The sequence below is a fragment of the Diadema antillarum genome, unplaced genomic scaffold (genome assembly GCF_040938485.1).
Source record: "Diadema antillarum isolate AM-2024a unplaced genomic scaffold, OU_Dant_1.0 seq00000041_RagTag, whole genome shotgun sequence".
NCBI classification, from domain to species: domain Eukaryota; kingdom Metazoa; phylum Echinodermata; class Echinoidea; order Diadematoida; family Diadematidae; genus Diadema; species Diadema antillarum.
Genome location: NW_027271153.1, coordinates 2615674 through 2738349, shown reverse-complemented (window position 1 = coordinate 2738349; position 122676 = coordinate 2615674). Strand labels below are relative to the sequence as shown.

At 40.0% G+C, this 122676-nt stretch overlaps 3 protein-coding genes across 3 annotated transcripts; 2 read left to right on the top strand and 1 right to left on the bottom strand.

Annotated features, from left to right (window-relative positions):
- The first annotated feature begins 1570 nt into the window (after positions 1-1570).
- On the top strand, positions 1571-21428 carry LOC139725458 (chymotrypsinogen A-like). The gene is made up of 5 exons (XM_071636533.1): positions 1571-1588; positions 6969-7413; positions 17229-17418; positions 20082-20350; positions 21070-21428. Exons 1-5 carry the CDS (start codon positions 1571-1573, stop codon positions 21426-21428), a joined length of 1281 nt encoding a protein of 426 aa, XP_071492634.1.
- Positions 21429-32785: 11357 nt separating this feature from the next.
- LOC139725428 (small ribosomal subunit protein uS11A) lies at positions 32786-44841 on the bottom strand. The gene is made up of 5 exons (XM_071636503.1): positions 44818-44841; positions 41266-41417; positions 39752-39913; positions 34939-35015; positions 32786-32944 (listed from the first exon to the last, which is right to left on the bottom strand). Exons 2-5 carry the CDS (start codon positions 41412-41414, stop codon positions 32877-32879), a joined length of 456 nt encoding a protein of 151 aa, XP_071492604.1. The 5' UTR covers positions 41415-41417; positions 44818-44841; the 3' UTR covers positions 32786-32876.
- Positions 44842-45183: 342 nt separating this feature from the next.
- Positions 45184-111992, top strand: LOC139725436 (zinc finger SWIM domain-containing protein 8-like). The gene is made up of 18 exons (XM_071636512.1): positions 45184-46322; positions 76502-76646; positions 84739-84833; positions 86056-86348; positions 87491-87693; positions 91496-91697; positions 92477-93688; positions 94581-94721; positions 96970-97143; positions 101228-101414; positions 103543-103778; positions 104230-104884; positions 105352-105562; positions 106607-106717; positions 107231-107523; positions 108376-108587; positions 109555-110467; positions 111229-111992. Exons 1-18 carry the CDS (start codon positions 46088-46090, stop codon positions 111681-111683), a joined length of 5973 nt encoding a protein of 1990 aa, XP_071492613.1. The 5' UTR covers positions 45184-46087; the 3' UTR covers positions 111684-111992.
- Positions 111993-122676: the final 10684 nt, after the last annotated feature.

Below are 122676 nucleotides of genomic sequence, written 5' to 3'. Positions count from 1 at the left end.
CCATAAGACGTTTTGTTCGCCGTTTTGACAACGATGATATTCAAAGTGAAATGATTTTTTTTTCATTTTGCCGTTTTCATTTTGTCTGACCTTATAGAAGCTTTTTTCTGGGTTAGGGTATCCATCTTTTCAGATTAAATATTTCGATATAGAATTTCTAGGAAGGCAATTTATTGTGTAATAACGTGTCTGCATAACAGTCTGAAGAAAAAAAAAGATAAAAATGGTTAATGAGGGCGATGATTTGCTTCTTTGACGATATTTGATAATCACAAACGCTTTTCCTTAAAGATCATAAAGTATAACAGTTCATTGACCACGGAGATTAGACACCTTGATGAGGCAAGAAAGGCACAGGGGGATCAAGTGATTATAGTTTCTTGGTCACCTGTTCATTTATTAAAACAACGACAATCTTCAGAATGCTTTTTTTTTTTTTTTTTTTTTTAGCATAGAGTGTACGAAATCGATGATGCCTAAACTTTTCTTGATGCCGAAAGCCAGTTTCGAGGTTTTCGGTTTATGTAAGGAAGTAAAAAAGATAGTACATAAGAATATATAAAAAATATCTGTATAGGCCTATATGTGTGCGTGTGTGTATGTGTGCGTGTGTGTGTGTGAGTACTTTAATGCCATTTTATGTTTTCGTCACACACACACACACACACACACACACGATATCTTCTTATCAACTATTACGTTTAATATAGATATAGGCCTATAGATAGATAGATGGATGGATATAGATATTATAGAAAGAGAGAGAGAGAGAGATAATAGATAGATAGATAGACAGACAGACAGGCACACTTTGGCTGCTCGCACGATCGATGACTTTCTTTTTTATTTTCCCATGTTGCAGTCATTCCCTGTTTGGTGGCGTGTAGCCAGTCCCTTGATACATCCGCCATGTTTCAAAATTGATAATGGCAAAATGTTTAGGAACTGTCGAAAGCAAAATACAACAAAGATGAAAATAATTTATCGGTGCAAGTAACTTCTGTTCCATAATGGTCATCCTAACCCAAATAATTATCACTTGTCTCCTAGTCTCGGTCGGATTATGATTACACTTGATTATTATATCATCAAAATAATGTAGAAAACAAAACAGATTGGGAGGAAGAGTGAAATGGAAAGTATGAGAGCGAGCTGGTCAAAAAAAAAGAACAAAAAAGTAACGGAGGGAATTATGGTGCTATCTTCACAACAGGAAAGAAAGCAAAAACAACAAGAACTAAGAATGAGAGTGGAAATCTTGGAAAAATTAAGAGTGTGGTACATCCTGCTCGACAGTAAGACCAGCAATCTAATTTCCTCTAGAATCTCGGCTATCTAGCCCCGTGGATCGCGCGAGCCAGCGACAGCCAAACATCGCGTCAGTCTAGCCCACCAATTTCATTACACCCTCTCCTCATATACCTACAATATGTATGGATTGTGATGAATGCGTTCACCTAATTGATGACAGCATCTCCGCCATCTCTTATCGAAAAATGATTCCGACAAATCTGACCGCATTTTTTGTTCCTGAAAACGATCCAAAAAAGAGCGTAACATCATCGAAACGATGGAGGAGGACTCCCTGGTATGAGATGGGAAGTCGAGAGCTCAGTCGGGGGGTAGGAGGATGACATCACTCTGCGCAGTGAGGCGTTCCTGTGAGATCGTTGGAAACTCGTGCCAATGCCCTAGAGACTATCGACCTTTTCTCAGACACTGCTCCAAAATTCGATGAAGCAATTTCGGGTAGGGGTGTTTTTGTTTTTGTTTTTCTTTGTCATGTCGAATTTTGTCTTTTTTTAAAAGATACTTTGAATTATTCTTATTTTCATGACTACGAGTCTTAATTTTGCCGAATCTCAATTTCACTGCCAGAAATGAGAAACTTAAATCATCAGTCTTTATGAAGCAACTACGTATTATGTATATTACATGTAATGATGATGATAATGATGGTAATGATAATAGATTTAGACGTAATATGTTCCTCTAAGTTCGGGTTAACATAATTATATCAATACTGTGTTTGCTGTGACATCGGCAGCTAATTTCATTTCCGCTGAAGCCCCCCCCCCCCCCCCCTTTTTTTTTAAACCAAGAAACTTCGGCAGTGACGGGAAGTTGAAATCTCTATGACTGCAAAGAAGGGGATGTCCCATTTAACGGGTCATTGTTTTAATTTCAAGAGTGAATCCTCTCGTGAAAATTAGATTTTTGTCGATTTCGCGACCTCCAGGATCAGACCGCGTCACTCTGACGTCAACCAAGTGGCCAGGGCATAAAAAGAAAAAGAAAGAGGAGCGCGCAACGTAGCTATAGGCCCTGTGGTTTGGTTACTTGCCGGACGTGAGCAGACCACTCTGGAAGCGGTTCAGCTCTCGTTGTGAATCGTTCGCCTGTCCTGGAGCAGTGCAGCTTGCATCATACCTTGTTTTGGCGGGATTTTGCAATAACGGATACTCTACATATACATCCCAAATCACAAATTCTCTCATCTTTCAAGGTTCTTCCGCCGGAGATTGGGGGGGGGGGGGGTGTGAGGGGAGGGTGGAGCAATACGTTCTCTTGTACCTGTCTGAAAATTTAAAGGGATGGTATAGTATTGGTGGAGATGAGAATTGGGCTTTTAACTTTTTGTGAGATACCAAGAAAACACTTATGATATAGTACAGAGCATACCATTTTAAGAGGAATTCAAAGTTTATTTGATGAAAATCGGGTTTGGAATGACTGAAACATCCAAAAACAAAGTAAAACAAAGCGATCGTAATAAAGTGTGGATCCCACACTTTATTAGAATCGCCCTTTTTTGGATATCTCAGCCATTGCAAGACCAATTTTCAGCAAATAAACGTTGAATTCCTCATAGAATTACATTCTCTTTCATATTTCATGAGAGGTTTCTCATTATCTCACCAAAAATGTTAGAAACCTGAAATTAGATCTCAACCAAAACTATACAATCCCTTTAAGTACGTCCCTAGCATCCATGACAACAGAAACAAGAACAACCACCAATGAGGGCTGATCGCGCTGCATTGATTAAGTCATTATAGTCGTCACCGTTTATCGGAATTGGGTGTCAAGTTTATAAGTAAATACAATGGCTGCTGCCAATTTCTTGATTGAATCTCGCCCAATCATGTTGGTATCTTTTTCTCTTTAACAAAGTGCTTCGATAATGAACGTTTGGCACGACCTTTATGGCTGGAGAAGAAAAAAAAACACCTGAATAATCACCATTAAAGGAAACACAATCGACATGAAATATAACAGCCGCCAACAACAACAGCTTACACTTCAAATCTCACCTGTGATTGATTACTGATATTTTACCGAATTAGGCTTGAGATGGCAAGCAATGCACGCACAAATTTCTTTACCTTGGGCATCACACACACACGCACACACACACATTTTTTTTTTGTTTTTCAACTATGTTTATTCTGTTCCATTCAAAGTAATAGAAAAAAAATAACAATTTTCATTTGCTACAATTGAAATGACGAAAATATACATTTGTGATCATAATAGCAAATTTGCTATTGCTGTACATAATGACATAACAAAAATTACATTTTCATGAACAATTATCAATTTACATACAGTCACTTCCCCTATGCTCTCAAAAAGAAATTGCTTAAATTTAACAGTGATAATTCAATTCTTCTAGCATTAATCTTAATAATCATCCAAATGAATAATGCAGCAAAATTATACAGTAATAAATAATGGAACCATATGCATACACGTGCAATGCATACATACACACACACACGCACACACACCTAAAAATGCACTCACCATTGCCACAAGATCACATGATCTCATACGTCACTTTTTCTACATGCACTTATACGCGAAATAACGCCGCCTACATGTATACTTACCAATTGGTGCCATCAACGGAGTTGAATAAGTGTGTATGAGGTATCTTTTTAATTTCTGTGACGATGCTGGTTGAACAGATAGTATCAATAGATTAAGATTATGATGATAACGTTGAAAATAATCATAAAGCTGAGGATATCATGAAAATATCAGTATGAGAACGAGAGAAAGAGAGAGAGAGAGAGATAAAGAGATGTTATCTGCCGAAATACGTTTTACATGATAAACCCTTGTGTCTTCACTGCGTTTAACGCGACAGATTATTCTGGTCGAACTCTCAACCCCCCCCCCCCCCCCCCCATCCGCATCACTCTGCAGCAATTGTATGATAATTACTATCCATCTATCTCGAAGCGATGGTCCCAAAAACGAAGCGCACTCCATATTTCCAGACAGAATTGATATGTACATGGAAAGGTTTTCTCATTTAGCGTTATATTTATACGGCAAGAGTCACCCCGTTGTATTGAGGTTTTATTTAATTTCACTGCTTCGACACCCATCCTTCAAACGGGATTTCAGAAGGATTGGTCATGAACGCTGTGGTTTGAATGTCGTGTCTGATTAATGAACTCAAGTATACTGGATAAATGAAACACTCTCAATCCACGACTACCGCGATGTCGACATCGAAAGGATGGAGCGATGTAAAGAGTGAAAATAACACACAGTTTTTGTGTGTGTGTGTGTGTGTGTGTGTGTGTGTGTGTGTGTGTGTGCGTGCGTGTGCGTGAGACATAGAGAGGGGGAGAGAGAGAAAGGGAGAGAGAACGTACTCGAGCATTTCAACATACACGCCATGAGATTTTGATTCGATGAGTCAACTGGCTATACGGTGATGAAATGCTCATCGGGTCAATGACCGTTGCGCGATCTTTTAACACTGTTTATGATTTTTTTTCACATTTGCTTTGTTTCTGATTTATCCCTTGAGTTCGACTAAAATCCATTTACTCTGACATAGTCGTAGAAATGCAGAAACATACGGAAAATGATAAAAGAGATAATATATATGTTTTGTGTTTACATTATTTCATGTCGGAATGCCGCTGTATATTCAAAATGAAGTTATTTATTAAGCAAAAATGTGTGACTCTGTAAACGCACGTAACGTTTTATTTTTCAATCTCATGCATCGAAGATGTACATCTTGGCTCGCAGTAGAAAACCAGAATGAAAGAGTTAATATTATAGTTATCACGCTCATACTATGCAGATACACACGCATTGCTGTCATGAAGAATTACACAAGTTTTTGTAACATGCTTGTTGGCTGTTTTTTTTTTTGTGTGTGTGTGTGTGTGAGTGTTTGTGTTCTTTTTTGCGTTTTTGCGACAAGGTTAACAGTCAGTCCGCAGCGCGAGCGAAAACGCACGTATTTATTCAAGTCGTATGCACGGCTGAGCGGTGCTTGCATACGTAATGAGCAGATACATGGTCATGAATAAATCCGTGTAGAACGAGTATTTCTTGTCAGTTTTTGACACTTTTAGTATCGACTGAAAGAGAAAACATTAGCAAATATGCTCATGATCAAAATAAAACGGAAAAGAAGAATATAGAATATCAAAATCTCTCTCGAAGCTCGGTGTTGTATTCAAGAATATTCCTTCACGTTTGACGCCAAAAAACTAACCTGAAATCTTTCATGCCCCTCTAAAATATGGTGAAGACTATGTCCGCTAAAGTATATAGTATCACGATAAGGGCACGTTTTCTCATCTTCAATTCAATACGGGTCAGGAACTAGCAAAATTCAGAGACATGTCTTGCGTCGAGTTTAAAAAAGATTATCCTCGCGTTCGCACCGGAATTCCGGGTCTGTGATTGGTCGAAATCTGTCGCAAGACGCGGCGTGTCGCATTGCGTAGTATCCATTGGCTGCTGACTCAATGCTGTGAGTTCAAAAACTATGTATCAGATAAAAGTGTAATTGATATGAGTAATAACTGAATAGAGTACAATTGAGTTGGAGGTAATTTGAAAATGAAAGCCTACTAGTATATTAGTTTCATGAAATCCATGATTTTTTTTTTAAATGTTAGGTTCCAGATTGTGATCGAATTTTCACTCTCTATACAAAACTTGAACTTTACACAGGAACCAATGATGTGTGAAGATGTGAGTGTGCACTTACAATGACCCTGAACAATGGACCTGGCTACCACCTGTCCCGAGCTCTGCTGCAAGGCACATGAATGCTTTATCAATTATTCATGTGGATTACCCTGAGCACTGCTATAGTCTGAATTCTTGACACAGGGTGAAATGCATGCACATGAAAGAAGTAAGCACATGTTTCCATGTGCTTGCACACACCACATTTCAGAATGAACAAAGACTAGCTGCGATAGTGGAATTCCTCATGAAGCATTCCAATCCTGGTCATTGTCCACGACCATTGTCTTGGTATCAACAACACACTCCACGCGCGTTCATTCACTACCCCACTTCCGGTATAAGAAAACATAATTTGCCTTGTTTTCAACAGGAAAATTCAAAACCTTCAAAATGGTGCCCCTCTTCGGTTTTTAATTGATCATACTCGCTCAAGTTTCACGATTGTGAAATCGAAGAAATTACGGAGATCTATTTTCAATACCAGTCAGGAACTAGCAAAACATCAAACTATGATCTAAAAGCTTCTTGAACACTGGCAAAATAATCGTTTCCTTTGATGCTAAAATGGACTACTATATTGAGATAAAAAATAGGGAAATTAGGTATCAAATTAATGAGCATAATCAGCTCTATAACTTACTCAACCATCCTGGGTCAAACATTGCACTGCGAAAGCTATGAAAGCTGTTGTTGCGACCTCTGCAAAAACTCTCGCAAAGTATCGCGAAATCTCGTCAGTCTCAAGGGCACAAACTGCGCAAACGTGATTCTGAATAAAATTGTCGTTCGAGCCTCATTATCGCACGAGCTGCGGACTGACTGTTAATAAACGGTTTGACTGAGAAAAGCGGAATTACAGTCAAGTCACTATGAACTTTGTTTTTAGCATTTCGACATTGATGAAACGTGATGATTCACTATGGTGTGCGTTTTGTCTTTACATTTATCTGCAGGATGTCGACTTCAGTTTTCCACCTCTCGTTGCCACTATGGACTTCGAAGACGGAATATACTCTACATCAGATGACATGCCTTCGACGTCGGCCTCGAGATTCATATCGCTGCTGGAAGACCTCGTCAACAAGAGAGCCGTAGACGTCGAGTCGTCTCAGCTTCCGTCGTCGTCGCTCTCCTCCAGCTATTCGTGGTCGTCACTGGGAAGCTCCGGCGATGCTGTCCCCTCCGTTCGGCGAGCGTTGTCCGGGAGGTCGGGCACCGCTGTCGTCGGAACTGCCGCCGTCTCATCGGACGACGCGCTTGTGCTCAACCGTGCGCGCGCGGCGCGGACGCGCACACATGTCCGCCGTCCGTGGCGGCAGAACGAAATGGACTGCGACGGCGTTGGGATCGATATGCCAGCACCCTTTACGTCCAAATACGTGGCGTACACGAACGCAAGTGAGTTTGAGTGCATGACAAAACAAAACTACACTATCGTGCAGCATTGTCTAATCATTATCATTCCCTCAGACAGCCTTGTCTACTTACAGCCATATTCCAGCCGTCCCTTATGATTTCCATTTTTTTTTCACCCCTTTATTTCGTTCTATCCTCTACATCAAATCTGCCATCTTGCCTGGTGATTTAGTTGACGACTCGCTTTGCTGCCAACAAAGTAAGCAAAAAAAGATTTCACTGTTGACCCTACAGGAAGTCACAGACGTAATCAAATGAGGGTTGCAACGTAATGCTGATCGGGTCTCATTTCAGATGGACCACAAAGAATTATGGATGCACAGAACACAGAATACATAAACCTACCACATTCTCCGCTTTTGTCATGTGTAATTGACCAACCAAGTTGGCCCTGTTCCACTACCTGTTCGGCCCATTTATCCGCAGGCGTGTATTGTCAGTATTTTGTTTAATGTCACGTGGATCATGCAGCACGCAGTCAAAAGGCTGGTGTATACAATGGTTCAAAAGTAATATGCGGTTTGATATTATATCAATCAAATGCGGTTTGTATGTCAACGAAGAACATTTTCAAACGCAACACTCTTCATTAAAGTATTCCGAGAAATTTGCCATAAAAGTTTGTTGACATCCATTGCATCAGAACTTAGCCTCCTGTTTTATACCCTGCTATTATCCCTTCTTTCTTTTCAGTTGTTTTTATCGTATTATTTGTCTAATTATCATTTTCTTACATAAGCGACATATTTTTCCATTGTCAAACTCTCCTTTACTACATCGGTTACCTCTCTGATTGGTTGTTGCACAGTTTGCTTACTTTTTAGTGTGTTGCGTTGTCTACTAGTATTTTGTTAGTTCCGTTTATTTGCCCCTTCTCTTCCAGTTCTTCTTTCAATGTCGGAACATCGACGTTATATGCCTTTATATCTTTCTCAATGAGAGAGATTTCTACAAAAGAAAAATATTCTTCACATACTTGCTAAAGAAATTTACCACTTCCGCAATTTAGCCACTCATCGCATCGTCGTGTATAGAACAGCCATTGTAGCCTCATGGTGTAACGAACAAATTGATTCCAAGACTTCGATTGTGCGGATATGTTTTTTCATAAGTTGTTACTGTGTTAGCAAGTTAATATTCGAAGCTCTTTTCACGTGCATCTCAATATTGTCCCTCTTCACCCCCCCCCCCCCCCCCTTCATCACGAAACTATGAATCCCCCACATTATATATACAATATACACACGTAATTATCCGGTGTACTTAGTATATGCATGGTTTGTTTTTAACACCGGCCACAGTTCCTCTTTTTCGCAGAAAGTACAAAGTTCGCACAAGTCATGTCGTAGGACCTATACGTTTCACTGATTTTATTAAGGGCAAAAAAGGGATATAAATCTTCCCATCTGTAGTATACTGTTCACGGTGAAGGATACGTAGTTCAGTAGATGAATAAGGAAATAAAGGGTTTTAGGAGATATTTCTGCAGTAAGCAGAAGTTTTGTATGTGCACTTAGAAAACAAACCGATAAAAAGTTACCCAGTGTATTAAAAATGAAGTGAAGGAAAAATCCATACCATTCAGTTCATGAGAAGCAAGTGACGTCGAATTGCAGTTTATAAGACTGAACTCAGGGGCCCGTTTCATAAAACTTGTCATCAGTGACAAGTTTTGTCATAGGTGTGACGAGCTAATGAAATCCTTGCATCTGATTGGCTGAGAGAAAATTTGTCATAGAAATGTGGCAGTTGTCACTGATGACAAGTTTTATGAAATGGGCCCCAGGTCTATTTGATATAAAATAGCCTTTGGCAACCCTACAACTCCCTTTCGAAAATGCCCATCCCCCCTCCCACCCCTCCCCTCTTCTCCCCTCATCCTAAAACCACTTTGTAGGTTTACGTTTATTATTCTCAGAGGGAACCAATCGTTCTGTTCAGCGTGAAGAAGAATTACTTGTAGTCTATACGTGATGAACTTTTCGTATGATGAGATTAATTCAACAAGTTCGCTATAATCAGATACAACAAATCTCAGATATTCTGCTGATACGCTCTTATTTCGCACACGCATACTTCTCGCTTCAACGTAATTCGAGCCAAGCGAAGCGTGCATGGTAATTTTTCAGTTCGTAAAAAGTTCAGAAGTCTTTCTTTCCCAGCCAGCTCTGAAAATAGAATGAATGAAAAGAGTACAAACATGTTTACAATCAAGTTCGACTCTTTGCAGCCGCTGCAAGAGAAAAGAAAATACGGTACAAGCAGCCTCCTTATCCGAGCTTTCAGAAATTGCGTGGGAGGTGGCGATTCTAACAATATCATTGCGTTCCCATTGAAGATGTCCTTGATATTGTGTTCCCTGTCGCCTCCCAAAATTAGACGTTCATATTATCTTCTCTTCACTCCCCCCCCCCCAAAAAAAAAGAGAAAAGGAAAGGAAATCAAACACACATACACACAATACACAGCATGTCGTCTGTTTCGATAAGGGGTGAATACATTTTTTCAATGTTTCCACAGCTGTACATGATTTAGTGTCTTTTAGAACAATTTATCGACATGAGCGGGATTCATGTAAAAACCAGACTGTTGTGGACTCTAATACAAGTCATTTCATGGATTCAGCTTCGAGCTTTGAAGTTACGATTTGCAGCAACAAAAATCATGCGAAGCCAGAACGCTCTTTGAAAACATCAGTCTGCCATCAACCCAGCCATATGACAGTTTTTGAACTAGCGCTTTTAAGGTTCTTATCAATTGTCCTTTGGTATCATGAGTATATTATGAATGTATGAAATGAAAGCTCTAAAGGAAGAAGGGAGATCTATACTGTTGGAATCAAGTATCATGTTCGGACTTTAAGACTTGTGGTTTTGTTCAAATTGTACACATGCTTTAGAATCAAAGCATGTTAAACTGACGGCTCAAAGTTCAAGAGAGGTAAACTCCTTCATTCAGCCTGTTCAGCAAAGCACTTCCCATTATCAACAAATTCATATAAACTATGTCTGAAGTTCAAAAACATGTAATCTGCGGACAGCTTTTCTCATACTATCGAAGCACTATTCTTTCACTTTGTATTTTCTTTGTGTGTGTGTGTGTGTGTGTGTGTGTATAGATGTCAGTCCAATCAGACCAATTTGAAATAAGATTGCTTTCATGCAGAAAGTCTTTCATCAGAGCTATATCCCAGGGTAGCCCATTGTACCTTGTTTACGATGAATCACCCCTTGTTATAATTGGTGGCGGCTTCCACAACTCTAGGATTATGAAGGCGTCTCTCCAGTCACCCCTCATAACAACTGAGGGGCCTCGCGATCATAAACTTTGGACGCCTGTAAGTGACCCTTGTAAAATAACACCCAAAGATGTCATGTGATTTGCTCGCTTCTGGGGATTCCCCCTTCATTGTTCGGGTTCTTGTTTATCATTGTTAACATTTAGTCAGTATATAGATTACAATACTTTGCATAAACCGCTATACATGCAGCGATTGCGAAACATTGTCCCCAATCCTGTTTATCCACCCCACAATCCCTCTCTCCTCAGATGACCCATTTATTACGTGCATTAACTACACTAAGTTCTGTGGAACAAGTATTAACATTGTTAGTCTTTGCAAGGACTGAGCATGTTGTCCAACCATGTGGAAACAGCATATCTTTGGAATCTTATTGCCTCTGGAATAAAATCCTCTTCATATTATAAACGGTGTACTATACTGCTAATAATAGTGCTAACAACAATACATTCCTGTATAGCGCATATCAGAACTGAAAGAACTGTCAATGCGATCCGGGAAAACACTTCATTTTACACTTAGAATACAAAACAATATTAAGCAGTAAGGCACATTGTCTGAAAATCTACAAATAGTTTAATGGGATGCATCATTGAAAAAAAAAAATGCTTGAAATCGTTTCTTAAAGAGGGCGATGTTATGCTAACAAGCGAAGAGAACAGGGTATCGATAGTTTCACAGGGTTTCATGCATTAACGAGCACAACTCGCTTGAAATGATTATAGCTCATTATTTCAGAAGCCTTCCGTTTCAAGTCAGTCATGCTCTGTTGATATCATCTGACCTATTTTCTGCTCATGCGCAAAATGATATCTCCTCACTGGGCCAATGGCATGCATAATTTAGATCAGCAAGATTTCCAAACACACACACTGTTGTGACTGAAATAGCGCTAGTAAGTAATGGCTCTAAAAGAACTCTGTTTGTGTCAACAAACAGCATTCCGACGCAATTATTTTGCCCGAAGTACGTACGATTGGGTTTACGCTCGAAGCACCGTGAAGCGTAAACATAATAGGGAGAAACATATCTCCTTAAATTGATGATTATTCCTTGAGTGAAAGGTTGTAAGTATTGGTGTATTATGGCATAACAAAAGTAGCCCGTTGGATTGTTGGGAACACCTGTGTATACGGCTGTGGTTTTTCGCCTTGAGTTTCACATTTTCTTTTCCCAATGTCTTTTGTTTTGTTTGTTTTGTTTTTTCGTTAGTTTTGTTTTTTCTTGCTTTTTTTTTCCAAATCTCAGCTTCAGACTGGCTGTTTTGTTTTGGGATTTAACAACCAAAAACCAGGGGCTATTTTTACTGCATCAACAACCAGCCGCTCACAGAATTAATGTAACGTGATATTAAAAGGTAAAGATGCATGTTATCAATGTGAGGTTATTAAAGGAGCGAGTTGGGTCTAGGAACGTTGATGATAACGTTCATTCTGTTCACCGGGAAATTTGACATGATATTGGCAAGTGTAAACATGATTATGAATTACGATATTAACGAAATATTTGCAACAAAGCATGTATGGATGGTAACAGCCACTTTTTCCCAGCGCACAGCAAATACTCGACATTTCCAAACTGTGAACAACAATAACGAATCAACAGTGCTCAGCGTTATCATGTGAACCGCTGTCATACATACCTGCACTACAACGCAACATTTTCTCACCTGCTCTGTTTTCCCCAACTTCAGAGGAATTGATTGACATGTGTGCCTATTTTGAAGCATTATCCCTTGGCTCAGAGAACAGACGTCACACACGTCTAAAAACATAATAGGTGTCATGTGATTGCGGTTAACGCCCCTTGTTCGCTTTCAACGGGGGGGGGGGGGGGGGGACCTTCGTGGCATTATCCGTTATATTTACTGGATGATACGTTATGGAATGTGTTTGGTAGAGGCGTATATAGAGACAACGCCCATCATTCACCTATATCCACTCCCTCAAGTTTTACAGCGCTGTTATTGTTCGATTTGTCGTCCATATCACATTTTCAAACGAGAACTAAAAAACACCCTCATAATCCAGTATACTTCTGACACATAAATATTCATACCACCTGGTCAACAAACACCCTAAACAATGAGTTCACGGCCATAACTGAAGTAACATTCACCTCATCACACTGATACACAAAATAACACTCAACGTACAAACCAAGATTCATCCCAACACAATGCACACCGCACTGCACCGCACTTCCTTCGCACAATTACTTCCCACTCAGTGAGTGGCAAGATTTTCTTTATGTATCTCTTCGTTGTGCCCTTTGCACAATTACCCCCCACTCAGTGAGTGGCAAGATTTTCTTTATGTATCTCTTTACCTGGGGCCATCTTCCTCGTCAAGCTTAGCTTATGATGATGGTCCCCTGCATTTCATTTTTATCATTTCCTATTGCTTCCTTTCATATATGATATTCGTTCTTGAAAAAAAAAGAAAATGTATGTAAGATCCAAACGTTACGAATATTAGCTGTGTAAATGACTATGTAAGTATTTTGTTGATTTGTTGATTTGTATTGATTTTGAAATGCAGAAATAAAAACTGAACTGAACTGAACTGAACTGAACCTTTCCAATTGTGTCCTAAATAGGGGTAATTTCGGGTTTTTTATATATCTCCATTTCGAATTCCGAAATTCTGAATGAGCTTTGTGGTGGCAGTCTTATAAAAAATGATACAAAAAATGACGAAGTCAATTTCTGCCCCTTTAAAGATGGAGAGGACTGCAAGGAGTTGTATAACGGTACTAATGACATGACCTCTATGCATCAATGTCTACAAAATCAACCAGGCATATACGGCCGTTGATAATTATAGTGATCGAAGAATGTCTGCGTTCGTTGAATGCAGAGCATGGCACCATATCGTCGGAGCTTCCCTTATTCATCCGTAAAATTATAACATCCGATTGCAAAATGGTCTCGAAAAACAACACAGTGTAGTCATCGTGGTTGCATGCTATGGGCCTAAGTCTGCTTTTTCCAGCCGCGAATTGCTGTGACGCACAAGAGAACATTCATTTTGTTTGATCGTTTGCCCAATGTATCAGTTACCAGCCAAGGAACTTAAAAGGAAAATGAATCAAACTGTCTCTTGTTTTGCTTCATGTTGATCTGCAATTGCATATTTAACATTGGTTACAGCGCCAATAAAGTTTCAAACAAGTTTAAGAAGAAATTAAAGGATATTATCATACAGACGATGAAAGTGAATAAAATGGATGGAATGATAGATTGATAGACAAAAAAGGTGGATGAGGACAGAAAAGAGAAGAGGGGACACGTGCGTATGTCGGCGTGTTCCTGTCAATCACACAGACCACCTACTTAAATTAATTTGTCTGACAAACACACCACGGAGTTATTCTGTTAAGTGGAAAATGACGTTAACATGGAATGACATGGCTGCTCTCACTCGTAACCGCTGCTATGTCAACTGACGTTACGATCCGGCTGGCAAACCCGGTGAGAAATCTTAAAAACAAACTTCGAGCCTGTTTAAGAGCTATTTTAAACACCGAAACAAAACTCGTTAATTGTTCAGTTTCCCTCCCTTCTTCTGCAGTTCTCTCTGTTTATCTGTTTTTATTCCGCAGTGGTTTCATACGTTCGTCCTAAAACGGATTTGAAGAGATTATATGGACCCTTTTGACTACATCTCTAACGCATCTTTGCCTTATCTATACACGGTCACTTATAATCGTTTGGAAATCAAAGATAATGTCATGTAACGGTGAAAATGTGCGTGTATGATACGTATTCGAACTTGTGGTATTTTGGATGACCTCATATTAATAAGATCACTTCATGACCTTTGTTGGAAAAAAAGATACTTATCCTTTTGTTCTATCACTATAAGCTATGATGATTTTAGATATTACGTTCTCGCTCTATACTTTCTGCACGGTAAGAAGATTTCACAATTTAGTCACACTCCGTTGAAGCGATTTCGATGGGGGTCTATCTATCGTATAAGAACTTGATTGAATCATGCACCGCATAGTAACTATATCTGTTATTTGTGTTTGCGTTTTCTCGTTTTCTTTCATAAAATCCTGCCAACGGAGATAGTCAGATAACCTTATCAGTGTCGCGTGTCATTCATAGAATACGGATTGCCAGTCACCATGCAAGTGCATCCAAAGACTACAGTATTAATTATAAAAGTGTTATCTTGATGTTCCCAAGATAAGTGACCCGGATGTTCATCTTCGTAAAGCGTCAATGATTATACGTTATTGCCAGCTATCAGGTGCAAACATAATGGGCAAACTTTTTTTAAAATTGCCCCATCACTTTTTTAAATGTTTCTAATGAAGGTATATTTGTGCTTGATACGAGAAAATTGGAAAATATTGGAATTATTGGAAAATTGAAGATGTCATCGTTACGGGGATAAAATTCGTAAAAGGTCATCTGAAAGGCCGCATGAACTGTACACAGGAGACGTTGTGTCACAGTCCCATGCACAAGTGAATTTGTGCGTGTCTGTTTGTGCGTACGTGTATAAAATGTGCACACCACGTAGGAGCTGAATGCATACTTGTTTTTTTTTTCAATGATGATGGAATTTGGGTTGATTAATATTGCTCTAAAAGTCCAGAGATTAAGGTTTGTTTAAGCTCATCTGTGATAGTCAAAAGAAAAGAGAGAAGTAGATCGAACGCAACGCGGATGATCGATAACATTTAATACAAAATATAAAAAAGGAGGGCGTCGCACTTTGAGTGTAATTCAAGTTGTCAATATCTGGTAGTCTAATTACGAACACGTCAAAACCAAGACTCGATCCAGTTTACTGTCGGGAGATTAGTAATGGCAGGTTCACATGGGTCGGAGATATCACTATTAATTTAATATATTACAAAATCCTTTTTCTTCCTGATCTTTGACGGGTGAGGGGAGGGGGAGGGACGGATGAGGAACGGATAGGCTGAGATGTGTAACTATAGGGTCTGCAGTGTAACTGTGCACGGTATGACCTCTCTCTTTCGTCGAAACCAGCGTGTGGTATAGACTCGACCATGGAGCTATGACAAGGGTATGGTAGTTTGCAGGCACAAACCCTTGTTGGTCGTAAAGGAGTCTGCGCCAAGACTACTACATGCACCACTTTGGCACTGTCCCATAGGCCCTGTGTTGAAGCTTCTAAGGAGAGGCTGCTGTGTAGTGGTGCGTGTATTAGTCTTGGCGCATGCAGACTTCTATACGACCAACAAGGGTTTGTGCCTGCAAACTAAGGGTATGGTGGGGACGGACCAAGGGCCAGGGAAGAAACCGCGCGTCACCTGTCAATCTCACGGACAATAATGACAACATCGATGCTTTAACAGTTCTCTCCTCTTTCTCCTCCTCCTCCTCCTTCTTACATACAAACAAAGACACACACAGACACACAAACATACAGACACACACTCACAAACTGACTGTGTCATCATTCTATTCATGCGCTGTTCTTTCTTTCCATATAAATTATGGTCAGCCCAATATTACTATTCATTGATTTTATTGTCGCATCTATTTTCAAAATCATTGCTATATAACCTGAGTCAATAATTTCGATTATGATCATCGTGATATAGGTATTCGTTTTATTCCTCCCCCCTCCCCCCACCATCAGTTCAATCCATGTCAGACATGACGAATCAACTTTACCAGCTCGGTCTGTCGATGTCCATCAATTAATACGTTCCTCTCTTCCATTGTCTGATGTCTGATCATAACAAATCACAAACGTCTGGTCAAATTTACTTTTTTTTTTCTCGTGATAGGAGTGCGAGAACAGCTTCACAATGCTGCATCAACTTGACTTAATAATGGTGGCATGGAAGATTAATGATGACACATGCACCGTGATGACGATGCTACATTACTAAAACGTGTATCACCATTCTACAAAATAGATGATTATAATTGTTATCACGTTTATAGCTCATGTATATAGCGGCGTATGTAGCAAGTTAACAGTGATGTTGATTGACCATGTCTATACGATATCATTTCGGGATTCCCATTGTTGTCGATTCGGGACAGTACAATGTTTATCCTCGATGACTGACCAGCAGTAAGATAAAATCTTAGCGATTATGGTTTGAAATTTGTATCTTGAACGGCGAAATGCACATTATCAATATCCCTATCTGAAGCAATATTTTTTTTTCTTTCTTTTAACGATGCCATGACTCCCAAAAGAACAGTCTTGATCCTTGCATATGTAAATCTGTTAAAAAAACAAAACGAAACAAAACAGAATGTCTGATTCTGGCGTTGTTGTTGTTGTTTTCGCTATGACCAGGCATGCACCACTGACTCAATTGACTCCAATGATGTCGACACTTTTCTCTGAGTATAGACTTTACACGTGTGACATGTATTTTCTACTTTATTCTTTTCTCCCAAATGTGAGAGATGATACTCGGTATTCAAATTCTGTTTTTAATTCATCTCCCCCCCCCCCTTCCCCGCTTCTGTTTCCTCCTTATTTCACAGGCTATGGCATTTGTGGCGTTCGACCCACTCCGCCAGGCCGCAACGTCCAGCGGATTGTGGTCGGCAGTGGGGCAGCGAACCGCTGGCCCTGGCAGGTTATGCTCGTCAATGCTACGACGGGCGAGCCGTTCTGCGGAGCAACGCTGATCACCAACGAACACGTTCTGACGGCAGCCCATTGCTTTGACGGGTAAGTGTTCGACAAAAACATGGCAACTACAACAACAACATCATAATCAGCAACAGTAACAATAACAATAACAACAACATCAACAACAACAACAGCGACATAAGAAGATAGATAACACCAGTTATGCAACAACAAAGCAATGATAGTTTTGCAGGAAAAGGTGAGGGGATTGTTGCACCATCTGTTCATTTTTTGTGGAAAAAAATAAAAGATGAAGTAAATTTGGCCAATTTGAGATGATGGCTCCATAAACTTCATGTACATGGCGTTCTGTGACCCAATTACAGCTATCCTTTATAGAACCTTTCGTTTTTGTCTCGCTAGAGATATGGATGGTTAATTCTTATCAGTCAGCTATATTTAGTAGCAGAACTGCGATGTGTGATGTCAGAGAGAAACCGGGTAGGTCGACCATGTCGAGACCAGTAGAATATCTTGAAATATTTTGAGGAGATGATTCTAAATGAAGAAACTCATGATGCAGGTATACTTTTTACTAGATTGGAAAGTAATTTTAAGACGTGCTATGGAATATCGTAAAAAAACACAAACATATAGAAAAAACTTCTGACACGATTAATTCGCCCTCTAGCAAACGTAACTAAACAAAACAAATTAAAAACACTTCGAGTTTTCATTTCCCCTCGTCTTCCATCAAATTGCATATATTAGCGAAACAAATATTCATGCAGGGTTGGTTTTGGAGTTTTTTGTTCTTCATGAACACAAGAGTATGGTGAAGTCAGTTAGAATTATAAAAAAAAAAGAGATAGTTGATAATAAAATACACTCACTGTAGTGTACGGCAGATTTTATTATACAAGGTGTTTGCCTTTTATGCACTTAGTCGCAGCTGCTAAAGAGTCGGTGTTAAGTCGCCTGATAGGCGTTGATAATGATACTTCGTGGGCCTGCGTGCTACTATAGTATAGGAGAAATTGTGCCCTTGGCCAGAGTTCCAGAGTCGTTTACACTGTAGTGATTTAATCAGGCTCTATTACATTAAGAAAAAGTGCACAAGGTTACTGCACTCTGCTTCATAAGCCCGTCGATAACACGCACCTGGGGCACGCTCTATAATGTTACTTGTGCGAATTGTCATTCATAATAGTGTATACAAGGTATACGTTGATTATACTTAAAATTCTCTTTTCGGCCCTACTCTGGAACCATGACAATGGCATAAAGCCTGTTACGAGCAACTCTTGCGAACTAGTTGTAAATTAAAGACTGTCGCATTAATACGCGAAAAAAAAAATAATGTCGCGACAGGTCGCGTATCTGATTATTATTGTGGGAGGGGACTTCGAACCTATAAGGAGAGAACCTAGATTGAAACGTATACGGTAGTGAGTCAATAGGAAGTAATTTGCGCGATGCGGCTATCGATAGTGCTGAGAGTGTCAACACTAACCTGTTTCGATGAATGTCGAATAGAGTTGCATGATACACGTCAAAGAGAGACAACAAAAACAGAAAAAGGCAAAATATATAAATAACATCTCGAATCGATGCAGCTGGAATTGAGGAAATTTACGAAATCATCTCAACTTACGGCTGCGACACATTACACCTACAAAAACACAAGTATATTGAAAGAAAATAAAAGCCTTTTTATGAAATCTGGCCTTGTTATGAAATCTTTAAAAAAATAATCATTTTTTTTTTCCCAGTTGGAAAGTCTGCCAGTGTCCTTTCATGATGTTGCAGAGATTTTCCAATTGTGCCGATTTGCATGCATTGTCTGACAACATACTATTTCAAACGGCATAATTTACCTTTAACGTCCTTCCTGTCATCACGGAGAATGAAGACATCCTGCCCACGAAACCACTGACTTTTACCGACTTGGCAACTTAACGAGATACGTAATTAATTTGCCTTATACACTTGACCTACAGGGAAGAAAAACACATTGATGTCGCAGTGTACAGGATAACACGGTGGCTGAGTGTCCTTTGCGTGAAAAACATACCACCCAATCAATTTCAACCATTGCTAAACGTCACAATGCCGTAGATTTTTACCTGTCATGTTGGCAATTACCATACAGCACCTGGGCCGAGTTGTTGCCTATAGTGCAGTTCTTATACGGCAGTTCACAGAAATGCAATTGTAGCCATTATAGTCATTGTCACTTTAGCAGGTGCAAGAGCTTAGATGCCCAGCTGTCTTTCCATATCGATTAACTCGGAAGTCATTATATTAGTTATCATAACATGCAGACGTTACATTTCAACTCGAACAATGTCACAGTCCGCAAGGTATTGATTCAGGCAAGACAATACAGAAAGTCCCGAACAGAAAATGCTCTGATGAAAAAAAAAAATAAAACAAACAAACAAAAAAAAAACCCCAGAAGAAGAATATTCACGTATTTGAAAAGTCAAATCGTGAGTGTTAATTGACAACATTGACTCTTGATAGGTTTTAACACAAAGAAGCCTTAAAAAAACGTAGGAAACCTAGTTGCGACAACATAAATGCACACAATGGATGTAAAGTGATTTCGATTGCAAACTCTCTGATGTAGAAATCCTCCAAAATTGAGAAATGATTATAATGATCACATTAAAGACGAATTGACTGCCTATACAGCGCACAAATTTGCAAACATTATCTTTTCCACAATATTAAACATGGTTTTGTTCCCCAAACTACAGGAAGGACACCAGTGACATTACGGTGCGCATTGGGGAGCACGATCGTTCGTTTCCCGAGGGTAGCGAAATGGACTTCGACATCGAATGCCTGCACGTCCACCGCTGCTTCGAGCCCGACACCTACCGCTACGATATCGCGCTCATCAAGCTGGCGACGAGCGACGACCACCGCGTCGTGTTCAGCGACCACGTGCGGACGGCCTGTCTGCCGGAAGAAGGGGAATTCGAGGCCAGCGATACCTGTTACGTCACGGGATGGGGATACACAGGTATTTACTTGAAGAGCCTTGCCTCTAGTTCAGCATCAATGTGAAAGCATTTTTTTCTATATTTTGCGCACTCCTGCGTAGAACAAAATAAAAGTCATGACACATTATATACAGTATATCGTGCTTCAATCTGGGACCTGCTGTGCTCCATACAGATTTAGAATTTCAACTGCCATGGGTATTTTCGTGTAGGAGCCTATCGTGTAATTAGCGTCATTCGTACAGGATATGAATAACTCTTTAACTGCGTGTAGTTAGAAAAAAAGTAGAAAAAAGGTCAAGGATTGATGGATAACTAACTGTGAAAACGACGATTTGTATCATAGATAAATTGCAGAAATTGAATACTTGAAATTGAAAAGAAAAACTAAATGATGCTTATCATTTTATGAAAAATTCCTTGAAGTATGACTTATGTGGCTTGTCAAAAGTAAATATTGTCGTGGAATCTTATATGTTGTTTAGTACAGTCCGTCATCTTGTCAATAACCTACAAAATGACTTGGTCAGTACGTATCGATGACAACAGATCAGCTCCGCTAACTTCCTACACAATGCACTGTAACCTAAGCCCGTACGGATGAAGAAGCAGGCGGAAACCATCAGTCAGTATCAGACAAAATAATGCATTCTGTTTGTGTGTGTATATAGGTGGTTTACAAACTATTGAGATATTCGGAATTCATACTTTCATCTGTATTGTTCTTTAAACTCTGCAGGTTTCGTAGATTTCTTCTTGGGACGCCGTCCAAACGTTCTGCAGGAGGCGACGGTCCCACTCCTTAGCAACCGCGACTGCAGGGGTGCATACGGCACGCGCGTCAAGCACAAGATGGTGTGCGCTGGTACGACCGAACCTGGAGAACGAGCGGACACCTGCAAAGGAGACAGCGGGGGCCCGATGGTCTGCCAGTCGCGGAATGAGGGCCCGTTCAAGCTCTGGGGTATTACGTCGTGGGGGGACAACTTCTTCTGCAACCCAGACCCCTCCACCCAGGTGCCCGGCGTGTACACGCGGGTGGACAAGTACCTGAAGTGGATCCAGAGAAAGCTGAGGACAAAGAAATGCCCATCGTAGAAGGAACAGGCTGTTGTTGGCGGGAGCGCTGTATGTTGCCGTCTGAACGAGTTGGCCGTTTCATTATTTGCTGTACCAGGCATCGTGGATGCTGTTGCTACGGGTTACTGATTTATGAGGTCACGTGCTTCGTTATCAGCTATGATGATAGATCAGCGCGAGACTTGCGAGAGAGGAGTGAAGTAATTTATTTGTTAATATTGTTGGTTTCGTGAGGCACTGTTAACGGTTGTCACGTAGTCGTGTGAGTACCTATACCCCTATATCCCACAGTGGCAGAGGCTGGGCCTCTCATGAGCCTGTTAGGCTACGTTGGCTTGCTTTCAGGCTTGCCCGGGAACAGACTAGGTACAGTCCGGTTTGTGGACATTCAGTGACCTACTAGTGACGATGACAAGATCAGGTCGTATTTAGACCGTGCTTATTTATTGTTCTGAGCTTGATGTATGGGTATGTCCCCCATGATCAATGTTCCAATGCATCCGGAAGTTATTTCCTGTGTGTGTTTTTATACACGGCAATCACTTTCCATGATTAAGTAGGCCATAGTGGCCAATCTTTTTAAAACCTGCAGGACCACAGAACACTCCGATATGTCCAGGGGCAGATCTAGTATAATAGTGTCATCATCTGGCTAACCCTACATGGTCCCATCTCTGAATGAACCCTATTCCAGTCCAGTTTCTTTCATAAGTCTGTGGACCGTGATGCATCCATTGTTATGATGCAGGTCATTGGTACTTCAATGACAGACCGAATATAGTCCTCATATTATGATAGTGTTATCATCTGGCCAGCTCTGGCCCCATACCTTGATGGAGCTTTATTGATACATGCATTGTTAAAGTCTGCAGACTTCCTCGAAAATCGGACGGAAATTCTAATGGTGTTACTGCATGACAGATGGTAAACGACCTGGTACACCCGTCAAATGCTGATTCAAAAGGAACAATTTATGTACTGTACTGGTTTCTGGATGATGTCAAGTAGGTAACAATACCATGACAGTAATGCTAGCCGACGAAGCGAAAATATATACAATTGATTGAACTCTGTGATTGTATAGACTTTAACATCACGATGGTCCATGTTCGTAGGTTGGTATTATCGACCTGTACAGTATAGTGTCAACCAAAAGATGACAGTTTGATTGATTGCTCTTTATTGATGATTACTAAATTATGCCATTATATAAAATTGTCATGTAAATACGTGTAGGCCTATTAATTATCATCGTGTATTCCTTGATGTACAGTGTGTGAAATGTTATTTTATATTCAACAAGGTGTATTATTTAAGATATATAACTTATTTAACTTATTGCTATTTATTCATGTAATGCGAATGTAAAATAAAACCCTGGTTCATTTTCCAGGTGCGAAGTTGGAGCACTTTATTGATCAATATGTGACTACAGAAATCACGTGATCAATGATTATTCATGATTGTATCTTTGCCTGTGGAGTAACGTGATTTTTTTGGCGCGTGTGATGAAGTATAAATTGTGATTTGTGGAAAATTTGACATGATCGATGGTTAGCATGCTTACGGTACGTATATAGCTCATCTATGATCGGCGTCCCACACAGTCGGAATATATTGATGGATCACGAAATTTTAAAAAACAACAAAAAACACGTTCTTTTCTCCTTTTACCCATGATCTCTCTTAAGTAGTGCAGCCGCATATAGTATTGTTATTGTGATGTATTTCATGTCATAGAATTTATTTATTGAACAAACAGTTGTATTTATATTTATCATATACATACGCGTTGATAATCGTGATTATTGTCATGTTTTTGTCGAGTTTAATGATTGAAAAAGATTGACGTCATCATTAACCTCACTGTCAGGTACGATCATCGGATTCATCTTCCGTTGATCAACACGTTCAAAGCGCTTCATGTCTTCAGTGTCCATTAGCCCCATGTCATCTTACACGTTTTAGCTTTATGGTGGTGTTATAAAGAGTCAGTGATTTTTCGTCTATGTGATGCTCGTTATGACGTATTCATACAATTATCGTAAGTGAAAGCCGAGATCTGTTGAATTTCGGCTCAAAATGAAGACGGACGGAGTAGAGGAGGGCAAGAATTGCTTGTTATCAAATTTTACTCTCAAGTATTTTGAGGTCTGTATGGGCAACCTTATAACCCACGTGTTACTTGAAAGAGATAGAAAAGAATGAAAATAACATGAATATTCAAGTTAGGACGAATCATTAAATCACTATGCTTAAAATTTGAAGTTTATTTTGTTGCTGATGGTTGTGATACTTAAGTGCATTGTGTGTTTCTTGACATCAAGGTAATATTATGTACTGTGATTGGTCATGCCATGGAAAATATTGACTTTGTCGAATACGCAAATGCCGAAAGGTAATTACAAAGTTGTTTCAAATCATGTTACTTTTAGGAGATGACATAGGCATATAGAAAATCATAATACGAATCATGTTCCAAGAGAAGGCACAAATGTCAGGCGAGAGGATGGGGGAGGGAATGAGAAAGTATGATCGTAGGAAAAATATCAGTAACTATTATTATTATCTAAATATATTTCATTCATGGCGGACACTTTGAAAAACAAAACAAATACTAGTAAACGTTGCTATGATATTCATGATCAGCGGGATTATACAGGCTGATCGAATGTAAACGAATGAACAAACATTCACAAGCCCCGCCCTTGTTCCTCAACCATGTCAATAGTAAACCAAAGTTTGTTTCCACCATGAACTATAATCAATCGTTTCATCGACACACAGCATACGTCAAAATGAACCTCAAAATTGTTTCCGGTCTAGTAATTAGATATGAAAGTGCACAAAATAAAAAAAGAAATCTATATCCATTCGGTGTTTGTCGGATATAGCTTCCAGCTGCGCTAGGCTGAAAGAATATATATGGCTGAACGTTTTAAGGTTGCACTGCTACAATCAATGACTTCATAACCATGTGATACGGAATTCCACATCAAAAGTTGCTGTCTTAAACTATACGGTGACCTAATTATCTACTGTAATATACATGTGTAAATACACAGTAAGGCTGTTGACTTCAGCGGAAGTTCGAAGTTCAGATAAAGGAAGTAAAATGTTTGATGAACAAACATGTTGAATAAAAGTGAAACTTGATAAAACTGTGAACATTTTCTCGAGTGGGCAGATTTCGTGTGAAAAATGATTATTAGAGATATCAACAGACTTCCGGCGTGGGAAACCAGAGGCATTCACATGACTGACAACCTACAAGCTGAAAAGGAACAATTACAAGCATATAGTGACCCAAGAAAGAGAGAGAGAGAGAGAGAGAGAGAGAGAGAGAGAGAGAGAGACAGAGAGAGAGAGAGAGACAGACAGACAGAGAGAGACAGAGAGAGACAGACAGACAGAGAGAGAGACAGACAGACTAAGAAATATTTGGATACATAATAAACTGGCATACAGATTATGAGCAAGCACACTCTTACACATAAGTACACGAACAAAATTCGTATTCATTTGTTTATTTCTAGTTTTCTCGAATAATATAAATACACATAACAAGGAAAGACATACAATCGACACGAATAAGCAATTACAGAGCAATAATTATCTGAACCCGTGCTTTGTAACTCCATCGGTCGAATTCTAAGAAATCCATTCTTTCATGCTATACCGAAGAACTAAAAATGAAATGCAAGAAAATGCCATTAATGCTAAACCTGATTAAACAGATTTATGGTGCAATGTCTCGAAATATGAAAGATTTACGTAAGTACATGTATCATTAAGTCAAAAAGAACGAAGAGAATGTGCAAGTAATAACCCTCTGAGAGTGCGCGTCGCTTGGTACTATGTGTGTGTGTGTGTGTGTGTGTGTGTGCGTGTTCGTGTGCGTGTGCTTGTGCGTGTGAGTTTGTACGTGTTTAAATGATGTAATTATACATAATGAATGCATTACAGTGTGTCAGGATCAAACTTGGGTTTGTGTTTGACTATATGTTTTGGTCACCCAACACTCAAAACGCCTTCACATACCCCCAAGCATCCTGTAATTAAGTGAAGAGAGCTATGACTATGCCAACGTACTCAGAAGTAATGAACTCCACACAGGATACAAGTGGATAATTTCTGCCAGTTGCATAATTTCACAATATCATTCAAGTTAGCAGCAGTCTGAAAATTATGCGTATACGTCTCAATATGGACCATAGGAATTAACTCTTCACAAACAATATCATTCCAATTATACAGAAAGGAAGTGAAAAGAGAGAAGTACATTGTGTCCACTCATAGAAGATGAGTACTAGTATCATATTACATTCTTCGCCAGTGGCCATTTAATTGGTATTAAAAGGAGCTGTTACGCTGAGTCCCTTAAACTTCAAGAGACGCACTTTTTGATTACCGGTTTTCATACAAAATGCGCTTCATGTGGGAAGCAACATTAATGTAAAAGTTTAATATGTATTCAAACGAGCAGAAAAGCGTATACAAATACTTGCACTCGGACTGACTAACACAGTTTGTGGAGTTTTAAAATTGAATACATTGTCCCAGAACAGTGATAAGACTTTATGCTTTTGATGAAATTCATTTACGCGGATGGTGGGAGGAGTTAAATCAGCTCTTTTTACCATAATTATAGTAAATTAGAAAGAGGTTTTTTTTTAAAATATATTTACGTTATCTCAACGACATCATTCCTTTTGGACAAGTCTTCCCATGATCTTCAAGTTAATTATTACTTAGCTTGAAGATGGCACTGCCCAATGCTCTGTATAAGAAATGGTCACATTCCACACATTTTGCATTATCCCAAACAATTCGGATTTAATTGTACATTAACAATGCTTCATTCCTACAAATGTCAAAGTCTATATAGAATGGAATATTGTCAGTCATTTTTTATGTAACTGACTCGTTTCAGAACAAGGCCTATCAGTATGGAGACCACTGCGATTTTTTTTTCATTTCTGTATTTTATTCTTTTTTTAAGGGATCGTATAGTTTTGGTTGAGACCTAATTTCAGGTTTCTAACACTTTTTCTTTTGTGAGATAATGAAAAACCTCTTATGAAATATGAAAGAAAGAGCATGTAATTCCATGGGGAATTCAACGTTTATTTGATGAAAATTGGTTTTGAAATGGCTGAGATATCCAAAACAGAGCGATTCTGATAAAGTGTGGGACCCACCTTTATTACGATCGCTTTGTTTTCTTTGATTTTGGATGTTTCAGTCATTCCAAACCCGATTTTCATCAAATAAACTTTGAATTCTTCTTAAAATGGTATGTTCTGTACTATTTCATAAGTATTTTCTTGGTATCTCGCAAAAAGTCGCGGCCCAATTCTCATCTCCACCAATACTGTACCATCCCTATAACCACGGACGTACCACTCTCATCAAGCCTCACTAAAGAGGACATTGTGACATGAAAGCTTCGTGCAATGATGGCCGACGTGTCTGCGATCTTTTTTTTGAATAAACATCATGCTACATCACATAATATCTAATAAACTACTTCAAGCAAGAATATAACATTCGAAATATTCTGTTTCACTACGCATCGTCGTCTTACATGCGTGTACTGAATGAAACACAGATTACACGGCGATGTTGCATTACACGCGCGATTGTATTTCAGTTTGATTTCATTTGTATGAGATTTTTTTTTTTTTAATTCAATTACTTTAACAAGGTTGGATCGTCGCTGTGGTTAGTGGATGGGGGAAATGCTAACAGTAGGCTCGTTACAAACACCACACTTTATCGGCTTTCTTTTGATTTGCCGACAGTATCTGCACATTCGATTGTTTCAATAAGTATGCCAGTTTACGCATGTATTTTGCAACGTTTGACATAACACTTGTGGAAATGAAATAACGTACATACGGACTTCAGGCCACTGAGGATTTTTTTTTTTTTTGTATTGTCAACTTAAAACTTGTCAATCGGCCTGCCATCGTGCTGAAGATCCTTTATGTGATATTTGTGTATAAAATTATGATTTCAGGTTAATGTTTGCTGGTGTCGGCAAGATACATAAAAAAACCCCGAAACAACAACACTATCATGATCAAGGAATTTTGCACGACTGGAATTTTGATTTTTGCATTTTGATTCTTATGATACGTAAATCTCCTACGCACTAACACTAAAATTGCAGGGGACCTATTTTGGCATCACACTGACCATCAGTTATGAAGAGGTGTGGTCACAATCTCATGCCTGTCATTACTCCTTGTGTGCAATCATTGTCACTTTGTACGAAAAATTGCCATTTTATATCATTTTCGTCACCATCATGAGATCAGACATGCTTGGAGTTTTTGCATTTTGGTGCTCATGAGGAAGCACGTTTCCCGACCCATCAACCTAATGGAACACAGGTACTAAAACAAGTATGTCACGCAAAGTACGCAGAGCGCGGAAACTACGGTAACAATGACTGTGATGGTGGTAGCCATGACTACATCGTAATATGGCAATTTCTGTAGGTGGCGCTCTTTGACATTGCGGCAAGACAGTCTGAATGTGTCGATGTTATTTGCTAGTTTAGAGTAAGTTGTCAGTCCTGCAGTTTGTGGCGGTTGATCCTGTAGTTTAGGTACACTGTTGACGATGTCATTCCCCTCCGCGACGTTGACATCCGGCTTCAGATTATGATCAAGGTCGTTGTCGATGGCCTCGTCAAACCTCCCTGGCAATTCGCATTTCCGTGCCCTCTTCTGAAGGCTACTGCGCATGAATCGTCGCCTCGCCTCCTCAAGTTTCCAGATCTGATCCGAGAGATTTTTTCGGATCTCGCTCTGTCGATGCAAGATGCCCTTCTGAAACGAGGGTAAACAATCCCCGTCTTGATTGAGATCGTTGAGGGCGCCCTGCAACTGTGGTTCCTCTCCGAAGTCGATTGTTTTATCCTCAACTTGGAGACCATCGCCGATTTCATGTAGATATCTTGCCTTCACTGCTTCTATCTCTTTAGCTTCGGATGAAACCTCGTCGGGCTTTTCAGCAACGATAGGCACTGGAATTACGACGGCAGTTGTGGTAGATTTATCGTTGTTTCTGCTTGTGACATCCATTCCGGCGTTGTCAAAATCGTACTGCCAGTTTCTGCAGGAGGGCGCTGTACCGTAATTCGTGTCAGAAGTTACTTGAAAATTGGGGTCTCCACCACAGGTTTGACGCGCTTTGCTGCCCCATGTCGTCTGCAAATGCGCTGAATACTCTCGATCGGGCGGTGTAAAAGGAGTCAGCAAGTGTCCGGGAGTGTCGAGACGTTCTTTGCATTTCGTCGGGGAACGTGTAACACAGGCCGATGGAGAACTGTTCGACGTTATAAAGTGACAAATAGAAAAAGAAAAGCTGGTAATGTGGAGCTACGCATTCCGTTAATGATTATCTGGTCTTTTATCTATAACATCCCGATAACTGTACCAAGTAGCCTTTATTCGATCTGTAAAATGTAAGAAACGCTCAACACATTTACTTGCATAGATACTGCCATTAACTGAGTATTGGGTGTCCATTGTGGAAGTGCGCATAAATGTACAATGCATTCTTTCAGCCTATCTCTTTCTTGGAAACTTCCACATAATTATTTTCATTGGGATGAGCCTGACACAAGGTTGTAACGCGACAAAAACGCAAAAACAAATGAACAAAACACACACACACACACACACACACACACACACACACAATAACACCTTTGATTTTTAACTGACACCTGTTAAAGTACAACTTTTTCAATAGTGCTCGACATCGGAATACAAATGAAACGGAATATATTGCACCTGAATATGAGCGAATTCCGGCAGAATTCACATTCGAAATAGCTGGATATACAAAATTCCTCGCCATGAAAAAAAAAAAAAAAATCGCTTTGATAGCTCCCTCGGCTTATGGCCGGCTCCCCATCCCACCCCTCCCCTATCCCGGTCCCCATCCGGACTTTCTCCAGAGTGGGTTAACACCCTTCGGACTGCAGTGCTGGATCCAGAGGGGAGCGCAACCGGCGCACGCCCCCCCCCCCCCTTTATTTTTCGTTAAAAACAAAAGAAATAAAAACAAAAAAAAATGAAATGAAACCCGGAAGTGGCACCAGAACTATTAGTCACGCCCCCCCCCCCCCCCCCCCCCGTTTACAGAATTCCTGGATCCGTCCTTATGGGACTGTACCTTGATACCCCGATATTCGGCCGATGGCAAACGGGCCGCCGCCTCGTGGGTCTTCTGAGTTCCATCAGGATTACTGCTGCAGTGAACATGTTTTCGCTATGAAAGATCCAATTACAATGGTACTACAAACATCCAACTACTAGTATTTATCATGGGATCACTCTCATTCAACTGTTCTCTGGTACAAGTACTAAATGTATTCAATTCCCCAGGCAGTGCATGTTGTGTTTATCCTCATAGAAAGTGCTAATATGCGCTATGATATTTGTCAACTGCGCGATTTCTATGGCTTCGACTGTGACGTGGACATATACGCACTACGCAAGTTTGGGCGTGCTATGACGTCACAGTAAATACAGACGCCATCGCAGCGTATTTGCATGCATGCCAAGAATCAACTGCAACCATTCGAATATCTTATAAATAATTATTCAAAAGGACGAAATAAACTTACAATCAGGAAACGACAGAAATTAGTACATGTAGAAGCATTAGCGCTGAAAGCCCAAAGAGGGGGGGGGGGGGGCACATTGTGCCCCTACCATATTTTCATTTGCCACTCCTGTGCCCTATGCCCAATTGCAATCAAAATTAGGTGACTTTTCCAAACATTTTGATATATAATTTAGCTATGTCCGATATTGCTAGTTGCCATAGCAACCATAAACTGACAACCATGTTCACTAGATTTTGCATGTTTTTCTGTTCCAATTTCAGGTAACAATATAATAATTGATGAATGGGGGTTTTCTTGGCTGTAATTTGCTGAAGGACCAAAATATAAATTATGGTCGTGAATTACCCTGAAATGGTGTTCTCATTATTTCCTTTTTTTAATGACAAAGGCATCAAACAATATGTGATACCGATTATGTACCTATCTTAAGCTTTATATTTCTTTATACAGTGGACTCCCGTTATAATGAATTCCTCAGGACCGGCAATTTTCTTTCGTTATATTGAAATTTTGTTATAACCATTAACTAAACAAAAGAAATAAACAATAAAAACAAAGAGCCTGTAATTTTGTGGCCTAAATTTTTATTTCGTTGTAGCCGGAGTTTCGTTATAAACGTGTTCGTTACAACGGGAGTGCATTGTATTGTAATAAATAGGCCCCACGTGTTGACCTTGACAAATTTCAACCATAACAGATAGTGAAGGTTGGCTTGATTTTCCTTTGTGGAAAATATACAAATGATTGGTATAAAATAAAAACATATTTACTTGGAATAATGCAATATACTGTAGTAAAGAAAAAACATGATTTTAGCATAGTTCCTATGTATTTCTTTATTATATTTATCAAAATAGCATCCTCAATGGATGACCCTGAGAAATTTCAAATGTTGGGTCGTTTAGAATACGAGTTCCTTTATCCATGTGCCAAATATGACGGTGATACATCATTATTTTAATAAAGAAGTTATGGGGGGCAAAATTGTGCAATCTCCCCCCCCCCCCCCCCCCCGCCAGACTATTACTTCAACATCTTTCATAAAAAAAATAAAAGTAAAAAAAAGTATTAAAAAAAAGATTGATACATGGATAAATGGACTAATGACTGAATGCAATAATGCGTAAGGAAACAAGGGAGTCTATAAATGAACCATATGAAGATGGAGATAGTTGTGTTCTCTTTCAGTAAGCAGCTGCACGATGGTTGTACAGTGCATTCTCAAGAATTTAGTGCAACGACCATTGATATGCTTTCAACAAACTACATGTATATCAAGAGATGTCGCAGCTGTAATACACTGCACTGTGCAAATGAGAGCTACACTTACGTAACATTGGAAATGTTGCCATGCCAGATTAAGTACTTCCTAATGAAGGGATGTGAATATTAAGGTGCGCACAATCAAGTGAATGCTTCAAATACATGTACATCATATTTTGTTAGCGGATGTACCCAGTAGTTGAGGTTACAGCATTGTAGCAAATATCCAGCTTGCACCGACAAATTTGCTATCAGCCAATCAGACGCAAGGATTTCAGTAGCTTTTAACAGTTGTCGGTGTAAATCACCGACGAAAAGTTTCATGAAACGGTCCCTGAACTGCACATGGCTGTTCTCCTCCAAATCTCCTAAAAGTCACTGAAGAGCAAAGTGCCATCCTGGTATGCATGGGGTGCAGTGTGTGAAAATGTTCATGCTTTTAGCCTGGTTCACATCAGCCCTGTCATATCCTACAATATTCACATATTCTCCATTAGTAACATCAATCAAGTTGCCTTTACATAAGCAAACTAGTGTATAGTATTATTCAGTGCTTTCCTTCAGTTGGTAGAGGTTGACATTTTAAGAAAACCTCTAGGTGCTAGAGGGCTGAATACTGGGTGGATTATGAGATGGCATTTTCGTCATTTACACATATGTACATGTACATGTACAATGTATTCAACAATCAATCTCACTCAAGCTGGTACAAGCGTAAGCATGAAGACTACATCGAGGACATGAGATGAGGAGTCGTATCTGTATAAATTATGTTGAAGCTGTACAAGTCCAATTTTGCCTAGATTGAAAAATCAATTTTCAGATTTCAATTATAGGACATTTTAAATACGATGAATAATGTCACATTAAATTGAATTTTGGCGAGTCAAGCTTAATTTGTGCAGAGCTGACTGTATCATTGCCCTCGCAAGTTCATGCTTTTTTTCTGTGCTACAAATTTACCCATTATTTTTACATGATTTGGACAACTGAACATCTCATATACGAGATAAATAATGAATCCTCACCTCTTATTTAATACTGTACACTGTAGTTCTCCCACACCATACCTTTTTACAGGTGACTCCTGTTATATCAAAGTCCTCTGAACCGGCAGTGTTCTTTCATTACATCTACATTTTGTTACAACTGAACAAATAAAATATGCATGTCATAATTTGCGGACCTAAATTTTTAATTTGTTGTGACAAAACTTTGTTATAGGAGCGTTCGTTGTAACAGGAGTCCCCTGTATGTAGACTTCCATTCACTTCTGAATCAGTCATCAAATACTTAAATCAACATTTAAAAAAAAAAATGATAGCACAGGCCATTCCTAAGACTACCATACTCCACCTAAGATTAATCTCAGGCAGCACAATCCACAATAAATTTGCAGGATACCCTCATTCAGAGTACATCTTACGACACAAATAAAACGACTGGACTCTACTCAACGTACTTTTATTTATTTTTTTCCTCTCAGGGTTCTTTATTCTGAGATGCAATCATACACACAACAAATTTTTACAGTAAGTGGCTGGAGGGCGAGTCTACAGACGGCGACCGCGTCGTCCTCCCTTTCTGCGAGTGCTGTCTGATGGGATTGGGGTGACGTCCTCTGTACGTGCAAGACAGAGAAAGGGAGAAACAGTGAGAGACAAAGCAATGCAGAAATTGGTTACAGAGATGCTCATGGTGCTATAAATCGACTGGAAAGTCTGTGTACAGGGAATAAATCACAATAATTCTCGACTTCCAGCAAAAGTGGTATAGAAGGACCCACCGACCATCAACCCAAATTACACATGTGCAATGCTTCTTGCACTTCTTGGAGGCATAAGAATTCAAAATCATTACTTCAAACGTGTACATCATTAAAGATTCTCTTGAAACACCTTATTTGACGATTTACTGACAACTTGTGCAATAATTTAGCAACTTGTACTGCGTAAGCTGTTATTTTCGCGTATATTTTATATATTTTGCGAATGAGGTCACAGATATTTTCACAAGATGTTATTTTTGAGATTTTGACACCGAGGCTACTATAAAAGCACTAATACCTGTCAGTTCGAGATATTTTTGCCCCTGTCAAATTTGCAGTCCAACAGTGATTCACAAAATTTGTGGAAATCAAAAATTAACAGCTTACACAGTATGCCCATGTAACACTGGTCAGTACAATAACAGCCCATTAAAATCAACAGAAAGTTTTTCCACACAGAAGTCTACATGACAACACTGAGTATATTGATAATCTGCCCTTTGATCTTGTCACAATTTTTAAAAAGGTTGTTTCAGCATGTTTAATGATTGCAACTGATTGACAAATTGCCCTACATTGACATAAATAACACTGAATTGATCAGTGTTTTAGTAGCAGCCATGATAAAAGAAATCATGGGTGTACGTACTCGAGCAGGATTCCAACCTACGTTGCAATGGAAACATCTTGACGGAAGAATTTAATGAATTTGAATAAGCACTGAATTGATCAGCGTTTCAGTAGTAGCCATGATAAAAGAAATCATGGGTGTACCCACTCGAGCAGGATTCGAACCTACATTGCAATGGAAACATCTTGACGGAAGAATTTCATGAATTTGAATAATTACGCAGTACCCGCTGCATGCTATAAGGATTAGAACCAACACTTGCAGTCAGGCTGAAGCTTGGTGGTCTAGTGGAGATGACGCCTGTCTGGAGATCAGGAGGTCGTAGGTCCGAATCCTGCTAGAGTATGTATGCCCATGATTTCTTTTATCATGGCTACTACTAAAACACTGATCAATTCAGTGCTTATTTACATCAATGTAGGGCACTTTGTCTATCAGTTAAAATGACAATATCTCGATGGAAGAATTTCATGAACTTGAATGTTGAATGAGTTCATATGTGACCCTGCACCTCAAAACAAACAAAAAGTCGCCAGACATGAATTTTTAGTTAAGACCACATTCTGAAAGAGCAGACTTTAAGCTTTAAAATGATGTATAACTCAAATCAAATGGACTCTCCTAACCTATCTAAATATTGGAAAGAAAGCACAAACTCAGGAAAAGTGTGAACTGAGAAAAGAGGCTCTAAGGTACAGTGTCTATTCAAGCGCTTAATCTTTACCAAACCGTGCTGGCTGTGCGATGAATGGGACAAAAAACAGGAAGTAAACCACCAGAGTAACAACAATGCAGGAATTATCAAATTAAACTGAAATTAAGCATGCCTCATTAACACATTCTGTCCATAATTGATGCCAACTTGCAAAGCAGTAGCGCTATCCTTTCAAAAGTTATTAGAGTTGAAAGTGAAGAGTGTGGACAAGGTTTTTCAGAAATGAAAAAGGGATTCTAAAGACACACCTAATCACACTATTCTACAAATAATGTTCGAGATAAACTGCCAAAAAAACAAACTTTCCTGCCCGTTTTATGATACCAAATTTTAGCATAATGTAAAAGAAGACCCGCTCTTTCAGAAAATATGAAAAAGTCAAGTTCGGCTAGGTTGACCCATTTCACCTATTTTCAGTCCTCACGCAAAATCAGCGTGTGCGACTTTATGTTCGTTTTGAGGTGCACGGTCACATATGTGGAAGAGGGCTTCAGAACTCACCGATGCGGCCGATCTTCATGCCGGAGCGGGCAAGAGCACGCAGAGCAGATTGGGCACCAGGTCCAGGGGTCTTAGTCCTGTGGAGAGTGAGTTGCAGACAAAGCACATTACAAGCTTGTGGCCACTTTCCATACATCTAGTTGCCTTTATACCCTCCTTCTCACCTCCCCCACAACATTATCCCCATGCATACTATACATTGTACTTACACATGAACTGTGTTTACCTGGTAACAAGCTAGTTCATTCATTTACTGTCACTGCAAGTTTATCTTAACACCAAGTTACCATGCTTACAGTAGTAAAAACACTCTAGAAGTTATCATGTATGTGTGTGTGTGTGTGTTGTGTGTGTGTGTGTGGGGGGGGGGGGGGGGGGGGGGGTGACATTGCCTAAAAAGATGGGGCTCATTTAATCTTGAACTGACAAGAGAGAATACAACAAAATGGTATAATATTCATGATGACTGTACAATGTTTTAAACAGTTAAAGACCTTAAAAAGGCAGTTTCAATTTTATACAGCTATGCATCAGCATGGTTACAGCGAGTTAAACTGTTGGATATTGCTGTGCCTAGCGACAGAGTGCAATTGCCTTCAATGTTGAAATAACATGTCATGGCCAATCTCATTGCAAACATTTTAATCCAATTGTAATAGTACAGATATTACATAACTTTGGTTTGGAAATATTAGGCAGATATGAACCATTATATTACCCCGATATGGTAACTGCAGACATAACAGCCTGAAACCTACAAAATATGAGGATTTGGTCACTTTAATTAAGTTGAGGGTTTGACTGCACAAGTAAATCTTGTCAAACTGTCAAAGTCTCTGTTTATATTGAGAGTAACAAATTGTAGTTTTTCATGAAAACGTCACTATGGCATATCTAATTTGTGTTGTGAACTGTACATAGGATTACTGGCTACATATCCCAACTCCCCCCCCCCCCCCCCCAAAAAAAAAAAACAACAACAAACAAACAAACAAAAAACAAAAACAAAACACAACAAACAAAACCCAGAAACAAACTTTGCAAGTAATATTACTATAAAAGGCTACAAGTGAACCTGTGGAGATATATGGGTCAATCCACGTCAAATCAACCAATTTTCAGACAATTTGTAACCCGACCCCTTTCAATTTTCTTTAAACTCGCACCAAATGTGCCCCCAAGTGTCTGACGGAAGATTCTAAAATATTTTGCCCCAAGGTCAAACGGTTGCTAAGATATGGCCTCCCATAGCAACCAATGCGTGGCCAAATAACCAAGTTTAAATAAAATTTGCTTTTTTTGATTGACTGCTGCAGCCAAGTTAGATGAGATACATTGCTCATTTTCTGTAAACTTGAAGGAACATTATGATGCTAACTTGCACAATATGTTACGGCACGGATCTGACATTCGGTTATTGCGCAAGAGGTCACCGAAAATGGTGTTAAGCATCAACGTTAATGTTTTTGGGTGCATGTTTGGAAGCTGATAACTTCAAAATTCAATTAGCTTAGAACCCAATATTATGCATATATAGAGACTCTCACTTGCTCTACACACCTACCAAAAATCGGCCAAAAAGTATGCTCCGTTTTCTTGAAGGGCGCCCTCAAAGTTGGCTTTTTTCAAAAAGTTGCCAAGTTCAAGGTCACAAATCACCACTCGTCCCATCGAGGAGTGACACCAATTTTTGTGTATTGATAGACATTTACCTATATTTTCATGGGTTACCAAAAAACTTTTGTAACCGGAATGTTTAACAGCTTTTTTATGCATTTGAAAATGGTCGTAAACACCCAAAAATCGACGTAAATTGACATATAGGGTTTTCAGCATATTTCAAATGGTGATAAATCAGAGATGAAGTGCCAAGACACAATGGTATCTTCTGTGATGACAGTCTGTAACTACATGTAGTACCAAAAGGACATACATCACAAATTGTTTTGTTATACTGGCAATGACCTTGAAAATGCAGCTGAAAATCACAAAAAACAGTAAATTGCTCAATTTTCCGTAACCATAATGGTGCTAAAGTGTGTTTACATCAATTTTTAGTTGTGTGCCATTTCAGTACTCATGGTGACTTTAAGCTAAAAACTGCTAAACATGTTCCATTTCTATTCTATTTCAAGCTACAAATAACATTTGAAGTCATCTCCAGATATTTTGACCTTGACATTGTTCTGAACACAGATGTAAATTCCTTAATATTAGCATTATTCCCAACACACAAGTGATTTACAACTTTGTACACCATTTCAAACTTGAATTTCTCTCAGACAGAATGTCTGATCATATTTATATTTACAGTACTGGTAGTCTGTAATGAGAATTTAGAGGATGTAGTATCAACTTATTTGTCTCAAAGACATTGACCTTGAAAATACAGCTTAAAATCATAAAATCAATCTTCGTTCAAATTTGCAATACACACTTAATTAAAAATGGTGTTTACAGCTACCGGTACTTTGAATTGTGTGTAATTGTTATATATCAATGATGTGTTACAGCCTATAATTGCTAATTATTTTCCCTTTTGTTCCACTTGAGCTGCAAATAATATCAAAAGTCATATGTACATAAACTGTATCATTTGACCTTGAACTTATTTTAGAATAGCCATAATGCCTCAAAATGAGCATATTCACCACACATTGAGCACTACAGCACATTTCAAAATTGATTTTCTCATAGACAGAATGCCTAGTCATGTTGATATTTGCACTAAAGGTAGTCTGTAATGGGTACTTTGAGGATCTATGATGCTCAGTGCACACACTTACAGTAGTGTCCAATTTATCCAAGTTGTATGCCTATAGAAAATGGATGCAAAATCACCATTAACATTTTAGCCATAAAAATAGAAAGATCAAAAGAACAAATTTCAAGACTACTTCCATCCTAATAATGTCATTGACTTCGAATTTCTGGTTCTGAATTTCATACACTAGGCATTCTGTCAATGAGAAAATCAATTTCGAAATAATGTTGTAGAGCAGTATCTTATGTGTGTTGTGAATATATTCTTATGCTCAAAGGCATTTATGACTGTTTTTAGAATAATGTCAAGGTCATATCGTGATTTTTTATATTATTTTTGGCTCAAAATGGAACAAAAGGAAGAAATAATTTGCAATTATCAGCTGTAACTCATCATCAATATAAAAATCATGCACAATTCAGAGTCACTGTAAACACCAGGCTCTGATAATGTGTATTGCAAAATATTTTGAACGATTATTGATTTTTATGATTTTCAGCTGTATTTTCAAGGTCAATGTCTTTGAGACAAATAAGTTGATACTACATTCTCTAAATGCTCATTACAGACTACCAGTACTGTAAATATGAATATGATCAGGCATTCTGTCTGAGAGAAATTCAAGTTTGAAATGGTGTACAAAGTTGTAAATCACTTGTGTGTTTGGAATAATGCTAACATTAAGGAATTTACATCTGTGTTCAGAACAATGTCAAGGTCAAAATATCTGGAGATGACTTCAAATATTATTTGTAGCTTGAAATAGAATAGAAATGGAACATGATTAGCAGTTTTCAGCTTAAAGTCACCATGAGTACTGAAATGGCACACAACTAAAAATTGATGTAAACACACTTTAGCACCATTATGGTCACGGAAAATTGAGCAGTTTACTGTTTTTTGTGATTTTCAGCTGCATTTTCAAGGTCATTGCCAATATAACAAAACAATTTGTGATGTATGTCCTTTTGGTACTAGTTACAGACTGTCATCACAGAAGATACCATTGTGTCTTGGCACTTCATCTCTGATTTATCACCATTTGAAATATGCTGAAAACGCTATATATGTCAATTTACGTCGATTTTTGGGTGTTTACGACCATTTTCGAATGCATAAAAAAACTATTAAACATTCCGGTTACAAAAGTTTTTTGGTAACCCATGAAAATATAGGTAACTGTCTATCAATACACAAAAATTGGTGTCACTCCTCGATGGGACGAGTGGTGATTTGTGACCTTGAACTTGGCAACTTTTTGAAAAAAGCCAACTTTGAGGGCGCCCTTCAAGAAAACGGAGCATACTTTTTGGCCGATTTTTGGTAGGTGTGTAGAGCAAGTGAGAGTCTCTATATATGCATAATATTGGGTTCTAAGCTAATTGGATTTTGAAGTTATCAGCTTCCAAACATGCACCCAAAAACATTAACGTTGACGCTTAACACCATTTTCGGTGACCTCTTGCGCAATAACCGAATGTCAGATCCATGCCGTAACATATTGTGCATGTTAGCATTATAAAGTTCTTCAAGTTTACAGAAAATGAGCAATGTATCTCATCTAACTTGGCTGCAGCAGTCAATCAAAAAAAGCAAATTTTATTTAAACTCGGTTATTTGGCCACGCATTGGTTGCTATGGGAGGCCATATCTTAGCAACCATTTGACCTTGGGGCAAAATATTTTAGAATCTTCCGTCAGACACTTGGGGGCACATTTGGTGCGAGTTTAAAGAAAATTGAAGGGGGTCGGGTTAACACCATTGGTTGATTTGACGTGGATTGACCCATATATGTATACATACATACAAAACGCTCAAGACACTGGTCAGTTAACCATCATCAATACAACACCAAGATGACAAAATTTATCAGATGTGATACTCAAATAAAACTAAAAGCTCAGATTTCACTAGGCCTTTAATTCATAACGCCACCTTTCATTTGTGGGTACCTGTGCATGCGACAGCAGAAGAGGGATCTATATATCCTATCTGAAAAGGGCAAAGAATATGTTTGTGAGAAGAGGGCACTGCAATTTTGTACGCACTTGTTTCCTCCTGTGGCCCTGAGCTTGATGTGCAGGGCAGTGATGCCGAGCTCCTTGCAGCGCACCGCAACATCCTGGGCAGCCAACATGGCAGCGTACGGGGAGGCCTCGTCACGGTCAGCCTTCACCTTCATGCCTCCGGTCACCCTGGCGATAGTTTCCCTGGACGGGTGAATGCAACAGACACATATACTGTGAGCTCTCACCTCACTCGCACGGTAGAAAGCATGGCCTTTAAGCCAAGTAATTACAAAAATGTGTTTACAATGGTAGAGATAATTATTCTTCCCATTTCTTGACCCCAAGGTTAATCATCTTTCCCTCAGATAGCACACCCCTCCAAGTTTGACTGAATGAATATTTACAGTATCACCTTGCTGGCATGAGCAGCTGAAGCAGTCTTCCCCCAGTGATCCCCCAAAACATGTGTTTGTGGTAATAATGGCAATTTTCTTTCCATCTTCTTCCCTCAAAGTTATTTCATCTTTTTTTTTTTTTTTTTTTTTTTTTAAGACAACACAAACGGGTGGGGTGGGGGTGACCTATAAAAGTTAGTCAAATCAGAAAGGAATAAAATGAAGATATATTCCATAACATTGCATTTAAGCCACTCTCACTGTAGGTCAAATCAGCTTGCAATCTTAAAGGTGCATGGTCCCGGTGTTTTAGTCAAATGCGTACGCGGGCGCACGGCGCAAGATTCCTATAGAGACCTATGCTATCGACTCCTCTTTAGCGCTTACGCTGTGGCCCACTTCCCCCGAGTCCGAAGAAGTCCGATTCACTGTAGTCAGTGGTCCGATCACAGTTCAGCTCATATTCGGCCGAGAGGGATGACAGCTTCAGCAAACTTCTTTTGTGATGTCATAATTAGATCTGGAGGCACATATGCACACACCCTGGCATTACTACAGACTGTGCGATGCGCAGAGAAGACAACGAAGGCAACGTTACTTAGCAACACCTACGCACTTTACTCTTGATGACAGCCCAACTTCCGTAATCTTCGTATGAATGCTAACGGTGATCGGCAGTATCATCAACAGCCCCCTCTACACTACTGGGACTATGCACCTTTAAGATAAAGCATTACATTACATGGTACTCGATAAAGTATGCAGAGTTAATTGTTTTACACCTCTACAAGTTTTCTTTATTGCTTTATCAATTTTTAGGGGGATTTTTATTTCACACTAAATAGAGTAACATAAAATTCCTTATATCAAAACCACATGAATTCTGTTGCAGAAACATTTACACACATAAAACCTTACAGGTGTAGGTGCATCTATTTTTTGATTTGTTTTTGTATATTAGCAAATCTCTATAGCCTAAAGTAAATTTCTCTTCCTTTTCAGCTGTTTCTCCATTTCATTCTTTTTAAATCTTTTTAATGTATGTTTTGTAACTGCTCAATATCACACTTTATACATTGGCTTTGGTAGCATTAGAAGCACTGTGGGCTGCTAGCTTGCAATGAGCAGAGATCACCCCAGTGTTTGCCCTTTGTTTACCTGCCAGACAAATCAGTGACATGGACAAAAGTGTCATTGAAAGAGGCGAAGATGTGAGCCACACCAAAGACGTTTTCACCCTCTGGGACCTGCGGGCCAAGGTTGACCTGCACCTCTTGCTTCTGTACCTTGCCTCTGCGGGGAGCCATGATCTGTGTATATGAAAACATGCGCACAAAATCATATTACTGAGAATGTCACACGATGTCAAAATTGCACAACGGCTACTTCTACAGCAATATCCTAATCATTCCACTAAAACCCAATGATTTACCAGTCAAGCACTCCCAGCCTAGCCTTTTAGCTTATTATTCCCCAATTCATCACAGCACGAGAATTTCAAGGACAAACTCTAGCCCAGCCTGTCACACAAAGAACCTCTGCCTCATGGTTGAGATTTCAGAATCAGGAGCACGAGGATTATGGTAGTGAAAGTTGAGATGTATTATAACAACAATGATTTGGAATCTGTGCGAATATCTGCGCACAGGTTCCAAATCTGTCAAGTGCATCAGTTATCTTACTATGGACTGGTTTATGATGGATCAAATGAAGAAAAATCATTTTTGACAGAAAGGGACTATTGGTGGAACCAAATTTTGCACAGCACAAGTTGTCAACAATTGAACTAAAAAACCCCAACACCAACACCTACAGTGCCAAAATTTGATCGTGCGCAAATGCATGGCCATAGGTTTCCTATGTAGTCGGTGATCAAATTTTTGGGTGGCGTTATGGTCGAATTAAGGGCAGCTTGCTTTAATGCAAGCATCAATAATTTGACCGCTAGCCGCCCATAATTTGACCACAACGCCGTCCAAACTTTGACCGCCTGCCTGCTACATGTAGAAATCTTTTTGCACATGGTCAAAAAATGGCACAGGAGGTCGAACCTTGGTGTGGGTGCCAATAGTAGTAGATATTCTACAGCTGCAGAACCTATGTAGAGTCTACTCAAATTTAAAATAAATTAAATTTTGATGTTGAATTTCATGGGCAAAACCAGTAAATTACGTAAGAGACATCAAATCCTTACATCTGCAGCCGAACACGCTTCGTGTCGGGGCTTTTCTTTAGCCATTTTACTTGGGCAGTGTATACAACCATGTGCGCAGCACAGCGTCAGACAGACCGGGCCTCGCCATCAAAGTGGGGAACCACAACACAACTACAAAACTTAAAACAATTTATACATTACTAATATACATTTGTACGTTACTCACGTAAAGTGCATGCTTATATTACAGAAGTTACGTAAGTCCATAGAGAGCCCTCGCGATAAGTCCACTGAACAAAAAAAATGGCACTTTCTAGCGCAATCCCCGACTGTCGGGGTTCATCATTGCAGAATTCAAAATGGCGCGCTGACCACTCAGCAAATGCAAATTATGCGTGCGCATGCGTGGCTGGAAGAAGTGCCGTAGTTATACGACACTGGCTGGAAGTGCAGCGATCTATATCTACTGCGTGAGTGCCCTCTTTGGTAGCAGCACGCACGGTCCGATCACGTAAACTCTCCGATTATCAGATGTACCGTTAGCAAATTCTGTATATAAGTTTTCTAGATCTAATCTTCATTTTCGGTAAGTTGTGAAATGTGTATGTCAATATCGATAACATAGCTATGTAGTGTCATTAATGAAGATTACATTTATTATGAGTTTGAGGTGACAAAAAAATAAAGTCAAGTATCAAAACTCAAAGCGATCGTAAAGCGATCGCTGAGCTCTCTTTCTGTTGTGGGTCGTGCCCGTACAGCCCTGTCGCTATTTCAGTCCGGGAAACCCGCTCACGAGGCCTGCTCCCCAGTACGAGCACTGCCGATCTCGATCTAGACTAGATCTAAATTAAATTTAAATTGCACTTCTTCATCGACTTCAATGTTCTTATCTAGCCCTATCATTTTTTTTTTTTTTTTGGCAGTGTATACAACCACACGCGTGTGTCTTTACCATCCAGCCACACGAGTGTGGTTGTAGCCATGGCCCGAGTAGCTGGATACAGCCACACTCGTGTGAAATGTACATGTAACAACTTACATATCCACACACACGGAAAAGCTTTATTGCATAGCGGGGAACACGCTGTGTGTGGCCACATCAACACGCCATGTACCACTGCAAAGCGATGAACCTACCTCCTAGATTAATTTATCTCACCATTTAGACAAATTTACTTTTTCATTTTAAACTTTATTATCATTTTCTCCATTTGATAAGATGAATTTAAAAATCAAACGCAAAGTTACAATTGATTTTGCACTTTGATTTACGATTGATCATGCATCACGTCGTTATTGAGACTTCGCCTTACACCTTAGTTCGTTCGGGTACAGTAGCTTGCAAATCACGCACCTACGTGACCTAGCATACACAGGCAGCCGGCGCCCCGGGTCCCTGCTGGGGCAGGCGGGCGGCGGCACAACTGCGATGGCTGTGCGCGGCTGCTGCTGCAGCTGTGCTGAGTGACCGCTAGCACCCGAAGTCACGATGTAGGGCCTACAGTCTAGCGATGTCAATCTGAAGTACCGTAGTTATGGGTAAACTCGGCCTAGTGGGTAAAGTCGGCCGCCAGTAGCGCGCACAGTACATAAAATTGTAACGTTACTGTGCACGCTGGCGGCCGACTTTACCCGCTAGGCCGAGTTTACCCATAACTATGGTACCCCAATTTAGCGGCAGTTGTAACTTTGCTATTTATTCCAAACCCACCGTATCAAGCAAACACGATAAGAACCGAGCAAAAGAAAAAAATATTTGTAAGAAAACAATATTAGAAGGTATGAAAATGAGGTTACTTTCATTGCTTTGCGAGCAAGCTCAGTGAGCTGGTTGTGTGGTGCTTGACACGCACAGCGATCAGCTTCTCCGTGCGTGGATACAAGTGTATGTAGGCCTAGTCAATTACACTGTACATTTACAAATGTACACACGAGTGTGGCTGTATCCAGCGACTCTGGCCATGGCTACAACCACACTCGTGTGGCTGGATGGTAAAGACACACGCGTGTGGTTGTAATCTTGTATAAAGTCTACACTGCCTTTTTTTTGTGTGTGTGTGTGTGTGTGTGTGGGTTGTTTTTACTCACAGCCCACTCTTCAACCGGTTTTCGAGATCTCAAACTTTAGTCTGGCAACATGTGGACTGATTAGTGAAGATCAGTAGACGTAAGGGCCTAGGCTAGGCCTACCCCATATTAGAGGTCTATATAAATTATTGGCTATTTGAGTAGCATAAGCACTTAGCGAACGCTTGTAAACACCACCAGCACAGTAAGTTACGTACATGTACGTTATGCAGTACAGCTACACATGCACTGTGTGCACTGTCTGATCGCTTGCAAAAGGTTGAACTACCACATACATGGGTATCGCAAGAGTTGTATCGAACATTCAAACACATTTTACAGCAAAGTTTCGATACGTATATTACACAAATCCACATGTATATTTAGAATATATTGACATATTATGCTAGATTTGGCCACAGTGCGAATATTTGTAGGTAATACGTTGATTTAGAGGGATTTCATGCAATAAAACATATTATTACTCTGATACAGCAGCCCTCACGGATCAAAAAGACCAACTGAGTATGCTAGTACAGATAAATGAATATTGACTAATAAAGATAACTATTTAACAATTAATAAACTTAAATTACTTACTAATCATAATTTGATGCAAGAGAACATTTTTGTATGAAAAAAATTGGTTGTATGTATAATTCAATATTTTATCACGCTGCACAATTTACTCTTTCCGAGAATCGGCGAACAATTCCGAACTACCGATTCATTCCGTACTCGCTCGTCGTGGTTGTGTGTACGTACGGCATATCCAACCAGTACTACGGTACCGAACAGCCAGAGTAGTGTGGAGTTGTGTTTATTTTCACGTTGAACGAACAGCTGTGATCACTGTGTAGTAGTGTAGTAGGCGACTTACCATACACGAAGGTCTTGCTCTTGTGTATCGCGAAGTGGATGAACTGCCGAAAATAGTATTTTGCTCTCGCCGATCTAAAACACTACAGGCATCTTGGGGCTATATGGCCAGGTAGGGGTAGAATGTGATATATTCAGTGCGAAAATATGACTGTTTTTATTCGCAGCTAGTTGCACGAGTGAAATCCGAACACTCCTTTTTGTTCGATGAGAGGCAGGATGCTGGGCTGCGGTGACCTGAGCTGACTGACAAAGGGATCTGATCGGCACTGCTGCTAGCTGCTCTAGCTCTGTCCATGCAAACGGCGAATACGTGATGTAGAGGCTGGTCAACTCATCATCCACCCCATTTGCAGCACAACTTGCATTGCTACCCTGCTTTGCGGGAAACAAATGAAACTGGAATTAATTCTGGTGGATTTATATCTTTGTAGGAGGGTTTAGATAAGCGTTTTGATTGTAAATCTGATGTGATCGAGTGGCCTAGTTTCTTGTGTTTTGATTCTGAAGTTCCCGTTGTGGAGGCACACACTGTAAGAGTAGCACCAGCAGAAAGAGAGAGAGAGACTCCAATCGTGAGGGAATCCATCTTCCTTCGTGGGCCTGGCTAGTAGTAAGCACAATTGAAAACAAAACTTGATGTAGTTTTTGGTAAATGGGTTCCAATCTGTGAATCATGTCATTTATTTGTGTTCACCAAGAGACCAACAAAGCTCTGCACAGATCTGCTGCAAGCCACCACATGTAGGCCTAGTACGTACACGGTGCAATTCATTTTGTTTACAGGATCAAAAACTGAAAGTAGAAGTCTTGTCTGCAGCAAGGATTGCTTCCGTGCCAGTTTCCTGAGCGGAACTACAAGAATAAGTTGAAATAATGGATTTTATATATGATTGGGATGACCAAGGAGACCAGTTTTCATTTGAGGATAGTGATCGCTTTGAAGAGGATTCCCTGTGTTCGTGGGTGAGTGAGGCTGAGAGTGTCTGCAACAACAACTGGCGGGGATGGAAGAAAACCAGCAATGGCTCAGGAGGAGGTGGAAGTGGAGGAGATCGGCTGTCATCAGTGACCCCATCGTCTGGCAGTTCGTCTACCATCACTGAAGAAGGTATGCGTTTACATTTTTTATTTGTGCTATTGGTTATTTTGAGACAATTCACCTTTGCTCATGGTATCTGTAAATTACAATTCATTTTTCTTGACTGACTCACAGTGTAAAACTTGAACAAAAGATTGATTGAGTAAATTTCAGTTTGTATTTTGTTAAATGGCTTCAGATTTAGTCCCAAGTAACTCTGTCCTTGCCATGGGCCATAGCTGCAGTATAGTTTACAATTACATTTGGGAATAGAATGCTGCTCTCATGAAAATTTACCACTACCAGACTTACCTCATGGTATACACATTTTTGAAGATTCTTTGTGTGTGTTTTTTGCTTCCTTTGCATATCGCTAAGTTACCTTTGACATCACATGTTATGATCACACAAGCTTGTGTTTGTACTCTATAGAATGTCATGCACATCACATTAAAAAACAAATTTGTAAACAAACACACACGGTGTATGCTCTCTGTTCAAGAGAAATGGACATCATAATTCCTTTGTTGCTCAGTGTTGTAATCTCATGTACTGACGTTCATGTCATGAGCATGCCACACATGGGTAACACTCCCAGAATAGCTTATTCTTGCTTGTCCCAGTCGTGTATACAACGTAACTTGGGGTGACGTTGTTTCATGAGCGATGGGACCATCTTTCTGTCTCCTTACATATCAGCCAAAATAAAAAAAGGAATACAATCACAAGAAGGAAACTAAGGCAAAATCGTGAAATAGGCACCGCAGTGCGCGTGCACCCGTGCGATGCTATGCTGTGGAAATCGGCCCCACCGCCGTATGTATCTCGCGTAAACCCCGTTTGGTGGGGCCGTATTCACGAGTATTATACTGTGGAAGAAAGCCCCACCGCCGTGCTTATCTACCGATGACGCAGTGGTGGGGCCTATTTCACGAGTATGCCTAAACTAATTACTAGTGACCAGTCTCTGTGTGTATGGCAAATATACAATTTGAATTTAGCAACATAGAGGGAACAATGCTATACAAAAGGTAGCAAAGTGAGCAAAACTGCTGTTGTTGGGCACTAAAAGCCAAATTTCAGATGACATGTTTTGTGATCTGCAAACATTCAAGTAATCAGAACTTTCACATCGACATGACTGGGTGTGCGCAAAGTGTTCTCTCTCTCTTTTGTTTTTGTTTTTGCTTTTAGCATACTTCTTGTCTGGAGTAGATTCTCCCACAAAGTAGATTGTATGACATTCCTTGTCTGTCTGGTAAGAGGCTAACAACTGCATTTCCGAGAGGACATCAAAATTGTCTCTTCAGTCATGTCTAGACAAGGAAGGCTTTCTCTCTAGTGTCAGCCGTCCCATTCGAGTATTGAGTTACCTATAGCTACACGTATAGGCAGTTATCTTTACGAACCAATGATAGCCCGCTTTGTGGAGAAACTGCTCTCGACATACAGTACTGTACATTGTACGTACACGTGTATGAGCTGGGCTGGCCAGAATATAGCAACACAGACAAGCGTGTAGGCGTGAGCTGATAGTCTGTGGTCAGTGTGGAAAGGAGTCACATTGAATTTATATTATACAGTGTACAGTAGTAGTATATTTATACAGTATGCATGAAAACAACAACAAAAACAACACACATCCAACAACAAGTAGCATGATGATCGATAGGGAATGAGTGAAAAATGATGAATTAGAACTTAAAACAGCTAGTCCAAATACTAAAATATGAGTGGAAAATGTCATAACAACATACAATGTACTGTAGACCGATGACGGCAATGAATACACCATTATATTTTCTTGCCACTGCTTGTCAGTATTGTGCTTTACTGGTAGTATGGAGCTTTCTTAATGCCTCATCCCGTACCTTACTACTTGTACTTGTAGCTGCAGTATTGCATTTCCATGGTAATACTTGCTTTGTTGGAAAAACTTTGTTGTTTTTCAAGAGGATTGTCTACCCTCTCATCTACATGTATCATATCTTTATCCTGAGACTTTCTCAAAATGAAGATATATCTTCGGGTATAAAGCATCGTCATGTACAACGTACAACCTTGTACGTACATGTACATGTGCATGTATGTGTGTGTGTGTTTGTGTGTGTTAGTGTAGCAGAGAGGTGGTCTTCCCACCTCCCTGGTGTATGTGTGTCTCTGTCTGTGGGTGGATGAGTGATAAAAAAATAATAATTCTGTTGAAAACAGGCATCTACAACTTGTAAACCACATGTAAAGTACTCCCTACATGTACATTGTATTTAGCAAAGTGTGTCAAGCCACATTCAATTCTGCACAACAACACTTTTACTATTTCAAATCTGCTTAGAATATTTCTAAGACATTTATGAGATATTTTTCCCTCTTGTCTAAATGGTGAGGCAAAAGCCATTGATACTATAAAATGCTTTATAATACACATGCGTACCACTTGTTCAGGGCAAGCATGAAAGATAATGTGTTCATCATGAATGTCTTTGACCCAGATATTTTGAAGGAATAGGACCCATTATGTCATGTTGATATGATTGTCTGCGTATTATGCAGCTTGGCAGTGTCATGTGAACACGATGTAGCACACAATGTGCGTGTGTACTGTAAATGCACAACTGTACTGGACGTGGTGTTGGTATACTTCTTTGCGTGTAATTTTACAAGTACATCGTTATACAAAAGTGTATTATATCAATATAGCATCATCTGCAGGCCAAATGTCAGATACTCTAGAGGCATCCTTCAGAGGTAGTCATTGGCATTACATTGGACATTTTTTGTTCTCAAAATGTTTGATCCTTGATGTCATATAAGAAAGCGATTGTTTAATACATGTATGTGATAAAGTACACATGTACCAAGTCCATTTTTTTAGTGACCTACAACTGTACTATCCCACATCCAAGTTTTTTCCCTCTATTTGCTGTCTCTGTATCATTACACTTACAGTACTGAGATGGTTTCAATATCTATCAGTCATGTACTATATTTTTAGCTAAAGTCTCCACAGGGGCTTACCCAGTGTTTTGTGTTGAGTGCAAATCTGACCAGTGCAATAACAAACAAAATGCATTGTACTATGAGGGGGGGAAAATAGAGTGTTCATCGATTACCAATGGAATTTAGTCTACTTTTTGATAATTGAGAATAAACCAGCATACACATTTCATTTCAGACACTACGCTTGTGTTTGGCAGACGACTACCACAACATACAATTACACCTTTGCATACTTGCCAACATTTTGAAATCCTGAAGAGGTAGATTTTGCAAGGGAGCGAAGCGACCAAGCCCGAGCACGCTTGCGTGCGAGGGGTGGGGGGGGGGGGGGGAGGGTGTGGGAGGGTGGTATCCCCCCTCCCATGGTGTGGACTCTTTTTGTTTTTCGATATCAAAATATGAGATTTGGTGCATGCTTTTTAACCTTTTAACCTGGCTGAATACGGCGTTTTTGAGAAACGAGTTCCTTGAAATGTATTCTAATTATTAGCTTATTTTAGGGAATCAACGCACAATGAAGGGAAAATATGACTTCCATTTCATTTTATGGTAGGTTTGCTACAAAATCGGTAGATCGGAATAGAAATTCGGTAGCCGGTCAAAACCTCTAAAAAGCGGTGGTCTACCGCCCAAAGCGGTAGAGTTGGCAAGTACAGCTGTATGCCTTTGTACTGTACAGTAGACAGGTACAAGGTTGGACATGTACAAGACTGTGGGCTGTATTGGAGTAAGCAACACATTGTATATTGCTGCCATGTACTTATGTTTTGTTTAATTTTGACCTGTTTTGTCTTACCCGGTATTTCATTTTATTATTATTATTATTATTTTTTGCACTTGATGGTTATTTGCATAGAACATGTGTACACAGTACCAGTACATGTATGTACACTATAAATTGTACATTGTGTATCGGGGAAGTACAAGTATGCCATGTGTATCCCAGGACTCCATGAGATGTACAGTGTACTCTCTTTCCACATTTCAGACCTCTGAACTTTTGGCATTGGGCCAGTGAGTTGTGCAGCAATTTAAAAAACAACAACGTTATATTGTCAAGTTCTTCAAGTTTCTTGAGACAGCACACACGTATACACCTGTAGAATTCATGTCAGACTTTCATACTGTAGCAGAATATTTCTACTGAAATCAGAATAAAACTTTGCTGTATTCTTTCAGCATGAAGAGATGCTATCCGCACAAATCTACCAGTTTTGGCAGACCATGTTTTCAGTTTTACTGTACATGTACAGTGTACATAATAGAATAGGACCCTGTGCAACCCTGCAAATCAGTGATTACTGTAGATTTCTATTCATGGAATACAGATCAAGAAAAGGCATATTTCAGGAAAACCTCATTAGCATAATTGATAGTAGGCTAGTACAGAAATGCTGTAGCTGTACATGTATACTGTATACTGAACACATGTTCGTACTGTACCTCAGTCAGATTACCTCAGCAGCTACACGTGTACAGTTGTAGTTTGCAAATTGACAAACCCATGGCAGCATTTTATCACATGATTTGGATATTCAAGGGATGTTATTAACGTATTATCTGGGGGGTGTTTCACAAAGCTGTTCTTAAAGTTACGAAGGACTTAAGAATGACTGGTGATCAGTTCTTGTGCTGAATTATTGAGATTCTGATAAGTATAACACATAAGAACTGATCACCAGTCGTTCTTAAGTCCTTCGTAACTTTAAGAACAGCTTTGTGAAACACCCCCTGTACTGTACAGGACTGTATGCACACATTGTTCTTTTGTCCTGTTTGTCATTCTTATGAGCTGATTTCATTTTTACTAAATTGTCATGGAATTAGTGGAAAATTGAGCAAAGAAAATGGATTCCATCTGTCATGGAATTATAACATTTATAAGTTATTCTACCTGCTCGTTCCAGTAAATCTATTGCCTTTGATTGCAACTCTTATCAAACATCATTGGGGGATCTCAAGCAGTCAGGGGTGTAGTCTAGCTACAGTAGCACTGGCTATTGTACACAGTTGTAATTACCGGTAATGAGCAGTGAACATGTAATTGTAAACGATCCATGACGAATTAGATACTTTTGTCCTACATTTGTAAGTTCATAGTATGAACTCTGAAATATGTGGTGATATTATACATTTGTACATGTATATGCACTCGTAAGACTGAAGATGAAAAAATAAAAAAATGATTGATTACCAGTACATTGTATTTCCCAGTCTGTAGCTATATCTGATTTTACTGTACAATATTTCATGTTTCCAATATGAAGTAAGATTATCATGATTTTTAATAGAAAGCGTGCCAAAATACACTGGGTGATTTCAAGTTCGGTGCTAGTGCTAGTGCTAGTGCTAGCCCCCGAATCAGAGCGTTAAATCGAGCTCCAACACCGACGGTCAGATTAACGAGGCGATACCAATCAAAATTATCGATCACCAGCACTAGGTGTTGGAATCACAGCACCGCGAGCTCCGCGGGAATTGCGCGACGAAAAAAGTGATTGCGCGTGATTACAGTCAAATATTAAAAGATGTAGCCAAAATTGCTTAGTTTTAGGGACATAGTGGGGAAGAAATATTAAAATGCCACAAATTTCATCCACTCCCCAAAATACAACTATCTTAATTTTGCTCCCAGGCTCAGATTTATGAAGCCATGTCGAGAGTGTTCGTGTACGTTACGTGGGCGACCACTGCATTAGCATAGACTTTGCACGTAAAACGTGCATCTATTATGGACGTGAATATGAGTCTCGCACGGCAACGCTAACACCAGCACCGAACTTGAAATGACGAAAATGTTAATCCCTAGGGGCTAGTGTTAGTCAATGGCGAAAAAGCACGTAAATCGCTAACACAATCGGCGGAGCTCGGTTCAGCAGACGACATTCAACACCGAGCCCAGCACCAGCAGCCGGAAATACGTCATAATTTTGAGGTCAACTCCCAACACCGACGTGATTTCAAGTTCAGTTTTATCGGCGGTGCTAGTGCTGAGATAGCACTAGCACTAGCACTAGCACCGAACTTGAAATCACCCACTGTATGCTACTCTTTTATAATGTATTGTATTTATAATTGTATGTAGACATTAAGAATGTACCTTTTTCTGGTTTCGTTCTGGAAAGTGTTATTTATTAAACATGAGAGGAATAAAACCTCTTGTGCTATTCCTCAGTTAACACCAAATTTTACCAGTTTTTGTCCACAATACTCTACTGTGTACATTCATGTACAGTAAGTGAGATTTACACTGTAGTGTACACTTGTACTTAGTACTTCTTTGGTCTTTGGCTGTGCTTTTGCAAGAAATCAAATCATCTTCACTAAAACTGATGAAAATGTAGGCATACACGTATAATTGAACAAAAGTAGTCTTACAGCGCTGTACATGTACATTGTATTTGTTCCCCTGTGGATTTCCAGTAAATGGTGTAGGTCAGTCCTCTCAGTTCAACCGGAAGTGTAGTAGCAGAGTCCACTTCCTGAAATAATTTTGGCAGGCATGCATGATATAAGTCGACACACTGTTTAATCCAAAATTCAGAGGAAACGAGAACATACAATATTTAAGACGTATGATGTTACAAAGATATGTACAGGTCTAGAATTTCAAATTATGATGCTTGAATATATAGTATAATTGTTTATGATCAGCTACTTGTAAGGACTGTGCATGTTTATGTATATTATCTGTAACAATGGAGTACAACACACACATGTACAATTTCGCGTACAGTTTGTCCCTCAGAAAATATGATGAATCTGCTTTACTGTACAGTACAGTACCGGTAGCTCTTTTGAGGTGTGTGTGTGTGTGTGTGTGTGTGTGTGTGGATGTGTGTGTACAGTGCATGATTCTGTTCCAACCCATTTTAAGCACACACACTTGTCCAGGGCATTTTTATGCCTCCGCAACGAAGTGGCCGGAGGCATTATGTTTTCGGGTTGTCCGTCCGTCCGTCCGTCCGTACGTCCGTACGTCCGTCCGTCCCGTTTTGTTTTTGTCGATATCTCAAGAACCATGTGGTGGTTTTACATCAAATTTGGTATGAGGGTATATCCTTGGGGGATGATACTTTGTGTGGATTTTAGGGTCACAGGGTCAAAGGTCACAGGTTATTTTGTGAAAAAAAATTGAAATTTCATGTTTTTCTCCATACAAAACGTATCTCGCAAATGGTTCAAGGTATCTTCATGGAACTTATGCTTGTACCGATATGCAGTGATTATCTAGGGAAGTTGGGGGTCATGGGTCAAAGGTCAGGGGGTCAAAGGTCAAGGTCAACTCCTCAAAATATCACTACTTTCCTTAAAATGCAATATGCCTGAAGGTTTTTTTTTTTTTTTAAACTTGATGTATGGCATGTATTACCCAATATATATTTTTGGGGAAGTTTCTGGCCAAAAGGTCAAAGGTCAAAAGGTAAAAGGTCAAGTGAAAGTGCTTAATTGCACTTTTTCCTCCATATCTCGAAAGTAACTTAAGGTATCATCATGAAACTTACATATTTATGCATACATGTTCAACCTAACAGTGATTCTCTTTGGAACTGTGAGGTCAAAGGTCAAAGGCCAGGTTTAGATAATGCTATTTTCCCATTTGATACTGAAATTATACTTTTTCTCAATACCTTGAAAATTACTCAATGCATAAACTTATAAAAGGGTCAAAAGTCAAGTAAAAATCATCAGTTCCCCAAATACCTGCACTCTGACACTTTAATCATTCATCCAATTGAACCTACATTGTAGTTCTAGGAAAGTGAACATTCAGCACATTTGTATCAAACCTGTCATTTTAATATTTTGCCAATTGTGTGAAACTGTCATCACACATTGTCAAGACATTGTACTATAGACCGATTAGGAGAACCATGCATTATGGCGGAGGCATATCAGTAGCCGTAGCGATATATCTAGTTATCTTTATTTATTTTTTTATTTTTTTCAGGGCAAGTAGAATATGATCCAAAGGAATATTTACATTGGATATTGTACATTGTACATTGTAGCCAATAGATCACAATGTACCACAGTTTTCTTTCCCTTTTACACGTACAAGTTGTGCCATGCCTGGCCCTCCTGAAAAACAATTTTGGGTGTTGGACATGAAAGCCAACATTGAAGTGTAAATGTAGAGGTTTATGTTTGTCATATTTGTGCCTGCACTATTTAGTAACTGAATTGCATGTGTCTGGCAGTTCTGTTGTTTGTAGTAATTGGACAAAAGAGATGGTAACTCGGGACAACTGTTGTTTTCTGTCACTTTCACCAGATAATGGCATGTGGAGAATGGGTTTCAGACTGTGATAATACCACAGTGGACTGTGAATGATTCCTTTTCAGTGATGAATCCCTGGGAGTCTTTGTAGTCCTACATACAAATGTAAAGTACTTACAATCATTGCTTTGTTGGCATAATTTGTTATTATGGAATAAGTATTTAAAAGAATAAAATCATTTGGATGCATTAAAGGACTATCTCGCTGGAGGAGACGTTGCCGTGACTCGTGCGACTCGACAGACCAAAAAATAGCTAGCACTCTCATTATAAAGGTGACTCCAGGGCATTGTCCAAAACGTCTCCAAACAAGGTGAATTCAAAAGAATTCAAAATATTGGATTGTCTTACAATTTACCGGAGACCCGGCTAGTCTTTAAGAGATGTCTTGGAGATGTCTCTGTGACCAGCGAGACTGGCGTCGCCACCCATTTCTTATGCCAGTGAGATATGTACAATATGTACCCACTTCGGAGGAAAGCTTTGCTCTGCAAACAGATGGAGATACTAGATGTACACACTATAGTCAGATTTAAACCTGAACATGTTCAGCTGACAACCATTTACAGGTGTACAACGTGTACACTTGTACCAGTATTACACACACACACACACACACAGAGCAAAGAAGAGCAACAACATGAACAAAAACAGAACACAGACAGTGGAGTTTCGTCTTCTCATAGTCCAATCGTCGTTAACTATCAGGCGGAACGCTGGGAGTAATTACCAGTTGCTGCTAAGTTTCAAAATATTTTGTATAAATACATAAATTCGTAATTCACAGACAGGTGAAAAAAACGGGTGCTGTTCATTATTCCATGATTCGCTATTCCGAAGGTTTGTTATTCCGAAGGGTCGTTAATCCGAAACACACAAATTCCCTATACCTAGAGGTCGTTAATCTGAAAATGAAAAAGGGTTCGTTAATCTGAACATTTGTGGCGTTATTCCGAAGGTTCGTTATTCTGAAGATTTGTTAATCCGAAAATGAAATTCGGAAAGATGAACCTTTGGAATAACGAATCCTTGGATTAAAGAGCCTTCGGAATAACGAACCTTCGGAATAACGAGCTGTAACCAAAAAAAACAAAGGCTTAATTTGACTGTAATGAATGGAAACTGTCACATACCGTATGTACAACCTGTGCACTTGTACAATATTGTAGATACATACAATGTAAGGAAAAGTGGCTGAAAGTGCATTCCATCAAAAAGTATCACATAGAGAACATTCTGTAACAAATGTGAATTTGTAGCATGAGCTACCAGCACAACAGATGTTTTTTTTTCTCATAAATAAGGGTCTTTTAACAAATGATTGTCTAGATGTGTACAGCTGTACATTATCAAATGTACAATTGTTCAGCTGTACATTATCGGATGTACAGTTGTTGTAAACGTGCGAGTTATTGTTTTGTGCATCATTCTACATTGTACACAAATCTTAAAGGGCCTGTAAACAATCAGTATATACCAAATTCTGATCAAGTTATTTATTTTCACAAAATTTCTATTTCATAAATGTTTTGAATTATTTCTTACAAATTTGCTCCCATTTGTATTTGTACTTAGAGCTGTAATTATTTCTTTATTTATAGATTTACTTACTTAATCATCTACATGTACAGGTACATACACCCAAATAGTTTGTATCGATGTGTGTACATGTACACTATATTTACAGATGTACATGTATATCAACACGAGTGTACAAGGACTGTATTTCTAAATAGTCGTTTGAAGGAACTACAGCAATTCCTAAAAATTCCTGATTTTGATCTAGTGTGAACTTGAAAGAGTGCTAATACCTCCTTATCACATTGACAATTAATTCAAATTCATGAACGAGAACTGATGAGATACATTATGTACAGCTGTATTTTGCATGGTCAATACGCATATAAAATGCTCATTATCGCATTGATGTGCACAGCATGTGTTTGATGTGTTTTATCAAATTTCAAGTATACAATGTAGGTACAGATAGGTATTTTCAATATGATCTCCCTTTTCTGCAATCTGGAAAGAGACAATTGAGGCATGAGAGAAAGCTACATTGTACATTGTAGAATAATAGAGAAAGGTATTAGTATGGAGATAGAGACAATGTATTTCATATTATAATCAGAAGAGAAAGAAAGGTGTGAGGGGGAGAGGGCCAGAGACGGGGAGGAAAGAAGAAGAGAGAGAAGGAGAGAGGAAGACAGAGATGGAGAGAGAGCGAGAGAGATAGAGAGAGAGAGAAAGATAGTAAAGGGGGGGGGGGAGAGAGAGAGAGAGAGGAAGAGAGTATTGGGAGAGTCTTTCTCTTTGATTTGAGATCATAGTGAGGCCGATTTTGTTCACCACTCCTGCCAGCTCAGCTCAGCCCATTGTCCTCTTTCTGTGAATCTGGGATTGAATGGGTTGATGTGGTCGGGGGAGGAGTAGTCGGTAGTGGCCAATCCTACTGCTTGTAGATTGTGAGACAAAGGAAGCGGAGGTATGTACAAAGGCATCTTGGGAGTCATAGAGGAGCAAGCAATCTGGAGCCTGGGCTTGTGGTGCCATAGAGGTTTAGAGGTGGATGCCTTTGTTTTCTTTGTTTCTTTGTTTCCTTCCTGTAATAGCGTGATGATTGTTTTCTTAGTCATCACCCTCACTTTGGTAAATCCGCACAGAATTCACTGAAATGAAATACATGATTGCCCCCCCTTGCTTTGTATCAAATTGGGAATGTCAGATTGTGAATGCAGATTCTTTGTCCTTTGTGAGGGAGTTAAAAATGTGTTTCTCTTTTTCTACAAGTGGTATGCTACAGTATGCGCGTCCTCGCGGGATATGATGGAAGTGCTTTTTGTACTAGCTAATCTTTCAGTCATCAATCCGTGTTTTGATTTTTATGAGTGATATGCCAGTTTACATAGGATACAATTTCCCAGCAAAAACAAGTTTGATAACTGCTTCTTGTAAGGTGATATGGTTTCAATTCAAATCAATTCAATTTCTTTATTTTCATTGAACAAAAGGTGATACATAATTCAATGTACATGTACAATTGTACACAAGCAAAAAGTATACACACTGCACAGAATAGTACTAAATGAATGTGCAAATTAATGTATAATAGTATAAGATAAACATTGCATACTTTGCTGAAATGACAGAAGTACAATGTGAGTATTAGAAAGCGATGGAAAAAGAGTGATCCACTAGCAAAAAACACAGCTTGTAGATGTGGATCCCTTGGTAAACAATATGTGTATGACATATCTATCCAAAATTATGTTCAATGAAAGCATTTTTTAGCTATTGTGATAATTTAAGCTTATTGTCAATAGTACTTTGAAATAGTACCCCCAAAAATATGAATTAACAGACTGTAGTCTTAAATAAGGTACACATATAATGTAGGAGAGCTGTATTATAAAAACTTTATCTGCAATATACAGGGCACTTCAGTAATGAAAGAGGAGATGTAAAGAACAATGCAATCGACTATACAACAATCAACAAGGTAGAATATCATTGAAATACCACTTATTGTTTCTACAAGTAGTAAGTACTGTAGGACTGGTGAGGCATTGTGAAAGGAACTGTTGATCAGAAAGAATTTGACATTCTCTGATCTTTGCAGCATCATTTACTAAGTGTAATATTCCAACGGGGACATTCAGAATTTTTTGTACTCTAATGTGTAGATTTATATCGGGTTTTTTTTTTTCCCATTGTCTCATAAAATGTGTTCCCAGACAGAAATTTTGCTGTCAGTACCTTTTCTCAATTTCAACAAATGATTATTTGTATTTGCTCTCCCAACGTGATGAAAAGAAATCCTGTATTCACAGTAAAGGTTTGCCCTTCTCGAATTGGTATCACAGTAATACTTTATATCACTAGGTCTGTGGTGTCACTGAAATCAAATTGTTAAATCGAATCAATTAAATCGTTAAGTCATGCATTGTATAGACACATATGGGAAAGACATAATAATGTACACTTTTATTTTTCAGTCAGGAACAACGAAGACATTGTACAACCCTGTATGTAACCAATCTTGTGGCTCAGAGAAGGCATTTGACACCTCGAGTACTCTTGTGGGGTATTCAATTTCAAACATTTTTAATTGATGTTGTGGTGACCCCACGACATACAGTATACAAATACTTTGTACATTGTACATTTTGTATATACATGCACATACACCAGATACAGTATGTACATTGTAACTTCATATTCTATTGAAATAGTGCCATTGTGCCGAGGATACCTGCATCACAATTACACATACATGTACACCTACATGTACACTATTTCTGATGACGGCATGTGTACAGCAAGCTTTCATTGTCTGGATCGTTGCTTTTTGAGTCTCTTGAATCAATGACCCCCGACAAAGATACTGTTGATCAACAGCAGCGAAACAAATGCCACGCAGATGTTTGAAAATTTTAACAAATGGGCACATGCATGAAATGGTCGTTTCAACCACATGAACAGCCCCAGGGCATCTGCAGTGGCAACCTATCCATGTTTCTTGATGGTCATGTGACTAGATAATGTACAATTACATGTCTCCTGCAGATACTGTACTTACTACTTGTACTCCCTGCTCTATTAAAACCTACGTGTATGCCAAAGGAGCCCTGAATTTTCTAATGTTCAAGGAGGATTCTACATGGTACTTTCTTCTTGTTTTCTTGTCTATGTGTCTGTGTCTACTGTAGGTATTTGAGTACATGTACAATATGTACAACCGTGTACTTGTACAAAATGTAATATGCAATTACTGTAAGCATGTGGTCATAGCACATACAGAGCATATTTGTAAAGGAAATTAGACTTTACAGTAGATCCACATTGTGTAGCTATCATGTTAGGAGTAATACAGTATTTAAAAACAATATGCAAGTTACAAAAGTATGCCACCATCACAAAACCAAAGGCATTTCTTATCATTTCTCCATGAGAATACCATCTTGGATTACTTGCTTGAAATGTTGAAATGATGATAATTCCAGCACTTGTCAAAGTTTGTGGCGTGTTTGTATATAATGTAAATAGATCTACTGTATATTTGTTTTTTTGCTTAAAAATTTGGGTTATAATTTTTTAAAGTCCTCAAGAATAATATCCTGGCTCACATTTGCCACAGATATTACATTCTGATGGTTATGAACTGACATACAGTGTATAAATTTCATATTTTGTTGACCGGTGAAAGTAGTCATACTGTACGACATATTTAAAACACTGACATCTGTGTAATGTCGTACATTGTAGAGTCTGTGATTTATGATCTTAAGTATTGTAAAAAAACATATAACTATATACCATGCAAGGCAAATGGATGATAAATAAAGGCTTTGCATTTTTGCAAAATTTAAATTTAGCTAGTTTCTCTTCAAATTTTGTGACCGTAGAATCAGCTTAAAGAAACTCCGCAGCCATTCCTCATTTTTGCTATTCAGTCTATTTAGTCTGGAATTATGCTGTATAAAGAATTCTTACTTTTGAGTGAAAGATTAGATGACTCTATAGCAAAGAAGATACTGAAGGAAGAGAGAGAGAGATAATTCTTAATTGCTCAGGTGTTAGAGAACAGCCTGAATCAGATGGGCAAGCTGTCATGGTGTACACAAGTTGCAAGCATGAACACATAATATCGAGTATGTATAGGTTTACACCAAAACTTAATGATGTTGCACTTCACTTTCTCCCTTGAGTCTCATTTGCTTTGTTTCGAGGCTACACAGTGAACATGGTGGTAGTGAACATTCTGAAAGTACAGTGTACAATATATGAACTCTGCAAAATGTAGGGGCCTAATGTTCAGCTTTGAATGCAATGTTCTCATTTTCACTGTATTGGTTGAGGTGAGGATTGGGCTTTAACTTTTTGTGAGATACATGTACCAAGAGACTGTCCTTATCAAATAGTACAGAGCATACCATTCTAAGAGGAATTGAAAGTTTATTTGATGAAAATCGGTTTTGGAATGGCTGAGACTATCGAAAACAAAGTAAAACAAAGCCCTCATAATAAAAGGTGGGTATGAAATATAAAAGACCCTGTAATTCCAAGAGGAATTCAAAGTTTATTTGATGAAAATCGGTTTTGGAATGGCTGAGACATCTAAAAACAAAGTAAAACAAAGCCCTCATAATAAAAGGTGGGTCCCACCTTTTATTTGGATCGCTCTGTTTTGGGTATCTCAGTCATTTCAAAACCAATTTCCATCAAATAAACTTTGAATTCCTCTTGGAATTACAGGGTCTTTTATATTTCAGAAGAGGTTTTTCATTATCTCACCAAAAAATGTTAGAAACCTGAAATTACATTGTAGGTCTCATCCAAAACTATACGATCCCTTTAAAGTTTTACTAGAACATTGATTCTCCAGACCCCAAGTAAAGTGATGATATAATTTGTTCCACTGTCTCTCTAAACACAGTACTACAGTAATGGTAGGAAAGCAGGCTACCAGACAAGCACAGTTTTGAGCAAATCTGCTTTGAAATTTAGGTGCAATTAAGCATGCAGGAGATTAGGTGTTCAAGTGCAATCAGAAGAATTCAAAACACCATTTATGCAACGTTTATCAACATGCTTCAGAAAATACAGAGAATTGTAGCATTCTCAGTCTTTGAATTAATTGTGGATAGGATACTGATTTTTCTATGACTTTTAAACAATTTTCAAATTTTTAGTTTTCACCCATATCAACTTGTTTTCCAATTTCATAGCTCTAGGCCCCATTTTATCAAAAGATAAAATCAATTTTAAATTTCGTTACCACACAGGCTGCCATATACTTACAGTTGAAATCAACTCTCTAATCAATTTTAACTTTTCATAAAACAGGGCCCAGATGTCTGCATTTAGAAACAAAATGTGCTGTCAGGGTGATTTGATATTGGGTCACATACAGTATGAGTGACATCACACATACAATAAGTGAGGTGAAAGGGATGTCACATAATGCGCATATTTGATACATTGTATGACTCCTTCAGCCTGCCATGATACCAGAACAGTTGCATGAGCCAGAAAAGAGGGCAAGTACACATTGAGGTTGAGCCGCTGCTCAGCAGAATGGAAAGACAAAGAGCCAAGGCGGTGGGAGGCAGAGCCTACAGTACCTGGCCGAGAACTCAGACCAATCAATTTGCCAGAACTGACAAAATTAGATTGGCTACTGTGCTGTTTAAAGTAGAGCACAACTCCCAACACTTTCATGCATATTAAAGATGTGGACACAATGGCATTTATGATACGCCCTTTCAGCATTGTGGTTCCGCAACTTGATTCGTCTGTAAGTCGCAGAAGGCCGGGAGATTGAAAGTTTTACCTCCGAGTGGACTCAGTTTCTTGATGGTTTTTCCATGACCGTGAAATACAGTGTAATAATTGATGTCTGCTGCATGCGGTAAAGACTTTTCTTGCAAATTATCCTGTGATTTCGAATATTTCTGAAAGATGCCATCATGACATTATTATTAATTATTTTTTTTTTTTGTCAGTGTTGTTGCTTGAGAAGAGATTCAAAATGTCTCTATTTTCATAGAGAAGGGGTGTACAGAGCTTTAATTTGAGCAGATGGAACAATCAACCCAAACGTATTCCCAGTCACATTAATTACACTGTGGTACATGTACATCACATATCTTTCATCACATTTTGTTTTCAGCTGGGAGAAGTAGAGGTGAAAGGAAGCATTATGAAAATGATCAAACGCTGCCAATGTTGACTGATTGGGTGAATATACATGTGGAAAAGTCAGGAAACCTCCCCCTAGCTCCTAAGGTCCATGTACAGTGTGTACACGTACATCTGTACATGTACATACAGCTGTACTTGTATGGCTGTGTTTTCTAATACGACTCTGAACTGTTTGACATTCATGAGCTGTAGATTTTGCACTCGTCTTGAGTACTATGCAAATGACTTTAAATCTTTTTGGTGCATAATGTAATTTAGTTAGTTTGGTTTGCTGCAAGTGTTACACAAAAGTTCTGTAAATTATGCCCATACATGTGTGTATTCATGAGGTTACTGCTCCATGGTTTTACCAAAAACATCATCTCCTCACTCACTTCAACCATTGTCAAATAAAAAACAAACAAACAAACAAACAACAAACAAACCAAAGCAAAATAACCAGAAAATCTTACTCTTGCTGCTAGAACTCTTTCTATCATTTTGGGGCAGATTTGAGAAGATGGCCTTTTTCAATTGCTCAACAGCCTTACACTGTATTATTATCACCATCAGTGGATCTGTATTGATGATGAGAATCATCACATTGTCCACTCAGAACCAGAAGAGCATTAAAGGCACCTTACAGGGTCTGTGGAGAGTAAAAGTAGAACTCCATTCCAAGTTATTATGAGTAACAGCATGCAAACAGCTGGAGGTTAATTAAGAATGGGCACAAAATGAAAAATAATGCAGATATTTTACATGTTTTTGCAAAGCAAAGCAGTTACAGCGTACATATTGGTCAGTGGTCACAAGTACATGTTATTTTGATACAGATTTCATACACTGTAGATGAGGTTTTTACGTACTGTACCAAGTTACTGAATGACAGGCATTCATGCAAAAATCGTCCCATAATTTTCCTGTAAAACATGAAGTCAAGAAGGAAAAAAAGGTCATTTTTATTAATTGCCAATGATGGTTGTGGAGAGGAAGGGGTTTGTACAATGTACAAATTGTTCATTATCAATCAAAAGCATGATTTTCATGACATTGTACAGTATGTGGCTATAACCAATGTCACTGTTTTGCAAAAATGTGAGAAACTTCTAAATTCCATGATGTTGTCATTCTATCTTCAATCTTCAATGTCGATTAAACTATGATTCAAATGTTAATGTGTAAATTTGTGAAAGTCGATTCAACTCTTGTGTGGAGTGAAGTTTCCCCCTTTAACACCCTCTGTGCTCCTTGCAAGCATCAGCTGCAGTGAGAACCGTCAGCAGCAGAGTGTGGCAAACGAGGTCATCTGCTTGGACGTTTCAAGATTGATTCGGAATTGACATCCGAAAACGCTCTATCGTTTCAGAGAGCTGCCACATTGCTTTCTCTTGGCGCTCTCCATTTGCCGAGGGCCTTATTTGCATTTTTTCCCCCTTTTGTTTTTGCTGGCTCATGATAACAGAGGAGTGGACTTCTTTCTACTCTCGTCTCTGTGTTTTTGTTTGTAAATGTCAGTGAGACAGTGGAAAATATGTGCTCGCATATTACTCCTTGAGGCAGATGTGCCTAAAACTTGCTGCCACATCACGTGAAGGTCTTTAATCAGATATTTGTGGAACATTTTGGGTGTACAAAATGTAGTATCTAAGGGGCTTGCTCACGAAACTGACTAACACTAGGGTATGATGTTTAGTACGAATGTTGCTGGAAAACGTTACTAGTAGCGATGATAGTCGTGATGGTAGGAATCATAATGAGAATGAGGGTGATGATGATAAACAAAAATAATGGTCTTCAAAAGAAGGAGGAGGAGGAGGAGGAGACGAAGAATATTAATTAACAGCATTGATGATGATAATGGACAGTTAGGATACTACTCACAAAAATGGTCATGGTATGTGTCACACATCTGACATTGTAGTTGTGCAACAGAGGTGTAGGTCATCCCATTTGATGACCCTGCCATTGTTGTCTGGTCATAGTGACCACAAGAAAGAATATCTACGTTAGTACAGTTAGAAGGAATGCATGGTTTACCGTCATTTCCTGTGGCTATTTAAGTCGAGTACAGTTGTACATCTAAAAGGAGTAATGAGCTGAAATACATTGTATAAAAGCTGTACATGCATGTTTTTCAGCCAATAACTGTGCACTTCTGATGGTAGAATATGATTGTATTTGGGAGGGCAAATCAAAGAGGGGTACTGCCCCTATGCAGATGTTGTGAGCATCTGTCTATCTGTCTGTGTGTTTCCATGCTAACCATTTGTTCGATGCTGATCATGCACCGTGTACAAACCTTTAGAATCTTATTCTTCAATACACTGTACCAGTACACAAACAGGTAAAGTACAAGTTGCATGTGTGGTCTGGAAAGCCCCATGCTTCAAAGTACATTGGGATGCATTCCTTTTTTCCCCCATCCTCCTACAAGGTTAGCATACATCGTATAAATAGCGAGATGCCAGGGTTTGCTGGCCACACAGCGTGTGCCCTGCAGTGTGCATCGGCCAATATTGTGCACTTGCATAGCTGTGGCTACTTTTGCATACGGTAGGCGGTTTGCACACACGTACTTGTCTACTGCGCGGACCCTGAGCATGCCCACAATGTATATCATGTGTCTGTGTGTGAGCCTAGATTTGTACTGCAACAGCTTGTCTTCTAGGTTAACAAAGGGGGGAGAAGGGAGAGAAGAAAGAAAGAAGGGGTCGGTACATTTACATCAAGCCTGGCATTGACCACGACTTGAGGATGGGATACCCCATACAGTACCCTATAAAGGCAGTTCTTTATTCAAGGAGACTGGAAAGGTCACTCCGCTGACCAAGGAGACATTGGCCAGAAAGTAGGTCATGTTTACTAGGGCTCTGAGCTGGGGTCAGTAAAAGAGTCCTGCTACAAGTGTACAGTACATTGGAGGTTTAATACCCTGCAGATTTAACAAACAAAACAATGTGTGTGTGTGTGTACTGTATGTGTGTGTGCGTGCGCGTATATGTGTGTGTCTGTGTGCATATCAATGTAGAGGAAAAACCTGCAGTGTGCATGCGTGCACACACCCATGCCCTAGTGCATTAGCAGATTGTTTTGGGTTAATTATGCTGGAAGGAAGTGCTCCTATGATGGCTTCAGACAAAATCAGAAAGGTTCTTTGTTTAGGAGTGGGCACAGGTATCAAGGCAGAGCACCAGAGCAGAGGGGTCAGGGATTGATGTTTACATGAACTCCATCACACACCCACACATTTTCACTCCTGTGTGTGTGTGTGTGTGTGTGTGTGTGACATAAAATCTAAGTGGTATCACAATTTTGCAGAAAAATTGACCTACATACAGTGATAAACAATGACTTTTGTCATGTTTTGGCAGTTGTCAGGAAAAATTTCATCCATAGTCAGTTTGTTTCAGCATGCATTAATGCATTAAATGTTGCACATATAAGGCGCGGTCAGACTGGCAAAAGATCGAGAAGTTGAAGATCGCGATCTTTAAGATCTCGAAGTTTTGCCAGTGTGACTGCAAACTTCCCGCGAAACTTCTCGATCTGTTTGCGGGCGGTGCCTCCGAAGCGCGAGGCCATTGTCATGTTCAGATGTGCATTGTTACGTCACAATCCCTAGCCGTCGGACGGCGCACTCTTGCTTGCGCGCGTACCAATGGCCCAAACTTCGCGATCTTAAACTTCTCGATCTTTTGCCAGTCTGACCGCGCCTACTGATTCTGTTCAGGGACTCAGGGTGTGGTAATATTCAAAAAGACAATATTCTACCAAACAAGGTCATTGATTCACTGTTAATGCCAATAAAAACAAACACACATTTTTTATTTAAACTGTGGGAATGCATTTATGTGTAAGCCATAAGATGTACTGTATGTGTATAGAAAATGATGGAGAGTAAATGTCACTATAATGTGTTTCTTTACTATACCGATGTATTGTATGTTTGCTTTTGTGTACCAAATATCTAGTGAAACGTACATACGCTGTACTTAACTGAACTACTGATGAGCAGACGACTGATCACCACATTTTGTAATGTCGTAGGGTTTGTACACTGTGTGGTTTTAGACTGTACTATGCATTCTTGTCACTACAAACACACACACACACACACACACACACACACACACACACACACACAAAAAAAAAAAAAAAACTTTGAATGGCCTGAACTTGGCCATTTAACAAACCACTTCCTCTGATTTTGTTGTTGTGTTGTTGTTTTTCAATCGATAGTTCTTATCTTTCTGCCAGGTTTGAAGGTGCTAAATTGTTTTCTTAAGCCATTTACAGTATACAACTTATGTATACACATGTACACGTACGGTTCTGTATTGTTATCATGGTACATGTACATGTACAATACATTTACAATACATGTATGAGCAATGAAAAAGTACATTGTACATAGGATGTCTCATTCCATGCTGCTATATCTCTTCTATTTTTCACACATACATACCTTAAATATGATATACATGAATACCTGTTATCACAAGTATGATTGTACCCTGGATAGAATATGGTATATTCACAATGTTTCAGAATACAAAATGACATACATTGTTCATTTGTATTATTTTTTCACATCACAACCTACATGTACAATGTATGTTCTCCTAGAGAGGGAATATACAAGAACAAATAATGTATTAGAAAGTAAATCCTGCCAACACAATGGTTGAATCATTTTGGAATGCAAGAGCATTAGATGTGTCTTTGCTGTGTATTACTACTAATTACTGTACAAAACAACGCCTAAATATTAGCTGCATCATGAAATCAACAAATCATGTACAGGACTTGTAAATGCACAACAATATCACACTGTAGCAAGGCAAATTTCAATCAAACTAATTAAGAGAATGGTCCTTTGTAATCTGATGGGAGAGGTAGTTATTCAAATCAATTACACATCTGCATTTGCTAGTTTGCTTTTTTCCCCCAAGAAAATGTCTTTCAGAGTTGAAGATGCCAAACCTTAATTCAATATATGAATATTGATACATCATACTTCTTTGTATTTAAACAATTTGTTGGCTGAGGATCTGATGTTACTGTATTGTGAACTGGTTCTCAGTAGCAACCATCATGATTGGACATTTTACCATGGTCATTACCTTTACTGCTACTATCATGAATATTTGCAGTAATCTGCGCATTCTTTGGATATTCATATTCCATTTGTCATCGCAGAGCTGCTAACTACAATGTAGTATCCATATTTAAGTTGTTGGATGTTTTGTCTTCATTAAAAAATTAGAGCATTTTTTATCTGAAATTTGATTGTGTCTGTTGGTAGCATGTGCAATTTTCTTTTTTTTTTAGATGTACGTATACGATATTGGCCAGCAATATTTTTTCATTTGACTCTACATCAGAGTGCTTTTTGATAAAAGATGGTATTCCTATCACTGTGCTATGGGCTCATATTGCATTTTGATGTGTATTTCAAAAGTCTGTTGAAATGCTTAATGAAAAAAAAAAGAGTAGGTCTGGAAAAGGTGACTGTATGGTGAGCATGTGGGAAAATGAAAAATGGAACACAGAAAGCCGAATATGCGATTAATTGTAGGTGCAGTTCTAAATGCGACGTGAAAGTACTGGAATGGAAGATGCGGAAGGGGTGAAGAGGTACAGAGTGTAGAGTAGGTCATCAAGGTAATGGAATTTTGTGGGACAGAAATGCATCAGCTTAATTTCATGTGATGTCTGTGTGAAATGATTTGAAATGATTGGATCGCATACCAGGGTAATAGCATTTGGCTGGGTGAGGGATCAAATCATTTTAGGGGAGACTGCACATGATAGTGAATTCATCCATTTATCAATTCATTCATTTATTCATTCATTCATTCATTCATTCATTCATTCATTCAAACGTTTGTTCCTTTTTTCATTCACCTCACTCACTCATTCAGTTATCAGTCATTCATTTGGTCAATCAGTCAATAAGTTCACTCTTCTTGGTCGAATCTGCTAAAAAGGCTTGAAGTACATAAGTCGATGATATTGCTACACTTGTATGTCGAACATTCTTTTCATGTACTGGTGACACTAGGAATATCGTTTCAGTGAAATGCATTTGTACATGAGGACAATGTATGAAAGCTGTAATGTGGCCCAATTTCCATGAAGAGGTCAACAAGGTAATGGAATTTGTGGGACAGAAAGACATCAGCTTAAATTTCATACAGTGTCACTGTGAAATGATTTGAAATAATTAGATCGCATACCAGGGTAATAGCATTTGGCTTGGTGAGGGATCAAATCATTTTAGGGAAAACTGCACCTGATATTTATTCATTCACTCATCCATTCATTCATTCATTCATTCATTCATTCATTCATTCATTCATTCATTCATTCATTCATTCATTCATCCATTCATTCTTTCATTCATTCACTCATCCATTCATTCATTCATTCATTTATTCACTCATACAATCATTCATTCCTTTCTCATTCAGTTATTCATTCAGTCATTCATTTGGTCAATCAGTCAGTAAGTCCACTATTCTTGGTTGAATCTGCTGAGGTTTGAAGTACACAAGTCAGTGGTATTGTTATGTCAAACCTTTCTTTTATGTACAGTACAACCTGGTGATGCTATAAATATTGTTTCAATAAAATGCATTTGTACATTGAGATAATGTACAAAAGCTTATAATTTGGCCCAATTTCCATGAAGAGGTCATCAAGGTAATGGAATTTGTGGGACAGAAATACATCAGCTTAATTTCGTATGATGTCTCTGAAACGATTTGTAACAATTGGGTCGCATTCAAGGGTAATTGCAGGTGTGTGACTTGGTGATGGATTAAATCATTTTAGGGGAGACTGCGCCTGATATTCATTCATTCGTTCACTCATTCATTCATTCATTCATCCATTCATTCATTTACTCATTCATTCACTCAATCATTCAGTTGTTTATTCAGCCATTCATTTGGTCAGTCAGTCAGTTCTTTCTTCTTGGTTGAATCTGCTGACGCTTGAAGTACATCAGTGAGTGGTATTGTTTTGTGGAACATTCCTTTCATTTAGAATCTTGAGATGCTGGGAATATTTGGTCAGTAAAGTGCATACTGTACCTGAGGAAAAAAGAAAAAGGAAATACAATATTAGCACACATCAGAAAATTTAAGGAAAATCAGAAGCTATTCAAAAGCTGGGAATTTTTAAAGTTTTGATTAAATCTAAATATTGTAAAACGGTATGCCATCATTTCTGAAAAAGAAGATTACAATGATTTGTGATGTCACAGTAGGGCAAGGCCATAAAGAAGAGAGAATTCAACACTTTTTCAGTTTTCAGAACACTTGACTTGCCTCTTTTAGTTAAGGCAGGGGGAATGATAGTCAGTACCATGGCCGGCAGAACCGGGGGGCCGTGGGGGCTCGGGCCCCTTACACTTTTTGTGCACCATACAAAGGAATACATACGGTGTCATCACTTTGGGCCCCCCCCCCCCCACTTTTTTTAACCCGGAAGTACACAAGTGGCACTAAAAAGAAATAGATAGAGATCTTGAAGTGTGATCGCGGTAAGGTTATGTTTTTCCGCTGAAGACCCTTTTCTATTTTTTTTTTTTTTTTTTTTTGCTTGTCAGCCGAAGAAACCCGGAAGTGAAATGGGAGAGATGAGCTGAGGACCTTTTTTTTTTTTTTCCACATTTTCCATTATTGCCCAAAAATGAAACTTAGGTATATGACTTGTGGTAGTATGTCCATACTGTGTTCCAAATATCTTTTCTGTAATATTTGTTGCACTGTTATGTCGGGGAAAAAAAATGGGAGACCACTGTCATTTGTGACCCACGTAAAATCCATAGCGTAAGCGTTATGCAGTCCGATGTATCGGTTTTCGTGCTTCATGAAACAGTTGAAGCACATTGCAGGTTCGTCTCTCACCCACTCACCACCCTGTGGACCGAAGCTGAACCCTGTCGCCGTGCGCCGAACCTGACACCGCTGATTGGCTACGCATGCGCTGACCAGTAAAGAACGCAAGCGCATGAGGATGATCTAGTTGTGCCTGTCCAGTATTTTCCCTAAAATTTGGTTGTCTGTTTGTTCTGATTTTAACCTAACGACTAATTGCACAAACACGAAACTTTGCAGGTAGTGAGTCTGGGGTATACAGACTAGCAATCTGTTAATCAAATGCATATTCATGTTGTAGCAGAGTTGTGTCGGGAAATAATCGTAATCCTTTCCCATGATTGACTCGAGCAGAATAATACGAATATCTCGAAAGATACATAAGCAATTTTGTCCAAAATTCATATGAAGGATGAGATTTGGTGGTAAAATAAGGGAGATACGAGGAGGTGAACTTGCAAGATTTTTTGTCCTTTGCTCCGCATGGTGCTTCAATGACCGTTATAAATTCAAAAGCTTATGCCCTTTTCGCGGAGGTAATTGCACCGTATCGCCAGGCCTGAGTAACAAGACACAGGAATGTGTACTTGTAAGAAGAAATTATTATTTTTTATTTTTTTTTTACTGCTTGTTCCAAGCAGTATGGACCAATAGATCAGTTAGAAAAAAACAAAACATCTTTTATGGTGTGGTTTCAAACTTTTAGGAGACCTTAAGTCTTCAAGACTTTAAGAGCCTGTTCTTACAATCTCTCCGTGCACATGGGAAAGTGTAAGAGTGGTAGTGCTATGCTTTTTGAAAGCTTACAGACCCCTCTAGAACGTTGCTTGACTCTTTTTTTTTCCCCATTAAGTGAAAGGACATGGTATTTAGTGAAAGTGAAGACATCTGCAAGACTGAGAGTGAAATGGAAGCTAGCAAAATTCACTTTTGCAGCCAATCCATCACAAAGCTTTTCTAGCCTCCAGAAAGTCTGATTCCTGCATCGTGCATCGAATTTGCGAAGCCTCTCTGCAGATGATGGACATCAAATGTACCGAACGGTGTACTTGCATCTCATACATTTCATAGGAATTTGCATCCATATATATACATTGCAGGCCTGGTGGATGTATTCGACCGATTAACACGCAGTTTTTGTGCGTCATATTGTCGAGGTAGGCGTAGGTCTTTGAGCATCTGATGTGGACTTTAATTTCCTTCAAAGCATTGGCAGTGTCTACTATTTTATCCAAACTTCACGAGTAATTGCACACATTGGGAAGTTTGTCCTGACAGTTATAAGATGAGTTTTGAGATTTGGAGAGGAATGCACAAAAATGTACATTTCTCTCCTTTTTTGAGGTTTAAAACAGCAGTCATAAAAGCAGATTGTCTGTATTTTGTTTGTAGTTTTTTTTTTTTTAAATTGAAATTCATTGCTACGCTTATTTCAATCTCATTTTTTGCAGACCTCCCCCCCCCCCCCCCCCCCCCCCCCAATCATCATCGTCAGCATCATGATAATGTGACACAACAGATTTCTTGTCTAATGAAATTTTGAAGGCCGGTGTGATTGGTTTCAGTGCCTACCTGAGGCTTTATACTTTGTGGATATGCATGATCTCATTAATTCGTGTAAGGTCATATGGGCATACTGTATCATTCCACATTGTTTTCCTTTGTATGTGAAGGTGTGTGTGTATGTGTGTGTGTATGTGTGTGTGTGTGTGTGTGTGTGTGTGCACACTGTCAGGGATGCCTCACCATTCCATCTCCAAGTACAAAAGATGTCACTGTATTACAAAGCCCCCCTCATTCATCTCCTCCCAACAGGTATCAGTATTCTGTTTATGATACAAGGTGTCAAACAGATTGAGAGCTCAGTGAGATATTTTGAAGGCCATTTCAGTGTACGAATGCCGTCCCTGTCCCTACCGTCACCAATGTGACACGACTACCACACTAGGTGTATAGCGCAAGTGTCTCTCTCCCAGCGTGAAACCCTCTCCTACTCACAACCCCCCCCCCCCCATGGTTAGGGACAGTGATTTTCCGCGATCGCGGAAAACGGACGGAAAACGCGGAAACGGCCTTTTGAAACGGAAAAAATATTCCACACGGAAAATCACGGAAAATCACTTTTTAACAAAATAAAACACATAAAAGTAAAAATAAATCCAACAGAAGCTGTGAATTAATCATTATTACATGTCCACGATATTCACAGACTGCGGAAACTGAGTTTCTAAGCCAAGTTGTGTTAGTTGCAAGTTCTAGCGATGTCTAACGGCATTAGATCTAGCGATGTCACGATTTCAATAACTGTTGAACACTTACTCAGTTTGATCCAACACCAACAATCATAACCATAGAAGAAAGTCCATTTATATTCCAAAACACAACGTGTGTCTCGCCGAATAATGTGTGATGATAAAGCCAGTATTTTGGCAGTAAAAGTAGCGGCAACAGAAGAAACTGTCTAACTGTCTAACTGTTATCTGCTCGCGGTAAGCTGTCAGCAGGTGAGTGGAGTGGTGACTTGCTATATGCCTGCCTAGCCTAGCCTGCTATTATGTCGTGTGTAGAGCACAGCGCACAATTTCAGGAGAGAAGAGTGATCAAACTCCAAGTTCACGCAGAAAAAAGAAAAATCCCACGATGCCAAGGTGCCATGCCAGACTGGCATGGGTGGGGTGGAGAGAGAGAGAGACCAATCAACAGAAGAAACCGCGCGTACTGGCGCATTCTTGGAGGTCATGAACTGTCTGGGGTGTTGGAGATGAACAGGGAAAGGGGCTGTTCCCAGGCCCTCTCTTCAGTCAAGAAATTGACACGCGCGCGCAAATTCTTCTGCCAACCAGCCAGCTGTCGGAATGTGCTTTGAAGTTTATGGCAGCCTGGCCTGGCTGGCATGAATGGGTGTTGAGTTTCAATCAATATCTACTGCTGTTTTATTTTTGTATTTGAACATGTCGTTTCACCTGACAGAAACACGGAAATCGGGAAGGTGTAGGGGAGAGGTTTTTGTTGTGTTGCAATGTGTGTGTGTTTTCCTCGTTTTTTTTTTTTTTTTTTTTTTTTTTTGGGGGGGGGGGGAGGGGGGGGGGGGACCGAGGCCGGAATGGGGAAAGATCAGAGTGAGATGAGTGCTAGTTTCTTGTCTGGATTATTGACTGAAGAAAGATAAATTGATTGTTCCTTTAGTGCTGAAATTTTTCATCTGTTTAGACCTTCTGAAGGAATATAAAGACTTGACTAGACAGTAGTACACTGTAAGTCACTTGACTAGCAAGTCAAAAAAGAGGACATTCATAATGATAGTTGTTGATACTGCAGGCCAGGCTTTGATAGTGATACACAAATATGTACTGTCCCACGGCATGATTAACTGGATTACAATGTATTGACTGAAGAAAGATTCAGGTAGATTGATCGTTCTTTTAGTGCTGAAGTTTTTATCAACACTGCTTATTAAACTGATTATCATGTATTCTGTTTGCAGCTTCTAATCAAAGGAATAAAAACACTTGACTAGCATAAAGTCACTAGCTGAGACTCAGAGACATAATTTACTTTGTATATTTTTTTTCTAATTTGTAGACAGCAGTGTAAACAGTCGTGTAAACAGCAGTGTAAACAGCCCTCTTTATCATCGCCATAATTAACCTTGCAGATTTACACATTATGCAATACTCTTCGAACATTATCACTGTGGCAACCTATTTGTTAAACCGCCATTTGGCAACCTAAAAAACTCTATAGGTTGCCCGGCTGGCAACCAAGGAAAAAAGTTAAGTGACAGCCCTGTGCATGTTTTGACAGTCGAAATAAATAAATTGTCGTACTGATGTTTCATTTCATTTGTCTTCATGGGTGTGTGGTATGTACAGAGGTTGGAAATCATCAGGTATACACTATGCATAACATGTATGAATGTATACACGATTACACAGGCACACAAACTTCAAATAGCAATCTTTTAATTTTTGTTCATTTTTGCATGCAAATACATGTAAACGGAATTTGCATTTTTTGTATGTACAATTCATATGGGAAAACGGAATTTCCGTTTTTTCACCATTTTGAAACGGAATTCATGATTTTGTGAAACGGAAAAGGCAATTTTTTGAAACGGAAAATCACTGCCCCTACATGGTGCATAATGCATGGTCGGCATTTAAATGTGCGCCTTGGCGACCACTGTAAGAATGGGCCAGTCCTCTCCTTCAGTGACCTCACCAAGCACTGTACCATAGCTTGTACATATTCCCTCCCACAGCCATCCAGTGCAGTATGCGTGACTCTGTGCAGTCATGCCTGGATAAAGATAGTTTCCATGGCAACCTATTTTGTGTATAGCATTAGCTGGATAGGTATTTGTGGAATAATAGTTTGTGTGTGCTAGCTGGTGTAACTATTGTACACATGATACATGTAAACATCTCCACACATGAGGAAACATGCTACTTAACAGTAATATATGAATTTGTGTGTGTGTGTGTGAGCACTGAAGTATATTATGTACAGCTGTACAAAAAAGTGCATTTCTTCATCATCTTTGTATTTTTTTTTTAACATGGGTTATTGAAAGGTGACAAATAAATTGTTAAATTAAATGTGAAAGAAGTAGTAGAACTGATATACAAAGGAAACACACTATTTTAGAGGAAAAAAAAAACAGTGATATTATGTAGAAGCAGATTAATTAAAGTTTGATGGAACTTTGATTAGCATGGATAAATTAATGGCCTTTTAAATCAAATGTCAATATGTCATTTGCATGGGATACCTTGGTGATCACAAAAAGGGCTGTCCTTGTCCATTGTCGATTGTATGATATCAATTATCATAGTGTCCTTCATTTTTTCCCCCTCAGCTCATGAATTGTTTACCAGCTATGTAATTTCCTCGCAAAGGACATTTTTATCATGTTGCTGCTCAAAGCCAAGACATGGATCGCAAACACATTGTTTAACCATGTCTTGTGGGGTGGGTGGAGCAAATTTCTTTGTGACAGTGAAAACTATTGTAGACGAGAGTTGCTAAAACATGCCCCTGAGCAATCAGGATGACTAAATTCTAGACTGTATCACTTAATGGTATTTTATGTTCATTCCATGGATGTAATGAAAAAATACTCTGTAAATACCCCATCTGAGGCATGTAAGCTGCAACCTGGAGGGTAGTTTGACAGGACTTTGGGATTCAAGGGCTGTTTGTTTTGTTTTTTTGTTTGTTTGTTTTTTCCTACATACAGACATTTTTTTTTTTTTTTTTTAGTTAGCCACTTTTGAATTGGCCATTTCTGGTTTGCTGCATCAAAATAACTTCAAGTGCAGGGCCGAACTCTAATGAACAGACAGTAAAAACACTTGATACATGTTATGAAAATGCTGGTGGACCAGCTCTGTGAGCAAGCATGGTAGTACCTATGTGTGTGCCGCATTGCCAATAGTTTTCTCTGAAAGAAAAACCATAATGATAACAATAATGAATGAAAGAAAAATCAAGAACAGCATAAAAATTGTGCAAAATGCTGACGCTTGTAAAGTTGTGAGTAAAAAAGAAAAACGTTCCGATGGCACATTCGCACTGTATGTTCACAATCACTCACCAATCGTGTTTGCAGTATTCATTCATGCGTTTATAAGTGTGAAAGATGATGAAAAGGCAAGGAGTATTTAAGAAACGTCAACAGCCGGGGTTAAATCCAGGGTAATTTGAGGGAATGCTAATTGGCATTGAAAATGACAGGGGAAGTGATGTGCGCAAACAACACACCACGCATGCTGAATCCAGTCTTGGGCATCGGATATGTTCTCACTCTTGAGCTGGAGCATACATTGTATGTACACTTTTTTCATCGAATCAAGAAGAATTAAGAGGTTTGAACGCAGCAAGTGCCACATACTCGTGAACAGTAAAAAAGCCCCTCGGCAAAAGCATTGATTGATCGACTGATTTCATGATATCAGGGTTCAAACTCCCTGATGGCAGTTTGATGATTTGATTTGCTGTGGATTGGCTGCATTTAATTTGTCTGTATGTATTGAACACATCTGCATTGTAATCAAATTGTTGGTAGATTAACATATAATTGTACTGTATGTGGTATACTTTGTGAATGGAAAAAGACAAATTCAAAAAGAGAAGGGAGGCAGAAAAAATGAATGATGAGAATTTTTGTCAGTGTGTCTATAAGAAGAGAAGCTGCAGTGATGCCAAATATTGTAGCAAATACGTAACGTTTGATTGACTTATCACAAATCTTGCATGATAGTGCTGTGTTCCGAGATAGAAGTCATATGAATTATCATTGTAACTGTTGGTGATTATTAATCTTTCTTTGTCCTCTTCCTCCCCCTCCCCCTTTGCAGTATGTTCCTTGGTGGAGCTGACAGCGAAGACAGTGGCCCTCCACATCCCGTTCGAGGTTGTCGAGCGCGTCTACCCGCCTGTCCCCGAGAACCTCCAGCTGCGCATTGCCTTCTGGAGCTTTCCGGAGAACGAGGAAGACATTAGGTGAGATGGAGCCGTCAGTGCTTTGATTCTGGGGTGTCATCTTGCATGAAATCAAAGAAATCCTCAATGGAGAAACATTAGACCACAGTTTCCTGTTCCTTTTGGTCAATGGAGTGTAATCATTTGAACAGACTTGTGTGAAAGTTTCATTATGTATGACTGAAAATTAAGAGAATGATAAAATTTTTCAATTTTTGCCAGTTCTCATAAAACAGTGATAGTAGTGGCACTCTCATATCATGCAAAACACATGGGGTGCTGATGTCAGTGCCTGACATGGGGACTATTTGCCTGCACACAAATGATGACTAAACCTTTCCGTATATTGTAGTGGGTGCAAAGAAAAGAACTTTTAACCTGTGCATAAAATTATTTCAGATTTGCAATGATTTGGTAGGGATTATTTTTTCTTAAGGGGAGGTGTACTTGCTAAATCATAGGACGATATTACCCCCCCCCCCCCCCAAAAAAAAAAAAAAAAATATATATATATATATATAATTTAGAGATTATTTGGCATTTTTCATTCTGGGTGATACCATATATTCCATGTGTGTAAAAACATTCAAACCTTTGAAATTCTATTGGTTTCTTTTCTTTTTTGTTATGCAATGGTAATGAAACTTTTTTGTGTTCTCTTTAATTTCACTCTTTTAGTTCAAGTCAACTCAAAGACACAGAGTGTGATATCTCTTTGATGTGCCTCCTTCTTAACATACAGGGGAGTGCAAAGTACATTAATTGTAATAGCTGCTCTTGTTCCATGTTCAAGTATGAAATGCACAATGGTTCCAGTAACTATTTCATTGCCTCTTACACTGTCCAAAATACACAATAAGCCCAAATAAGCCCCTTAAGAAATCAACAAACAGAAGCTTTCTTATGCTTGTGATTGAAGATTAACATGCAACTGTATTTTTGCTTCTTGATAAAACTGACACTGGAGAAGATATGTTTCAATGCTTTCCTTTGCTGCTTTTGTTGTACATAATGGGGCCTTGGGGATGAATGACAATCCCCATCATGGTATGGTAGGCACTTCCACTTTTGAAGAATTCCTTCTGCACAACAGTGAAGATGGCTGATGGCTATCAGAGTCGTGTTCTCAACATGTCAGATGGAATTTAAAAAATATTTTTACATTGTCTGTACTTTCCATGAATAGATTTGAAATCGTGTGTTTCCAAAGATTAAATGTGATATGGTATCCTGGAGTACAGCATTTTTCCCTCACGAGTAATAATTGTGATCAGTCGCCTTGACCACTTCAAATTGCGACCCCTGCGATCCACAAACTTCCTGTAGCACTCTGGTTGTGGAGACTGCTGTCTTTAGAATGGCTCTCATGGGCGGAATGTTTTCGTGCTGCAAGCTATCGTGCAAGTGCTTCCATAAATCCCGCATCATACCCTCTTCCCACCATCTCATAAGTGTTTTTCTCTTCTCGATATTAAGATGATTGCCGTGACAAGTGAATCCAGATTAGACAGAGGCCAGCCAGTAGTTTTTTGCCTTGATCAAATCAAATGCTATCATTCACAAACATGTTGGATGGTCATCGCTGTGAAGCAGGGGGGGGGGGGGAATCTGCTAGTGTTCATATCAGCACTAGAAAAAAAAAAACCACAACAACTCATGTTTGCAAACAGACCTCAAGAATCACTATCAGTATTCAACTTTGTGAATTATTCATGTCACACGGTGAGTGCTGAAATATAAGGCATGATGAGTATCTTTCAAGACATATCAAATGTGTTGTTTGAGTCATCATGCCTTTATAAATGCACAATATCTGCATGGAGTATGATTGGCTTGCATTTTCATGAAATCATTGCCACATTGGACTGTGTCTATTGCCGTATGGCTTGCGGAATAATGTTGGGTCAGATTTTGACCCCAACATTCGTTCTGTTTCACATGGTTGCCTTTCTTATTGTCCATTGAAAGAGGGTCATGATGGGGATTAGAGTCATCCTTGTTTGATTGTACATGGGATAAAATTGAAGCTAACCTTTGTCTGATTTCAGGTGTTGGAGCTTGGCTTGGGGTGAAGAAAACTTTTGTTGTTGTTGCAAGCGATTCCAGAAAGAACACCCACCAAATATCAAAAGCAGGATGTGAAGGACTGGCATATAGATTTTTCAGAGCCCTGAATGCATTGTGTGAATATCATTAGGACATCTGATTTTCGTATCTCATGACTGGAATGCAAGTTGCAGCTATTTTCTTTTAATGAGTACGATATTGATTGCACTCCCTAAAGTATGTGCAGTTCATGATTGACCATAAACTCCAGTGTGCCAGTTTAGTGTATTGAAAAAAAAAATTAAGACAAACTTTTCATTGATGTAACTATGAATATGAACTTCTACAATGTAAGCCTAATGAAGAAAAAAATGTTCAAAAAAATACAGTATTCAAAGGAAACTACAATGTAAATGTTGAAAGCATAATTTGCTGGACACATGATCGGAAAGACAAAAGAATTTTGCCATTCTTCACATGCTCAGAACAAAATGTACCCAGTTTCAGATGAAGTTAAATATTGAGTCACCCCAAACTAGACAAGGACTCTGAACAACTGTAAAATGATAGGAATGAATTACAAATCATGAATGAAGTGCTGGTCAATTTTTTTTTTTCCAAATGAAATTTTTAGTCTGTCTTGAAGAGAAATAAAAAAATACATTCTCTGAGCCAGTTGATATCACAATTTTGCCAGTTAGTTGAAACCTAGAATGATATTTCTACCCAATGAGTACCTGTAGAAAGTCAACAGGATATTGGTTCTCATCTATAGGAGATCCCAGTAAATGCACTCAAGTGCAGGATACTACTTCACACCTATTTGTTTCATGAAAATGGATTTGAATTCTCATATTTCGACAAACCGACGAGGGTTAATGCATCGATCCCGCAAATCCAGGCAAGTTCACTGCTACATCTTTCTGTGGCCTCTCCTGGTGTGTGTACACACAATGTATCCCTGTCTAGAAACACCTCTGTAGACAAAACATGACCCCATGAGGTGACATGCACATTCATGAGGTCAACGCCGCAGCTACGTTTCCTGCTGTTCCTTCGGTTTCAGCCCTTACACACCGTGCTCCTGGTAATTGATCTGGGTCTGTAGGATTTCTCGCGCGCGTTGTCGGTAAAGCAGCAGTGGCGGCATACATTTGCAAGTCCCCCTCTCCATTTTCCAACAAGTTTCATTCCCCCTGGAGAAGGCTTTACTTACATCAAAAAACACCATCTACCTGGGGCCACATTCCTCTTTAACTCCAGCTGTGGACGCTCCAGGGTTTGGAAGCGTCCGCACTGTTTTTCATACGTGTCATGCCCATTTGTAGGCAGCCATCTTACTATCAATTATGCATGCCTTGAAACAGAATGCTCACTTTGTATGTGATATGAGACGTATGTACATATTTGAGTTGGATTTTTATAAATGTATGCAAAAGAGACACAGAAAATAAATGGAAAGTTAAGTCTAGCCATGGTGCGCCCATTCTCCGCATTCTCTCCATGATATTGCTTCTCTTGATGGAGAGGCCAGTAATACCATGAATATGTGCATTGTAAGAGAAAGATACATAGATCGGACATATATTTTCAATCATATTCATGACATGGTACAAAAGTGATCATCCGCCGAGGATGATAAAAAAAAATAGATGAATAAGAAATGAAGTGCCCAGCAGTGGAAATTAAAAGGTTGTGGCATATTGATAATGTGATTGCATGCCCTATTGCAAGGAGCCACGCTGGATTGGAAGTGTATAATATTTGCACCAGCAAGGTGCGACAATAGCCTGTGCTGAATTGATGAATTATGTAAATTGATAAAAGATCTTTCTCGATAGGCCTACCCCATCCCCCTCAGCCATCCTCGGCCTCAACCAGAGGCTCACATACAGGTATGAGTGCACAAGCACAGATGTCTACATGTACACATACACCTGTATGTATCAATGGACACAGACAATTCAAGGCATCCAATAATACACCCACACAGACAAAGGTATATACATAACACCACATAGGCAAAGGCATATTATACAATTGTACATGTACATTCACAAAGATGACACATACACCCACACAAATGAAGGTATATCCATACATTCATGGAGACAAAAACAAACCAACATAGATAAAGGCATACACATACATTGAAACAGACAAAGGTATACACATACACCCACACAAACTAGACAAAGATTTACACAACACCAACTTATAGTATACCAAGGCATGCATACACAGACACAGAAACATTATACACTCACACAGACAAAGGCATACGCATAACACCCACACTACAGACCAAGGCATTTATAGCCTACACCCACACAGACACCTGGGTATAGACGAGGGCATAATACACATACACAGGTACATTTGTACTAGACAAAAGCATACTATGTTTTAATCCATACAGACACAGTCGACATACCTAAACCTTACACCAACATAGACTAAGGCATGCATACATGTACATCCACGCAGACAAAGACATGTTACACACGCACATACACCAACATAGATAAAGGCCTACACATACTGTACATGCACATAGACAAAGGCGTACACATACATTTGTATACTGACACAGACAGAAACATACACGTATACACCACACAGATGAAGGCATAACACATAGGCCTACTGTACAAGTGGAAATTTTCGTGCATTTTGTGCAACCAGAACCTAGCGCGAAAATAAAAGCACGCGAATATTTTTGCTTGCCATATGTTTCAGTAGTGGATGTCTTGATTCTGCGAAATTAAAAGCATGCGAAACTCTTCTTACCTGGCCGAGTGCGAAAAATTAGTTGCGCGAAAATATCCACTTTTACAGTGCACTAACACAGACAAAGGCATACACACACACACCAACATTTGCGAAAATATTTATTTTCGTGAATGAGGTCACAGACATTTTCGTGATATGTTGTTTACGCGATATTGACACTAAGGCTATAATGCGAAGTGCATTATTATCCTTGCGTACTACTATACGTATGGCAAAAAATTTCACGAGATATTATTTTGTGATTTGACGCTGCAGCTATCGTAAATGCACTAATGCCTGTCAGTTTGATACATGTATATTTTTTTGCATGTTGTTAAATTGGCGGTCCAACAGTTATTTGCGAAAGTTGCGAAAATTAACCCTCGCAAAAATAACAGTGGTAGTAAAGGCATACACGTACATCAGCACACACAGAGATATCCACGTGCATGTGCACATGAACAGGCAGACACAAAGGCATACACAAGTGCACAGACAGACAGCAGAGACTCCAACCCCAAGCACCTTCTGATCTGGAGATTCTCCCGCCTGAAACTCCTAGCAAACGGGAGACCCAAGTTTTTGTGTGCGAAGCGCGAAGTTCCTAGGGTTATAGATGCTCTCTGGTGCTATCTAAGGCTTATTTTTGCAACATACGATAGCAGGTAAGTGGGAAATCCTTTCCAACGGGAGACATTGAGCCAGGGCGGGAGAAATTCAATCTCAAACGGGAGAACGGGAGATTTTGCAAAAATGGGTTTTCGGCGGGAGATCTCCCGTCGAAAACGGGAGAGTTGGAGTCTCTGAGACAGACACATGCAGACACGTTCTTATAGATACATGAATACCATGGTACGTACAGAGACACAGACACAAAGATATCAAGTTGTATGATACACTCAGACACAGACATGGACATACATACATATACATATACACGTGTACATACAGGGATACAGACTGCTTATGGTATACAAAAGAAGACTCAGATATACAAACTGTGAAGCTCACATACATTTAGAATTGAGCAGAGGCATGTTTGCACACACATACTCACACATACACACACATACACACACGCACACACAAACACACACACACAGACTCAAAACACTCTAGTGCCCTCGCTGTCAATAGACGGGTCAATGGCAGGATTAGTGTCTGCTTCCGATGGTGGATCCTGCTCTTCAGCCTTCTGTTTTTGTTTGCAGTTCTACGCCTCACCTTGCCACACTCGTACCAATCAACATTGACTCGTTTGAAAGCGACCTCACGTTGCAGAGTACCAGTGGTCACATGGGTTGCAGCTATAGCCTGACCATTCTAATATTTAATTCATGGGGGAGGGGGGTCAAGGTTCCCCACGATGTATCATTCACGATTTGCTCTTCCCTGAAAGAAACAAAAATTTGATGAACAACATTGATTGCATTCTTAAGACACAAATCTTTGTCGACCCAATCTTGAACAGATTAAGGAAATGTGTCATAAGCAAATCTTTTTTCAGTTTCCCTTTTCTTTTGTGGCAGAATGTTGTTCTCTCGATGGTTGATGTTCAAGGGAGTTCATAGCCCTCATTACATGCTTCGTCCACTTATTTGACTTTTTTTTGGGGGGGGGGAGGGATTCAGTAATTTAAAAAAAAAAATCGTTCACTCAAATTTTGTGCCTCAATGACAATTTAGAGTTGATTGATTTTACTGCAGTATCTATATTTGCCATGTAGCCACAACTTTTTTCTGGTACTGGGTATTTCTGTAATAAATCTTATGACATGAGTGTATAACACTTAATGCAGATAAATATTGATGACTACTGTTTTTACTCCAGCAAATCACAAAGCACTATACACAACGTTTGTATGTTTAATGCACGTCATTAAGCTGCTTCGTAGATTAAGATTTCCTATTTGGCTGCTGTCCAAACAAAGATAATGTCTCATAATTACTGAGGTGCTAATGAATGTCAAGTAGCAGTTGCCATTTCCCCTTGAGTTCGATGAAGAAAAAATAAAAAAAATCATGCTGATATGAGCTCTTAGTATCCCTTATCAGTCAAGTGTCTTCCTTGTTATTGTGAATGACTTATTATGGTCATACCCAGTGCCATATTTAAAGAGAGTCTGGCCAACTCGGTTTTCAGCTCATGAGTTTTGAAGCCTGTGATTGGTCAAAAGGGGTCCCGTGATCTTTGTAGAGCCATGTCGTTACTAAAGTGCGCTCATACGCAGCGCTCATTGTTCACTACCCCTTATTTGGTTTAACCCTGTAACGCGTAATACGCGCGGTAACGACATGGCGTCCAATTTAGCAGTTGGCCAGACTCTCTTTATATACGGCACTGGTCATACCATGTACCAGTGTGAGCACATTTACTGCAACCCCGTCCATTTCCTTCTCCTCTGCTATCTTTTGTGTGGAATCAAGATATCCTGACCAATGCATTGAGAAGTTTAACCGAGAGATAATTATACTCGTGTACCCGCCCCGGAAGAATCACAGATTGTACCTCTAGCTACCTTTGGATTGAGAGCACTGCTGTTCAAATCGGTGAAAGCTGATGCAGTATGATTGTTTGATTTGAACGGAAGCACCTCTTTCCTCACGATGATAGATGATCTGGTGATATTCATCAAATTTACAAACTGTCGGATAGTCTCTTCAGAGTGCTCACTTAACCCTTCTTGTGCCTCGAGTGCCGCTTGGTGCAGACAAACTCCCATAGCATTGTATGATACACACTGTCCAAGGTCCCTGGTATAGAAAGGGTTAACACTAGGTTCTTCCAGGAGGTATTGCCTGTGGTATTACCCCAAGCACCCATTCATGCCCCCCTATCAAGAGGAATATTGTGCACAGAACAGCATGTCCAAGAATGTACATTGTACTTAGTTCAGTTCTGTTTGTTTCATTTTATCACTGGACCTGCTTCTGTCAGTGGCTATTTTTCAACTAGTCTGTGCAAAAAAACACACACACACAAAAAAAAAAAAAAAAAAAAAAAAAAACACACATACATCAATAAATGCAAGAACATTATTTAGTAACAACAGAAATTAGATGAATACAAATCATATTGAAACGAAAGATATAATACATTGATAAGAATACCAAAAAGGAAAGTACTTAAATACATGTATCTATCTTCCCTTTAAAGATTAGATATAATTGAAATGTAGTATGTGCTGGGATTGACCCCATGTAGATTCTCAAATCTTATTCACATTACCTTTAGTGCTTTTTCTTTCATTTGTTTTCTTCTTTCTGTATATTTTTTTTCTTATTTCATTGTATAGGTTGTACTCCTGTCTAGCAAATGGTAGCCCCGATGAATTCCAGCGAGGGGAACACATGGTCAGAAACAAAGCAGTGCGGGATGTGCTACAGATTGGTAAGTATCCCCTTCTCTGCAAGCATTAGATAAGGTTTGTGGGGAAACAAACGAAGAGAAAATACAAGGCAGAGGGAATACTGTAGTCAAAGTGATAATCACTGAACACATACATTATAAAAGAACAGAGTAAGATGATGTGAGAGAAAGTATGATTTATATACCTCATTTGATGAATCCTCGATTCTGATTGGTCAAAGATGCAATCTCTACTTTTTACTCTGCCTGGTAGTCAACATGTGGCTTTTAAAGATGCTTGTATTAAGTATATCCTGCGCGCATATCTATGCATCTACTTCATATCATCAAGGAGCTTCAAAACAAAAGCTCCTTGATATCATGTTACCTATCCATTTAACATTTGTTATTCTGGTGCCAATTAGAATCAAAATGGATAGGTAAGTAAAGCTCACTCGCAGATAAAATGTTCGATACCAAACATACATCACTGTGTTGAGAAATTATACTTCTTGTGTTTTCTCTGACTGCTAGCTTGACAACTTCATTTCATTGCCTTATATAATTTAGCATTGATATGAAAGTGGGATGTGGTATATAAAACAAGTATTGACTGCTTTTTTGTGTGTCAATAGTTAAAGCTATTTGCCCTCATTAGCGGTCCTGCACATTCGCTTCTCTCTCATTGGTACGTACCTCTGGCTTCCGCAGGCTGAAAACCAGTTTGCAGTTTGCCATAGTGTTTGATAGCATGTCTGCATAGTACATGAACATGAGCACAATCAACTATTTGAGGGAACAAGTTACTAATAGACAGTTTCACTTTTAAGAGACTTCAGAACCAAAACTAGCTGAGCTGTAGAATCAGAAGTCAGCTTAATGGAGACACTATACGATTTTGTCTGTCCCTTTAATCCATGTTGTGTAGTAGGATTGGAATTACTGCAAATGAGAAAAGCTGTTGTGATTGATTTGTTTCCATTCTTTTTTTCATTCTTGCAAGAGAGTTATGTTTAATATTCTGCTGTTATTCAAGTAACATTTGCTTCTGGTTGAAATCTATCTCCCTGAAAGCAAGTTACAAATAGCAAATTCTGTGGATTTAAAGCAGGTATAAAGGAATGTGTGCCAACAATTTTGTTACACTATGTGAATGCTGACAATCACCCATATCTTTTATTTGTTAAGACTAATATTCAAACTTTTTTGTTTTATTTTCTTTGTTTCACATGCGAATGACCGTGATTACCCTTTCCGCCGACAGGATTTCACCTGAGCGGGACTGTGGTGCCGTCCCACCCGATGACTCAGCAGCACGGCGCCAGCGCCACCTTCAACGTGGCCATCACCTTCGACCGCCGCCGCATCTCCTCCTGCAGCTGCACATGCAGCTCGGCCAGCAAGTGGTGCAGCCACGTGGTGGCGCTCTGCCTCTACCGCATCCACCACCCGACGGCTGTCTGCCTGCGGGCGCCCGTCTCCGAGTCGCTGTCCCGCCTGCACCGCGAGCAGCTGCAGAAGTTTGCGCAGTATCTCATCAGCGAGTTCCCTCGCCTGGTAAGTACATGCCCCACATGAAATGATCCCACAAGTGCATGTGCACATTGAAGGTTTGCTGTCGTACATGCTTCTGCAAAACCCAGCCAGAATTTCACATTTGGGTTAGGTTTCGTTTTGTTTTTGTGTTTGTTTTTATGGCTTTCATGTGTCTTTCAGATAACTTCATGTCCTCCACACTGTGTCGTGGCTGAGTGTACACTTTGTACGTATAGAGAGTGTTGTTATGTATTTTGCTGATGTCAAATAATCCCTGCCATTGTTGTAACTAGTGGTTATTACCTGTATTTCAACATCTCTGATTATGTATATATTTAGGAATATAGTCTAGAGAACTTTGAACTTTTTTCCCCCCAGCCACAGCCTAATGGCTTCAAGTCTGAAGCCTCAACTTCTCTCAATGTGTCAAAAGAATGTTTCTGTTATGACCCAACATGGTTAGATCGGATAGCCCTTGAATGAAGAAATGTCTGCCGTAGCTTTGATCTTGTTTTTCAACTCCCCGATGACGGATGTATCATGGCGTGTGTACTTTTGAGATCTGTCATCAGTAATGGATGAATGTTTGTGATAGCAGTGATGTATGTGTGTTGGGGTTGATATGTGCTGGTGCTGGAATTAAGTTTGTTCAACCCACCATTCTTTGCTACTTGCTGAAGACGATATGAGCACATATTGTCACAGGTGAGATATCTGTGTACATAGAGCAAGGGCCTGGAAAGGTTGAATGAATGCCACTCACAGGCATCTACCATATACCCTTTTACACTGGGATTTTGATTTCCAGTTCCTGGTGTCTAATCTACACAGGCTATAAAATTCAAAACGTTTCTGTGCACAAAGACGAATGAGATCCCTCCATTTAGTGATGCATTCTCTCCCTCTCTCCCCCCCCCTTTTCTCTCTCACATACTCACATGTACACACATTCTTTCTTTCCTTTCCTTCCTCCTCTGTCCCCTGTATTCCTTCTCTCTCTCCTCTCTCATTCTATCTCTCATGCTTCCTCTCTTTCTCCCCTTAACTCCTTGCATCCCTCTCTCCCTCACCTTTCTCCCCCTCTCACCTCCACCTTCTCTCCTTAACTCCTTCATCTAAAATCTCCCCCACTCTCTCTCTCCCCTTCCTTCTGTCCATCCCAGATTCTACCCACGGCCCAGCGTCTGCTGGACGAGCTGCTGCTCTCTCAGGCCAGTGCCATCAACAAGGTGTGTGGGGCCCCGGACCCCACGGCTGGCCCACCGGCCACCGAGATGACCCACTGGTTCCTCGATGAGGCCATTCTCCACGAGAATATCAAAAAGACCCTGATTAGGTTCAGTGGACCTTCTCCCATAGTCTTCAGGTGAGTACTCCAGCAATTCATTAACCCGTTGAGGACGGACTGATTTTGCTACAACACGCATTTCTCATAGACACCTGCCGGAGTATACTTGGGACTCGTCCTCAACGGGTTAATATAATTGTAATATATGTGACCCTGGCTGCATTTACCAACTTTCTTGTGTCGGAAATGCATTTTACTATCAAAACGCGTTTGCAAACGCCTTTCAGATAGCATTCTTCAAATTGTTGCATTCATCAAGTGAACTCTGTTGTGAGTCGGTAAGGTGGCCTTGTCACTGCACAGCTCCATTGCGCAGTTTGACCCAAGAAGCAGAGATGTGTAGTTGGCAGTGGTTGGCATGGGCAGGTCCGAGCTATGAATGCATTTCAAAACAACTTTGCATTCATCAACTCTACAGAAACATCAGGGCATTCAGACCAAAAAAATTATACTGGAACGGTATAGCTATACCAAAACGGTATAGCTATCTGATGAATTTACATGTCTGAACGCTGACTCACGAAACGACGTATAACAAAACGACATATAGCGAAACGACGGTCTGAGCATCGTTTCGAACTAGAACTCGATAACAAATCAGCATTCCGTGTGCGTCTGAACGTATGGCGACCATGGAACGGTATAACTGGGCGGGGCTTAATGGGAGCGCGCACGAAAGGTGTGACCCCACAGCTAGTGACAGCTAGCTGTCACTCATGACTAGACTATAACAGCATGCGCAGTGGGAGACTGCACATCTGTACGACATTTCCCAGAACAGTCGAAATTCGTGTCTGAACGGTCTGTTGGCTATACGATGATTCTTTATACGTCGTTTCGTTATCGAGTTTTGGTGTAAAATGGCATGCGTCTGATTAGGGGGCATGTTTCTGGCTCAAACGTATTTGCAATCACACCCTTTTGGAGTTTCAAAAACTTGTTTCTAATCCCATAATCAAAACAGCGTTGTGTTTATCAACTGCCAAAAGCTCCCTGATAGTTGTTTGGAAACCTTAATTCTACGCCAGAAGTGAGTTGATGAACGCAACCCCTGCATCACAAAACCACCCAAAAGTCACCAGACATGGATTTTTAGTCAGGTGCAGATTCTGAAAGAGGAGACTGACGCTTAGCTTTCAAATGATGTATAACTCAGTGCAAATTGACTCTCCTAACCTACTATCTAAATAATGGAAAGAAGGTACACACACACCTTGGGACAAGTGATTACTGAGAAAAAGGGCTTTGAAGTGGAGGGTTTATTCAAGTGCTTAATGTCACCAAGCAGTGCTCCGTGCAATGAATTGGACAAAAAACGGGATGTAAAACTCCAGGGCAACCACAATGAAAAGATTATCAGATTAAGCTGAAATTAAGCACACTTTATCACCACATTCTATTCATGACTACCAGTACCACTAATTTTCAAAACAGTAGCATTATCTTTCCAAAAGTTATTAGAGTTGAAGTGAAGAGTGTTTAAAGTGTTTTTAAGAAATGAAAAGGAGACATAACTAATTACACTATTCTACAAAAACTATTCTTGAAAAACTGGAAAAAGACACAACTTCCCATCGGTTTTATGATCCCAAACTTATGTATAATGTAGATGAAGAATTGTTCTTTCAGAAAAAACAAACAAACTGAAAATTGATAACATTGATTTATTTCACCTGTCTTGAGTCCTCATGAAAAATATTGGCATGCATCTTTTTGTTGGAATGTGATGCACGGTCACATATTGCATTAGATTGTTCAATATTTATACATTTTCTCGAAAGGTTTCTTCATATCCTTGTTATGTTCATGTTATATTTATGTGTTTATACAAGAGATGCAATATACTCATATGTCTATCTGTACATCTATCGCTGCATATCTATATATCTATATGTGCACTTACCTGTACTTAGACGGACCAGCCTTATGCAGGTTGTCATTTTCATTCTCTCTTTCAATTACTCTATATTCATATCAAAGAAATCAGTATGAAAGTTCATATACACTCTTCTTTTTGTATATAAATGTCATTATAGGTCATACTTCGCTAAGATGCAATGTAACTATGTACATGATGAGGCCATTGTGAAATAGAGTTGAATGGAATTGTTTCATTAAGAGCATCATGGAGGAGGGGCCTTATATAGAAAAGGGTTCATTGTTCTGAATAAAGACATGGAGTAAATGAAGAAAATTCATTTATAAATCAAAATAAAAAAAAACCTAAACCCTCCCCCCCCCCCATTATAGGACCATTTTTCACATTCCACTGCCAAATTAGGAGGGCACATTAAGTTATTAAAGACTTGTTCCATACATTTTTCCTTGTCCAGTCACCAAAGTGATTTCTGGTGGAACCTGGGGGATTGGTCAAAGGGACCTCTTAGGATATCTAGCGGTCCTGTGTAGACAATAGGGACCATGGGACCACTGTTGATAGTGCAAGTTATAGAATGGTCATCGGCTATGTGGGTGGAGTGACACAAAATATTTAATTGTAACCCACCTGTAGGACACCACCAGTGCTTGGCACATCTCAAAGATTAAGTTTTTAAGTTTTTTTTCAATTGCATTTTGTTTATTGTGGCTCATCAATCTAGATGCATGCCTTTGATTCCTTCTGTGCTTATATCATGCAAGAAAGAAGAAAAGTAGAAAGGGAAGAAGAAGAAGATGATGATGATGAAGAAGAAGTCGAAGATTCCAGTACTGTGAACTTTGCACAGTTGAATTTGGATTTGTGCCTTACACTATATCTCAGCACTTTGCAAGTAAATGGGATGCTGATATCTTTTTCATTGTAAAGAGGCACTGACTGTTTTTATCGTCCATGTTCATTGCCCATTTCTGGGTTCCCAGGTCTTGGGATGAAGGGTCATTGATATCCTTATCACAGAAGCAGTGATATCCTTTCATTCATTAGGCTGTATGTGAGGGGAAAAAAGGTGCCACAGGTCTGTTTTTCTCTAAGCACTCTTCCTTCCTCCCGGCTGGTCTTTGGATCATTCAAACATCCTGTGTGGATACATATCCCACTCTCAAGTCCATCCTTAAAAAGCGTGCTCCATAAATCACATGATTTGTCTGTGGTCGATTTGATATTCATCTGCCGAGTATTGCTTTTCAGCGGTCTTCTTCCTACCACTGTGGTGGTTTAGCACTTTGAGAGATTGTTATCACTGTATCTCACATATTTTTCTATCGTATTATTTTTGTTCATTTATAAAAAAAACTTAAAGGGCAACTTAGACATTCATTTATGTGAAATTCAAAGTATTGCATGCATTTTGCATTTGTTGGTTTTTAGTTTGAATTTAGATAAGAACTGTTCTCTACATAATGGACTTGTTTACCATCACTTTATTTAGCCATGTGAGAATGAGAAACATACAAATCAAAGACTTTTTACTGACTTGCTGAATCAAGTGTAATATGATGTTATGTATATGTTCAAGTACAATTTTACCTGAAGTCTGTGTTACATTGGCAGGGTAGTTCAGTGAAAAATCCTCAGAGCCAGAGGTTAGTTTGCCCTCAACGGCATCATGAAAATGGCAGGTCTGGTCAAGAAAAATCATCCTTTAAGAACTTAGTCATCTTAAAACGATTCTTATTTTGAAAGTGCATCTAGGGAAGAAAACGAAAGTTGTGGGTTTTTTTTTAAAGTTCAGAATGTGTGAGCATTAAAGCTTCTACAAGAATTTGCCCAAAGAGTTTTACATTACTCTTTTTTTAAAATCAGTTTTATGATAGACATCATAACATCCATCCAGCATCATCATTGAGCTTTGAATCTCATCTCCCCCATGTGTCTCTCCAGTGATGTTAATTCCCTCTACCTGTCATCGACTGCCCCGCAAGCGGCGGCTGAGTGGACCAACCTGCTCCGACCGCTGCGAGGGCGCATGCCGGAGGGCATCTGGAACCTGCTCTCCATCGTCCGCGAGATGTACCGTCGCCGTGACAGCAACGCCATCTCCCTCCTCCGCATCCTGACAGAGGAATGCATCATCTGTGACCAGGTGAGCGTGGGATTGAAAAAAAAAAAGGATGGGTGGATGGGGGAGAAGATTCATCTGCCTTACTCCAATTTAACTATCGCATGGTACCGGCATTCCAGTAATCCTCAGTATTGAGGAGAGAAAGGAATGATGAATGCATCGCAAGGCTGTCCAGCTTATTTTGATTTGTCGTTTCATCAATTGCTCCAAATTCTACACATAGAAATGGGTTGAAATTTGAAAATGAAAAAAAAAAAGAAGAAATTCTCTGTCTTGAACATAATATGAAGAGTTTAAATGCCAAAACAGATATATCCATTTCTATCAGTATAAGATAAATTAGATTAATGTGCTTGAAAACAAAGAAATTAATTAAAACATGATAGTTTTGATGATATATTCGGAAATATTTCTTGTTATGTGTAACGAGTGCAGTGCCATTGAAAAGATTTTGTTTTTCTCTGTTTAATGATGACCTTACTTTTAAAAAAAAAATTAAAATGGTGTTTATCTGTTTTTGCATCAAACTCTTCATATGAACATAAAAATTGTGTATGACATGAAAGCAGGATCGATTCTAAAACACAAAATAGAAAGACAATGCAGACCTGTATTTAGATGTAATCAGTTTTGTCAATGACATGCCGAGAAAATTAGTATCATTTTGGGTGTGGCAGTGCCTGTATCTAGGGAACTTTTGCTGGAGATTTGTGCACAGTAGAGATCAGAAATGAACTTAGAAAAGGAGTTGCCACTGTTTTGATGCACTTTTCTAAAATGAATGTGATATCATCTTTCAGATTGTGATCTGGTGGTTTAGCACGCGGACCTCCGCGCTGCACTCACAGCACGGTAACCATGGACACAGGGCAAATAGCAACAGCAGCACGGCTGCCGCCCAGCACGCCTGCGCCAGCATGTGCGAGGAGATCGTCACGCTCTGGCGGCTCGCTGCCCTCAACCCCATCAACTCCCGACAGGACCGCGGGGGCCACGAGCAGGAGTTCCGCAAGTGGCACCTGCAGGTCATCGAGAAGGCGCGCAAGTCGCGGGGACCCTCCCACTGCTGGACGGGTGGCGGCGGCGGTGGGGCGAACAACAACAACCTCCGGAGGGTGGACATCGAAGTCTTCGCTGGCTTCAAGCCAGCCATTGAAGCGTGCATGCTGGACTGGAGTGACTTCCCCATTGAGGGCGTCACGCACAGAGAGACCCGCATTCCAAGAGTGAAAGTAGAACAAGGAGGAGACACCACTAGTCGGCCAGTGGTCAGCACTGTCCATACTAAAGTTGCAACTTCTTCCACTCTATCAGCCCCCAGTCAGTCAAAAGTTGATCCTAGTAAGCAGGGTGTCAATGTTGTTGTCAGCAGCAGCAGCCCTCAGGCCAGCTCGCCCGGATCCAAAGACGAAAAGTCCAAGGTGGAGTCCGACAGCGAGACCCTCTTGCGAGTGAACTCTTCCGATTCATCTATGTCTTCTTCAAGCGACAGGGTCGAAGGCTACCAGACAGGGTTGAGTCTGTCTCACTCGGACGACACCGACTCCGATGTGCAGACGGTGTCAAATTTCACCTCAAAGCAGGCTGCGGACAGCAAGCACTTACAGCCGCTCGTCCACGACCCCAAGGAGGCGTCCAGCCAGGGAACAGGTTCCCCCCGCGAGGGCGCCGCGGGAGGTGGTGGGGACAAACCGAGTGGTAAGCGCAAGACGAAAAGCAAGCACGTCGAACGCGGAGATTCGGACTTGACAGACAGCGAGGCCGGCCTGGTGGCCGAGCCCCTCCGCAGGGAGCAGGAGAGCGACTCGTCCAACGACGCCAGGGCGGGGCGGAAGCAGGCGTTGCAGGTGGAGCAGCGGGAATCCCGCGAGTCCCAACCTTCCAGCGATGAATACCAGATGTACTACTACGACACCAGGCAGGCCAAGACCGCTGAGCCCTCAGGACCGAAGAAGAAGAACGACACTCCTAACCCATTTGTTGGCATCAAGAAGATGGAGGATAGGATTGAGGTAATAAAAAAAGAAAACCTGCTTTTCAATTTCCCTTTCTAATCTGTACTGCAATCCTCTAGAGATTAATGAATGGGATTACTTTCATTCTGCATGCAACTCAGATTCTAAGCACTGTAGTCGTGGTATTACCATTTGACCAGCGGTGATTGCTGCGCACCGCTGCAAAGTGGCTGGTGTTATACCTGTTGATAAGCAGTAACGAAGTGTCAGTGATATTTGCCTCAGTAATCATTGACTTATGAAGTGAAGAAGCTGTCAACTTCAGTTTAGGAATAACCCTTTCTGTGCCAGGGACGTTAGACAGCGTTTACAACCCTATGAGGTGTTCCATGCCAATTGACACTCAAGCACACAAATGGTTAAAGGGAGCTGTTTACTTTAAAGAGACAGCCTCTTGACCAGATAATCAGCACTGTATATAGATTAGTCAGCATTTGAGGAAAATATGAACGAGGAAGTATTGATATGTATCATACCAAAGTTGATGTACAATGTATACACATGAATGGGTTTGTATTGTTATCATTGTTTTTGTTGTTCTAGTCATGGTTATCAATACATGCCATATTAATGTCAGTAATGATGGTAGTGGTTATGATGATATTGATATTGATGATGATAGTGATATACCTACATTTCAAGGAAAGCTCATTATCATCCAAGTATGCAAGTATATGCGTACATGTATATACTTCATGTAACAATAGTCCATGAAGAAGCAAAGATGTCATCAACACCAGCTTTCACCAACTTCCGCACATAATTCATTTTCCATGAGTTATGCATTGTCATATTGACTGGCTGAGATTCGATTTCATTTGAGGTATGTGAGATATGTTTCAAATGTGAAATGCTTTTAACACTCCCCACCCCCCTCCCCCTCCATCAGATCATGTTTTCAAGGGCGGAGGCCCTCCATGCCCATGGGTACACGAAGCACGCCTGCAAGCTGGCCATCCAGCTAGCCGAGGAAATGCTGGAGAAACCACCAGTCCTGGATGCCCCACCCCCTACTGGTCTCTCCAATAGGGTGAGCCGACGATGCTGGAATTTGATAGAGATGTTACTGTCTGATATTTTGCTGATGTGTGTGCGTTTATGTGCTTTACAATTTGAATATTTAAAGTCGCAAAGTTTTACAGGACATCAGGAATGTGGGATTTGAATGTGCAATTAAAATTATTTTTAATTCTCCTGTTTCCCATGAAGGCATGGGTGAAAAAAAAAAATTAGAAAAGAGGAGTGTCTTGTAAGCAAGTGAGAATGCTACTCTTGACTTTGATGAAGAGATTTTCAAAGATCAAACAGTGCCATTCCATTGTTTATGCCTTTTTCTTTCCATTTGTCAACGTTGCATACAATGTTCACATATTTCTACACCCTTAAGTTGGTGATATTGATGGATGCTGGTGGGAGGATGTTAATGTTGGTGGTAAGAGGATGATAATGGGTGGAGGATGTTAATGTTTGTGGTAGGAGGATGTTGTTAGGAGGATGTTGATAGATGATGGCAGGAGGATAGACGTTGATGTTGGTGGTAAGAAGTTAATAATGATTGGAGGATGTTAATGTAGGTGGTAGGTGGGTGTTGTTAGGAGGATGTTGACAGATGGTGGTAGGAGGATAGATGTTAATGTTGATCATGATGGTAAGAGGATGTTGATGGGTGGAGGATGTTAATGTCAGTGGTCGGGGGATGTTGTTAGGAGGATGTTGATAGATGGTGGTAGGAGGATTTTAATGCTTGAGGTAGGATGATGTTGATGATTGGAGGATGTTAATGTTGGTGGTACATGTTAGAGGATGTTGTTAGGAGAATGTTAATTTTTAGTGGTAGGAGGATGTTGATGGAAAGTGGATGTTGATGTTGGGATAAGAGGATGCTGTTAGGAGGATGTTAAGATATAGTGGTGGGAGGATGTTGATAAATGGTTGTAGGAGGATGTTAATGTTAGTGGTAAGAGGATGTCAGTGTTGGAGGTAGGAAGATGTTAGGGGGATGTTGATGATTGGAGGATGTAAATGTTGGAGGTAGGAAGAAGTTTTTAGGAGGATATTGATAGATGGTGGTAGGAGGATGTTAATGTTGGTGGTAAGAGGATGTTGATGGCTTGAGGATGTTAATGTTGGATGTAGGAGGATGTTGATAGATGGTGGTAGGAGGATGTTGATGGATGGGGGTAGGAGGATAGATGTAAATGTTGGTGGTAGGAGGATGTTGATCGTTGGAGGATGTCAATGTTTTTGGTAGGAGGATGTTGATGGTTGGAAGATGTTGATGTCGGTGGTAGGAGGATGTCGATAGATGATGGTAGGAGGATGGTGATCGATGGTGGTAGGAGGATGTTGATAGATGGTGTTAGTAGAATGTTGGAGTTGATAGTACAAGGAATGTTGATGGACGGTGTTAGGAGGATGTTGATAGATGGTATAGTAGAATATTGATGTTGATGGTACAATGAATGTTGATGGACGGTGTCAGGAGGATGTTCATGTTGGTTGTCAGGGGATGTTAATGTTGGTAGGAAGATGTTAATTTTGATGGTAGGAGGATGTTGATGAATGGTGTCAGGAGGATGTTGTTTGATGGTGTTAGTAGAATGTTGATGGACAGTGTCAGGAGGATGTTGATAGATGGCATAGTAGAATGTTGATGTTGATGGTGCAATGAATGTTGATGAATGGTGTCAGGAGGATGTTGTTAGCTGGTGTCAGTAGAATGTTGATGTTGATGGTACGAGGAATGTTGACAGATGGTGTCAGGAGGATGTACAGGGTGGTGCAGGGCTAGACACTAATTTTTTTCTCTGGTTGGCTGTTCAGGCCACTACAGTAAAATCTGAAATTTTTTGTGGCCAAAAAAGTGCAGTGGCCTGAAGCAAATGGAAACATGACAACCCATTTTTAGTCCTAAGGGTCTGATTGAGTGACCGAAAGATAGCCTTTTTGTAAATTTGGTGGCCCACCATCAATTTTTGGGGGCCCTTGGCCACCTCGCCACCGGGCCATCGCTAATGTCAAACCCTGTGGTGGTGGGAGGATGTTTATGGATGGTGTGAGGAGGATGTTGGTGGATGATGGTAGGAGGATGATGAAGGATGGTGCTGGAGGATATTGATGCTGGAGGATATTGATGCTGGATGTATGAATATGCCATTGAATATTGGTCGGAGGGTTTAATGCATCCCTCCATGACTTTGGCTAATCCTTGAGAGAGAGCACAAGTTGTGATTTACCAAGTGGTAATTGACTTGGGTGTTCCCTCATTCCTCTACCAGGCCCGCAAGAGGCACGTTAACTCACAGAGCATCCTGACAAGTATGACCCTGTCCAAGGCAGCGTTCCTGTGCAGTGTGCTCTCTGAGCAGCCCGAGTGCCACCACCTCGCCTTCAGGATGGGCATGTTCGGCCTCGAGCTGCCAAGGCAACCGGCATCAACCAAGGCCCTTGAGGTACACTTAGTGTTCAGGGAATATTTTCCCCAAGTTGTTTTGTCATGTGCAACAGTGCATAGGTGTTGGCGGGCAGTGGAGTCAATATCAAAGCATTGTGCTGACAAGCAGCTGGTGTAGCTGTTATTAGAGAGATTTTCGTGAATCATATTATTATTTGCCTGGCTAATGTTAAGATTTAAACAGTCTGCAATATTCCTTGCAGCAGAGTGAACAATTGTCGTAACACATGTCTCATTACTCTAGTGGACAAAATGAACTTTTGTTTTTGGAGTACTATTGATGTTTGATCCCCCATCTGCGTGCAGCCCCTACCCCTACCCCCCCCCCCCCCCCCCCCCCCAACATTAAAAATGTTCTGCTGCCTATGCAGGTGTATATGTGTACCCCTTGGCCTAGGCCCCTAGAACCTATCAAACTAATTTGATGTAATTGGAATGTATCCCCCATTGTAGCTTGATATAAATTACACATGTCCATTGATAATTTATACAGAATGCGGGCAATGTAGACAATACAGCTACTAGTGGGGTTCTACTTAGGGACAGATAATGAGTAAATGTGGGGTTGAAAATGTCGAAAGATTCCACGTAAAATGACAAATATGCAGCACTTTGAAGCCATGCCAATAATTGGATGTGTCAACACTGCTGAAAACAGTGGAGGAAAAGATAAATATTTGCTATGGTGAATCTTTAGTTGCACTTACCTGTGAAACTCGAAATATTTTGAAACATCATAATGCTTTTACCTCGGTATAGAAGCTGCAGATAATTGCCATATCATGGATGACAATGCCTAGTAGCTCATATGGCTTCATATGGAAAAAAAAAGAAGAGAAAATATTCCCCTCCCCCATCAATGCAGGAGAATCCTGTCCTGTATTTTCACACACTTCCTGTTTTTCACTCCCATGTCGACTGAAAAACTGGCCGCGTGCAAGTGTAAATTGTTTCACCCCTTTTCTCACTTATTTCTTTCTCTCTCTTTTTTTTAATGATAAAGCAAGTCTCATCTTACTAGCAAATTAAAAAAAAAAAGTATCAAGGAGAGTATATAAAAGTGAGAGTGGGAAGAGAAATGAGAGAAGAAAGTAGAACGAAGAAAAAAAAAAGAAGAGGATGAAGAGGAAGAATAGAAGGAAGGAGAAATTGTGAAAAAAAAAATTGGAGGACAAACTACAGTGATGAAAGAGGGTGGAAAAGAAAAGAGGTAGGAGGAGGAAAATAAAATAGGGTCATACCTTGAGAGTTTGTTACTTGACATTTTCAGAGTTACAAAACATTCCTTTTGAGTCTTATGGGGCCCCTTTGTCCATATCCTGAAACATGCAAGTGCTCTTTTGTTGCCCATTGAAAGGCAGTAAACAAAGCGAGACCGTATCAAAGTGATGCGAAGTCCTTTTCTGTTTTCCTGTGCCGGCCTTTTGTCTTTTTTTCCTCTCCCTCGTGACCACCCTGGGGTCTTCCTCTTCCTAATCGAATTAGGAACCATTCAGGAAGAGGCAGTTGGGCAGGATCTTGCCGTGGAAGATGTTTATCAAATACAGTGCTCACCCGATTTCTGGGGAAACCTTCAGAATTCCACGAGGCTAACCTTTCTGCATTCTTTTCGTGGAATGATATAGAAGCTTGAGGCTTACAGCCATCATAATCTAGTCATGTTCTAGCTGAAACACTGCCCATCATTCCTCATTAATGTCTTGAAATGATAGTGTAATCCAGACAAATGTTCCAGTGATTTGAACTTCTTGACTATAAATGGCTGTGTCCTAAACTTTCTTGGGTAGAAGACTGCTACGTACTTCAGTGTAAAAGTTACCACTTGGCAGTTGATTGTGCTGTGCCCCAGACTTGGAGTGTATAGAGCTTGGCAACTTTGCTATCTTTTTCTATCCGCCCTGCCCCTCCATGTTGCAATGTCTGTGCATGTATAAATTATCTATGGAGTGATCTGCATGGGTCAGTAATAGCCCCCGCTTTGGATGGGGGGGGGGGGGGGAGCACAGATGGGGGAGCCCTTCTTAAATGGGAGAAAAGTTTGTTTCCTTAAAGGGGGAATCCATTCCAAATATAAGTTAATCTGATTAAAAAAAGAGAAAAATCTTACAAGTTCAACAGTAAAAATTTGACTGAAATCGGATGAAAAACAACAAAGTTATGACATTTTGAAGTTTTGCTAATTTCTGCAAAACAGTTCTTGTACAGTGGATATGAATATGCAAATGAGTGAGCTAGCCATGTCATCACCTCACTATTGATCGTGTACAAAAAAAAAAAAAAGACAAAAATTCAATGTTTCTGTCATTGAAGTCTGAAACATGATGTTGTTCCTGGTTGAATACCTAGGTAACTTCAGAATAGTGATCAGTTAGATATACAAGGATTTGAACCTCGGGCATAATTGCATTTGAATGAAAAATTTGAAATTTCAAAATTGTATGTGCAAACTATATGGCAAGTTGTGAGGGGATGACATGCTCACTTTGCCATTTGCATATTCACATTGACTGTTCAAGAACTGTTTACTGAAAAAATAGCGAAACTTTGAAATATCGTAACTTCCTAATTTTCATCCAATTTTGATCAAAATTATACCGTTGAACTTGTAATATTTTACTCTTTCTTATCAGACTAACTTATGTTGGGACTGGATTTCCCCTTTAACCCATCCCGATTCTACAGGGGCCACTGTAGGAATGAGCGGAATGGTGCTCAATTTGGGGGGGCAGGTAGACTGGGGACTGTTTCCTACCGCTCTTACCACATTCCAGATGACAAGAGGGATGTGAAATAACCAAGTGCAGTGGTATTTGACATGTTAGACTCGATATCCTGATAGATAAAGTGTGGTCAAATGAATGAGTGACACACACAAACACACACACACACACACACACACACACACACACACACCAAAAAAAAACAAACAAACAAACAACAACAACAACTGGGAACAGAAAAGCAAGATGTTTGATCTGTCCATGGCAGTTTTATCGAGAGCACTTAGCAGGCAAGTCAGACTGTATGCTTAGCAACAGGCTGATACTTACTGAAAATGGATAAGCAAACTAAAAATGAATTTTGAAAAAAGGAGCTCATGAAAATAATGGAACTGTAGTTTCTGTAATCTATAGTTTTAGAATGTATGTGGGCATGCATTTGCTCCATCTTTGAGAGATACAGACAAGAGAAAAAATGGGATGAGACAAAAAAAAAAAAGAGTCCCCCAAGTTTAATTCATGCTGTCCTCTGTGATCCCTCAGAACAATTCCATAATGTATTGCAGGTTTTCTCTTGCCAGAGGCAGCTCAGAAATTAATGGGTAAACATCAGAAAAGAACATCAAATTTGTGATTTTCAAATGGAAAACAAGAACCAAAGGACAAGCGGACGTAAATGAACATCAAACACAAGGAACACCAAGTTTTTGAATTTTATGAGGAAAAATAAATATTAAAAAACAACAACAGAAAGGGACAAATTGCTGCAGCTTGCATGTGTTTCCTCAGGACGTTCACCCCTTTCTGCGCGAGGTGTGACCATAAATCTGATGTCATCTGGTCTCAATTTCCGGGCCGATCAGGCCAGATTGTAGCTGGGATAAGGTCTGATAGCCTGCACTTTATATGCACAAAGTTAAATTGGAGTGTAATACATCAGTGAGATAAAAAGTCTTGCTGGACAGACAGGCAGACAGACAGACAGACAAACAGACAAATGAAGAGACAGACAGATATATGTTCACATGCTTCCACACACATCAATGAATACATTTTACACCTGTATATGCATATAATATACAAAAATAGATTGAAATATACATTTGTTCCTAAATACATACATAATATTTACACACACGTGCACACATACATACATACTAACAAACATATTAGCTTATCAACATGACCATTTTTGTTTGAATCTTTAATTGATCCATAACTGTTGTGTGCATTGTTCCATGTTCCTTGAACTTCGCTGATGTCTGATGCTGATACAAGATTTCTGCATTCATCAAATCCACTTAATATGTACTTGTGGTAAAGTTCCCTTTTAACACTGTCCTCCACTGCCGCCCCCTTTAGGTCAAGCTCAACAGCCAGGAGACCGACCTGGTGACCCTGCTGAAGAGGATCCCCCTGGGCCCCGCCGAGCTGGGCATGATCCGGGAGCGGGCCCAGCAGCTGCGGGATGGGACCCTGAGGTCGCGGGGCGAGGCCCTGCTGCCCCTCATGCTGGCCAGCTTCATCTTTGATGCTCTCTGTCTGCCAGGTGGGTCTCAGTTTTTCAGTGTCAAAGGTCACATAGGGACAGTTGCAAGGTGCTAGGTCACAAGGCGGGGGGTTTCTAATTGAGATCAAAGTGTCATGTTGTTGAGGTTGTGAATTTTCTTCAATTTTTTCTCCCTTTGCAAATGAAATGTGTAAGATCGCAACTGCTGATCTATAATTCAACAAACATGTCAGCAAAAGGAACCATGGGACTTGAACCCAGACTATACAATTTCAAAATAGCCCGGGCTACAGAGGGTTAAACCATTGCAGAGACCAAGGGACCATATTTGTGTGTATTTTTGTCTGAAGGGGAGCCAGAGTAATTGCGAAGTTTGAGTCATGATATCTACATTGCATTTCAAAACAAAAAATCATGAAAAAATAACAATCTGAAGTTGGATTATCTTTTGTTTTGTTTTGTGTTTTTGGATACACACTGAATAGGACCTACATGATGTACAGGGTCCTCTGACGTGTACTCGCCTTTATAATTTCCATCATATGATAACAGTGAGGTAAAGATGACCTGATTTTAGCAGGTCAAGGCCATTCAATTATGGTATCGATTTAAGTGGCTGAGTTCAAGGGTATCCAAGTTCATGACAGGATGGCTTGTCAATCTCTTGTTGACATGTTTGAGGACGTGCATAGAATCTTGATTTGATACATGTTGATAAGAATACAAAAGCAAGCAGGAAAGAAGGAAATAGCCAATAAGATTCTCATAATCCTTAGTAGAGATGGCGACTCTAGGATGTACGTAAGATATTGTGTCAAGTTCTTTCTGACATTGAACTATTTTAAACTGCCTTATCATTTTCTCCATTGTATTCAAATTATGACCTATCAACTTTTGTGTGTTTGTATACCTCTGTGTCTGTATTATGTCTTTCGGCCATGGTCTGATTAAAGATTTCTGTCTGTTTTTGGATGACTTCTCCACAAAATGTTTCTTGGCAGGCCTTTTAGGCTGCATGAAAAATTGGATGGGGTCGGAGATCCATTGGAGCGTCCTCGTTTTCCTCCCTCCCCAATCTCAATCCTCGTTAATCTCTGTCGAATGAGGGCCACTTGTTTCGCTGCCTCCGACATTCTTGACATACCTTCATCGGGGTGTGGAAAGGGGGCATCGGCCACAGTGTGCACGGATGGTTGTTTACCCTCTCGTTACCAGCGTGGTGTCAGGCTGTTGGTGATATCGTTCATGTGCGATGATACTTTTCTTGATGGACGTCTTGGGTTGTGGAAATCAAGTCAAGCAGAGCTTATTTGACCGGTTGCCAACTTTGCTCATGCCATGATCACTTGTCATGAAATTTTGAATTTGCAGCACAGCAGTGTCGATCATATCAGACACATCTACAGCAGCAAGAGTTTGGTCTGACCTATAGTTTACCTTCTAGAAAAGGGGGACCCAATCCCTACCATTCTACGATGCACCAAATATACTTGTTATATTATGCTGCCAATGTTTTGCTGCGAAAGAATTTTTTTCCTGTCCCTTTTTTTTTGGGGGGGGGGGGGATGAATGAGTGTTATTTTTGTTTTTTAAATGGGTATAGATGGACAGATTTGTCTTGAGAATGTTACTACCCATAAAAAAGTGAGTAAAAATAGCTGAATTTATTTTGTTTTGTGCAAAAAAAAAAAGAAAAGAAAAAAGGAGAAGAGCCCCCTTCATTGTTAATGTAGTGCAGCGATTTAATTGTTGTCCTTTATACTGCTGGACTCACTTTGTCTTTTCTCATGTTCAGTTTTCTTCATTTTTAGACAGCACATTAGCAGACATAATGCAACAGATAATGAAACAGATATTACAAAAACAAACAAACAAACAAAGACACAACCTTTCAGGTTACTGCAAATTCTTAACTGTGAGGAAAATATGTGTGAGTCTTTTTTTACTTGCCTGTTTGATCATTTAGGTACAGAGAACATTCTGTTGAGACTTCCAACTTTGATGCCCTTCACAGAGCTGAGTATGTGATCAGCCCATTTTGTGAACATCACTTTTCTGTAAGAAGTCCATTATCCATGAATTCTATGCAGTGGATCTGTGGCATACTGGTTTCAATATTTACTGCAGCCTCGTGGAAAATGAACACTTTGGCCCATTTCTTCCCCAGCAGGTCAACCGGCAGCCAGCGTGCAGCGGTCTTCGGTGCGCATGGCGCAGGCTCGAGAGCGCAGCCCGAGCGACGAGAAGCTTGGCTTCGAGGCAGCCGTGGCAGCCATGTCGATGAAGGCTAACGTCAGTGAGGCGGACCACCCCTTGCTCTGCGAGGGCACCCGGCGCCAGCGGGGAGACCTAGCCCTGGCCATGCTGTCCCACTACAAGGAAGACCAGAGCAAATTGAGACAGGTACCATCCATCGACTCCCTCTTTGGAATCTTGGTCGCAATCAATATTTTTGAAACCTGTGCACAGTTGAAGGTGTCTTATTAAATGTTTAAAGGCAGTCCATCTATCTCGCAACCAAGAATTGTGAATCAAAATACCACACAGCATGTTGTTGGTTGTAGGCAATAAAAATATGCAGAAATCTCTATGTTGTAACTATGGTAAAGAGACAACGTTACTCGTGAAAAATATATTCTCCTACTGAACTATTGCTGTGATTTTTTTCCCTTTATGTGTACCATTAACATTGTACCATTAACATGACACAAATGAGGTTCTGATTGTGAAACAAAATAGGTTAAGACAAGACAAGCTGTAGAAACACAGTGCTCTGTGCTATCCTGATAGTTTCTGCACACTAATGTTCTGAATTCATGCCCCATGCATTTCTATTGCCATGGTATTGTTACAGATTCTTGATGGGCTGTTAGACAAGCTGGGCCCCAAGATGCACAAGACACCCTGCGCAGTGCCAGTATCCACCAACACAACGGTAATTAGGCCCTCCCAGCAGGTCCAGTCGCAGGGACACGCCCTGAACCATCACCACCACCACCACCACCAGCCCAACATCAGTGAGGATGCTGCCACCCGCCTCGCCAACAACATTGCAGATATGTCTCTGGCCGCCGCGTCGTCTGGCCGGGCCGGAAGCAGCACCGGCGGGCACCACCAACATCACCACCACCAGCAGGACTCCAAGCGGGGGAAGGGGAGTGCGAAGGACAGCCACGACAGCTGCGAGGGGGGATCGGACAGCAGCAGTCGCAAGGACAAGAAGGCAAAGGCGATGCCGCCGGTCCCCACCGGTCTCGCCCCACCGTCGGGCTCCCAGGGCATGCCGGGGAACTCCAACCTTGAACAACCCCCCATGTGCAGGATAGGTCAACCCCCGGTGGTCGGACCAGGGGGCGGGGCCCGAGTGAGGGGAGAATTCTCTGTACCAGGTGAGGATGAAGGAAGCCACCACCCATCCCACGGACCGGGCGGGGCCAGTCATCCAGCAACCAGCACTGGCATCAGCTATTGGGGGAGGATATTTGGTAGACATCCAAGGAAGAGTAAAGGTAGGTTATCAAGTAATGTTATCATTCAAGATGCTCTGATAAAATTTCTTCATTTGATACATGTATATTGCAGGCTTTTCACAGTCTTTGTGCCATACCATGTTAGTCGTGAGACCCGACTGTATTGGTGGAAATTTCTCTTGGTATATGCTGCTCTTTCTCTCCTGCATATTTCTGAAAAATGTTGTATTTCAGTAGCTCCTTTTGACACAAATAGAATAATATTACTTTCATGAAAGCCAAATAGTAGATGCAACTTAATACCCATAAATCATTTGTGAGGTAATTTACTGCAACTTGTTGCTAACTACCTCTGCAGATTAATGTTCTGCTTCAAACATATGTCTGAAAACTGACTTCCCGTAATGAGACCTCAAAGCTGTCCCACAGGTATATATGAAATTTTGTGTGATCTGAACCCTCCGAGAGGTAGCTTGATATGTGTTTACACACCAATTTTCTCCCAGGTATGGCCAGTATAGACAGCAGTGCTCCAGAGACCACTTCCAGTGATAACTCCCCTACCCTAGCGAGGCGGGTGCCCCCGGGGGGATGGGGTCGATACCACGGGCCTGGAAGTGACAGTGGTAGCAGCGGCAATTCCAGTGACTCCGTCAGCTCCAGCAGCTCCGGGGAGAGGGGATCGGGGGCACGACCAAAGATGAGGGAAGCCGAAGGGTGAGTCTCATGACATGGATACCAGGAAGTCTGATTTCTCTCCCCCTTCAATACCAGTGTAGTGCAAGGGTACTACCGCCGGCCCCATAGATGACATGTGCTGCTGTGTGTTTGCATGGATGCAAAATGCTCATTTGTTCGAATCCCTGCTACCTAGACAGATATGCTTTTTGATGATTGTCATGCAGAATTAATCAATCAATCAATTTACATGTGATATTACCTGAATAGTCTTCATGCAATATTACTTGATCAACAAAGTCAGATAAGACAACCTGGAAAAGAATGTCAAAACAAAGTTGTTCCGGGAATGTGTGAAAAATCAATTAAAAAAAAAAATGTCTCATGTTCAACACCTGCCATTCCCTGTTAATTCCATGGATCGCATGTAGATGTAAACATTTAGTCACTAGCGGTCGTGTCCATACGCTGGTCGTGTCCATACGCTGGTCATATGCCAGGTGATCTTACCCACCCACATGCAACACGCTGAGGTCAAGCAGATCACACTTTCGCTGCTCACTTGTGCACTTTCGGTAATGGGGAGTTACTGTGCAGCAGGCACAGACAAAGCATATACAGTAATCTTATCTAATTTTCCCTCTTTAATTATGACGTAAACATTGTCACTTCACAATAGAAATGCATTTTCAGAGCCTACAGTGTGATATTTCTTTTCCCAACATATAACAGTTGCTAGGAAAATCTACAAAGCTCCCATAGTTTTCAGATTGAGATAGTGTCGTCTATTCTTCATGTACAATCAATAGAGATCAGGCTGTGCACTGGCGGCACAGCGTTGTTAACTCATTGTTACACTAATTAAATAGTGAAGCTGCCTTTTGAGTTTGTACAGTTTAATGCGATAGTGAGAATTCTTGTTCAAATTCCCCTACATTAATGGAAACTACATGCTTTTTTTCCTTTCCCATAAATTTGTGTGATGAATCCGCCAGGCATTGGTAGGTAAACATGCTTTAGTGATACTTATAGAGAATGTTGATCATTTCTCTTCTGTTCTCCCCTGCATTCATGATCTCCCAGGAGTCCCGGTCAGGGGATACCAGTCTCTCTCATGAGGCTCAACTCTGTTCCCAGCGCAGCGGAGAACATCAATGAGAACAAGGCGTGTGTGGCAGGAAGCAAGGGTAACAGGTTAGTATTCTGCAATGTATCTAGAACCATGACCAGGTCCTGGAAGTGAGGCTCATTTGTAAAGATTTGTTAGTGTACCATCAAGAGACAGGCTTGATAATACCACGAGTGATGACTTTTTGCCAAAATTACCACTGTTTTCACATGTGATATTAAGCTTTTGTCTGTAGGTGAGTGGTAGTACTCCTGAAGTAGTCACTCTGCATAGAGCATGTATGCTTGGAATTTCAGTACATACTTGTCATGAAGCAAAAGTACCAGTTGTAAGTAGGTACTGTGCATTTTTCTCTTGTTATGGTATGGAGTGTTGTCATATCTGTGCAGGTGATATATTGTGAAAAATATGATGGAAGCTTCTCTGCACTTCTTTGCTCGTAGTAAAGGGAACAATACATTCTCGATTACATAGTAGTTTTGCTATGTAATGGGTAGATACCTGTCTGAACATTTTGTCCTTCATTCCCCGACCTCTCCCTGCCCCCCACAAAAAACCACGCCTGTCATCTCCCGCAGAAGGGGTCGTAAGGGCGGCCGCAACGACAACTGTCCGACGGTGCCCAACCAGCCCAGCGAGGCCTCCGCCCACTTCTTCTTCGAGCTGGCCAAGACAGTCCTGATGCGGGCCGGCGGGTCTAGCAGCACGGCCCTCTTCACCCAGGAGTGCACCAACTCCAACCACTCGGGCCCCCACCGCGGTCTGCACCTGTGCGCCTTCGAGATCGGCCTCTACGCCCTGCGGCTGCACAACGCCGTCACACCCAACTGGCTCTCGCGCACCTACTCCTCGCACGTCTCGTGGATAACAGGTGGATAAGTCTTCCAAACTGAGACATAACAGCACAAAAATGCTCAAAAACTAATCACCAGCTTTCTTTACTTGTAAGAGAGACGCCAACTCTCCCGCTTTTCTCAAGATCCCTAGCTTTCCGACTGGAGTTTGAATTTCTCCCACTCTTTCTGTATGTCTCCTGCTCAAGATGTATTTTCTCGTGCCTTAAATGTAGACTTCTCCCACTCAATTTTAGTTTGTCATATGTTAACATATAAGGTTGAGATAGCACCAGGGTCATTTACAAACTTAAAGCTTCATGGGCCTTAAGTGCAGGCCCCGGATCCTGATCGCAGGGGACGTCTTGCTTCAAGCTTGTGATGTGCGCCATGTGTACGATGCACACTTTCATGCAATCTGCAGTTTGCCGGGGGATCCAGGTGGGAGAATCTCCTTTGTAAGAGATACTTGGGGTTGGGAGTCTATAGCCCCGTTTTAACGGACCTTCCCCAGAGTGTTTACATTCCACAGATTCCATAAAATACGGGTTGCACGGCCTTGTTTTAGTTTTGATCCGATATGTAACACATCTCATGCTTGTCCCACATGCCATTTTAAAGGAAATTTGGTGGAAATTTGAAGGAGTTTTTTTTTTTTAGCTTTCCAAGGAGGCTGCTTGACTTATTTTTCAAAACTATAAGTACAAGTAATGAGTTCATTGGACTTGTAATGTGCTTAAAACATTCACATACCAGGGAAATCAGTTGTATTCCTGGATGTACATGTACATGTATGTATAGATGTATTCCATGATGAATGTGGAGTTGGAAATCCTTGCCTCTGACCTTTGACCTGTGATCACCATTTACTCACTTAATGCGATTTTCAGGTCAGGCGATGGAGATTGGTAGTGCAGCCATCAACCTGCTGGTGGAGACATGGGAAGGTCACCTGACCCCGACGGAGGCCGCCTCGCTGGCCGACAGGGCCTCAAGAGGTCGCGACCCCAACATGGTGCGAGCTGCCGCCCAGCTGGCCCTGTCCTGTCTCAGCCACGCCCACGCCCTGAACCCCACGGACGTGAACCGGGCTCTAATGCAGGTAGGTACCCCCCCAAAAAAAAAAAAATCACTCCCCCTTCCCCATAAGCTAGAGAGATCTCTTTGCTTCAGATGTGGAAACAGACTTGAAGTGAATACATACAAGAAGTGAATCCGTATCTGTTATGCTCAGTTGCAAAACAGAATAGCAGACAGTGAAAGTTCAGCTCTATGAGGAGAGATGTTTAAAAGGCCGTGTTCACAACCAAGCCAGCAAGTGACAGACTAACTCTTTATTAAAATGCTTTAAGTTTATGTCTGTCCTCAGTTGTAAGATGACTCTCATCTCTTAATATGTCATGCTCCAGCAATGTGTACATTGGACTACAAGCATGGAAAGGTTTATAGAAACTGACAGTGGGACAAAGTGACATAAACTCCCTGCTACTTTTGGATAGTTTGAGTGGATGTTCAGCAAGTAGAAAGACAACTTGGGGTTTTGTTCCGTCACTTTCAGCTTAATTGCATGGAGCAATCGAGATGTACTCAAGTCTCGAGTCATTTTGAACACACCTAGATCTGTACACTAGTAAGAGTTAGCAATGGAGCAGTATTTCTAACTCCCTGCTCCGCTGGCTGCTATGACAAGTCAACTTACCCTAGCAATATCCAACTACTGTGGAAATTCGAGCTGTGGATGTGAAAAAAAAAAGTATCATCCAGATGTTGCACACCTTGATGAAAATTTCATGTGGCTTCAAAAGTGTCAAGACTATCGGTTTCTATTTATTTGCCAAGTCTACTCTGACAATGTGCCTAAATGAATGGGCATGTAGCCTTTTCCTGGAAAATGGTAGCAGTAATGATGATTAAACAAGACATGAATATTTCAGAATGATGCAGTTGTCACATTGGTATTGTTGACTTGTGTTGATAGTAATGATGTTATCATCATTGACGTTTGCCATCAATGCAGTTGTTGTAGTCATGGTGACCTCCATCAATGATTCCCATTCTCTGTCCGGCAGTGCAAGGAGCAGGACGTGATGATGCTGCAGAAGGCTTGCCTGGCGGTAGAGAGTGCAGCCAAGGGGGGAGACGTCTACCCGGAGGTCCTCTTCAACGTCGCCAAGCAGTGGGAGTGGCTCCATGACAACGCCACGGGACAGGGCAACCACAATAACCAGCGCCACCAGCACCACCACCACGACTCGGACGAGGAAAAGGCTGGGGTGGCCAATGAGGGCGGGGCGGAGGAGGCAGGGCAGGTAGTGCCCTACGCCAACGCCCCCGTCAGGGGCATGGTGCAGCCCCAGCATGTTGTCGGTGTACCGTACAGCCTCGCGCCGCCGCATGCCGTGCCAATAGTCTACCATGACTTTGTCACTGTGGATGCATACGTCGCCAGGCACCAATTCGGGAATGCCGCCCATGCGGTGCCAGGGGCTGACCGGCGCCTGCAGCACCGGCCGCAGATAATTAGCGATGCTCACAATGTGCAGTGGATGCAGCACCACCAGTACCACGGCCCATGTCCGTACAATGCCAACATGCCGGTACCGGGCATGGCGGTCACTGTGCCCCGGACGGGCTTCCCACCGACGCAGGTTCTGCAGATCGCTCCAGGCCAGGCCATGGCGCCGCGGCCCATCATCCAGCAGTACTCCATGCAGATGCAGCCCAACATCGTGCACACGCGGCCCAGTGTTGTGGTCCCTCCGCAGCCCCACCCTGTTCAACCCATTCCCAACATGGCGCAGCCCATGGCCCCACAACAGCACCCAGGACTGTTCTATCTGCATGCCACCTATAGGGTGGGAATGCTTGGCATTGATACTTTGGCTAGAAGAGTACACGATGAGAGGACACAATCTAGGTTCTCTCCCAACCCACCTTATGGAGAGGACATTAAGTGGCTGATGGAGATAGCGAAAAGATTAGGTAAATTTCATATCTCATTTTTTTTCTCGCTAATTGCTTTCCATATTCGTTTGAATCACCCTGTATATCTGGCCACTTAGAGACACATGTTACCATTCTCCGCCCAATCTCTAGCATAGGAGAGTTCTGAGACAAAGCACTGATCAGTCCATCCAACCAGTCAATGCTGAATCTTTGGCTAGCATGCTATTACTTCTGTCCTTAGTTATTATTGCTGTAGTCTTCATTCTTACCATAGTTTGAATTGTCTACTGTTGTTCATGCTCCCAGTGTAGGGCAAAATCCAAAGTAAACAAAAAGATTAGTGATGTTCTGTACTGTAAACATCAATATTTTGGCATGATTAGTTTTTAGCACTGAGCGGCACAGAAACATATTTGCAGATTCTTTAATTCATGGTGTGCAATTGTCAACCCATTCAAAATTGTGAAGATAATTTTGCGGGTTTTAGAATTCACACTAGCTAGGATTAGCGCAAAATACGAAAAAAATGCAAAAATTAATGTACCGCAAAAATTTCTGCATTGACAGTAAGTGTAATGATTTGAAAATATAATGATCTTCTCTTTTATTTAGAAAAATTTCAGAGGAAGAACAGTCATCATTGAATACTTTGGAGGAGGCCTTTACAAAGAAGGACTATTGATCAGCCTAAAATTAAATCAGTGTATCCCAGTTTTGATTTTTGTTTTTTATTTGTTCCAATCAAGTTCACATTCCCGCCTTCCCAACCTTCACATCTTGTGTACTTCGCTCCCCAGGTGTCAGCTACGTGCAGCAGTTCTGTGCTTGTGTGCTAAGCGTAGTGGTCAGCCCGTTTGTCCTACACACGATCACGTGGGAGGCCGCCCACTACCTGTCCTCCATGAACCACACCTCGGTGCAAGCCAACCTGCGCTCGCCGATCCTCAGCCCCATCGTGCAAAAGTGCGTGCAGATGTACATCCAGTGCATCCACCAGCGCATGTACCACATCACGCCGCCCGAGTACGACGACTTCATCAGCGTGGTGCAGAGCGCGCAGAAGGCGTTCTTGATGCAGGCGGGCGGCCAGGCGCAGTTCAAGGACTTCATCCAGTCGCTACGCCGGCTGCCGCGCTGCAAGCATGACCTCTGGGTCCGCCTCTCGGCCACGCTGTCGCCCAGCCTCTTTGAGCATTCCTCCTCCTCGGCGGCATCGTCGCCATCGACGACGACGGTGTCCACCAACCATTGATGGGGGCGTGTGGCCGGCCAGAAAGGGGCCAGTGCAAAGCCTATTCAATGATAATTAGCTCTCTTGATAGACAGTCGAGGCAGCTGTGTAGCGTTTAGCCAAATGTCTGCTTTTTTATTTCCTCCATGTGTAAGTGGCTGAACTTGGTTCAGCAGCAGGCTCCTCATTCTGGACTGCCTTGAGCTCAGTGGAAGGTGTAAATGTATGTTGAAATTGTATTTGTTTTAACAATTTTGTAAAAGTTTTCATTTTATTTTTGCATCCACACTCAGGACTACTGTATTCTCCATAAAGACCTAAAGGTGTGAAACGTGGGACCCCCAGTAATGGATGTTTAATTGTTGCAAAGTCTTCAGTTTTTGACATTGTGATCAAAGAATGCTATGTCTACTCTTCATTCTTGACATTCTTAACATTCTTAAGGACAGGTTTTTGGTTTTTTTTTCCTGTAGTGATACAACTTACTGTAAAAGCTTCACATGCATTGTTTCTTTCTCACTCTCTGAATTCTTCTAATCTTTCCAAGTGTCACACTAATCTGTGTCAAAGTGGTTTGTCAGATTCCTTTTAGAATCCAGTGACTTGATGAGAACAGTGTAAAAACAGAAAAGAAAAGAAAGAAAATTAACAAGGGTGATAATTTGTACATTATTTTTTTTTAACAATGCCACATTTGAGACAAATTGACATGGATTGAAGGTAGACGTATGTGGAGAGTAGTGTTGTGTTCTTTGGTGCGAAACGATATGCGGCTGATGAGGTGGGCGTAAGGTTGGGGTGAGAAGCACTGTGAAGGCGAGTCTGATGTAACTTTGTATTTATGAATGTAAATTTCACAGAGTGGAAATGTCAAGTGCAAATAAACTTCCGTCTCTGAAGTGTGTTTCACACAGAGAACTGAAGCATTTTTTTTTTCTCTGGTTTATGTTCCTTTTCCCCTCTTTTGTAAGTAGTATATTTCCTTTTGACATCTGAATCATGCATTTTATTTTTTATTCCTTTGCTCTATTTATTTGTAGTTGTAGAAAATTGAATGCCTCAATGTTATGTATTGATTTTACAAAGTGCAAGGACAAAAAGGACAAGTTTTTAAACCATTGATGTGGAATGAATGACAGTGAAATGTGAAAGAAATGACGTGTGTAATGATATGGAGAGAGATCTAGTTTCAGTAACCTTCAAGAAGAAATGCAAAAGCTCCTTGTAGACCAGTGTGAGTGAATCTATCACTAAACACCAGTGACAATTTTTGTGTATGCGTACTTGATAGCGCGTCACATCTCGTGACCGTGATGTGTCAGAAAAAGAAACGTTAAGAATCTGCTGCTCAGTGTTGCTACAGTGCCTATGTTTGATAGAATGAAGGGGAGTTTCAACCGTTTTTTGATTAGCGAAGTTGCAGACTTGATGTATTTGTTCTTTATTCATTCTTCATTTTTGCATTTTGGAACTTTTAAAGGGATTTGGAGTTTGGAATAGTACAAGTTTTCCCTACTATTGTGGGTTTGAATTGCATTCATCTGTTTTTACCCACCAAATCCATGGTGTCTGTATACTAAGAAGGAGCAAAAGAAGAAACAGTCAGTTGGTTTCTACATTGATTGGCTTTGTCAAACTTGGCAGGTGCAGTAAAAGAGCGGCTGCTGATGTTCGTGCAAGAAATGCTAAATGTGAGTGATTCAGCGAGTTTCATTCTGTATGGGATGAGCAGTGGGTGTTATTGAGACACATGTGGCCAGAATACCAGAGAGTTCACCCGGGGGAATGAAAATGGAAGTTTGGAAAATCCTTAACCAGAAGAATAGTTTATTCAGGGATACCTTGTTTTTCCACCTTGTGGGCGCACAAGAAAGTCTTGCAAAACAATCAGAACAAATTGTTTGGAGCTACTTCACAGTATGTACAGTGGTACACAGGACTGTGCACCTTCTAGCCCTCCCCCCCCCCACCCCTGGTGGAAACCAGTCAAATGAATATGATAGCGTCGGTTTCAATTTGCGAAAAACAATATCTCACGAAAATGTCTGTGACCTTCTCATTCACGAAAATAAAAGCGTATACAGTATTGTATATGCCATATTAAGTGAGTGTAATCTTTTGCAAATCCGGACTACCCAACAATTTCACAAGTGGGTATATTCGCAATCCTGGAGTACAGCAGTGGACAGAAATGTCCGGAAGTTCACACATCCATTCGTCACACAGTAAGCATGCCAAGTTTGGCCAACTAAACTGAATTATCATTCTTGTTTGTCATGTACTGCATACCAGTACATGCACACATGCATGTCACATTCATGTTGGTATCAGAGTTAACATTTTAGCGTGTTGTGAAATTTGCGAATAGTACCCTTGCAAAATTTGTGAAAATAAAACTCCCCGCTTGATACGTATGTGGTGCATACAGTACTCGGCCATGTCAATTTGATGTTTGATGCGCACGTGATTCCATGCTCGATGTTTTACCTGGGAGGTAGGGGGCGGAGGCTGGTGCTGAACAGGCGACATGTCACACAGACCTGTATAGGAGCTATCGCATCTGAGGGGAACAAATGTGATGTTGTATTGGGAGGGGGGGGGGGGCTTTTGCTGTGCATGCTTGGTGGTAATGTAACACAAACTGAAATCCCTTCTCTGCAAGTGGCTGTGATGTTCTAGGAGCTTGTCATGATAGACGTAGAGCTTGCTCTGTTCGTATCTGCAAGAGACTTCGTGCAAAACTTCAGTGGGGTTAACTGAGAAAGAAACAAGAGCTTTGATATATGAATATAGATATATTATAAATACATATATATATAGATATATACACCGTGACTGGTAAATTTTTTGAATGATTGATTTGTTTCGTTGAAGTTCATGTGTCAAAATGTCAATTGCTTAATCCCAGCTGTTATTTATGTAGGAATGAATTCTATATTTTCATATCTGTTTCTTTTCGAGTGTAATTTGTTTAGACATAGGAGTATTAGAAACGAAACTGAAGAAAAAAACAAAACAAAACAAAACAAAACATATTCTCAGGTTTAATCTAAGCTTATCTTTTAAAGAGAAGTAGATATTTGTCTTGTAACAGAAACAATGTGCAAATTGTGGTGGAGTAGCCATTTTGTCCCACTGATGTGTCATGGGTCAGATTAGCTGTAAGCTGTAAATAGCTTTCCAGTCTGTGTACAATTGTTGAGAAAATGCAATGTTAACGAGGCAGTGTGAATTTTAGTGTGAATTTTTTTTTCTTACTGCATGTGGTTACTCGATCTATTGCTCTACAATATCAGGATTTTTGAAATGTTAGAGCCAAATAATGTGCGAGTCCTTACAGTTTCCTTGAAGAAGATATCAATGTGTAAGACATTTCTGTTTTAATGTTTTTTGTGACCTGAAGTTTCCTGTATTCCTGTGCGAAGCACTGCATTTGGGGCTTCAGAATCAGTGCAACTGCATCAGTGATTAATATATTCTCAGTCCCACATGTACAGTAATTTGTGTGTGATGTTGATCACTGAAGACCTTCCCACAAATTTATGTGTGTACCTTTTACGAAAAAAAAAGAAACAATTGCAGATAGCTTATTACAATGAAGACAATTTTGATTTTTCCATGTAAAAAATGAAAAAAAAAAATCTATGACTGTTACTCCTCATTTGGACAAATGTATGCAGTGTGTGTTATTAGATAAATCTAGGAGCAAAATGTCATGGATGTTTACACTGAGAGTAGATAAGTTTGATGGCTGTATTGTGTCGCTGTATGTTTGGTATGTGACTAATGACTTTGTGTACATTGTACGATTGTACCTCAGAGAAATAAGGAGAAAAAAAAAATGGTTGGGGAAAAAAGTGTTTGACAAAACTTTTGTCACTTTATATACAGGGATTTCATGCCAATCTCCACAACATGTAATCCAATTTGCTTCTTCCATCATTTGTGAGATTGCTGTTTTATGACTAGTTTAATTAAAAAAACAAAGACGTAAAGGGAAGTGACAGTGAAGTGTTCCAATGAAAATCCTGCTCATGCCCGCCCGCCCTTGTGGCACGATGACAACATTCCATGTCTTTCCAGCCAGCCATGTATAGTGGGGAAGCATGGGAGTGCATAGATGGTCATTCTTCGGACTCTTCGAACAGGGAGGGGAAGGAAGGGGGGGGGGGGGCGGGGGGAATAGATCGAAGATTGCTGAGGCATTTTTGAATTTGTGGATTTGAAACATGTTTGACAAGTTGACTGTTGTGTCACTGTCTTTAACTCTTGGTCGAGATTTGACCCTATGATTGAAATGCGGATGAGAAATTTTCTGATGCATTTTTCATGATGTCGTATTGTGTTCAATCAGGAAGTTTTGTGATTTCAATTTTCCCTTCTTAAAGCATGCTATGCTAGTACCAACATAATGCCCAAAGATTGGTTTATGAAAGTGTTGATTTTCTGCTGAAAAAAAAGGCTGTTTTCTCTTTCTTTCTTTTTTTTTTCCAATGGCAAGAGCCCATGTGTGCAAATCATCACATGGGTTGGGGATTACAGTGACATAATTTTTCATTTTATTATTATTATTATTTTCTTTAAACAGGCTGGGTATAGCTCAAAATTATATTGAGAGTTATTCAGAACTTTTCATTAAGTTTGCAGTTCATGATTTAGTGTATGCCATGTGAATCATGGCATGTGTTAACCCTGTGCAAAATAGAAGATAACCGTGAGCACTGGAAAAAAAAAATCAAAGAAAATTTCGGGGAGGATCCAAGGCTGCCTTCTTGCAACACTTTGGAACCACTACCAATTATGTTTGAACTTATCGTTTTATCCTTTTACATTGTCTTGCAAAATGTTGCCAATTTCCTTTAAAAAAAAGGAAGAAAAAAAAAAGGTGTGACATTGTGCAAAAGTCAAATACTGTACAGCTATGAACTTGATGGAAGTGTTATACACATTCCTTTTCTACCACAAACTGGTATTCGACTTGCTGGTAGGCTATAACTTTTTCTGAATTCCCAGTTGGTAAGACTTTCGGCAGGTGAGGACCACAACTGGTGGTGCATGACAGATTTGGGGGTGGGGGGCGGGGGGGGGGGGGGGGGGAGTCACATACGACTTTTGACTGGGGTAGTTTTGTTCTTGTAGAGCATTTCACTTCTGGCACAAAGAAATGTGTTACCCAAATAGGATCACCTATGCTCTTGGTAGTGAAAGAATTACATATCAACACTAGTAGTTGGATCGTTGTAAATCCATTTTTTTGAAATCACTCCTATTGTTTCTATAGCAGATTACTTCAAAAAGGAATCAATTCTGTATTTAAGGGAGAAGTAACCTTTTACCTCAGTGAATGTGGACTGTTTGATTTTTTTTTTCCTCCTGTAATGCGACACCTTTGCAAATTTTGATATCTTTACATGTTTGGGACATTTTGAAAAGAAAACAAGATTGAGGGAAAGAGTAAACTATATGGAGACATTCAATTTTTTCAATGTGGATATATTTTACCAGAATTGAGTGTCATACTCTCTTTGTTGACTTGCTTCGTGTTTTTAATCGATTATATCTGACATTCGTGTAGTTAATGACTGTTTTCACTGTGTGAATGCACGCTTGTGTGTTCTTTCCATGATTGCATGTGTATGATTGTGTGTGGTTGTGTTTTGACCGTGTTTGTGTGTGTGTGTGTGTGTGTGTGTGTGTGTGTGTGTGTGTGCTTGTGTACATGAGTCTTCATGAAGCGATGTCAATGTGCTGTTGGTGTGCAGGGATGCATGTGTGTATGTGTGTGTGTGTATGTCTGTGTGAGAGAGACTGCTTTAAGACATCCCCAGTCTCGTATTAGGAAAGTTGTTTCTTGCAAGTTGTAGCATTGTTTTGTGTACTCTTGCTTGTTTTCAGTTGTGTCAATGGAATCTGTATTAAAAACAAAAAAAATTGCTGAAAAAAAAAAAAGAGCTTGACCTTGTGTTTTTTTTGGAGCATGTACAGTAATTGACTGTCATTGGTACAAGTGACTCCCATTATAACAAAGTCATTGGAACGACAGTTTTCTTTTGGTATCGAAATTTCCAAAACTCTTCCACATAAATGACAAGAAAATTGGAAACCTGATGATTTACATGTGTAAACAAGACAATAAATGATTTTTAAGTTTAGAAGCTTTCACGAATATTGAGAAGGCCGTTTGTTATGGAAATTTATGAGAATGACTCGTATACCTAGTGCCTACTGCCACATGTCTACAGAACACAACAAAGAAATAACCCCTAAAGTAAGGATAAACTTCTTCCAAATGCCATGCACCATTGCTCATTTTGTTAGCTGCCCCAATACCCAGTAATTTGCTGGAAATGCCTGTTGAAGTCAAACAATGTACCGGTAATGACCGCATATCCACGCATCGTAATGACTGAATATCTAATATCACGCCTCATTGCCCACATCATTTCAACATCTGTGGTTGACTGCTCTTCTGGCTTCCACACAAATATGTGTGGGAGCCAGAGCCGACACTTGTCGGCGCCAATTAAATTGTTCTTAACAGGTAGCAAGAAAAACTAGAAATGTCGCTATGGCGACAGATGCCTCCGCCATAATGCATGATTCTCCTAATAGGCATATAGTACAATGTCTTCACAATGTGTGATCCATGACAGTTTCACATAACTGGCATAATATTGATATGACAGGTTTGTCAGAAATGACTCTAATGTTCACTTTCCTTGAACTGGGTTTGCTATAATTGTCGAAGAGTGAAGGGTACACATACACTGTATTTGGGGATTTGAGAATTTTTACTTGAATTCTGACGGACCCTTTTATAAGTTTATGCATTGAGTAATTTCCAAGGTATGAAGAAAGAGTGTAATTACAGTACAAAATAGATTTTTTTTTTTTTTTTTTTTGGGGGGGGGGCATTGAAACCTGGCCTTTGACCCTTAACCTTTGACCTTTGACATTCTGGCTGGAAATTTCCTGGAGAATCTCCATTAGGTGATGCATGTATATATTAAGTTTGAAAACTAATAATGCAAGCATTTCATATACTAGTGTATGAGGTAAATAGTAAAATATTGAGGAGTTGACCTTGACCTTTGACCCCATGACTATTGACCTATGACCCCTAAATTCCCTAGATAATCTCTGCCAGTCAGTACATGCATATGTACCAAGTTCCATGAAGATACATTGAACCATTTGTGAGAAAAGTGATACTACAACATTTTCACCTAACCTTTGACCTTTTGACCTTTGACCTTATGACATGAAACTCTCTGGAGAATCTTTATGCAGTACTACATATCTACACCAAGTTTCAAAAAAATACCTTAGGGCATTGCATAGATGTTGGGGAAATAGCAACATTTTTAGCATTTAACCTTGACCTTTTGACCTTTGACCTCTTGCCAATGTCACTAAAATCTATTCAACTAATTGTACCATCATACATCATCTTTGGACCAAGTTTGGTGAAAGCTGCTTCATCCAGTTTTGAGTTATCACGTAAACAGATAAATTTCAGGATTTGACCTTGATCTTTGACCTTTGACCTCAGTCCGATTTCACTAAAAAACTAATCAAGTAATTGTCCCATCATCCTCCGACAAAGTTTGGTGAAATTTGCCTGATCCAGTCTTGAGTTATCGCGTAAACGGATACAATTTCATGATTTGACCTTGACCTTTGACCTTTGACCTTTGGCGGATTTCACCCAAAATCTAATCAACTAATTGCCCCATCATACTTCATACTTGGACCAAGTTTGGTAGAATTCAAGTCAATATTACTCAAGTTATCGCGTAAACGAAAGCGGACGGACGTACGGACGGACAACCCGAAAACATAATGCCTCCGGCACCACTTCGTGGCGGAGGCATAAAAAGAAGCCATTTGACTACAGTGTGCATTTGGCTGGAATGTCTCCCTCTGCGTATGTGGCAGCTAGCCACAAGTGTGACCCCTCATAACATAAAGGTAACGGTTGTTGATCGTGACCCTTAGCCGTGAGGAATGACCTTTAACCTATTTTTCCTGCAGGAAATATTTCCATTTAAATTTCTTTTCAGGTATTCCTCCCACCGATTTACTAAAAAACGTTGGGCTGTACTAGCCGAAGCTTAAATCTGAAATGACACTTTTGGCTAAAGATCAGCTTGAGACCTGACAGTGAGGACTTTTCTACCCAATTTGTAAATGGTACGTCTGTACCTCACTTAGCATACACTAGCCAAAGTATGACACAAAATCAAGTCAAGTGTTTTAATTGTGTCATGAGATCTGTTGTGCCATGACATGTTGATGACCTCGAAAATGTACAGCCTCTGTTTCTTGTGAAATGGTGGAGACACTAAAAAAAAAACACACACACATTATACAATTACTGATTTACAAAATGCAGAGGATGAAATTTGAGAAAAAGAGTGTGAAAGAGAGAGAGAGAGAAATAAAGTGACAGAATGTGAACGAAAAAAAAAAAATCCGAAAAGTAATATCAATGCAATAGGTCAGTCTCAGAAAAAAGTCCATTAATCATAGAGGCCTACTGTATTGATGGCAAAGTGAATGGGGGAAGTTTCATGGGGAAAAAAAGAAGTGATATTTTACCGACTTACCAGGCTGCCCATCCACTTACTGGAAGATGTGGTTATTCAATTGTTTGACAAACTCAAGAAAAACTTTCCTTTAAGTTCCTACAAACAGTTTTAGAGGCTCAATAAATCCATCTGCACTAATACACAAACACACCCACACACAATAGCGATCTTGCACGCTGTCAAGATGATAAAGGAAATCAGAACCCCTTACATGCTGCACATCCTGCTAAAAACTTTGTTAAAGTTTTAGTTACAGGAGAATGAAAGTCAAATACATATTAGATTTGAGAGAATGCTGCAATATTAGAACACATCAATGAATTTTGAGGAAAATCAGACAATCTGTTGTAAAATGAGGAATTTTGTGACTTCCCACATGGATAAACGATACAAAGAAAATCTAAAGAAAATTCCAACATATTTTCACTTTTCTAGCAAATTATGGAAAGAGCACTTGACGTACTTCATTCGAAAAGAAGGAGAAATAATATTAACGTTAACATAGACATTTATCAGCTCTTCATTAAAAAATGAAAATATGTGGAATTCTCTTTATTTTGCTAAAATATACAAATTCATCTTACTTGGTTGAGCACATAGAATTACTTGCAATGAAGTTCAGCCTTTTTCCACACAAACACACAATAAAAAAAGGGCAAGACACATCTAAAATACAACACAACAGACAGACCACTCGTCATCTTTTCATCTTCTCCTGTGTGAAATCTTTAGAGTATTTAATGAACCGCTCATGCCTGCTACTGGTGAAAGGCTAAAGATGTTTCTTTGTCCAAAATACTGTTTGCAGTGTTTAGACTTAATATAGTGAACAAAAAGAACATATACACATATGTTGCATAGATTCATGTAGATGAAAAACAAGTCTATAAAAGTACTGCAAAATAAATTAGACCCATTTTGCAACATAAACATGAACATGAACGTATATGATATCTCTAAGTAATATCACATCATATCACATGTAAGGAAAATATGTAATTATGAAAGCAAACATTTGAGTTGTGCAAAAGACATTGAATGCAGTACAAATGTAATACCGTAACAAGGACAGTTTGGGCCATGCACGGCCAAAATGGTGTCCACATTTGTCAGACTTTTCGCTACAAATTTTGATTCTTGTTTTATACGATTCAAGTCCTTCATGATAAGATGCCCCCTCTATCAGATTTGAGAAGCATTTCATCATTCCTTATTGTCACTTAAAAAACAAACAAAAACAAAACAAAAATGATATGCCCATAAAGCAAGGCTCCATACAAGCAGGGGCCCTGAGGCCACTAGAAATCAATTGCAGGCCGCCAAATTTCCAAAAAGGCTATCTATTTGTGGCCCGTTCAAGCACTTCAGGGCCACTACATCTCTCTTTGGGCTACTAAAATCTCAGATTTAACAGGGAATGAAAAAGAAATATAAATGTAGGTTGAGTGAATGCACCCATATTACTAGAACAAACAATCTGTTTGAAAGTTACAAGTTTTTTAAGTTTTCGTGCTGTCACAGCTGGATGACAAGATTACTATCATGAGTCACATAATATGGAAAATGATATAAAGAAAACAAAGAAAATTCCACATTTCTTCACTTTTCTGGCATAATGAAACAGTACTAAACTAATCTCTTTCAGAGAGCAGGGGGAATGATATAACCTTTGACATACACATGTATGTCATTAACAAGTCATGGGAATGTGTACTTTTCATATTGAATGATATTTTGTGGAATTTTCTCAATATTCTCTTCACATCATTTTCTATGTATTTTCAATCCACAAAGTCCGTTGCTGCCCTCCTTGCATGTGCCTATGGCATAATGGGTAGTAAGTAGTAAGTAGTACTCAATCCACATGAACATGTATGTTTGGGTTTCAGTCCCCTTCGATTTTGGTGGCCCGAACAGGCCACTAGAAAGAGAGAGAGAGAGAGAGAAAAAAAAAGCTAGCATTGAGGGATGCATAAAGGTTAACACACTAAAACCTGACAACTTTTGTAGAAAATTAACATTGTTCAACTAGAGATGATTGTAGCTCATGCTCTAGTAAGCACAGACACTGACAATTACATATATCTTTAGAATTCTAGTGGTACAGTTATACCAAAAACATCACTTCCAAAATTAATTGCAGCTACACAGACAACATTACAATTCCTTGATTGCTGCAAAGGTGTTGCCACGAACACTACAATCATTATCACTTAAAATTGTTGTAAGGAACTATGGTATGTCCAATCAGGGCCTTTTAATCAGTTATTTAAACTGACATAAATGTTGCCATCTATTTACTTTCCCAGCTCACTGTGAGCAGCAGACCTGGCTACCATCTGTGATATCACCTTTGTCAATGAAAACAGCATCAACTGGCCTGCATGAAAGGCTTAGCTCTCATCTGCTGTTGCAGTTCCTGG

What these genes read in the sequence shown, in the direction of transcription:
- LOC139725458 (XM_071636533.1), top strand. An exon ending in CGTGGCGTACACGAACGCAA is followed by an intron (nt 7,414 to 17,228) that starts GTGAGTTTGAGT and finishes CTTATTTCACAG; the next exon opens with GCTATGGCATTTGTGGCGTT. An exon ending in CACGGGATGGGGATACACAG is followed by an intron (nt 20,351 to 21,069) that starts GTATTTACTTGA and finishes TAAACTCTGCAG; the next exon opens with GTTTCGTAGATTTCTTCTTG.
- LOC139725428 (XM_071636503.1), bottom strand. Translation starts at nt 41,414, where the DNA reads ATGGCTCCCCGCAGAGGCAAGGTACAGAAGCAAGAGGTGCAGGTCAAC. An exon ending in AGGGCCACAGGAGGAAACAA is followed by an intron (nt 35,016 to 39,751) that starts GTGCGTACAAAA and finishes CACTCTCCACAG; the next exon opens with GACTAAGACCCCTGGACCTG. An exon ending in CATGAAGATCGGCCGCATCG is followed by an intron (nt 32,945 to 34,938) that starts GTGAGTTCTGAA and finishes TTGCACGTACAG; the next exon opens with AGGACGTCACCCCAATCCCA.
- LOC139725436 (XM_071636512.1), top strand. Translation starts at nt 46,088, where the DNA reads ATGGATTTTATATATGATTGGGATGACCAAGGAGACCAGTTTTCATTT. An exon ending in CTACTGGTCTCTCCAATAGG is followed by an intron (nt 94,722 to 96,969) that starts GTGAGCCGACGA and finishes TTCCTCTACCAG; the next exon opens with GCCCGCAAGAGGCACGTTAA. An exon ending in ACCAGAGCAAATTGAGACAG is followed by an intron (nt 103,779 to 104,229) that starts GTACCATCCATC and finishes GTATTGTTACAG; the next exon opens with ATTCTTGATGGGCTGTTAGA.